The 140,172-nt window shown below is 51.6% G+C and overlaps 4 protein-coding genes, 2 long non-coding RNA genes and 1 pseudogene across 6 annotated transcripts; 2 read left to right on the top strand and 5 right to left on the bottom strand.

The window, feature by feature from the left end:
* Window positions 1–17,927: 17,927 nt before the first annotated feature.
* On the bottom strand, window positions 17,928–20,826 carry LOC150014211 (PRAME family member 12-like). The gene is made up of 3 exons (XM_090268244.1): window positions 20,540–20,826; window positions 19,569–20,144; window positions 17,928–18,669 (listed from the first exon to the last, which is right to left on the bottom strand). Exons 1-3 carry the CDS (start codon window positions 20,824–20,826, stop codon window positions 18,093–18,095), a joined length of 1,440 nt encoding a protein of 479 aa, XP_090124370.1. The 3' UTR covers window positions 17,928–18,092.
* Window positions 20,827–38,174: 17,348 nt separating this feature from the next.
* CFAP107 (cilia and flagella associated protein 107) lies at window positions 38,175–47,373 on the bottom strand. Its single transcript, XM_090268243.1, has 4 exons — window positions 47,260–47,373; window positions 43,134–43,247; window positions 39,457–39,634; window positions 38,175–38,386 (listed from the first exon to the last, which is right to left on the bottom strand). Exons 1-4 carry the CDS (start codon window positions 47,371–47,373, stop codon window positions 38,205–38,207), a joined length of 588 nt encoding a protein of 195 aa, XP_090124369.1. The 3' UTR covers window positions 38,175–38,204.
* Window positions 47,374–54,680: 7,307 nt separating this feature from the next.
* Window positions 54,681–61,747, bottom strand: AADACL3 (arylacetamide deacetylase like 3). Its single transcript, XM_090268618.1, has 4 exons — window positions 61,491–61,747; window positions 59,727–59,943; window positions 58,274–58,337; window positions 54,681–57,356 (listed from the first exon to the last, which is right to left on the bottom strand). The coding sequence occupies exons 1-4, from the start codon at window positions 61,665–61,667 to the stop codon at window positions 56,582–56,584; spliced, it is 1,233 nt and encodes a 410-aa protein (XP_090124744.1). The 5' UTR covers window positions 61,668–61,747; the 3' UTR covers window positions 54,681–56,581.
* Window positions 61,748–73,262: 11,515 nt separating this feature from the next.
* Window positions 73,263–74,018, bottom strand: LOC150014208 (cytochrome c oxidase subunit 6C pseudogene; annotated as a pseudogene).
* Window positions 74,019–91,041: 17,023 nt separating this feature from the next.
* LOC150014207 (uncharacterized) lies at window positions 91,042–94,844 on the bottom strand. The gene is made up of 3 exons (XR_016509632.1): window positions 94,643–94,844; window positions 93,377–93,927; window positions 91,042–91,313 (listed from the first exon to the last, which is right to left on the bottom strand). It is a non-coding gene; the product is annotated as an uncharacterized LOC150014207 (long non-coding RNA).
* A 65-nt stretch (window positions 94,845–94,909) lies between these two features.
* On the top strand, window positions 94,910–132,828 carry DHRS3 (dehydrogenase/reductase 3). The gene is made up of 6 exons (XM_090268617.1): window positions 94,910–96,116; window positions 123,409–123,552; window positions 124,312–124,431; window positions 124,766–125,004; window positions 128,682–128,807; window positions 132,401–132,828. Exons 1-6 carry the CDS (start codon window positions 95,922–95,924, stop codon window positions 132,483–132,485), a joined length of 909 nt encoding a protein of 302 aa, XP_090124743.1. The 5' UTR covers window positions 94,910–95,921; the 3' UTR covers window positions 132,486–132,828.
* LOC150014206 (uncharacterized) lies at window positions 99,012–100,454 on the top strand. The gene is made up of 2 exons (XR_016509911.1): window positions 99,012–100,108; window positions 100,199–100,454. It is a non-coding gene; the product is annotated as an uncharacterized LOC150014206 (long non-coding RNA).
* Window positions 132,829–140,172: the final 7,344 nt, after the last annotated feature.

The following is a 140,172-nucleotide window of genomic DNA, read 5'->3' as shown; positions in this document are numbered from 1 at the left end:
GGGGACAGTCCTGTGCACATAGGGTGTTGAGCAGCAGCTCTGGCCTCCACTCACTTGATGCCAGCGGCAGCCTCCCCAGTTGTGACAACCAGAAATGTCTCCAGACTCCACCAAGTGTCCCCTGGAGGGAAATTCACCACCCTCTCCACTCCTCGGTTTAAGACCCATGCACTTGAATGTTGAAAGGTCAGGACCACACATCTCACTAGGTAAGGAGACCATGTGGATTGGAGCCCCACAAATGTCTTTATATTCTAACACTCTGTTTACATTATGTTTTTCAATTACATTTACATAGCAGCGTACAAATATACCTCCTTTCATTTCTTAAACATATCATGGTTATTACTATTATTATTTAAGTGGGAGAAAGGAAAACAACGTCTAGTTCTACCTGCGGGGACACATTAGTTTTGCCTCACCTGTCTCCCCTTCCGAACCGTGTCCCCTCTGAACCACTGTCTTTAGACTGACACAGTCCCCTCTGTGTCCCTCTGTTTGTCCTCACTGCTATAAGCAGAAGCTCCTGAAAGACATAAGGAGATATGAGGACCCAGGAGAGCTGTAGGGGTGTGGGAGGGGGAGGCAAGCCATCACCCTTGGGTGGGAAGGACTCATAACCATGCTGAGGGCACAGCCCTTTCCTCAGGTCCTGGCTGGCTGGCGAGGCCCAAAGACTTTTTCAGACTGGAGGAGTGGGTGGAACCCCAGAGCCAGGAGCACCCAGCACCCCTCAAAAGATGGCTGGGCTGTTGTAAGCAGTGGTTTTCCATCCCAGTAGAGTTCTTGAAAGCCAGACAGAGGAGTCTGGGCCCTCACAAGTCACTGAAAATTCCTGAGCAAGGCCATGGTCACACGAGGGTGACATTTTGCAAAGCAGGAAGGATCCTGACATTTGCAAAACCTCGGGGCTACCCGCAGCCTCTCCAGCTTACGCACACTGCCTGACAACAATGGGAGGGTCCCGGAGGCAGGAGAGGTCTCGGCTGCCATCACTGAGACAGAAATAGCCACGCAGCCAGCTCCTGGGAATTCCCTGAATGTCACATCTCCACAGTCCAGGGCGGGCAGAGTTCAGGGGAGCAGGAGTCTCTTGGCCATGGGGATGCTAAAGCAGCAGCCAGCTCAATACAGGTACAAGTGAGGATGGGCACTATTGGTCAGTGTCTGTCTGGACAGTGGCAGGTGGGCCGGTCCCCAGTGTGAACAGCGCCGGCTTTGTAACCCCAACCACAATATGCTGACCAGCACCTTCCAGGTGCTTTGATAAATGGGGCCCAGGTTGGGTTCTCTTATGACAAGGGAGGATTTTCTCAGATTAAGCCAAAAAGGTGCTCTGGAGAAGGCTTTTGGAAGGAAACCTCTGCCTTCCCTCTGCATAGTCTCAATTCCACAGAATCCCTTGAGTGACAGGACATTTATTTAAACCATCTTGGGATGGGGAAACTGAACAAAGAAAGTAATCCTGCATAATCCTAAATTCTGTCCTTTTCTTTCCTCATAACCTGCACTTCTAAACCCAAATAAATACAGTCAAGTTCAATCTAGGTCCTCCAAGGAGGGCTTTATACAGGTCCGCAGGCCTTGGACAGCAGATTTCTTTTTTAAAATCAGTAGTTCAAAAAGGTACATGAAACTGCTACTTCCAACCGCTGACGTGGGACGCACTTTGAAGGTATGACATGCACTGTCCCTCACCCACCACTGGAGGGCGAGCTTGCGCCCTTACATTGGGCTGATCTCAAGCTGATTTCCACCCCCTCCCAGCACATAGAACAGCCCCCAAATGGGCACGAGTTTTCCTCTGGGGGTGACAGAACGTTATGCAACTTACTAGAGGCAGTGGTGGCACCCCACTGTACACGTACCAAATGCTACTGAATGGTTTACCTCAAACGATTCATTTTCTGTGATGTGTATTTCACCTAAATCGAAAGGAGAACTCCACTTCGGTGTTGAAGACACAGGGAGAAGATCGATCAAAATCCAAGGTCGATTTGCTGCCAGCCCTGCCCTCCTTTCTGCCAGGATCCCGGGTGAGGATATAAATAGAGCAGGAGGTGAGCAGGAGGCAGCAGGGTACAGCCCCTGTCCTAGGAAAGAAATAAAGTATGTTTGAAAAAAAAAAATCAAGAAAAAAAGAGAAACAAACAGAAGCAAGGAACACCTTGGTGTCTCCTTGGGAGACCGCACCTCAGATCCCGCTTCCGATGCGCCCAGCCCGGGGTGGAGAAGGAAGACAAAGGAGAGAGTGAGCACCTTGCCTCTCTGGAAAGAGTTCACTGTCTTGGATAAAGATTGTTTATAACAAGACAAGAGCTGGAAGTCCCAAAACAGAGATGTCTCTAGGTAATGGCAGCTTCTGGGTCTAGGCCCACCTGGGCAAAGAAGCCCTGAACTCGACCTGAAATTTTATCTTTTGGAAGCCACATACCTCCCCTGCCAGGAAGCCTCATCTGTTGCTGGGACTAGGGGCGTTAGCTGGGCGATAATCTTCGGGTCCATTTTTTAGATGTCCCAGACTGCCCTCTTCTGGACATCTCTGCCTGGCATAAGTTAGAGTGGCCTCTGGTTTCCTTGCTTACCTTGAGGCCCTGGCTGGTGTGGCTCAGTGGATTGAGCACCGGCCTGCAAACGGAAGGGTCACCAGTTCAATTCCCAGTCAGGGCACATGCCTGGGTTGTGGGCCAGGTCCCTAGTTGGGGGCGTATAAGAGGCAACCAATCAATCTATGTATCTCTCGTATATTAATGGTTCTCTTCCTCTTTCTCCCTCCCTTCCCCTCTGAAAATAAATAAAACTTTATAGAAAGAAAGGAAGAAAGAAAAGAAACCCTTGCTTCCGCTACTTGCTGGTTCCTCAGGATGGGCAAAGACAGTGGCTTCCTTTGACTGGGACCAGGCTGCTGCCATCCTTACAATTGGACTTTCTGACCACACGGTGGCACTCTTTCCTGGCCCAGGTTCCTCTGGTCATTTGAGGCACGTGCATTGAGCATCTTCTCTGTGACCGATTAGCCCTAGAAAGTGTCACAAGGGCATCTCCATGACAATGACATCTCTCCTTCCACCATTCTTAGGAAAATGACCTTATCGATGCATTGAAAGGCTTATAGTTCAGACTCATTAGAATCAGAGAATATTAGAATGAGTTATTTTATCTCTGCTCATTTATGTCCCTGCCAATTTGCTGATGTGAATATTGAGACAGAAAGAGGTAAAGTGGCCACAGTAAAGTTGAAGAGCTGGTTCATGGCAGCACAGAATCAGAACCCTCCCGCATCACCTACAGTTGGGTTTGGCCGTACCTAACAACAGACAAGCAGGCGACAGTAGCAAAAGCCAGGTAACGGTGGCGTGAGAAGGAGAGAGCAGCTTATTGCTCAGATCAGGGGGTCAGTCAAGGACTTCTTGTCTACTTCACAGTCCCAGGAACCCAAAGTTCCTTCTCCCTGTGGCTCTGCCATCCACAGCACCTGGCGGCCACCTCTCAGCCCAAGATGTCTGCCTGAGCTCCGGCCATCACTTCAGCATCCCAGCCAGCAAGGAGGAGGAAAGAGGGGATGAACACCACCACCCCTCCCTTTTGAGGGAACGTCTTAGAAGTTTCATACAACACTTCTCCTTATTTCCCATTGATACGAACTCGGTCGCCGGGCCCTATCTCCTTTAAGAGTCAGAAATGAAGCCCTATAGCTGAGGGATCGCATGACCACTAGAATGTGGTGGTTTTATTCCTTAGGGAAGAAACAGAGATGGGGTACTGGGAGGCAACTAGAAATTTCATATATATGAGTTCTATATGTTTATCTGGACATTTCTCTCCCTCCCCCCACAGAACCTCAGTCTCAGGTGTGACCTGGGACCCGGGCTCTGGGCAGGGAATGCCTATGTGCAGGGATCTGTATTTTTTGATTCACCTACTCGCTGAAGCTTATTTGGAATCCCCAAATCAACACTCAGGGCACTTCCGTCGTCACTCACGGACACGCCTGTGCTCAGAGCGGCAGAACTGGAGTTGCCAGGCGTGGTGCTCCCAGCTGACGACAGACACGGTGACGCTCCGGCCTCTTGTTCTGACTCTCATACTGCCAACAGCCCCTGCGCTGTCTGTTTAGTGCCACGTGTCGGCCATTTTTTTGTGCATTTTCTTGGTGATTTTGCTGTTTCTAACGGCTCCCAAGCGTAGCGCTGAAGTGCCGCCTGGCGTTTCTCAGCACAAGGAGGCTGTGATGTGCCTGACGGAGAACATACGTGTGTGCGATGAGCTTCGTCCAGGCCCGAGTCAGAGTTCTGCAGGCTGCGTGAGGTCCATGTTGTAAGTCTTTATCCCAATACATAAGAAAGCAGAAGTCTTTAAGCAGACACATACATAAACCAAGGGTATGCATTGGCCGGTGGACAGAAATGTTGTGACCAGAAGAAGCTCAAGGAACCGAACTCTGTTTCGCCCGGGGGCAGCGTTCAGTGTTCACTGATTCAGCCTTTCTGTGATTTCATGGAACATAACCACCACGAACAACAAAATTGACGATGCACATGCGCACACATATCTTCTAGGATCCTCACAACATTCCTGTAAAGCAGGGAACCGCTAAGCTCATGTGACAGAAGGGAAAACAGCTCAGAGAAGTTGGGGATCCCCCCAACATTGCCCAGCTAGCAAGTGGGCTTGAACTCAGTTCTGGCCAATCCGCGTTCTCTGTCCAGGCTGAATAGAGAGAGTTGGGGTAAATCCAGAAACCAGGATGGTGGTGAAGTGGGGAATGATGTTCAGAGAGATCTGCTGAGCAGAAGGGCCCAGAACCCTCTTCCCACCCCGCTCCCAGCTGGTATGGGGCTGGCTTCGCGGCAGCTAGATGTGCGGACAGTTATATGTGACTGAGGACTGATTGCTGCCATCCCTCCCTCCGCCTCCATCTGCCTTACAGACAACTGTCATCCTTCATCTTTACCCAAGCTGGGCAGCCTCCCCGCCCTCAGCCCCAGGAGATGGCCAGCGAGTCCCTTCACAAGCAGTCCCCGACAGAAAGAACAGAAAGGCATTCGCCATTGGAAAAACTGTAAAAGCAGCAGACCACAAATGCAGGAGCTTCTGCTGTTTGGTGTGGAAAAGAAGACTCGGAGGGAACACTGAGATAGAAGCAAAATCAGAGCCACATGGGACACTCTGAGCCTCACGTAGAAAATGACAGCTTCAGGTGATTCTAAGTATTTAATCATCGGGGTGTTGCCTCCCACGTGGAATGGGTCGCCTACCATTGATTTCCCCAGGGGCTTGCCCACCGGCCATGGGCCATGCAGTGGGGTCCCTGCCATAGCACCAGCAGCTCCACTTTGCAAGGCAGCTCATTCCGCTGGGCCCCTCTAAGTGGTAAAATCACTATTGGGGGAGGGTCACAGATGGGGGGAGGGTCATAGATGGGGGGAGAGTCATAGATTGGGAAGTCACGTCCTTCAGATTACTTCTAACCTGGATTCTTCCTTCCTTCCTCCCTCCCTCCCTCCCTTTCTTATTTTCTTTTTCTTTTTTTCTTTCTTTCTTTCTTTCTTTCTTTCTTTCTTTCTTTCTTTCTTTCTTCCTTTCTTCTTTTTAAAAAGATTTATTTATTGATTTATTTTCAGACAGAGGGGAAGGGAGGGATAAAGAGAGGGAGAGAAACATGAATGTGAGAGAGAAACATCAGTCGGCTGCTTCTTACATGCCCCCAGCCGGGGACCTGGCCCACAGCCCAGGCATGTGTCCTGACTGGGACTTGAACTGTTGACATTTCAGTTTGCAGTATGACGTCCAATACCCTGAGCCACACCAGTCAGGGCTGAATTCTTTCTTCAAGGAAAATGGCTACAAAGACATGTCCTGGGGGATACTGGCTGCGGAGAGGGTGGGAAGGATCATGATATCATTACCCTTTGAGCTCCTACCACCTGCCAGGTACTTCCCATGTATTTTCCAATCCTCCTTGCCAGACAAGTTACATTATCCCTGGGTGATGTCGATGCTCACATGAGAAGCCATGTGCCCAGTGAGAAAGGCCAGTGAGTGGCCATGTCTGTCCCATTATACCCTACTATCCCACCAACACCCAAACCATCGGCGGCCGAGGGCTCTAGATGGGATGGGCAAGAAGATGTTCCTCTGTAACAACACATTCTTTGTTAGAAATAGTCCCTCGGGCTTCCTGGGATGAAAAGTGGGCTGTGTCATCTCTACCAATGATGTCCACTGTATCTATTTTTCTAATGTTTTGACTTTACAGAGAGGGGGAAAAAGAGAGAGAGAGAGAGACGTTGATTTGTTGTTTCACTTATTTATGCATTCATAGGTGCCCTGACTGGGAATCGAACCTGCAACCTTGGTGTATTGAGATGATGCTTTAACCAACTGCGCTACCCTGCCAGAGCCAACTGCACCTAATTTTAGCAAAAAAAAAAGAAATCATTTAAAAATATCTCCAATAGAACTGATGTGGAGCCTGTCCTACAAGTAGGGCATGAAGAAGCCCAAGAGCATGGGACTCCCCCTGTGACCAGCCACCCAAGGGCACCTCCTGGGTAAGGCCCAGGGAAGGGAGCAGAAAACTGAAAGGAGTGGTACTGCTTCCATGCAGTGAAGTTCAGGAGCAATGAATGAATGAATGAATGAATGAAGTGATTAGCCTAGACTGCTCCTGACCACAGGCTTCCAGCCCTATGTCCCACACTGGGGAACTACATAAAGAATTGGTGACTTGAAAGTCCATGAATCATCACATTGTTTGGCCGAGGAGACCCCATGGGTGGGGGGAGACCGCCTTCTCCCGTCCTCAGGAGAACCCTCGGTCCTCATTTTTTTCCCTTTCCTCCTGCCACCCCATCCCTTCTCTTCTCTTTTCCTTTCTTTTCTCCCCCATCACCTCCACCCCAGCCTCAAGTCTGCAGCTCAGCCTGGATGGGTCTTAGAGTCTCCAGCCCAAGTGTTATTGAAACAAGTTGACCTTTGAACCTACACTTGCTGAACTCCCACATCTTCTCATTCAGTTCTGAACGTGGAGACGGGGGCGAGAGGAATAGCCAGTTATTACTCCTCAAGTCTCAGCAACAATAATATATACTGAACACCTACATGGGCCAGACATGTGATCACTGCTGGGCCCACATTGATGAATAAGACAGGTGAGGTCTCATGCAGAGCTAGTCATCTAAAAAAAAACAAGAATGTTCATCATTACCAATTGCAATATGTTTGGCATGGGGAGAAAACCAATAGGGTGAGTGATGGGGAAGCGTGGAGGTAGTCATGGAGGGCTTCTCTGAGGAGGTGACATAGAAGCTGAAACCTGGAGGACCAGAAGGAGCCAGTCTAGTAAAAAGTGATGGCGTAGGAGTAGGGTCAAGAAAGCATTCTGGACAGAGAGAAGAGGTCCCCTGCCTGTCTCCTTCCACACCCTGAGCCAAGGTTGTGTGGCAAATTGCAGCTCTGACACCACGTCCCACCCCTGGCAGTGGGACATTTGACCCCATAGAGAGAAAGGCCATCTCTGTCTTGTCTGGAGGTGACTTAATGTCCCCTGTGATATGCTGCTGTGGAAGGTGACAGCTCTTGGATTTCTCTCATGCTGACATTCCTGCCAGGAGGAGGCCAGGCAGCACCTAGATGGAGCTGAAGTGCATTCGGCCGAGCCAGCCGCGTGCACGTCCACTTAGGACGCAGCTGCTGTGGACACAGAGGACACTGTCTGAGAGCAACAAGAACTGTTGAGAAACCGAACGGCTTTGGCCAAATCTGTGTACAGAGGGTGTGGGGTAGGGGGCAAGCTGCCAGCTTAATTACTTTATTTACACCACTGAGCAGACCCTCTTCGAGACCACCCCAGTAAGTAACAACACGGAAAATCCATTTTGAGCTTCTCTGAAAACACACAAACACACACATGCACAGCATTAACTACATTTTAAATAGTGTCCCTTGATTATCCCAGAATAGAGTCTTGACCCTCCAGTGGCATCCACATTAGGCAAAAGGAAGTTTTATCTTTAAAAAAGAAAAAAACAAAACCTGTCTGGTTATATCCAGCACAGATTAAAATGCTCACGTGCCGATGGCTTTGGTCTCTCTGACGTTGGAAATGACATTTGCTTCCTTGGGACAACTTTGCCCTTTTACTTCCCTGCATGAACCTGGCAGATAAAATTCCTTCATCTCATCTCCCTCCCTCTTTTGTCTTGCTCAGTGTCCGATTTGCTTCTTGGTCCTAAATGGAGACTATCAAACAAACAAAAAAAAAAAAAAATCAAGGATTCAAACCAGACAAGGTGAACATATAGGTTATGCTCTGCGCTAACTACGGGATTAAAAATAACGCACGTCCGCCTCGCTTCAGAACCGAGGGACAAAAGGCAGCACATCTTCCAAACATCCTGTTCCCTTGCTGTCTGTCCTCTTTTCTCTGGAGGAGTCAGGGGTCTTCTGAGGTGGGACGCTTTCTGGAGAACTAGGCGGATAGGAGCCGTCCTCCCAGGGAACTGGAGTCACTGTGCTCCTTTTTCCCTCGAGGAACCAAAGAGGGGTTTGAATTTCCAAGGAGGTTGAGTCCTCCATCTGTAGCCGCATCAAAGTGGGTCACCGACCTGCTCTAACAGATTTCATGTACAATCAGAGGCCGGCGCCAGGCCCAGCCTGTGACGGGAAGTTAATGGAAGGTTTCTCATCTGGGGCCTTCAGAGGACGTGGAGATGCTGGGGACGTGAGGGCAGGCTGCAGTGTTCAGTGGAAGGAAAAAATATGCCATGTTTTGACAGCAAGTTAACTTTCAGACGGCCTCTCCCAGCGCTCGTGAACACGTATGTCTAAGGAGGGCTGCAGTGAGGGCCATTGCCCCCAGCACAGCGCACGCACGTTTCCCTTGAAGTGTCTTCTTGAGACCCTGTCGTCCTTTTGCACTTTACAGCTGAGCGCCCGGGCCCTGAATTCTTGGAGCCATGTTGACCATTGGCATCCCTGTCATCGTCTTCTTTTAATTTTTTTTTTTTTAAGATTGTATTTATTATTTTTAGAGAGACAGAAGGGAGGGAGAAAGAGAGGGAGAGAAACAAAACATCCATGTGTGATTGCCTCTCGCTGGCCCCCAACCAGGGACCCGGCCCACAACCCAGGCATGTACCCTGACTGGGAATCGAACCAGTGACCCTTTGGTTTGCAGGCCGGTGCTCAGTACACTGAGCCACACCAGCCAGGGCTGTCATCATCTTTTGACCAACAACCTAGCGTGCATCTCTTGGTCACTGAGGAGGAGTGCCCAGAGAACCAGCTCTTCAGCCACAAACAGGTTTGATTAGGTGTGGTGGACTCAGAGTCCCGTCCAGGTGTCTGTACTGGGCATCCCTGTCCCCAAATGCTGTGAGTGTTGATTGCTAATGGCCCATATCTTACAGAGAATCACCCCCACGGAAGTCAAGCCCCCTTGTCAGGCTGGCCCCAGGCATCCCATGAAACCAGCCCTCTGGCCTCCAGGGGGGCCCCATGCTGTGGTACACCCCACACTCCAGAGCCTGCTGGGGGTCAAGTGGAAGCTGGGTCCAGCTGCGACCACACCCTTGCTAGGCTCCTTTCTCTGTCCCGTCCCTGTGGCTTGCCCTCTTTTCCTGAGAGCCCCCTCACCTCTCACCCCAGTCCATCCCGTGGGCTTGTGCTCTTCTTGAGAACCCAGTCTAAGACATCTGGGTAAGCCTGTGCCCAAGACGACAGCCACACGGACCCACACAGGTAAAACTCTTCATTACCTGCACAGAAGGGGTTTGCACGTGGGAGCACGCACCTGGCAGTGAACATCTAAGACATTTTCTCATCACGTCGGGGGACCGCAGAGCTGTTCACGTGGGAATAAGCGGCCTTTCTCATAAGTAAGCTCTTCCGCCAGCGATGCGGTCCGAGCGGCTCAGGACTGAATATTCCCGAGGACGGTGGCCAGGAAGACCGACAGCCCTGACAGTAACTGTGCCATTCTGGGAGGAGATTCAGCGGCGGTCTGCGGCCCCCAAATGTCCTCAGGCCCAGACAGCTCTGTGGGAATCTCCATAGCGGCATTGCTTATATGTTACCCATGTTATACCTGAGGGAACATTCTGGCTTAGGAGAGCATTGGCAGATTCATTTACCCTCACCAGAGGTATCTGGCGAATGTTAAATCTTATCAGTTCAGAGGTCTGTCAATAAAGGGCATCTTCCAGTAACCAACAGCAAGTGTAATTAATGCTGCATTAACAGAAGTCTGAGAGGCTCTGTGTTCTCATATGTCTGCTAACTTTGCTGTTATTCGACATTGCACTAAGGGCCCTAGCCAATTTTATAAGAAATTAAAAAAACAACAACAAAAACTAACAGGCCTATATTTAGGGTGATGATAAATACTTCCAGAACAGGAATATCCTGTTGGACTTACCATCCCCTTAACTGTAGACCTTGTTCCCTTACTTCATTTTTTCACTTAGTAACATGTTTTTAAGATATAAGAATAACAATAAAAACAATAGTAACATCATTTGCTATATGGCAAACACTACTACAACTCAGTAAGGCAGAGATCATTATTATCTTCATTTCATGGGTGAGTAAACTGAGGCACAGATAGACTAAGCAAACTCTATAAGGCCCCATGAGGCCAATGAAGGCTGAGCCAGTGCTGAACCTGAATTAGTCATTCTGGTTCTGAGTCTCTGCTAATATCCGCAATACTGTAATGGCCTCTGAATGCAGCAGTTCTGAGGGTTTTATTTTATATCAGTCAGAAGGTAGCTAAAGTTTCTGCATCTCACCTGAATCGTTTAATATGAATTTTGAGTACAGCATTCCCTCACTTATCATGGGTATTACATTCTAGACCTGCCCCGTGCGAAGTAGGAACCTTACATTTATTCTACACTCTTAAACCTATGTAACTTTAACCACACACGTCTACAGTACCACAAAATCCCGCGATAGAGCGAAAAATCCGCAATAAATAATTAAATATAATATTTTTTAAAATCCCGCAATACAGTGAGGCCACGATATAGAGAGGGACGACTGTATATGGCGTTTAATTTGTCAAAGAGCTTTTCTTATCATGAATAAGATTTGACTTCTAGAACATCCTTTTCTGATTTTTGAGGCCACTGCGTTCTTTCTTCTTTAGTCTGTCAGTGTGATGAATTACACCCAGAGAGTTTTCAGAGGTTGTCCTGTGTTCCTGAAATGAACTTCACTTGATCGTGATGTATTACCTTTTAATGCATGTTGGATTTCGTTAGCCAAATTAAGAACTTTTGCCAAATGGGCCTAGAATTTACCATAATTTCCTTCTAACACCCTTACTCGACAGGAAACACAGGTTATGGCTGGCCTCGCAGAATTAATGACACAGCTTTTCCTATTGTCCATTTTCTGGAACTTCTTGTGTAAGAAAGGAATTACCCAAAAGCGTGGAAAATCACATGGAAATGGAGCTTGGGGGAGGGTGGTCTCTTTGGTGACCATTTCAATTTCTTTGATTTATCTGCTCCAGATTTTGCTTCTTCTTGCATAAATTTTGTCATTTCACATTTCTTCAGAAATTTTTCCTTTTGGTCTTGATTTTCACATTTATTAGCATGTTGTTAATATTTTCATTATAGTACATTTGATTATGAAATAGACATACAAAAAAAAGGTTATATGTTATATATATGCACATAAATTTATATGTTATATATTTGGAAAATAATAGTAAATTGAAGGTCCATGTACCACCTACCTTATGGCCACGGTGTCTCATCACCTCTGCGCCCCCGACCCCCAATCCCCCCAATTCCATCTCCCTACATTTCTTCCAATTTTTTCCCTTTATTTTTTAAATTGTTTTTCAAGTACAGTTGTCTCATTTTTTCCCCCTCTTCCAATTATTTAATTACCAAGAGAGATTTATTCAGGAATGCAAGATCGGTTTAACATTAGAAAATCAATCAATATAATTAACCATATCAATGGAATAAAAGCAAGAAAATATATGCTCATCTCAATAGATGCAAGAAAAGCATTTGACAAAATTCAATGATCTATTCATAATTTTTAAAAAACTCTGAGCAAAATAGAAATAAAAGCTAATTTCTCAATATGGTAAAATCCAGTCTCAAAAAAACCTATAGCCAAATTCATACTTAATCATGAAGAACTGAGTGCTTTCTCCTTAGATCAGGCACAAGGCAAGGCAAAGAAAGAGAAGCCATACAAATTGGAAAAGAAGTAACTGCCTATATTGGCAAACAACATAAACATCTCTACAGTAAAACTTTCAGAATCCACACCTAAACCACGAGACCTAAGTGAACTAAGCAAAGTCACAGGATACAAGATCACTAAATTGTATAAAAATCAATTGTAGTCCTGGCTGGTGTAGCTCAGTAGATTGAGTGCCAGCCTGCAAACCAAAGGATCGCCGGTTCAATTCCTAGTCAGGGCACATACCCACCTGGGTAACAGGCCAGGTCTCCAGTTGGGGTTGCAGGAAAGGCAACCACATATTGATGTTTCTCTTCCTCACTTTCTCCCTCCCTTTCCTTCTCTCTATAATTTAATAAATAAAATATTTTTTTAAATCAATTGTATTCCTATGGTAGCTATGAGTAAAAAAACAATTAAAAATAGAAATTAAAATTCCATTTACAACAGTATCCAAACACATGAAATATTTAGGGGTAAATGCAATGAAGTATGCTTAAGACCCATACATTAAAAACTGTAAAAAAAAAAAAAAAAAAAAAAAAGGCAGAGACAAATGAAAAAGTACCTAAATAAATGGAGATACATCACATGAATGCATTAAAAGACTTCATGTGGTTAAGATGCCAATCGAAATCTAGAGATTCAATCCTAATTAAAATTCCATTAGGCTTTATTTTGTAGAATTGACAGGCTTATTTTAAAATTTATATGGAAATGCAAACAAGTTTGGTTAGCCCTCGAATCAATTTTAGCAAACAATAATATTTTTGAAGGCTCATACTACCTGATTTCAAGACTTCATAGAAAGCTGCAGTAATCAAGACAGCATGGTGTTGACATGCGGTGTCATGGAACAGAAGAGAGAATCCTTAAGCAGACCCACATGAAGTGCCAAGGTGATTCAACGGGGAAATGGAAGTATTTTCAACAAATGGTGCCACAGCAACGGAACAGCCACATGGGAACAAAATAAGTATCAAAACTTACTCACACCACACATAAAAAATTAACTTGAAATGGATTATATCTGTACAGGTAAAAACTAGAGCTATAAGACTTCCGGAAGACAAAGAGGATTTTTAGGTCAATGACATGATTCTGTAATACCCCAATGGTGGGTACATGTCTTTATACAGTTGCTAAAATCCATAGACTGTACAATACCGAGTGAGCCCTGATGGCAGTCATGGACTTTGGGCGATAAGGATGGGTCGGTGTGGGCCCATCAGCTCTAACAAATGTACCATCTGGTGCAGGATGTTGGCTGTGGGGAGGCCGTGTATGTGGAGGGGCTGGGGAGTCTATGAGAACTTCTGCTCAATTTTGCTGTGAACCTAAACTGCTCTTTAAAAAAAAAAAAAAGAGTCTACTTTTAAAAATATAATTGTAATTCTTCCAGCTCTAAAATTTTATTATTCTAAGTATTTTTAATATGCTTTATTGATTATGCTGTTAACAGTTGTCCCAATTTCTTTTCCCTTTGTTCCCCTCCACCCAGTGACCCCCCCCTCCTTCCAGTTGTCCTCACCCCCCACTTAGTCCATGCCCATTGGTTGTACATATAGCTCTTCTCAACATCTTTCTGTCTACTCCACTCCCTCCTACTGTGCTTCTTAATTCCTGTACCATCTCCCTCCCTTTCCCCTCTTCCCCCTTCCAGCTGACCTCCCCCCAATATATTCCCCACACCTATAATTCTTTTCCCACTCTCGTTGCCTACTTAGTTTGCCTTTGTTTCAGTTCCCTCACTTCTGTTGTTGATTGTTGTGATAGTTTTCATTTTAATATTAATGGTTTTGATCCTCTTTCTCCTAAACAAGTCCCTTTAACATTTCATGGAACAGTGGTTTGGATCTGATGAACTCCTTCAGTTTTACTTTGTCCTGGAAGCACTTTCTCTGCCCTTCTATTCTGAATGACAGCTTCCCTGGATATTGTAATCATGGTTGTAGGTTTTTGCTTTTTGTTACTTTGAATATTTCTTGCCAGTCCCTTCTTGCCTGCAGAGTTTCTTTTGAGAAGTCAGCTGATTGTCTTATTGGGACCCCTTTGTACATAATTCTCTTCTTCTCTCTTGCTGCTTTTAAGATTCTCTCTTTATCCTTAATTTTTGACATTTTGATTATAATGTGTCTTGGTGTGGTTCTCCCTGGGTCCAGTTTTTTTGGAACTGTCAATGCTTCCTGGACCTATAAGTCTGTTTCCTTCCCCAAGTTAGGGAAGTTCTGCTTCATTATTTTTTCACATAAAATTTTTCAATTTCTAGTTCTTCTTCACCTTCTGGCAACCCTATGATTCAGATGTTGGCCTGCTTATAGCTGTCCCATAGGTTTCTGAGCCTCTCCTCATTTTCCTCACTTTTCATTTCCTCTTTCTGCACTGGTTGACTGTTTGTTCCTTCCCTATGTTCCAATTTATTGATTTGATCCCTGGTTTTCTTTCCCTCACCACTAGTTTCGTATGTGTTTTTGCTCATTTAGCAGGACTAGCCTTCATTCCTTCCCCATCTTGTCTAAGATCTGCTGTTATGTCTGTAAGCATTTGTATAACCAAAGCTCCGAACTGAGCCTCAGAAAGATTTCCTATCTACTGCTTCATTAGATTAGATATTTGCTGGCTGGTCAGCTGCGTCACCCAGATCTCTGTCATGATCTGTGCCATCCTGACCATTTTGTGTTGTACCTTTGCTTCCTGGACGGGGCTGTCATACCTCCTACACTATAGGAGGCAGAGCCCCATGTACTCATCACTACCAGGTGACTCTTCTCACCACACTGTGGCGCTTTGTGTGGGGACGGGGGTCCAAGATGGGTTCCTGCCACTCACTCTCCGCTGAGTGACCGGGAGCCTCCTCCTCCGTCCCCACCCTCTCTGGCCCTCACAGTTCGAGGCAGTGGGGGTCTGCCTTCCCCGGCGTTGGAATCGCGAGCTGACAGGTCTGGTCTGCAGCCGGGGGTGCTCCCCAGGCGCTTCTCACTTCCCCTAAATACGGGTGTCTGTGTTTACTGCCGTCCCACCTCCCCATCGTTGCAGCTGCTGCCACCAGCACAGCTTGAACTCTCCGCCCCGGCTTCGCCCCTCCTATCCATCCGGATGAGCACCGCTTCTTTATAACTTCATACGTTCGACTTCCGTGTAGCTGTATTTTCTGGAACTTCTGGTTATTTCTGGTTTTGTGATAATTGTACTCCTTCTTAGTTGTGGAGGGAGACGGAACGTGTCAGTCTAGGCCTCCATCTTGTCCAGAAGTCCTATTCTAAGTATTTTTTAAAAAGAATCAATTCTTGGTCATTGATCTTTAAAATCAATTTTAAAGTTTGTTTTGAGGCTACAAACCAAGTTAAACATTTTTTTAAATATGTGCATGCGTTCTTTAAAAGTACTAAATTTCCTTTATCATTTAAAAGGCAACTTATATCTTTAACAGTTGCATAAATCACAACACAAATATGCTCAAGTAGCATCTACATAATAGCAGATTTTTAAAAACTTTTTCACTAAAAAAAATGTGGTGGGTATTTTTTTGTTGAAATAGCAGAGGTTTTGGGTTTTTTTTTTTAAGGTTTTATTTATTTATTTTTAGAGAGAAGGTTAGGGAGGGAGAAAGAGAGGGAAACATCAATGTGTGGTTGCCTCCCATGTGCCCCCCACTGGGGACCTGGCCTGCAACCCAGGCATGTGCCCTGACTGGGAATTGAACCTACAATTCTTTCATTTGCAGGCTGGTGCTCAATCCACTGAGCCACATCAGCCAGGGCAGAATAGCAGATTTGTAAAAATACTCAACAGCACAGCCCTGCTTGCAACACTGACATGTCGCCTGGTCTGACTGGGAGGTGGCATCTGAATCCTGAGGCTTGGAATTTTTTTTCTGATAATCACCAGGGATAAACCCAATCTTTTACATTTCAAACTGCCACTCCCACACCTCCTCCAGGGCTGATTGCTAGAGCTGTTTGGGTAAATCACAGCCTTTGGTGGCCGAGGTAGAGGAGAAGGTGGAGGGGTGAAGAACACCAGGGGCTTCTGCTGGGGGGAGTGGGGGAGAAGGAGAGCTTCAGTAATTGAGCTCTTACTATATGCCAGGCCCGGTGCCCCGCGCTCACCTCACCTCATCTCATGGGATCCTGCAAGAATCCCCTAAGCTGAGGGAGCACCATCACCGATATTTTACAGGGACATTGAGGTTCTTCCCTAAGGTCCCCCCACCCAACATCATCAGCCCCTGAACCCTCAGCTTGGAGTCTTCATTTGGTGGCCTTTTGTGTAGGGTGTCACTGTGACAGGTTAATTTTATGTGTCAACTTGACTGGGCTACAGGTGACCCAGATCAATGGTCAAACAATCCTGAGTGGCTGGAAGGGATTCACATTTCATTCTGTCGACTGAGTCAGGAGATCTTCCACAGCTGGTGGGTTTCATCCAATTTCAAAGGGGCCCAAATGGAACAGAAAAGGGAAGGATGACTTCTGTCTTCTTAGCTAAGATGTCCACCTTTTCCTGCCTGTGGGCATCGGAGCTCCTGGCTCTCCAGGCTTCAAACTCCAGGACTTGTACCTGCTGCCCTTCATTCTCAGGCCTCTGGCCTCAGACTGGGGGTTCCACCATGGGGTTCCCTGGGACTCAGGCCAGCAGACTTGGACTGAGTTATACCATCGGCTTTGCTGGTTCTCCAGCCAGCAGATGGCACATTGTGGGACTTCTCAGGCTCCAAGACTACGTGAGCCAATTCTCAAAATAAATCTCCTCCATACACTGATGTGCCTTCTCTTGGAGAGTCAGCAGAGCCCTGTCTGATACAGTGACTTAGCCCAAGCAAGGCCACACATTTGCACAGTTACCCTGTCACCCATCTCAACGTGCTGATTTCAAAACATGCTATTCTAGTCTTCCCTGATAGGGAGAGTCAGGAGTTGTTAGGAAGGTGAAGTCAATCTCTCATCGATACGACCTAGCCCCCCAAAAGGTTATACTTTTAGTGTGGTATAGAAACACAAAGGGAAAATTGCTACATGCCTGAGTAATTTAATATTTTGCTAAAAGGAATGTGGATGCTTTTCCTGGCCATACGCAGTTCAATTTCAGAACTACGCACCCACCCCACCCCACCCCCGCCCAGGGTGACAGGCATGGATTGGTGAGGGCCCGTGGCACGGTTCACCTGCAGTGCGGACAACCCCTTCCAGACGGGGGGCCCTGCCCGGTGCGGTGAAACCTTCCTGGCACAGCCAAAGGCTGGGACCTGGAACTGTGGGTCCACCTGGAGAACGTTGACAAGTGCACGTGTCCCAGGTCACCGTCTGAGTCCACAGTGAGGACCCCTTCACGTCGGGGGCTCATTGGCCACATTGTGTGTTGCAGGTGTGTTAACACACTGAGCAGCCATAAGGAGATAAGAGAGGCCCCAGAGAGAAGTAAAGAACCGGAGGGGATGATACAAATGGGGCTGCGAGCCCTGTAGCCAGCCGAACCCCATCCCGGCAGCCAGTTTCTGATCCTGACAACTCAGTGCCTTTTTTTTTTCTTTTTTTTTCCCATCAGTAACTGGAGAGTCCTGAAGTATAAACCGGGCAAACAGGTTAACATCACGGAGGACTAGATGGTCACTATGCAAATGCTCTTTATTTTTTGTCTTTTCTTTACAGCCATCAACCCCAGGATAACTCGCATGCATGCAGTTTAAGCCCCCGTCCCATCCCACCCCCGGTGATTCAGAATCATGTTTCTGACTCTATGGGACACTTGTCCCCTCATGTTCCCCCAGCTCCCCATCTACACTGAGCGCTCGTGTGCAACGGGGGTGTGCGTCCCCGTATGCACCTCGGCCCTAGGTTTCAGCTTCCAGGGGCCCAGAGCGGCGCTCTTGCTGGAGGCCCTTAGTGAGCAGGGTGATCACAGAAGCAGGGGATGGACTCCAAATCAGAGAAGAGCCTCTTGCCACAGTAAGGACAGGGGCTGGTGCTGAGCCAGACAATCCTGGGGCGCCCTAAATCTCTCAGAATACTAGTGAGCTCACCCTGAATCAGGGCAACCTGCTCCTGATCCACGGCCCCCGGGGCGTTATAACTCTCCATAGGGGGCGGGTAGCGCTCCAGGCTCAGATTGGCCAGCCCGGCCGTGTGGCGCAGCAGCTTTGCCAGGGTGGCCAGGCACAGGAGGTTCCCAGACAGGTTGAGGGACCTGAGCTGCAGGCAGCGGCTCAGGGTGGGTATGATGGCGTCGATGTGGGAGTCCCCAATCCCACAGAACACTAAATCCAGGTCCTGGAGGGTGCCGGTGAGCTTCTTGAGCAGGGTGTGGAGGGGCTCGTAGCGAAGCCCAGTCAGGCAGATGCCGCTCAGATCCAGGCGCTTCAGCTGATGGAGCTTCGGGCACAGGGACAGGTGCAGCACATCCAGCTCCGTAAGCGGGCAATTCCTGATGGCAAGGTTGTCCAACGGGGCCTGCAGGCACCTGGCGAGAGACAGAGCAGTTAGTGGAATGGGGAATGGGGGTGGCAGAGGACCGATTCGTCTAAGCGCAGGGCTGTTCTGACCATGTGATGACAGCTAATGCCCAGGACGCCCAGTCTCCCTTTAGGCAGAGTCCTTTCACCTTCGCTTATGGGACAGGGTCAAGTTCATGAAATCTCCAGATCTCCCCTTCCTCACCTCTCAAGCAGAGGATGAACGGATATAATGGAAAACACTGGAACAGGCTCAGAGACCCTGACAGTGTCTCGATCAAATGTGGACATCCCTGAACCTTAAAATTGGGGGACAAAACCAAACATACTTTCAACCTAGGCTTCCCTCTCTCCACTGCTTGGGCTCCAGGTGCCAGGATATCTGGGCCACATAGGGCTAGTTCTTCAGAGGCATCAAGAACAAACCTGGGTGAGATCCCACAGCATCGACTGGTATGGCCAGTCTGCAGGGGGCACCCGCAAACCATCTCTCACTTTTTGCCCTCCTATGCATGTCTGCTCCCTTATCTCCAGAATCATGCCTTTCCTATCTACTAACTGCCTTCTCGAGAGAACAAAGAACCTCTTACACGTGGGGAGATTGAGACAGGTGCATCTGCATTCCCACAGCTGGTGGGCACAGGGTATATCTTAGGAAATATTCCTCTATCTGGCATGGCTTTTCCTCCTCACTCACCTCTTCCTAAGTCATCTTAATTTAGTCCTCTCTCCCTACGGAAGAATTCACAAACCCACCCTCGCTGGGTCCAAGCCCCCTCTACATAGCTCCCCTTTCCAGAGCCCCCTCTGCCTTTCTCTGGGTGGTTACATGACACCACACTTCAGAGCAACCAACGATACAAAACACTTGACGTTCTGGTGTTGCGTTCACTGTTATCCAGCTCACAAGAGGATCTGGGCCAGATGGCCGTGGAGGAAGGCGAGAGATTCCAGGTGGAGCTCCCGCAGGTGCTTCAGCCAGAGGAACTGAGAGGTGAACTGGGCAACGTATAGGTCTTTCTTCTGCTCCGCTTCCTCGTTGCCCCGTAGGTAGACGTGGGACACAGAGAGCCTCTGCACGTTTCTCATCTGACCCAGCTGAGGACCGAGCATCCCCATGGAGCACAGGTCCCAGGTGCAGTTTATATCCATCTCCTCGATGCAATCCAGTTGCAGCAGAGCCAGGAAGTTCTTGACCTTATCGATGGACAGTATAAAAATCTTCAGTGTCTTACAGCACAGGTGTATCAAGCCTTCTCTCTGCTTGGACCACCAGATGAGGTCGATGGAGAACTGGTCTTCGAGCCTTTCGCTGAGGCAAAGGTCTACGACTATCTCCAAGGGAGCCCAGGTCTGCCTCATCCTGGAACTGCCCGCAGCCACCGGTCCGGTCAGGGGTGGCGCCAGGGCCCCGGCTCCAGCCCACGTGCTCCAGAAGCCATGCCCGGTGTTCCGTAAATTCAGCACCTGCATTTTCCATCTCCTGTGGGGAAAACAGGAGCCTTGGCTCAGATGCTCCGAGACCCACAGAACCAAGCAGATCAGAGCTTCGGGCAACAATCGGACCCACTCCCCTGAGCTTTTACTTTGCAGCCCGGCATTGGCTTCTCCTTTGCCCTTTCTTCCCTCCCCACTTCCTGCTCAGCACGGCTAGTACCCTTAAGTACCATTGGGAGGAGGCAGGGCATGTGTTTTCAGGAGGCCCTGCCTGGAAGCAGCCCTCCGCTTCCCAGGTGAGCTCACAGTGTCCCAGGCCTCTCTGACCATCCTTGTCACCCTCAGAGACCTCTAGCCCACTGCCCGGCCCTCCACACTGCCTGTCCCCCGCTGCCTTCAGGGATGCGGAGGACCCCATCCGGCTACCTGCATCAGCCTCACCTGGGGCGAACCTTCTGGGTAAGCAGGATTTCAAGCCCCTCAAATGTAGCTTGTATGGTCTCGGGCTGAGGCGTCTGCATCAGAGCCCCCAGAGGGAGGATGGCGAAGGGCCAAGCAAGCACCATCGCCTTCATGAGCTCTGTGTGTTTCCGAGAGAAGGCTTGCACAAACAGCTTCGGGAAGAGCTCAGCGGGCAGGCACTCCACAGCCGCGATGGCCCGGGCCTGGTCTCTCAGCAGGCTCTCTACCGCCAGGTCCACTAGCCTGGATGGGTTCCAGAAGGTCATCTTTGATATGATCTGAAGGGACTCCTGTGGAAACATCTAGGGGACAAGGCAGCCTTGTCAGGCAAGCAGGAGCAACCATTTGCATAACTAAGACACTAGCTACCAGTCATAGCTATGCAAAGGCATCTCAAAAGCTGTCCCCTTCCCCCACCCCCCACCTGGCAGGCTCTGGGGATTTGGGGGGGACTTGCTCTGTAACAACACACACACACACACACACACACACACACAAAGGAAAAGGAACAAAAAAACAAACAAACAAAAAAAACCCAGAAACTAAAGAAAAGGACAAAAAGAAAAAATATACCAAAAAAAGAAGAAACACAAAAACTAAAAATAAAATCGGCTCAGTTAAGATATTTAAAAACGACTAACCAAATCACAAATCAAAATGTTTGGGATTCAGGCAAGACTACACATAGAGGCAAAACTGAAGGCTTAAATCTACTGGTCTGAAAAGGAAAAGGGGGACCAGCTGCCTTAGGTAACATGGGGTGTCCCCAGCAGAGGTGGGTAACTTACCTCCTCTGATGCGCTTGGCCGGGTGCTCAGCTCTCAGACCTTGTGACAACCCAGGCGGTGGCTCTAGCGCTGAGGTTTCTGTCCCTCTTCCGATCAGGAAGGGATCTTCACTTTTCTCCGGATTAATTAGTTGGATCAGACCTCCCTTTAAGAAAAAGAGAGAATTAGGGAGAGGCAACATGCAGGACTCCGTGATCGACTGATGGCCAGGAAGAGTGTCATCGGTTCCCGGCTTTGGACAGAAAAAACTAACTCTGAAAGCATCATTGTTGGGGGGTCTTTGGCCGCATCAATATTATCAAAATGTCCCAGAGTTAAAACAGCTTCGTGAAGACAATGGTGTCATCCCTAAAGAAAAGAAATTAAGTGAGCCTGTGCCTCAAGTTGTCCCTTAGCTTTCATGTCAGGAAACAGCAGATCATGAGCTCACTTGGGGGGCAAGGGACGCCGCACAGCTGAAAATGTGGCTGGTCCTCCAGGCCCAGAGCCTCTCTGAGGGAGGTCAGGTCAGAACCCCTGTGAGCAGCAGGGTACGGGCTGGGCAGGGTGCGGCTGGGCCGTCCTGATGGGACCCTGGGAACGACCCCACACCATGTAAAATATGGAGTTTTTTCTTGGAGAGAAGGGAGATTTGAGAGACTTTTCTCTGGGTGAGTTGAGAAAATGAAAGGGGATCGGCTGAAAGGGAGACAGTATCATCCTTGAGGGCAGAAAGGGAGATGGTGTGTTCTGTCCCTCCCACAAGGACAAAGGCATCTGCTCCAGGGGAGATGGGATTAGCTCAGCAAACTGCTGGAGAAGATTGTATCTAAGGAGGTGAGGCAGGCGGTGGGCCCTGGGAAGTCAACCGCTTAGCAGCCTGAAAGGCCCTGAGGGTGAAGACAGTGGCGTCTTTGGGGTGTTGGAGCCAGGGACAAACATCTACTTTCACCCAACCCTGTCTTCATGGCAGTGGCTACCAGAAGACGTTTGTCGAGGTTCTTCCACAGGGCACCCCAGACAGCAAGAAGCCCCAGCCATTTTCCAGGGGCCTCGAGGACCTAACCATAATTCTATTCCAATTATCTTGACCTTGGTAATCATTCCACACTTATATGTATTGAGTTGGCCAAAAAGTCCGTTTGGTTTTCCCAGTAAGACGGCTCTAGTAGCACTTAGTTGTCTTTAACTTCATTCAAAATAATTTTATGAGATTGAATTGTGACAGCTGTCATATCGGCGTGCATTTAAAAACAACTTATCAAAACTGGTGAACTTCTGTGTAGCCATTTTAGTACTGAAGATGAAAGAAAATAAACAACATTTTTGGCATATTATGCTTTCTTATTTCAAGAAAGGTAAAATGCAACTGAAACACAAAAAAGGTTTGTGCCGTGTATGGAGAAGGTGCTGTGACTGATCGAACGTATCGAAAGTGGTTTGCAAAGTTTCTTGCTGGAGATTTCTCGCTGGATGATGCCCCAGAGTCGGATAGACCAGCTGAAGTTGATAGCAATGAAATTGAGACATTAATTGAGAACAATAAATGTTACACCACGCAGGAGACAGCCGACATACTCGAAATACCCAAATCAATAAAGTTATTGGTGAAAATGAAAAATGTGTTTTTTATTTTACAGAAAAAACCATATGGACTTTTTGGCCAACCAAATATATTCATCAAGTCATCATATTGTCGTCGTTGGCAGCCGTCCGTCTCCAGAGACGATGATGTAGCTTCTTAAGAGTCTATCTGCACCGCCGAGAATGGCTGTGCAGTCCGACTCGGGAGTGACACGGTATCTGTCTCCTCCCGTGTTGAATCGACATCTTGCGATGACGCTGGAGTGTCCTCTCCAGTGAAGCTGAAGCTACAGAGCCTGGGCAGGGTGATATGGAGGGTCTGCTGTTGCCCATGCAGCAGACCCCCCCTCTCTTCGCAGCTGAAGGGTCCAAGGGAAAGACGGAGTCAATACAGCTTGGCTTCAGGTGCGCCACAGGAGTTGCCGGTGTTGACTACAACGTCAAACCGCCTTAGGGACTCCAGCTCCGGATTTTCTGTCGGGGTTTACTCCCTTAGCCTTTCCCCTGAAGAGGTATGCCGCAAGGCAGAGGAGGTTTTTTGGAGTCAGAGTTTTCCTTCTCTGATGTGCCCTGACTGGAAGATCGAACCAGCGACACTTAGCTCGCAGGCCGATGCTCAATCCACTGAGCCACTGCAGCCAGGGCTTTCTTCCTTACTCTTGCTGCTTTTAAGATTCTATCTTGATCTTGAACCTTTGGCATTTTAATGATGACGTGTCTTGGTGCGGTCTACCTTGGCTCTAGCTTGTTTGGGACTCTCTGTGCTTACGGGACTTGTATGTCTATTTCCTTCTCCAAATTAGGGGAGTTTTCCTCCATCATTTTTTCACATAAGCTTTCAATTTCCTGCTCTTCCTCTTCTCCTTCTGGCTCCCTATGATTTGGATGTTTAAAGTTGGTCCTGGCTGGTTTGGCTCAGTGGATTGAGCGTCGGCCTGCGAGCTAAGTGTCGCTGGTTCGATCTTCCAGTCAGGGCACATCAGAGAAGGAAAACTCTGACTCCAAAAAACCTCCGCTGCCTTGCGGCATACCTCTTCAGGGGAAAGGCTAAGGGAGTAAACCCCAACAGAAAATCTGGAGCCGGAGTCCCTAAGGCGGTTTGACGTTGTAGTCAACACCGGCAACTCCTGCGGCGCACCTGAAGCCAAGCTGTATTGACTCCGTCTTTCCCTTGGACCCTTCAGCTGCGAAGAGAGGAGGGGGTGTCTGCTGCATGGGCAACAGCAGACCCTCCATATCACCCTGCCCAGGCTCTGTAGCTTCATCGCAAGATGTCGATTCAACACGGGAGGAGACAGATACCGTGTCACTCCCGAGTCGGACTGCACAGCCATTCTCGGCGGTGCAGATGGACTCTTAAGAAGCTACACCATCGTCTCTCGAGACGGACGGCTGCCGCCGCCGCCGCCGCCGCCGCCGACGACGACGATATTTAAAGTTATCCCAGAGGTTCCTAAGCCTCTCCTCACTTTTTTCAATTTTTGCTTCCTCATTCTGCACTGGTTGACTATTATTTTCTTCCTTATGTTCCAAATCATTGATTTGAACCTCAGTTTCCATCCCTTCACCATTAGTTTTGTGTGAGTTTTCCTTCGTTTATTTAGCAGAGCCTTCACTTCTTCTCTTATGTGTTTGCCATACTTAAGCATATCTCTCAAGCCTGTGAGCATTTTTATCACCAGTGTTTCAAATTCCTCATCTATTAGGTTGGCTATCTCCTCATCGCTTAGTTCTCCCACTGAAAACTTGATCCGTTCCCCCTTTTGGGCCATACTTCTCTGTCTCCTCATTCTGACAGGCTCCTGTGTGTGTTTGCCTCTGCGTCCTACGTAGAGCGGGCGCTCCCTGTTACGTTGTAAGGGACAAAGCCTTAGATATTCGTCAGTAACGAGTGACCGATTTCACCACGTTGTGGCGCTGTGTGTGTGTGGGGGGGGGGGGGTCCGAGAGGGAACAATGCCGCCTGCCCAGCGCTCGCCCTTTTTCCAGGCACCTCTCCCACTTCCAAATGGGACTGACGCCCCTCTTTCTGCTGCCCTGGCCGTCGTTCCCAGACTGGATGGGTCTGTGGATGTTCTAGGACCGTGGGGGCCCTTTAAACAAGCGGACTCTGCTGAGAGACCGGCAGTTTCTTCCCCGCCCCAACCCCCACTGGTTTTCTCAATGAGACTTTATTTTCCCCGGCGCTGGAACCATGAGCTGCGCGATCTGGTCTGGGGCTCGGATTCCGCCCCAGGTGTCCCTCCCGACTTTTTAAAAACGTTTGACTACTTTTTCCGCCAGCCGGCCAAAGCCACTGCTGTCACCGCGGCCGCACCGTGTCCTCTCCACCCCGAGTCCAGCCCTCCTACCTGTCTGGATGAGTATTTCTTCTTTATTTCTCTGATTGTTGGACTTCCACGAAGCTCCGTTGTCCGGAACTTCTGGCTGTTTCCAGCTTCGAGGTCCTTGTACTCCTTCTTAGTTGTGGAGCGAGACGCAGTGTGTCTCACTGTGCCTTGGACGGAAGTCTGGATGCTTTATTTCTTGCAAAAAAATGCGTATCAGGGGGCGTTTCCACAGTGGTTGCCTCCTCTCACGTGACCACAGGGAGCAGGGAACACCTTATCTCTGCTTTGGTGCATTGTCTCATTTCATTCCAAGCCTGCGTCAGCTTGCCATGTTTGATCCCATGTGCTTCCAATGTCATGTGCTGCATGCTTCCAATGTCAGGAGATGCATCACAGCATTCCATCGATAAGCTTCTTGCTGGTATCACTTCCTCTGGGACATCTTCATCCTTTTCTTACCCCATTTTCCTCTTTTACGCGTGTTGATTTTGTGTCCAGCAGTTTTGCTGAATGTTTATTTACTTATTTTTAATTTTTTTAAATTTATTTATTTTTAGAGAGAGGGGAAGGGAGGGGGAAAGAGAGAGAGGGAAACATCAATGTGTGGTTGCCTCTCACATGCCCCCAATTGGGGACCTGGCCTGCAACCCAGGCCTGTGCCCTGACTGGGAATCAAACCGGTGACTCTTTTGTTCGCAGGCCAGCACTCAATCCACTGAGCCACCCCAGCCAGGGTCTGAATGTTTTAATTAGCTTGGACAGGTGTGTGTGTGTGTGTGTGTGTGTGTGTGTGTGTGTGTGTGTGAGAGAGAGAGAGAGAGAGAGAGAAACCCTCAGTTTTCTGCATATAAGATCAAACAGAGATCATTTTGCTCCCTCCTTTCCAGTTCAGATACTTTTTTTTCTTTGCCATGTCCAATGGAGAATGTGAGCCTGAGACCTTGAGGCCTCAAGGAGGGTAGCCCTGGGTGGGTCCAAGGTCCATACTGTGTGAAAATGGGGGAAGCTGGTCTGAGTTTATACTTTCTATCCAAAGGAGGTGCCTCCCTACCACTTTGACTCCCCCCTGCACTGGCTCTATAGACAGAGAAAGGGCCTGAACAGCAAGTTCCCAGGAAAGCAGGAGAAAACTTTCTCACTATATTAGTTTGGTTTAGCTGGCCAAACCCAGTTTCTGTTTCTTTTCTCTTTTTAAAATTAATTTATTTACCTTTAGAGAGAGAGAGAGGAAGGGATGGAGAAAGAGAGGATGAGAAACATGGATGTGTGAGAAGTACCATTGCCTCTTGCACACACACCCCCAATTGGGGGCCTGGCCCACAACCCAGGCATGTGCCCTGACTGGGAATCAATCCTGTGACCTTTTGGTTCGCAGGCCAGTACTCAATCCACTGAGCCACACCAGCCAGGGCCCCGTTTCTGTTTCTTTAGAGATATTTTGGTTTGGTAGTTTGTTTTTTTAATTTTATTTTTATTGTTTTTCTATTACAGTTGTCCCACTTTTTCCCTCATTGCTACCCTCCACCCAACCCACCCCTTCTCCCACAGTCAATCCCAACCTTGTTGTCCACATTCATGAGTTATTTGTATTAGTTCCTTTACTAAACCCTTCCCCTACTTAGCCCCTTCCTCCCCCTCTCCCCTCCCCCCTGATAACTGTTACTCTATTCCTTGTTCAATTTTGTCCATTTGTTTGTGTTGTTCTTTAGTTTCCTGTATCAGGTGATAGCATATGGTATTTTTCTTTCATTGCCTGGCCTATTTCGCTAAGCATAGTTCTCTCTAGTTCCATCCATGTTGTTGCAAATGGCAGGAGTTCCTTCTTTCTCTCTGCTGCATAGATTCCATTGTGTAAATGTACCACAGTTTTTTGATCCACTCATCTACAGGTGGGCACTTAGGCTGTTTCCAGCACTTGGCTATTGTAAACAGCGCTGCTATGAACATAGGGGTGCATAGGTGCTTTTGAATTGGTGTTTCTGGATTCCTCAGGTATAATCCTAGCAGTGGACTCGCTGGTTCAAAAGGCAGTTCCATTTTTAGTTTTTTGAGGAAATTCCATCCTGTTTTCCACAGTGGCTGCACCAGTCTGCATTCCCACCAAGAGTGCAGTAGGGTTCCCGTTTCTCCACATTCTTGCCAGCACTTGTTGCTTGTTGATTTGTTGATAGTGGCCATTCTGACCTGTGTAAAGTGATATCTCACTGTGGTTTTTATTTGCGTCTCTCTCATAGCTAGTGATGTTGAGCATTCTTTCAAATGCCTATGTACCCTCTGTGTATCCTCCATGGAGAAGTGTTCGTTCAGTTTCTTTGCCCATTTTTTAATTGGGCTGTCTGTCTTGTTTGTGTTGAGATATGTAAGTTCTTTATATATTTTGGAGATCAATCCCTTATCTGAGGTATCATTGACAAATATGTTTTCCCATATGGTTGGTTCCCTTTTTATATTGCTGATCTTTTCTACTGTTGAGCAGAAACTCTTTAGTTTGATGTAGTCCCGTTTGTTTATTTTTTCCTTTATTTCCCTTGCCTTAGCAGATGTGTCAGTGAAAATATTGTTACATGGGATGTCTGAAATTTTCCTGCCTATGTTTTCCTCTGGGATTTTTATGGTGTCATGTCTTACATTTAAGTCTTTGCTCCATCTTGAGTTTATTCTGGTGTGTAGTGTAAGTTGGTGGTCTAGTTTCATTTTTTTGCACGTCCCTGTTCAGTTCTCCCAAACCCATTTGTTGAAGAGGCTCTTCTCATTCCATTTTATGTTCCTTCCCCATTATGTCAAATATTAGGTGACCATAGAGGCCTGGGTTTATTTCTGGGCTCTCTATTCTGTTCCATTGATCTATATGTCTGTTCTTATGCCAGTACTAGGCTGTTTTGATTACAGTGGACTTGTAGTATAGTTTGATGTCAGATATTGATTCCTCCTATTGTGTTCTTCTGTCTCAAGATTGCTGTGGCTATTCGGGGTCTTTTTTGGTTCCATATACATTTTTGAAGTATCTGTTCTAGGTCTGTGAAATACATTGCTGGTATTTGAATAGGGATTGCATTGAATCCATAAATTGCTTTGGGTAGTATGAACATTTTAATTATGTTGATTCTTCCCATCCATGAACATGATATATGCTTCCGTTTATTTGTATCTTCCTTAATTTCTTTCTTCCGGGTTATGTAGTTTTCTGAGTACAGGTCTTTTACCTCTTTGGTTAAATTTATTCCTAGGCCCTTTATTTTTCTTGTTGCTATAGTAAATGAGATTTTTTTTCTAGTTTCTATCTCTGATATTTTATTGGTGTACAGAAATGCCTTTGATTTCTGAATATTGACTTTGTACCCTGCTATTTTGCCAAATTCACTTACTAGGTTGACTAGTTTTTTCATGGATTCTATAGGGTTTTCTATGTGTACTATCACATCATCTGCAAATAATGACAGTTTTACTTCTTCTTTTCTAATTTGGATGCCTTTTATTTCTCTTTCTTGTCTGATTGCTGTGGCTAGAACTTCCAAGACTATATTGAATAGGAGTGAAAAGAGTGGACATCCTTGTCTTGTTTCTGACCTCAGGGGGAATGCTTTCAGTTTTTGCCCATTGAGTACGATGTTGGCTTCAGGTTTCTCGTATATGGCCTTTATTATGTTGAGGTATGCTCCCTCTATTCCCAGTTTGCTGTTTTCATCATAAATGGGTGTTGCACTTTACCAAATGCCTTTTTAGCATCTACTGATATGATCACATGGTTTTTGTCTTTCATTTTCTGTGGTGTATTACATTTATTGATTTGCGAATATTAAATCATCCTTGCATCCCTGGGATGAATCCCACTTGATCATGATGTATGACCTTTTTAACATGTTGCTGGATCCAGTTTGCCAATATTCTGTTGAGGATTTTAGCATCTATGTTCATCAGTGATATTGGCCTGTAGTTTTCTTTCTTTGTTGTGTCTTGACCTGGTTTTGGAATTAGGGTAATACTGGCTTCATAGAAAGTTTGGGAGTCTTCCCTCTTCTTGTATTTTTTGGAATAGTTTGAGAAGAGTAGGTGTTAGTTCTTCCCTAAATGTTTTGTAAAATTCACCTGTGAAGCCATGTGGTCCAGGGCTTTTGTGTGCCAGGAGTTTTTTGATTACTGTTTCAATTTCACTTTGTTATCAGTCTGTTCAGGCTTTCTGCTTCTTCTTGATTCAGTTTTGGAAGATTATACGTTTCTAGAAATTTTTCCATTTCATCTAGGTTTTCAAGTTTCTTGCCATATAGTTGTTTGTAGTAATTTCTTACAATCCTTTGTATTTCTGTGATATTGGTTGTGATTTCACTTCTTTTGTTTCTGATTTTGTTTATTTGGGTCCTCCTTTTCTCAGGATGAGCTTGGCTAAAGGCTTGTTGATTTTGTTTATATTTTCAAAGAACCAACTCCTACTTTTATTGATCTTTTGAATTGTTTGTTTAGTCTCTATGTCATTTGATTCTGCTCTGACCCTATTGATTTCCTTCATTCTACTCACTCTGGGCTTTGTTTGTTGTTGTTCTAGTTCTTGTAGTTGTAGGGTTAGATTTTTTATTTGAGATTCTTCTATCCTTTTTAGGTAGGCCTGTATTGCTATGAACTTTCCTCTCAGGACTGCTTTTGCTGTGTCTCATAGGTTTTGGGCTGTTGTGTGCTCATTATCATTTGTTTCCAGAAACTTCTTGATTTCTTCCTTGATGTCATTGTTAACCCATTAATTATTTAATAGCGTGTTATTTATTCTCCATGAGTTTGAATGTCTTTGAGTTTTCTCCTTGAGGTTGATTTCTAGTTTCAAGGCATTGTGATCTGAGAAGATGCTCGATATAATTTCAATTTTCTTGAATTTGTTGAGGCTTGTTTTGTGTTCTACCATGTGGTCTATCTTTGAAAATGTCCCATGTGCATTTGAAAAGAATGTATATTATGCTTCTTTGGGGTGAAAAGTTCTATATATATCAATTTAGTCCATTTGATCTAGAGTGTTGTTCAATGCCTCAATATCCATGGTGTTTCTTTGCTTTGAAGATCTGTCCATTGTTGACAATGGGGTGTTAAAGTCCCCTACTATCAGTGTGTTGCTGTTGATATCCTTTCTGTAGTCTTCCATATTGTCCTTATATATTTCAGTGCACCTACATTGGGTGTTTATCAGGGTTATATCTTCTTGATGGATTGTTCCCTTAAATATTATAAAATGTCCTTTTTTGTATTTTTATGGCCTTTGCTGTGAAATCTGTTTTGTCTGATATAAGTATTGCTACCCCAACATTTTTTCTCCTGTCCATTTGCTTGGAATACTTTTTTCCATCCCTTCACTTTCAGTCTGTGCAAATTTTTTGTTTTGAGGTTTGTCTCTTGTAGACAGCATATATGTGGGTCATGTTTTCATATCCATTCCGCTACCCTATGTCTTTTGATTGGAGCATTTAATCCATTTACACTTAAGGTTATTAATGACAGGTATTTATTCATTTCCCTTTGCACCTGTGTTCTCTCTCTCTCTCTTTTTCTTCTCCTTCTTAAAGCATTCCCTTTAGCATCTTTTGCAGTGCTGGTTTGGTAGAGATGTATTCTTTTAGTCTTCCTTTGTCTGGGAAAGTCCTTATTTCATCTTCCATTTTGAAAGAGAGCCTTGATGGGTAGAGTAGTCTTGGTTGTAGGCCTTTGTTTTTCATTGTTTGAAATATTTTTTGCCATTCTCTTCTGACTTGAAGTGTTTCTGTTGAGAAACCAATTGAAAGTCTTATCGGAGCTCCCTTGTATGTTATTTGCTGTTTTCCTCTTGCTACTTTTAGGATTCTCTCTTTGTCTTTGAATGTTGCCATTTTAATTATGATGTGCCTTGGAGTAGGCCTTTTTGGGTTCATCTTCATTGAAACCCTCTGTGCTTCCTGGACTTGCATGACTTTTTATCTCATCAAGTTAGGAAGGTTTACTGTCATTACTTTTTCAATCAGGTTTTCTATCCCATGCTCCTCTTCTTCTCCTTCTTTTATCCCTATGATACAGATATTGTTTTGTTTCATGTTGTCCTGCAGTTCTCTTAAACCCTCTTCATTCTTTTTCAGTATTTTTTCATTTTGTTGCACTGTTTGGGAATTTTTTTCCACGTTGTCCTCTAACTTACTGATCCAATCTTCTGCTCGTTTAGCCTGCTTTAATTGATACTACTGTGTTCTTCAGTTCAGAAATTGTATTCTTCATTTCTTCCTGGTTCTTAATGATAGTTTTGATGTCCTTTTCTATGCTGGTGTAGTTCTCAGTAAGTTCTTCGTAGCTGCCCTGAAGTTCGTTGTCGTTTTCTTTGTGTTTGTCAAGTTCCTTGAGCTTCCTCATTACTATTGTTTTTAATTCCATGTCTGATAGCTTGCTTGCTTCTATTTCATCTGTCCCTCCTTCTGGGAATTTTTCCTTTCCTTTTGGTGGGGTGTTGTTTCTGTTTGGTGGGGTGTTATTCCACCTCCCCATTTTGGGCACTGGTCTTGTTTCTGCTTCTTAGATTGATCTGCTTTTATTTTCTGCCTTTATGGTGTGACCTTCTTGTAAACAGTTGTTGAGCTGCTGCCTCCAGCTGACGCCACTTGGAGGGGAGCAGTCTGTTTAAGTGATTTCTCCCATAGCACTTGGGATGATTCTGTACGAGGACCTAGTCTGCTGCTCTCCCAGCTCTTTCTTGAAAGCCAGCATCCAAAACTTACTACGAAGCGCCTCTAGTTCACGTCACCGTCCTTTGGCCTCAGCCAGAGGCGAGTGCATTCCCTCACACAGGCCAGGGGCACGCTGACCCACTGCGCACCGGGGCAGACAGGTCCAAGGTGGACTGGCTGCTCTCCTGTTCCAGCAGAGGGGGAGGCCTCTGCGCACCCGTAGGCGGGGTTGTTGTGGGCCTACTGGGGCAGCCAGCGCATTAGCTTCGCGCCTATTGGGGCAGACCCGGGTGGCAACTGTGCGCGGAGGCCAGTGGGTTGGTTTCGCGCCAGTTGGGGTGAGGCCGGGGGCGCCTGTGCGCAGCGGTGGTGGGCGCGGCGCCTGGCGAGTTGGTTTCACGCCTGTGTGCAGCGGCCCGCGCGTTAGTTTCGCACCTGTTGGGGCGGGCCCGGGTGGCGGCTGGCTGCTATAGTTGGCGTGTTGGTGTCCCGCCTGTGTGCGGTGGCCAGCGCGTTAGTTTCGCACCTGTTGGGATGAGCCCCGGTAGTTCCTGTGCTCAGCTTCCGGCGCATTGGTTTTGCGCCTGTTGGGGGCGGAGCCACGGGCACTTGTGCGCGGAAGAGGTGGGTGCCTGTGCTCAGCTTCCGGCGCATTGGTTTTGCGCCTGTTGGGGGCGGAGTCACGGGCACTTGTTCGCGGAAGAGGTGGGTGCCTGTGCGAAGCGGCTGGCGCCTTGGTTTTGCGCCTGCTGTGGTGGGGGGGCGCCTGGCTGTGGCGGCCGGCAGGTTGGTTGCGCGCCTATTGGGGTGGGCCTGGAGTGCCGGGCAAGGCGGCTGGCACATTGTTTTAGCGCCTGTTGGGGGCCGAGCTACGGTCAGTTGTTCGCGGAGGAGGTGGGTGCCTGTGCGCATCGGCTGGCGCATTGGTTTTGCGCCTGTCGGGGCGGGCCGGGGGTGCCGGGCGCGGCGGCTGGCGCATCGGTTTTGCGCCTGTCGGGGCGGGCCGGGGGTGCCGGGCGCGGCGGCTGGAACATTGGTTTTGCGCCTGTTGGGGTGGGGCGGGGTTGCCGGGCGCGGCGGCTGGCGCATTGGTTTTGTGCCTGTTGGTAGGGGACCCGGGGTGGGGGAGGGCGACTGGGCGGGCGGCCGGCGAGTTGGTTGCACGCCTATTATTGGGGCGGCCCCGCAGGGCTCCTGGGCGCGGTGGCAGGTGACTTGGTTGCGCGCCTATTGGGGCAAGCCGGGGGTGCCTGGGCATGGCAGCTGGGGCGTTGGTTGTGCGCGGACTGGGGCACTTAAGTGTGCGTGCCCACGGGACCCAGGGGGGTGGGTCGGGGAGTGGGCGAGTGCGCCTCTGCGCCTGTATTTCTCAAGAATCTCTTCCCATCCCTAGCTTCTCCTCCCCTCTCCACAAAAAATAAGAGAAGAAGAAAAGGGAAGAGTAGATTCGTGCACACACAACAGGACGCTGTTTCTTGTCTCTCAGTGCCAGATGCCACCTGGCCCACTCCTGGCTCTGCCAATGGGCAGAGCCTCGCTCTCCTCCTGACTCCTCTCTGGGGAAACCTGGGGTCGCTAAAAAACCTTTGCGTACTGCCAGGCCACAGCTCAGGGAGCCAACCCAGTCAGAAATCTCGTCTGTTCCCTTTCTCCTCCACTACCCTCACCAGACAGGTCCCTCCCAGACCTGACCTGGCAGTGCCAAGGCTCAACTCCTGCCAGCCTCCAGATGTTAACTGAGATGTTCTGTCTGCAGACAGGTCTCGGGAGAAGCAAGCAAAGCCTCCCCTCGCTCCTCCGCCATCTTCCTCCTCGTTTGGTAGTCTTATGTACCATTAAATTAACCCATAAGTCTTCGACATGTTCCCATTTTATTTAATAGATAAAACCCAGGTAAATCAAAGCTCTTTGGGATCCTAGATAAATTTTAAGACTATAAAGGACTCCTGAGGACCACTGAACTAGGAAGCAGGTTTACCGAAAATAAAACAGTGGCTTTTCTGTAGTGGGAAGAATTCAGACGATGATTCCTCTCTCCTTGTATTGTTATTTAAGCCTGTACAGTTCAGGCCACCCAAACACCCCCGACGGGCCTGACTGCCGAGGGTCAGACGCAGCGACACGCGGCACCATCTCTGTCCAGTCCTGCTGGGTGTCTGAGTTCAGACAGCTAAATCAATCATAAGTGCAAAGAGTTATTTTTGTCTCTCCCATGATAAAATGTCCCTTTTATTTCTCTTTCCAGCCTCCTTTTTGGCATAACTTCCCAGAATGCTCTTTAGTGTGGATTTTGAGGTCAGCCGCATGCAGTCCTACGAACGGGCAGAGGAATGCCGGCTGCGGGTAGTAGACCCGGAGTGCGTTTCTTCTAGGATGGGGCTAATACGCAGAGGACGAAGGGCTTGGGTGGAGGGGTAGCCCCCCCAGAGTCTCTCCATGGTGGGACCCCTGGCTCCCACCACCCAGGCCCACGGGCCCTGCCAGTGTCGTCTGAACTGCTCAACCACACTGCCCTATGGTCATCGTGGTTTATGCTTGGAAGACACAGTGGCTCCTAGGACACCACCCAAACATTAAGTCAACACAAGTCTCAGACGTCTTGAAAAGTAAAGGACTCCCCCTGAACTTCCGAATAGGAAGTACGCTTCCCAAGTCTAACCAGATTTTCTCACTGTGCAACGTTAGGGAGACTACCCGCAATGCTTCCTGCTTCAGTCACAGGATACAAGTGGGCACCGGTGGGGAGTGCTGGGATGCTTCAAGGTTATCCTTAGGGCCATTTCAGACCCCCAAACTCCAGCCCCTGTTCCTGTGAGAGTCACTGTGTCATATCTTGAGATCACAGCTCTTTCCAGTTGGCCCTCTCACCAGGGCTCTGCCAATGAGGGACGCTCCCACTGGAAGGAGGTGACCCAGTGCCCAGGTCCCACGTCCAGGATGCTGGTGGATAGCTCACCCAGACCCAGGCCCAGAGCTCTCTTCAGCACAGATGTGGTCTCTAATTGGCTGGGAGACCCCGGGGCACCAGCTCAGGCCTATGCTGACGGCTGTGCTCTTGGTGCCAGCTCCATTTCTGTCACCCAGGGACAGCAGGCATGATCCCAGCTGGCATTCAACAAGGCCTTCCTCTCTCAGAGGGACTCCCTCGGTCCTCTCCGCAGCGTTTGCTCCCTCCAAGGCCTTTTCCAAATCTAAAGTGTCCTGGCCTGGCCTCACCCAGCCTAGCTGCCCAGACGAGCCTGTGTCTGTGGCCACGGACTGCTGTAGGGGGGACTTGGGGACAGTTTGGGGGATGTCCTGAAGGCGGAATTAGTAGGACTTGCTCTTAGAGTGAATATGTGACTTTCTGAAACAGGAAGGAAGGAGAAAAGAGCAGGTACGAAAAAAAATCTTTTTAAGAAGTCTTAAAATTTCAGACGTTTCCATCATTGATTGAAAAAAAAAAGTACAGAATGGCATATACAGTATAATTCTATTCACATAAAATCATATATATATTCACTTGGTAGCTATTTGCAAGTGCTTCCCACGGTCTTTACAGTGTATACCTGGTGGTTCGGGGGGGGGGGGGGCAGGGGGGATTCCAGCCCCAGCAAGTTTCAAAGCCAGGCCCCTGAGCAAGGTCGGTCTCAGGTCTGCAGCAAAGGAATACAGTGTCTTTTCTGACTTCCATCAGCGTCATCCTGGGGCAGGCGGGCCACAGTGTCCCGCTGGGCTGTTTGCTACTTGTAAATTGGTGTCGAGTTGGCCATCACGGGCCAGGCTTGTCCCAGCCAGAAAGGCCGAGCTCCTAAGGTGCTGTGTTCCAGAGTCAAAGCATGGTGTCTTAGCAGAGGAAACACCTGCCGTGTGAGTGGACTCTGCCTCAGGTCTGAGTTGTCCCCTGGCCTTATTTTCTTGATGATGTCTGTGGTCTCCGAATATCGAACAGCAGCCACGAGCACTTACAGATTCTGCACCAATCACTGGACTCAGTATTTTTATCTGTGTTAGAGATTATCATTGATAGAGGAAGAGAGGGGTTCAGAGAGGGACAGTAACTTCTGCAAGCTCCCACAGCCTGTGCGTGATGGAGGTGGAATTGTAAAGCGCCCCTGTCTGTCGGGGAGCTTGAATATGACACCATACTGTCCCAGCACCAGGCAGTACGCTGCTCATTTTAATGCTTTGTAATAACATTCTAGAGTGACAGGCCCCAGCTACGCCGGGAGGAAGCCTTAGAGAGCACCAGCTGCATAATGTACCACATTGTTTTCACGGCAGAGTCTGTTATTGCAAAAATAAACAGAGTGCGCAGGTAAAACAAAGTAGCTCAGCCTCATCTACAAAGCAGAAATGACATTTCGAACCCCTGCCTTTGGGGCCCTATTGTGGCTGGCGGTGGGGACGGCCCCCCCACGAGATCATCCAGTGCAGGCTCAGGTCCTGGCTCTCGGTTCCCCACAATAAATATTAACTCATTTTTTTCCTGCCTTTTTTTTTTTTCTTTCTTGATTATATGTCAGAATGTGGTGGCAAGTGACAAAAATGTGAGCAAAAAATTCATAGGAAAATAGTTCTAGCCATTCATTTTCCTGCAAGGCAGAAAAAAACAACTGTTTATTTGTGGTTGGTTGGTTGGTTTTGGTGACAGAACAGTGAGATGCCTCGACAGCCGTAGGGGGACAGATGGCCAGATTCTAAAGGATGGAGATGCGAGGAGCTGGCTTCCTCTCTTGAGGCTGGCCAAGGAATTGAGGGGCTCACTTCCCGAGTCAGGAGTGGAAGAAGCTGAGCTATGGGAAGACTATCTTTAGCCGTCAGAATGGTCGAAGCCTGGATACAGAGGTCCACCCTGGGGCAGGGGTTTTAGGACCGTGTATGAAAAAAAAGGGGATGTTCTGTGATAAATCTAACCGAAAGTAACCTCACAGGTGACCTGATCATAAATTCCTACCTGGGCAGGTCAGGGTGGGTACTCAGGCCCCAGGCCTCGAAAAGGTTTATCTCCATTGTTTCTGTGCATCTAGGTTAACTCGCCTTTGAAATACCTCTTTATCCCTGGGAGCAGGAATCAGGATGGGAAAGGAAAGCACCCTTCAGGCCAATCCCTGCTCTGCCTTCTCCTGCAAATCTCCCTACACTGCCTCCTTAATTCCGAGTCTGTAAAAGACACTGAGAAGTGTCACTCTGGGTAGCAGCTTTCTTAGTCTGTTGAGCTCTTGCTTCCAGGTCGCACGTTTTTACATTGACAGGAAGCAGCTAGACAGAGACTCAACTGGAGAACAACAGTGAACATCATGAGTGGGGCAGAGTGTGCGTTCATTGAGGAGCCCCCAAGATGATGGGGGGCTCAAATGTTGGAAAAGTTTAGTTTCAGGTCACAGCTAATCAGCTTAGTAATCCATGGGTATAAAAAGCTATTGTTTCAGGAACTGAAGGTAGGACCCACCTGTGTGCTCAGGGGGACTGCAAGCAGTCAAGATGGTATCTGAGCCATGGTGCTCCAGGGCGAGCGGACCGCGGCCCAGGGCACAGATGAAAGAATGCTGCAGCTTTTATCTGATTAACTTCTTCCCTGAATTCCAAAGCCCTTACCTACACTTCTCTTCTCCTTACAAAAAGGGTCCATTTATAATGGAACTTAAGAAGGTCTATTAGGGTACAAACGCACTGTCTTCTCAGATTGCCAACCATCTGAATAAAGTGCCCATAAAGATTCAGTCCCTGTCTCCGCTTATTGGGTCTGGTAGGTGACAGGCAGCAGGAACACTGGCTCTTCTGGTTTCGTTCCCTTTGAGCACATGGATTCAAGTGCATGCCTGCTAAGGCAACAACAGAGACTAGACACCTTCCATGCTGCCCACCCAAAATCACGTGTGACAATTCAGTGGGGTTTTCAAGAAGTATCTCATAGTCAGATTTGTTTCTCCCATTGGATCAGAGACTCTTGGAAGGTATAGACCAAGTTGTGAGAACTTGAAGGAGTCGTGTTACCTCTCTGGGCTTCAGTTTCCCCTCTCCTGACACGAGGGGGTGAAATGTAAGGGTCCTTCCGTTTCTTCGGACAGTCTTACCTTCTGCACATACATGACCCTCCACTGTGTCAAAGAACTTTAATTGTGGGATGGAAAAGAAAGGAACCTGTGGGTGTGGAGGAGGGGCAGGAACCCTAAAACACAGAACATAGTTCTCAGGGCCTCTCAAATGAGCTGGATTTAGAACTTGGGGTGTCTCTGCAGTGCCTGCTGTCTGGCAGGTCCCATCGTGCAGTGGGTCTCCCGTTGGTTCTGCCTGTGCTGCTGGTGGGTGGCGGTTCTCAGAAGCGTGGGACAGGGTGCAGGCGAGGTGGAGGGACCCGGATGGCGTGCTCCCGCCGGGACAGAGCACACAGCGGGGGTCGGGGGTAGGACAAAGTGTAAGTGCTCCCTCTCAGACCAGCCTCGGGTGTGAGCCACCTCTGCCTCAGCTGCTCATAGAGTCCGTAGTTTGTAGGGGGAGCTGCAAGAGAAAGCAGGGTCCGGGCAGGAGTGGGTGGTGGGGCCCCGGAGGGCTCCCGGGCTGTGGGGTTGGGAACTCAGCTGGCAGTGCCCAGGAGGGAAGGCCCCTGGGAGCCTCAGGCTCGGGCCCTCCCTGTGTACTCATGAGGGACCCGGTGGCCTAGGAAAAGTCAGCCCCGTGACCTGGTTGCGGGTGGCCTGGCCTACTCTTGTGGAACTGTCCTGCCCCGGCTGGGAAGGGAACAGTGCAGGCTGGGACATGAAGAAACCCTTGCAAAAAATAATGTAGTGACAAGCAGCTGGACCTCTGGCTTCTGTCCCTTTGCAAGGACGGGTAGGACTGCAAAGAGAGGGATGCAAAGGGCAGGAGTGGCTGGAAACAAGTCAGGTTAACACTCTCCTACCTAAATCCCTCCAAAGTCTCTCTGCTGGCTCGGAGCTGTTTCACTGGCTCCTCTCACCCTGAAATGCCCCTCCCCCTAATCCCTGCGTGGCTCCCCCTTGCTCAACTCCATTATCTCCCACCCAGAGGAGATCTGGGAACACTCGCCTCCCTTTCTAGCCTTACCTATGTCCTTCATAGCAGAGATCCTGGTCCAAAATTGTCTTATTCACTAGCTCTTAGGTTATATTATTCCATATTGGGATCTTCTTATCTGTCTCCTCACTGGAATGCCAGCTCCCAGGGGGCAGAAGTTCCTCCCTGTTTGACATTGCCATGTGCTCAGATGCTACAATGGGCCCAGCTCCTAGGACACAGTCCCAGTTATGAAATGAATGACCCAAGTGGGCAGTGCTATTGCTCCTGCCACCCGTGCTCCAGGTAAACCTACTGCTTCGCTGCACAGGTGAGAACTTCATCGTGCAGCATCCCAATGTCAAGGGCAGAGGGCAGGTGGCAGCCCTGGGGGGCAAACAGGACTCCTCCCCCCATCACCTCACTCCAATGCTCTCTTTGAGCCAGAGTCCCCAGTGGGGGTCCTTCTCTGTGAGCTGGGCACACCTCAACCCTGGGCAGGGGTGAACCCCTGACAGTCCAATACAGGGGGAAATGCAGAATGATAAAAATACCCAGGAGGGGGAAGTCAGCTTTCTCTGGAAGCCACAGCAGCTTGTGCCTGTCCCAGGTGCGGCATGGGGCCAGGCCCGGGTTGTAATTGTGGCGGTTGTAATGGTCATCGTAGGTGCTGATCAGATGGCAGTGCGCAGGCTCCTGGTGGTGGGTCATCAGGTGTTTGTACGGGAGCCCCTGGAGGGACAGACACAATGGCCCCGTTACTGATCGGAGCCCCGCTGATGGCGAGGGGGCCTGTGCGGACTCTTGGGGCCCCGCTTGCCTGGCCCACCCTGACGCAGCTCCCCGCCAAACACGTGTCTCCGCTGAGCTGCGATCAGTTCTTGGTACAAGTGGCCCTCAGCCTCAGAGCGGGGGTCCCCAAATTCCCCAGAGCCTGTGGTTGAGAGTGGGGGGAGGGGCAGCTTTCAAGATGCCTTTGCATATCGATGGCTGGTAGCTAATATCTTAGTTATGCAAATGGTTTGGTTCTTCCAAGGTCCCAAGGAGATGAGAGGGGTTTTGTCCAAGGATAGTGAGGAGAAAGCGTACAGGGCCTGCGCGAGGTTCTGCGGTGAATGGTCCGAGCCGGTTCCCACGCCCACTGCGTCACAGGCCGCGGTCAGGGATTTAAAATAAGGTGGCAGCCATTTTTGTAGACAGAGAGAGGGAAAGGGAGTTCCACGTGGTTTGCAAGAAGGTAGAGCCACATGCAGTTTTGGAAGGAAAAGAGATCCGTGCAGCTTTGAAAGGGCGGAGAGAGAACCGCGCGTGATCCAGTGCCACACAGCACATGTTTTCCTGGCCTGTTACACGGAGGCTGAGGACCTCGTGCCCCCGATCCTGAAGGAGACAGCTGACAGATAAGGGATGGGGAAGTTCTGGGCATGGTTTTGGCTTCTAGCCTTCTGGGTCCCGTGGGAGAACAGGGCTCTGAGCTGAAGTGCTCACTGCCCTCCCCAGGTTGGAACATTGTAAATAAAGACCTGTTTTCCTCAACATTAGCTGTTGGGTTTTACACCACGGCGCCCCGTTAAAGAACCCCCTTTCGCCCTGGAATACTATGGAGACGCACTAACATGAAAGTCAGGACACTGGCTGAATGGGAAGGGTCAGCACTGTCTTGCCGCATGTCCCCATGGACTGAAGTCATCCCCTTTCACTGGTCTCCAGTCTCATTCGCCCAAGTGCCTATTTCCAAGGCGAGTGAAAGATGCTGGATACGGAGCCTGACGTCAGCATGTAGTATTTCAATCAGTTACTATGGGAAGAGTCAGAGAATGCTCCCTAAATGGTCTTCTTCTGTGAAGGATTTACGGCAGCCTCAGCTGGAGGCGCGGGGAGGGATCTCTTCGGTGGGAAGTAATTTACAGGGAGAAGAAAGCCTGTTCTCCCTGCTCTGGGACCTTCGCCTGAATCAGTGCTTTTCCTGAGAAAATCCTCTTGGCCCCGGGCGGGAATCCTGGGGGACTGGGCTGATTTACAGGGCAGGAGAATGTGGATTTTCATGCCGGCCCTGTTGTCTGGAGCACACAGGGAGGCCTGTGTCTGCTCTGGTGTGGAAATGCTGGCTGCACCCTATATTTCCCGTGGTGGTTCCATAAATAAGGCCGATCACAATGGCAAAGGGACACAGCGGGATGGGCACAGACATTTAAGCTGGGGTTCCCAAGGTCTCCATCGCCAGGTGCCCAGAGCATTTCCAATGCCAGGGAAAGCTAGCTGAAGAGGTTCCCATCAACCCAGGGCAGTGCCCAGGAAGAAAGGAAAGAGGCCAACAGGGATTTTCTTGCTGTTCCTCTGGGTTCGGGGCACGGCCCTGCTGTCTTGATTATGTTCCCAGGATTTTTGTTTTCCTCGGGTATGGTAAGGTGACAGATGCAGAGACGCCTGCCTTTGAAAGAGCTTACAGGTCCCCAAAAGAGGGGTCACGCCACACCACTTAGGGCCACACAGGATAGCACTGGGGTCTGTCCGAGGCAGAACAGAGAGTATGGCCTAGAGAACAGGCGAGGCAGGATAGACAAGTTTGGGAAGCTGAGGATCGCCTATGTGAATAGTTTCAGAAGGCTCTAGGCTATCAGGGTGCCTCTGGGGTGGGTACCTGCCCCTGGAGTGCCCTAAGGCGAGGGGAGTGTTAGATAAAGGATGCAGCTGGAGAGGTGGGCTCTGGATTGTTGGCTTGCAAGGGAAAGCCGTGAGGACAAGCCAACTGTTTACTCTGTGTAGGAGTTAGCAAACTCTGGGAAGGCCGTCACTCCAGGATTAGCAAGGTCCCTCCAATAATAGCAAAGCATCATAAAAAAGAGAGACACTAAAAAATATGATTCATACATCTGCCTGGGAGAAAAGCGCAGGAGGGGGGTCCTCTCTAGGGGATGATAACCTCGTCTGTCCAAGGTCTAGTTGAAGAGCCATCAGCGTTTGCCAGAGAAGGGTGGGGGCGAGGTGTGTGCAGAAGGAAGCCCAGGCAGCGCTGACGGAGTGGAAGCCGCCGCACAGACAGGCCATTCAAACAGTCCGTGGGAACGGCTGTTGGATTGCTTGCTTCTATTTTGTGTGTGTGTGTTGGGGGAGGAAGACTTGTCTTAATCTTGACAACTGTACATTGTGTGCAGCCATCCCTGTGTGAGGGTTTGCGGTGGGTTCAAAGGTCTTCAAGAAAGGGGCCCTCGTGTGTATCAAAGACGACGCTAAGTGCCTCATGGGTGCTGATGGTTAGGGACTTAGAAGCCCAGATCTCTCATTTTTGCTTCCTTACATTAAAATGCACGTGTGTCTCCAATGCACACTAATGGTAGGTCAGCAGCCCCGGGCAGCAGCATGGCCCGAGGGTGCCAGCGCAGAACTGAGATTCTGCACCCTTCATCCTGACGTGGGTCCCCAAAGGCAGAAGGCCACTCCAGCAAGTGGTGAAGGGGCCTCTCAGGACATGCCTTGCTTGATTTTTCAGAACAGGCCCCTGCTCTGTCCCTCACCAGCCAGCAACACGGCTTCAGACACAACACTCACTGCCCCTGGGCACGTTTTATGGGACAATGAGGGAGCGGAGCTCAAGAATCTCTTTCAGCTCCAAAATGCTCCTGTTCTGACAGATGTCCACCCCTCCTTCTGTGCCTCCCGCCCCCACCCTGGCTTCAGGCCGGTGTGGGGTTCGGCAAGTGTGGTGGGAAGGGGGTGTCCTGAGGTTGCCGTCCCCTGCTCCCTGCTCCGCTGGCCTGGGACACATCATGCCACAGCCAGCCAGGGAGGGAGAGGGTGCTGAATGTGCCCTTGAGTTTTTATACAAAAGAACGGGAGGCTGGGGCTTGGAAGACACAAAACGCTGCCATCCACACATCACCGCCACCTGCTTTGGGGGTCCCCATGTGACCCCTCACTGTAGTCACGTTAGTTCATTATTCACCGTGGTCATTTGTTGCCTGTATCCTGTGGAAGTGCGAGGCCTGGGGGAAATGAAGCGGGAAAGGGCTGGGATGCAGGGGCGGATGCTGCCAGCTTCGGAGTGGACAGCTCTCTGCTCAGCAGGCCATATGGGTGAGTGCCACCTGCAGCCCCTGGACTGGGGACAGGACTGATGAGCCTACTCCTGTGTTCCCAAGAGGCCACTGGGCCCAGAAGGAGCCAGCCGGTGGGGTCTCTGAGCCCTGGGGAGGGGCCTAGCCTGAGCGCGGGGGCCCCGATGCCCTCTTACCTCAACTCTCCTCTTCCCGTACCACCTGGAGATCTGGTCTGGCCTGTGGCCGGGGAAGGGGACGTACTCGTTCCTGTAAACGGACTGGGGCGTCTTCTCAGTGGCTTTGGTGAACTGGAAAAGATCAAATATTCAAGACAACTTCTGGGACGCCCCTTCTCAACCTTCTGCTGCAGCCCCTCACCTCTTGGGGCATCCCGCATCACACAGGCTTAATTTTGTCCCCTCCCTTCCAGTATTTGGAAAGGAGGCTGCGCCCTGCCATCCAGGACCCCTCGGGAAAACTGATATTGGTGCCACCTGAGCACCTCTCACGTCAGCGGTCAGCGGCCTGCGACGGTCCCTCCATCCTCCTCCTCCCGCTCCTCCCGCCGGCTCGCCTCCTGCCCTTGTTCTTCTTTGTTCTCACTCTTCCCAACTCACTCCACTCTTTCCTCCCCCTATTATATTATGTTTTTCGGTTGATATCTTATATTTCTATTGTGGTAAAATATACCTCACACAATTTACCATTTTAACCATTTTAAGTGTACCGTTCGGTGGCATTGAGTCAATTCACATTATTGTGCCACCATCACCATTGACATCCAGACCTTTTCATCGGCTCATGCCGGAAACTCTGTCCCTCTTCAGCAGCTGCCCCCTTCTCCCCTCCCCCAGCCCCTGGCACCCACCGTTCTACTTTCCATCTCTGTGCATTTGACTTTAAAGTACCTCATGTAGGTGGAATCGTACAGCAGCTTTCCTCTTGTGACTGGCTTATTTCCCTTAGCCTTGTGTCTTCAAAGCTCCTCTACATTGTAGCATGCGTCCGAATGTTTTTCCTTTTGAAGGCTAATATTCCATTGCACGCATATGCCACATTTTGCTTAGCCACCATTGAATTACTTCTACCCTTTGGCTACTGTCAGTAATGCCGCTATAAACATGGATGTACAGATATCTCTCTTAAAGATCCTGCTTTGAATTGATACGAGGCTGGGGCGTTATATACCCAGAAGTGAAATTGCTGGGTCATATGTTTAATTCTGTGTTTAGCCTTGTGAGGAAATGCCATGCTGTGTACCACGGTGATGGCTCCATTTTGCATTCCCACCGGCAGCGCGCCACGGTTCCAACTTCGCCACATTCTCACCAACACTTGTTATTTTCCGTTTGTTTGTTTGTTTTTAATCATAGCCATTCTAATGTGTGTGACGTGATATCTCCTTATGGTTTTGACTTGCTTTTCCCTAATGATTAGTGATGCTGAGCACCTTTGCAGGACCTTACTGGTCATCTGTCTGTCTTCTTTGAAGAAATGTCTGTTCAAATTCTTTGCCAGTTTTTAACCGTTGTTGAGTTGGAAGTGTTCTTTATCTGCTCTGAATATTATTCCTTTATCACAGGGATCTGCAGATATTTTCTCCCATTCTGTGAGCTGCCCTTGCATGTTGTTGATAGTGTTCTTTGATGCATAAACATTTTTAATGTTGATGAAGTGCAATTTATCTATTTTTTCTTATTGTTGCCTATGTTTTTGGCATCACAGCCAAGAAATGATTGTCAAATTCAGTGTGGTGAAGCTTTTCTCCCATCTTTTCTTCTGAGAGGTTTCTAGTTTTAAGGTCTTCATTTAGGTCTTTGATCCATTTTTATTTAATGTTTGTATATGGTGCAAGTGAAGGGTACAACTCTTTTCTTTTGCATGTGGATATATAGTTTCCCAACGCCATTTGTTAAATTTGGGGGGAGTCAAGAGTTATACATGAATTTTTCTCTTTTTATATATTTTATTTATTTATTTCTAGAGAGAGGGGAAGGGAGGGAGAAAGAGAAGCATCCATGTGTGAGAGATACATCCACTGGTTGCCTCTCGCGTGCCCCCGACTGGGGACCTACGTGGCCCACAACGCAGGCACGTGCCCTGACCGGGAATTGAACCGGCAACTTTTGGTTCGCAGGCCAGCACTCAGTCCACTGAGCCACAGCAGCCAGGGCACTACATGAATTTTTGACTGCACAGGAGGTGCGTCAACCCCCCTAACCCCCACGTTGTTCAAGAGTCAACTGTAGTGCTTTGTCCACGTATTCTTTCAGCTCTGTGAGTATAGTTAAGATAGTTGTTCTAAAGTTGTTGCCTGTGTTCCGATGCCTGTGTTGCTTCGGGGACAGTGTTTTCCTTTGAGTGGGCCATGTTTTCCTGTGCCTTCATATGTTTTGTTAAACATTGGGCCCCCTCTCTGAGTCTTTGCAAACTGGCTCCGTTCAAGAGAAAAGATCTTTACTAACTGGAAGTGCAGGCTCTGAGCCTTGAAGTCAGCTTGGTGTGAAGGCTTAAGTGCTGCTCAGGACTTTTTGAGCATGCCTCTTGCCTGGGCTTCTGTGTGTGTGTGTGTGTGTGTGTGTGTGTCGGGGTGAGGGGTGTCTCCCCTATATACAGGGCTTCTTTAAAATGCCTTAATTTCCCAAAGAGTCTCTTCCCTGCTTCTCAGGGCCTTAGACGTTCTGTTGTATCCCTCTCCCTGTAATCTCCTGCCCCTGACCTTTGCAGGTCTGTGGATCCCTGGCAGCGTTCATTAGCTGTGACTCCCACTGCTTTTCCCGGCTCTTCTTAGCCCGAACTATGAATTACACCATTTTTCCCTGTCTTAGCTCTGAATTAGGCAAAACAGAGACCAAACTGTCGGGCAGCTCCCAGGCAGGCTAGAGTGTTACTCTACTCCCTTCGGGTTTGAGGAAGGGAACGGGGAGCTAGCTGGGCCACTGCTTCCCCCCACCCGGCACCACATGACAGGGAGGGAGTGTGGAAAGGGAGCATACCATGGGTTCTATACCATTTTGAATGTGGCTTTTTCTAAATTGGGCATTTGATGTGTTGCTAGAGAGCTTTGACTGTTTCCCAGAGCCCCTCTATAGTGATTTGAGCTCGGGCAATAATGTTTTAAGTGTTTCCGTGGTAGAACAAGGACCTGAAATTTCTTAACCTGCTATCTTTCTTACATCATTCCAACTCCGCTCTCTTTCTGCAATCCCCTCTAGGTGGAGGGCCAACTCGCAGTGTCCCTGGGTACTGCCTGGCCCACAGGAGCCTGGAGGGGTTGCTCAGATGGTCCCCTTTGCCCTAGGAACTTCCCTGACACATATCTGCTCCTCACACCAGACCAGGTACACTCAGATCTAAGAATGGCCACCAGTCATGTCTGGCCAGAAGGGCGGTGAGTGCTACGTACTCCACAAAAACAGCCTTCTCCGGTTCTCAGAGGTTGCCACCAATCTTCCCACACTTGCACCAAAGCTGCCCATTCTGTACCCTTTTTCCTGTGCCCATTTCCCAAGAAAATAGGAGGACATTTAGATGTCCCTGCAAAAAATTTAAGTGGCTCAGTCCTCATTGTTCAAAAATGAAGACTTTCAGGCTTAAGCAGGCCAGTTCAGGCAAAGTATTTTGTAATGGCCTCTAAAGTACGTGCAAATACCATGAGCCCGTTTGTTCTGTGTTGACAGTAAACACTGAAATGCATCGGCAACAGGGCAAGCATGCGGAACAGGTACCAGGAATAGCAGCTCACCCAGATGTCAATGCAGGAAAGGTCAAGCCTGCCTCGGCAGGTACCACATCCTGGGGAGGGCCAGACCTGGAAGAGCAGAGATTCTTCAAATCAAGGTGCAGAGCCCTGGCCGGGTGGCTCAGTTGGCTGGAACATCATCCCCAACACCAAAACTTTGGGGGCTCGATTCCCGGTCAGGGTACATCCCTAGGTTGCGGGTTCAACCCCCCATCGGGGTGCATGTGAAAGGCAACCAGTCGATGTTTCTCTCTTTGTATCTCTCCCTTTCTCTCTCTATAAAATCAATAAACATGTTGATTTTTAAAAAATCAAGGTTCAGAAGAATTAGGGACAAGAACATCAGATGCCTAGAATAGTCCTGTGAGGCACAACTCTGCTGAGACATCTGCTATGATATTTTCAAGACACAGTGGGGACCCTGATGGTGCTTGAATGTAACTCCCCAGCGTAGCTAGCCCGCAGACACCCTAATGCCTTGTTTTAAGATGCATCTATCTACGGCCCTTGATTTGAAAATAGTAATGACTGCACTCCTACCTCTCCCTGAGGACTCTCCACCTTCTCTCTTTCCTTACCTTCCTCCTCTCTTCCACCCAGTTTCCCGTGAGCACTCTGGTGGAATAGTCGCTCTCAATTTTCCAGCCTGGAGTATAAAACGACTGTGGGTCTACTGCAGTCAGCAGTTGCATGGTGAGGATGCGCCCGGGGTTTCTTTGACTTGACTCAGTTTACGGTTCCGGGACTGGGGAGACGTTATGACGTTGCCAAGTTTGAGTGCCTTTTCTTTTTCTTCCCAGACACCCTTCTCAGTGGGTAGGGGATGACACCCTGCCAACATCACAGAATAAAAGGGCCTCGAGAGTCCATTTTCAGCCTCCAGGGAGAGGTGATCTTGGATTCCCTACTGTTGACTGTCTCCATGGTGATAGACTCTGAGTATAAATAGGCAACTTAAGGGAGCAGCTGATTCCTCAAGAGCAACACTGACCCCACAAAAGCAAACCAGTCCCACAACCACCGTAACAGCAAAAGCGAGAAGAACCTGGTGTCTGTGTTCTCACCCCGTGAGAGGCATCACCCTTGCTGCAACTTTACAACTCGAGGGAGTTGAGATGATCACCTGCTTACCATTTAATGAGTGCTGATGGGCCAGGCCCATGCCAAGGGCATTACCTGTATTCGCTCGTTCATCCTTCCAGTAGCCCGAGGAAGCAGGTGCTATGATTGTACCCATTTTACAGATGAAGACACTGAAGCAAAGAAGGAGTAAGGAGTAGAGCTCTTAGGAATTACTGAGGACCTCCTGGCTGCTATGGCTCAGTGGACTGAGCGTCGACCGGCAACCCAAGTGTCGCTGGTTTGATTCCCAGTCAGGGCACATGACTGGGTTGCACATCAGGTCCCCAGTTGGGGACACGAGTGAGAGGCAACCACACAGTGATGTTTTTCTCCCTCTCTTTCTCCTTTCCCCTCTCTCTAAAAATAAATAAACAAGTAAATAAATAATTTATTTTTAAAGAAATTACTAAGGACCCAAAGGGCCTCTGTTAATGGTAATATATTAATTATTAAGTTCAAAATAACAAAAAAAAATTCCATCTGTTGTAATATGTTGCTTTGTTTGAAAAGGAAATTCCAGCCTCACAGAAGGACGTAGTTAGAGGAGAAAGAAGAATTCTGATAGCCTTTGCCGTGAATTGTGGATAGTATTTGATATGACACCAAAACTCAGCCAGCGGTCGTTTCTGGAAGGTTAGTTGCCATGGGGACTCTGCAGTTGTCCAGTGAGCTCTCTGAGGTCTGTTACGTGAAATCACACAGCTTGCTCCTGGGCTTTAAATGGGCTTTCACCCGTTCATGACTTTATAACATCATGGTGGTCATTTGAAAAATATTAGTATACTGAGCTGTCAGTTCTTCCTAATGTTGACAACTTCCATTATACAGTTTTTTGTTTTTGTTTTTAATTCCCTCCTGCTCAGGGATGGTAGTCTTTGTACTATTTAGCTCTTCAACTGACTGGATGAGGCCCATACATACTATGGAGGGCAATGCACTTTACTCAAAGATCAATGATTTAAATGTTAATCTCATCCAAAAATACCCTCCCAGAACCTTCAGTGTAATGCTTGACCACAGAGCAAGGCGACACAGAAAATTAGCCATCACACAGGCTAACAAACCCTTTTTGGAAAACTCACTTGCTGAATGACAAGGTTGCTTACCAAGCTGAAGCTTTTGTGAGGGAATGAAAATGGATCTGATCCCTGCTTTCAGGGATCTCTCTCTCTCTCCCTACCTCTTCCTCCCCTTTCTCCCTCTGCTCTCTTGGAAGGCTTGCCCTGGGAACCCAGGCACAGTATTGTAAGGAAGCCCGGGCCACACGGAGAAGCCAGGTGCGAGGATTCCAGACTATAGCCCCCAGCCAACACCGAGATCATCTTTTAGACATGTGAGTGAACCAGCCCTCAGGAGCTCTTGTCCCCAAATTCAGTCTTCCAGCTGCGTTCAGATGAGGTGGAGCAAAATGTGCCATCTCAATTTCTGACCCATAGAAACCATGAGAGGTTAACAAATAAAGATTAATGCCACTAAATTTGGGGGTGATTTGTTCCGCAGTAATAGATAACTTGCATGGTAAGGTTATAGTTAACTTTATAAGAAATGACCAAACTATTTTCCGAGGTGACCTAACCCTTCTGCACTCTGACCAGCAGTGCATGAGGGTTCCAGACACCCCACCTTTACTAACACCTGATATCTATCATCAAGTCTTTCAAATGTTAGCCTTTCATGTGGGCATGGAGTTGTTTCTCATTGTGGTGTTGATTTGCATTTTCCCGATGACACCACACCCACTTTTGATCAGAAATATTACTACCAAACTTAGAAAACAACCTTACTTACTGCCCCTGACATTTGAGAGCTTATGCTGACATTTCCCATTTGTTTTGAAAATAACTTGCTACCAAAACAAATCTGTCTAGTTGCAATTATCCACACTGGGAGTTCTCGCGTCAGCTTGCAAGCCCTGGAAGAGTGAGGAATAAAAGCTCTACAATATTTTTTAAAAAGTCATATTTGCTAATATCACTACTGATCTCATCTGAAAAGCATTTAAGTGTTAGGAAGGCAACAAGCTCCCAGTGGTAGATACAAGTTTGCCAAAATTCTAGTTTTAGCCTGAAACTCAAATTTTTGTCATTGGCAACTACCGTTCATTGTTTTTCCTTGAGGTGACAGATGTACTCCAACCATTTTCAAGAAAATATCTGTCCAGTATTCCAATTTGAATAATCATGGTTTGTCTGCCAGTCATTCTTTCAAGTAAAAATGGCGTTTTTTAAAAAAGAATCCCAGCTCACCTTGCTCACAACTCAGTCATGCACAGGATGCTCTTTCCAGGAAAATGTTGCACTCAGGTGTGCAACAGCGGGGCTAACTCACATCTCCTCCCCATTTCCTCACACCGCCCATTAAAAAGACATCTGCTGAAGGGTCAGGACTTGATAAAATTAATAAGAATGTCCTTGTCTTGGCTGGTGAGGCTCAGTGGGTTGAGTGTTGGACTGTGAACCGAAAGGTTGTCGGTTCGATTCCCGGTCAGGGCACATGCCTGGGTTGTGGGCCAGGTCCCCAGTTGGGGGCACACAAGAAGCAACTACACTTGATGTTTCTCTCTCTCTCTTTCTTGCTTCCTTTCTCTCACTGTAAAAATAAATAAATACAATCTTTTAAAAACTACAATGTTCTTGATGAAAAGTAAAAATTAACTGGAACTGGCATTATTCTTATTTTGCGGCAAGCGTGTGGCGGTGGAGATACAACCACTCACACAGCTAACAGCACTGCCTGGATTACGCTCAGACACTCGCAGTTTTATACCCCAGGGCTTTTGCATCAACCATGCAAGTTTCAACACTGTGAAAAGGGACAAAAATATCTTAGTGTGGGTGGCGCACACAATGCAATATACAGATGATGTAGCATAGAATTGTACACTTGAAGCCTATATACTTAACAAATGTCACGCCAATCAACTTAATTTTTTTTAATATTTTTTAATTAAATTTTTAATAAGGTTACTTTATTTTATTTTTATTTTATTTTATTTATCTGTATTTAGAGAGGGGAAAGGAGAAAGAAAGGGAGAGAAACATCACTGTGTGGTTGCCTCTCACTCGCGCCCCCAACTGGGGATCTGGCGTGCAACCTAGTCATGTGCCCAGACTGGGAATCGAACCAGTGACACTTGGTTCGCAGGCTGAGGCTCAATCCACTGAGCCACACCAGCCAGGACCTACTTAATTGTTTTAAAGGGGGAAAAAAAATCAATGGCTATTCCATTATATTGTCATTTGAAATACAATGCTAATTAAATAACTATTTATTTATAATTCCTTAAATTAGAAATTCTCTTGAGTAATAAAACACCAACGGGCTTTAAACAAACAAACAAACAAAAAGAACTTGTCATTAAGAAAGCAGTTCTGACCTTGCCCCATTCCCTGAGGTAGGTTTGGGGATTCCCCAGAAATTCCCCGTTGTTACATTTCAAATTTGCTTCTTCCTCCTTTCCTTTCTTTCTGGGACACCAGTTCTACATTTGCTATGGTTTCTCACTGACTCCTCATGCTCTCGCCCACCTCTTCCATATTTTTTCTCCTTTTGTCTCCTTGTGTGATTCTGAATATTTTCTTCTAACCTACACTCCAGTTTTCACATCCTCTCTCAACTGTGTCTAAAGGGAAATTAAACCCATCCATGAAATGTTTTACCTGATGTGTTGCATTTTTCAGTTCTAAAATGTCTGTTTTATATATGTGATATATATTCATTTGTGTGTGTGTGTGTGTGTGTGTGTGTGTGTGTGTGTGTCATGGCTCATACTTCCAAATTTTTTTTCTATCTTCTGAATTTTTAGATTACCTACCACATTTCACCTTCCAAGTTTCCAAACGTTGCCTTCCAAATTTTAATATGTATAGAATTATAAATCTACAGGTTTATAGATTATATTTAGAAATATAGCCCTGGCTGGTGTGGCTCAGTGGATTGAAGCCGGCCTGCGAACCAAAAGGTCACTGGTTTGATTCCCAGTCAGGGCACATGCCTGGGTTGCGGGTCAGGTCCCTGGTAGGGGGTGCTTGAGAGACAACCAGTCGATGTGTCTCTCACACATGGATGTTTCTCTCCCTCTCTTTCTCCCTCCCTTCCCCTCTCTCTAAAAATAAAGAACGTGTTTTTTAAAATAAATTACTTATGTAGCTTTTATCACCTAGGACATAGCAAACAGAGCTATTTTACCATCTGTGGTTCCTTTCTTTCTTTTACTATCATTTTAGTGGGTTTCCATAGCTACCTCTTCTCTTCTCCCATGCCTGGTATCTGAAAAATTATTTGCAAAAATAATGGAAGGCCTGGGATGATATTATCTTCCTCCAGAGACAACAGCCATTTGTTTTTCTGTCACCATGGACATTAGGAATCGAGGGTCACTTTGATCCAATTTAGGCGCCGACATCTTCAGGCACAGCGCACTCACGCACCTGCGTGCTCGGTGCTGTGCCAGAGGAAGGGCAATACCCCCCAAACACTCACAGGAGGGGGATCTGACCCCTCTGGCGGGTAGGGAGGCTTCCCAGAGCAGACGATGCCTCAAATGAGACCTGAGAGGTGAGCCATGCCTTGACTTCTTCCCTATGGTCCAGTGTGGCCTAGAAACACTTGTCAGAGGTGGGCCGATCAGCTTGGGGCTATTGCCCAAGAGACCGAACGGTGGTGGGTGGTGAACTTGGAACTCAGTCACACTTGCCTTCCACTGCCAGTGGCACCTCTTCCCCAGGTGCTTGGCCAGCTCAACCTTCGTTTTTTTAATCTATGAATTGGGATTAAATATCACGTGCTTCCTCAGATTGTGAGAATTCAGGGAGATGTCACCTATCAAGCATGTTGTAAAATGCCTATCATATATATGAGGCCAATAAATGTTCGAGCCTCTCTTCCCGACATGCCTGAACCAAGTTTATTTCGGTAACAAAATACATTCCTTTCTCTGTATGAGAGGAGTGTGTTCAAAACATTGGGGCAGCAATGTCCCAAAGGTCATCATTCTGGATTCTTTTTGAATGGACGATTCCCAAACACAAAGGCAACTTGTTATCCTCACCAGATGCTCAAGATCAAGATTTCATTAAAGCACCCCCACGCATTTGATAAAATTACCCCCATTTCAAGGCAAGAAAACTGATGGTCTGGAGGTGAAGTAAATACTGGGCCTCTGATTGGCTCCAGACCACAGGGCCTCCACCCCGCCCAGCCTCCTGGGAGAAGCCCTGTGGCTCAGCAGCGACAAACCCAGAATGTGTCTTTCCCACTTAAAATGCAAAGGGGTCTGTCTTTTCATGAGGACGTAGACGGGGGGTTGTTTTGTAATAATGGAGATGGACCCTTGAGGGTTTTGCCAGTGACAAGAAATGCTTTGAAACTGAAGCCCAGGCCCTGCCTTATCTAATCCAACCTTGTCCTACAATTTAGAAGACACCCGGCTGCGATAGCAGGACAGAGGTGGTCTGGCCTGGGAATAGAGCAGGCCCTGGCCACCCCAGGGACGGAGGAGCCAACGCTTTTAGATGGAGGCGAGGATGTTCGAGGCAACAACCCAGTAAGGCTGCAGCCCGCCCTGACTCCTCCACTTGATTCTTGTAGAGGCTTGTTTGAGCGAAGGCATTTTTCCTTCTAAAGTATAGAACTCAGTTCTGCCCTGTCATTTGTCAGGGCAATCAATTTTCTTCCTGCTTTTGGGATTGACGGTTAGGATCCAATGACTTCTGTCCCAGCTGAGATCTGCAAGGGGAAAAAGGGAACGGGGCAGGCATCTGGGGAGAATTCAGCTGCCCATCCTCTTCTTGAATCTATCTCGGAGAATCACACATGCCTAAGGGGGCATCTCCAGACTTCACATACTTATTTGTAAGGAACTGGAAAGAGACCCAATGTGTCCACCAGGAGAGTATGGCTAAGAACTGTAATGTAGCCAGACCATGGAATGCTATGCAGTAGCTAAAAAGAAAGAGGCAGATAAATCTGTATGGTTTACTAGGCTAGATTCCTGAGACATGTCATTGAGTGGAAAAACCCAGTGACAGAGCAAGTACAGAACTATTATTCTTTTGTATAACAATATATGGCAAAGTCATCCCACAAAATAATGGTTTATATTTCGTATGGGTACATATCTGTGTATGTAAAAGCACAGGGACAAGCTCTGAAGAATTGGAAGACCCTAGTACCCACCTACCGCCCCCCAAAAAAGAAAAGTGGATACATCCAAATAAAAGGAAATAGAGTTACAGGAGAGTAATAAACAGAGACGCTATCTTATCTCTAGCATTTCAAGATTTTATTTAAAAGGAGACTATGTGTATCACTCATTTAATTTCAAATTAATTTTTTAAAAGGTGGAATGGACGTGGAAATATGATTGAAATTGTGGAGGCTGTCATATTATCCAAAAATATCTGCTGCCCTCTCTGGAGAGGAATAATCTTCTCTGTCCCTTCAGCGTCAGGCTTGGCCCATGTGACTTGCTCTGGCCAATGCCAAGATGAGCAGATACCAGGAGACTCGCTTCTGAGCAGAAGCTTGGGGAGCCCATGTGTGACCCGCGTGTTCTTTTTCCCTCTGCCATGAGCCTGAAGATGTTTCAAACAGTGGCTGCTCCCCTCAGCCTGGATCCCAGAGCAGACGCACGTGGAGCAGAGCTGCTGCCACCCGGTGGGGGGGGGGGGGGGGGCAAGTAATGTGTCATGTGAGCAAGCAATAGACCTTGGCTGTCATAAGCCCTGAGGCTCTGAGGGCATTTCCCACTGCAACAGAGCCTAACATCTACGAGCCTAAACAAGCCCAGGGACAAGAAGAGAGAACAAGCAGTCACTCTGGAGAAGAGAGTACAGGGGGAGAGGGAGACAAGCCTGGGGTCAGAAAGGCAGGGTGATACTGAAAGGGAGTGGGGGGAAGAGCCGCAAAGGCGAATTTAGCCAATTTTTCAACTTTGCCCTCGGACCTTGTTCCCGATATTCTACTACTGACCAAGGACAGCAATCTGGGATGCAGTGTGCTGCCCTTCACCGCATGGCACTTGCCCTGGGCTAACTGGCAGATTTTTCCAGCGAAGACCTAGGACTTTACCGAGAAAACACTCCCAGAGGTGTCTCTCAAAACAGACCAAGTTTCTCAGATTCCAATGCTCCCCAACAGCTCAGTGGCCACCAAACAAGGTTCTTTCAATGAGTGCTCCCTGCTTCTCCAACACAGTCACCTGTGGGTCTGCCTGCTATGAACAGATTGAGAAGTTACCTAGTGGATTCCTCTGTACCCCAAGTTTCAGCATGAACACTCAACTGAAAGCCAGTTAAAGGCATGCACGGGGTCTTGGTGAAGTGAACTTGGATCTTGGTCTATAAAAGCCACTGGCCAACCAGGAAGAGGGTCTCCTGAAGTCCGGGTAGAGCCAGCATGAGAGCCTGGGGCCTCCTTTTAAAGGAATTTTTATTCCTAAGGGGCAGGTAGATGGTCATCTTGCCCAGGGTCCTTACATTTCTTGCCACTTCCATGTACCTTGACTCGGGGTGCAGTTTTGCTCCTGTAGTAGAGTGGTGTTGATGTGTGGGAAGTAGTCCCTCCCTCCCCCATGCTCAGTTCAAGTACCAGGGGGTGCTGACCCCACCCTCCAGTCCAGGGATGGCATAGGACGTGCATCTAGTCAGTCAGAACATTCCATTCCCTTGGCTGTGGCAACTGGTCACCCCATTCAGTAAACCCAGAGAGCCCCAGAGCTGTAACGCGATTTCCGCTGGGACCGCTGAGGATGAGGCGAATCCATAATAAGGACCCTGGGACAACGTGAGGATGGAGCTGGTCAGGGCCACCATATGCAGAAGTGAAAGAAAAGTAGAGAAAAGCATCGAAGAGGTGAACGAAGAAAAGGTAGCTGATGGCATTGTTGGAGTTCCTGCCTCAGACCAATTCTAATCTATCCCACTGGCCAATACATTCTCTCTCTGATTTAGGTCAATTTGAGTTGGTTCTGGGCCTTCAAACAGAAATAGTCCTTGCTACACAGCTTTGGTCCCTTTTGGTCCTTCCTCAATTTCTCACTGTAGACATGACTGAGTTTGGTCAGACTCCATCTTTCTACGCCCTCTCTTCTGACACTTTGACTCCAAGAGCTCCGCAGCTCCCCCAGTCAGGTGGCTCTGGGCCATCTTTGTCTGTTACTAGCTGCCAACCACCATGGGAAACTTATCTGTTAGGTCTTAAGCCTTCCAGCTCAGGCAGCTGAGACTCTGGACGTCAGAGGAACAGCAGGAAAAATGTCACCCTGTACCCAGAGAAGGAGGGTGGGACCAGGTTCTCCACCCTCCACCCTGCAGTCTAGAACATCAGAGCCTCACCCTCATAGCCAGATCGGAAAGGTCTGATGAGCTTGCTCATGATGCCCTGGGTGTTGGCAAGGCCAGCCAAGTGGATGCTCCCGCCGCCCACAGCCTGGATCAGCCTGGGCAGTCTGAACTCTGCCTCGGGGAGGCTGTGGGCGGCCCTTCCACGCTCAGTCACTCTCCCAAGTGGCCACTAAAGACCGTCTGCTCAAATTTTCCCAGTGGTAGAGCCAGAGAGCCCCACCCTCCCCCACCAAACTTGTCCCATCTACTGCTCTCCCTTCAGACATCAGAAACATGCATTCTGTGATTCTAGAACCTGGAGCAAAAAGGAGATGGTGGTCCCCACACCCTCCCTGGCCGCACTCAGCGTCACCTCCGTCAGCAACAGAGAGCCCCGTAGGGAAGTGGATGGTGGCGGGACCCACACTGCCATAGCTCCAGCGGGAAGGAATGATCACAGTCCCTTTATAAATTGGACCATGATGTTCAGAATCCGCACGGAGCAGGGGAAGGAGAGACAGCCCAAGTTGAGGGTGTTGAGCACTCCGTGAAAACCATCCTCTATGTGGTGCCAAGTCACAGGGACCCCCAGGTCCTCCAGTCTCTTCTTGTACAACAGCGAATCGTCCCGGAGAAGGTCATACTCACAGCTCACAATGCAAGCTTCTGGGAGCCGAGACACTACATCATCTTCTGCGATCAGGGGCGAGTTCCACAAATCCAGAATGACATTTGTCTCCAGGTAAGCGCCCTCGTTCAGGGGTGCTGGCGGCACTGACCGGTAGCCTCTCTTCTTAAATCTCTCTGGGATGTTTTCTGGGCCCAGCCACTTCCTGTACTTCTCCCAGATTTCGGCAGGCAAATGGGCACCTTTCATGATGGCACTTATCCAAGAGGGGTGGACGTCTATGTAGTAACAGAAACAGTGCAATGCAAAGTCCCTACGGAGCAGTGGGACGTTCTTATTCTGCTGGTAGGACGGGAGCTGGAAATTCAGGCTTTGGAAAATAGCATAGATCATGATCTGAGCACGGATCTTGGGGAGATCTGATCTGTCCAGAAGTTGCTGACAAACTACCGTTGAGACTGCCCCTCCAATGCTGTCGCCACAGACCACGACCCGGTTTGGATCCACCCCGAACATATCCAGGGACTTCAGGAAGTGGATGGAGGCCACAATGCAGTCTCTCATCGGCACGGGAAACCTATGCTGCGGCACCTTGCGGTATCTACGAAGGAATCAGGGAGCATGGCTTTACCCTCATCACCCTGGCAGAGCCCCAAACACCTGTATCTTGCATCCTTGAGCCCAAATTTGTTCCATTAACTTCTCTTTCTGAAACCTAAGCAGGTCAAGTTAAGGTATCGAGCTTAAATGGGCTGATAGTCCCCGGTGCCCCGCCCATGGCCTCAGTAAGTGGGAGCTGCTGTTCCCACCATCTCAGTGCCAATTAAGGGGACAGGCTGTGATCACAAGAGCCCTGTCAGCCACCTATTATTGGTCAAAAACTTAGCTATCACAAACACAAGCCCCATCCTTCTGAACCTACCTGATGGTGCTGCCGGAACTCATACCTGTTCCCTACTTTTTTTGATTCTTTTATGAGCAAACCCAGGGTGGTCTGGGTTTAGATTCTAAATAACCCTGCCATGCTCACAGGTTTTGTGGCCTCCCCTCTTGAAACCTTAAATACTACCAAGGGCGCCCTGCCTGGTGTGGCTCAGTTGGTTGGGCGTCATCCTGCAAAGTGAAAGGTCGCCAGTTCAATTCCCAACCAGGGTACATGCCTGGGTTGCAGGTTTGGTACCCAGTCGGGGCACATACGAGAGGCAAGCAATCAATGTTTCTCTCTCACATCGATGTCTTTCTCCCTTTCTTTATCTCTCCTTCCACCTTTCTCTAAAAATAAATAAATAAAATCATATATATAATTTTTTTTTAAATACTACCAAGGGCCAGCAGATGACACACGGACCACCTCCAGATCAGCCACCCCACTCAAGCCCATGGCTTCCCGCTCAAGGGGTCCCCTCCTCCTCACTGGCTGGCCTTCTCCCCATGTCCCTCTGACTCCCTGCCTCCCACCCGGTCACTCCAGGCCACAGCCTGCTTTCCCCGCCCCTCCCCACCCTCCCCTTCACTCACCCAACCGCTACAACCACCGAGTCACTCTCCTTGGACAAACGGCAGCATATGTGATGGTGGGTTTCTAGGAAATAAAAGGTTTTAACATTCACTAGTCGGGCTTAGTGGGCTTCCTTTTGCCTGTCACCAGCTGTCCCTTCTCGCTAAGGACGACCACAGACAGCGCTCTTGGGTCGTGAATATTTGGTCACAGTATCTGAGAAGCTGTTTGGCCCTACAACACAGGTTCGAATCTCTACGTTGCCTCCTTTTCACCTGAGCTGAAGGGGTGTGGAGCGCGTCCCTCTTCTCCCTGAGGCTCGATTTTCTCATCTGTAAAATGGGGGTAATGATAATCATAGGATGTGGGTGGTTTGAATGAGAAAACATCCATAAAGGGCTTCTGTAGTACCTGCCGTGTAAATACTAACATTAGTAAATATTAATATTAATATTAATTAATATTATTACTATTAATAAATATTCACTGTGATTGTCACTTATCATGCAGACCATACCCAAACCACGGCTACATTAAACCCCCTCCTTTCAAAGGCTACTGCAATTGATCCCGGCATTCCACAGACTAGAAAGCACTAGAAAGGTGTTTTCCTCCCTAATTTCTGCAGTTGGGGGTGGGTGGGTGGGAAATCAAGATAATAAAATGATCTCAACTGTGAGTTTTTTCTCTCATTAATTTGTCTCAAATCTTTGGTCCTCTTGTCTGTTTATACCAGACTTTGTCTCCAAGCAATATCTGATGTGAAACAAAATGATATTTCAGTTATTTTTATTTTTTTAAGTCCTTCAAAGGGTGAAGTTTATATGATGTGAATTTCATACATATGGACGGGTATCCCCTGCTTTTTGAAAGTGTGCTTTTGGCCTCTTCATGTTTACAAAACACCTACATTTGTACCCATTGTGGGGTAACCAAAGGAAGTCCGAAGAGTATTTTTACTTTTGCCAGAAAAAAAAAAAAAAAAAAGAAAGTGAAAAGCAAAACTAGCCTTCAGCATTTGTTTTGCAGGGAGACCTTATAGAGGCAGCACCCCCTCCCCCACCCCCGCCCCGAAACAGAATCGCGCGCAGCCCCCAGAGCACAGCTCTGGGTCTCCAAGCAGCTGGGCTGTCTCCCGACTTATTTGGGGCATCCATCAGCAAGATGTGTCCTAAGGTCATTGCTTCTTTGCTTTATACCACTTTGGCTTAGGAAGGGTCACATAGGGATGCCCTCCTGTCATAGAGTGGGGGAAACCTGCATAGACGTCTCCACAGATGCACATGTATGTTCTATATGGATCGCCTCACGTCCAGAAAGAGATCAATGCCGTCCATGTCTCTGCCATGCGGCAGCCCTGGTGTTCCCTGGCCATAATAGTGGCTTTTAGATCCCAGGAAGATACCAGAAGTGCCTCCACCCACCCTGCCGTGAGGCTGCCACACCACGGGCGGGTCAGAGAAGGACTCTTACTCAGGCTCCCCGTGACTGTCCCGCCGCCGTGGTAGAAGAGGATGCCGGGCCGGAGCGTGCAGGAGGGCGCCTTGGGCCGGTACACCCTCACGGGGATCGTCCCAAACCGGAGGTCCTTGAACACCACATCCGGATCCTGCTTGAGTGGCATCAGGTCGTGTACGAAACGCATAAATTGGGGCATAGAACAGATTCTCAGTTTCTCTAGAATCAACCCCTGTTGGTGAGAGAAGAAGAAACGCAATGGGAAGGATGTCAGGGTGTCCCTGCTTCGTGCCACACACGCCTTCTGCAGAGTGGCTGAATCCCTTCCCGCCTGCAGAAAATCCCAGGCCCACCCGCCCCGGCACCAGCCGGGTCAAACCTCCCTCCAGGACCTGCACACCCCAGCCCTACAAACCAGGCTACTGGCTGCCCCCGAAGGACCCTCTTCCTGGAACGCCCTCCATCCCCACAGGGTCCCTGCTCCAGCTGCCTTGGACGTGACATCTCTTCCCAGGGAGTCCCTCCTGGACCACCCACGCCAAGGTAGCCCTCCCAGGATTGGTTGCTATTGAAGATGTGATAACTGCATTGTGGTTATGTTTTTAAAAAGGGGAGGGGGGGTTCTTTTAGAGATACCTACAGAAATATTTTTGGATAAAATAATTCACTTCTGGGATCTGCTTCATAAGGAAATGGGACTGAAGAACAAGTCGGGGGCACGGATGAAGCAAGATTGGCCAGGAGTCATGAGTGTCGTGGGGTAGGGACATGGGGCTTCTTTCTACTATTGCTGTATGTCTGAAAGTTTGCATAATTAAAAATAAACAAAGTGGGGGTCTCTCCCTGGGCACTGGCTCCTCCGTTCAGCCCAGTTTCTTTGGGGCATCTGTGTGGCCTACACTTTCCGTTCTTTCATTGTCAAAACATGGCGGCAGCTGTACCACCCACCCGGACTTTGGACATACGCAAATGAACAATATGCAAATTAGCCTGTTCTCAGCTTCTCCCATAAGAAATAAAAAGTGGACTCTTCATTCGCAGAAGAAATGCTGACGGACCTGGCATGACATATTGACTGGGGAAAAGCAGGGAGATGTAAATAACCTGTTGAATGTGTTGATGGATAAACTCACCCTAACCGAATGTACGTTTGGAAATATGTGGAACCGGCACCTGCAACTAAGCACCAAGCAGGAGAGTCCATGGGATTCTAGAGGTGGATCTAGAGCTTTTTCAACGTTTTTTTCACCAAGTTCTCTTACTGCTACGAGCCCTGGAATTGAACTAGCAGTTTTTCTCTTATGTCTAACCTCCTGTTTTCCCATTCCTTCAATAAACTTGATGTAATAAAACCCTAGACTGTTCTTTGAGTGATTTGTCAGAGCGAAGTGCTAATGAATTCATTTGTTAGTGTTGTCATTAGCTGGTAGGTAGTAATGACGACCCAAGGATTCGGAACAACCCATTCTTATTTTCCAGGCTTTGCGCCAAATAAGCTAAGACAGGAGGCGGGGCCAGGGAAGTGGAGCAGGCCTTTTTTTTTTTTTTTTCTGAGAACGAAAACCATTGTTTGAAATTTGTGGTTATCAGCCCATTCGGGTTGTGAAACCCTGGAAAGTGGTTGCAAACCCCTGGTCACACAATAGGAATTATTCAGGTCTGACAATATACGGTCAGCCTCGTGAGAGTGGTGTTCCTTCAACCAGGAGTTCCTGGGATGTCTTCCCCACTCTCTCCTTAACCTTCACAATGAGGCGACAAAGAAAACACACAACTCACCAAGGTCACCAACAGCTGGAACACGCAGTGGAGAACCCGCAGTTTCACAGGGTGGCCAATGCCTGCAGGGATGTCTGTAGTGAAGAAATGGCTGCAGATTACCCACAGCCCAACCCCCACAAAGAACACGAAGGCTACCCCTGCTCCGAGGGGGACCAGGAGAATGAGCCCCAGCATGCTGTTTCCGCCACAGAGGAAGCCACAAAGAGTCTGGGCTCAGCACATGCCACTGAGGACATGCTTTCGAGCCAGTGGGCCGAGGACACTTATACCACAGCCTGCCTTCCCCACCTCCTCATCGCCCTCAAGAATTGGGCCATCTCAAGTGAGTCACAGACAGTGGTTCTAACAGGCCTCTGCTACCTGACCCAGCTAAGAACAAGAGCTCCAAGGTTCCAGCCTACATCCTGGCACAGCAACTAAAAGTGGTCTTGAAAAAGTCACCTCGGACCTCACAAACACTACCTGTCCTCTGATCCCCCCTATTCCACTCTGACCACACTTGCTGTTCCCGAGTCTGCTGAGGAAGCCCCAGGGCATTTGCACTTACTGTGGTCTGTGCAACATTCTTCCCTGGATGTCAGCTGAGCTCACCCTCTCCCCTACTGCAGGTCTCTGCTCAGATGTCACCTTCTGAGGGAGGCCGTCCCTGGGCACCTTATTTAAAATTGTAACTCCCCATCAGCATTCGAATGCCAACCCCCTACCCCTTACATACACACACGCACACACACACACACACACACAGATCTGCTTGCTTTGTCTTATGGCTTTTATGATCACCTGAGATAACACCTACTTCACTTATTTATTTAATGTCTGTAGAATATAACCTCTGGTGGAGACAGGAATTTTTGATTTGTTCTTTGCTTTATCCCCAGAGGCTAGATTGGGGGTGGGGGGGTCAGTACTTAGCAGGTACTTAGCAAATGTCTATTGAATGAAGGAATGAATAAATAACACTATCCTTTTTTATTATAAAGCAGGAAAAAAATGAGCTCCCCCGTCCTTCCAGGCTTGGTCAGAGATTGCTGTCCCTGATATAACCAAGTCTCACGTCTGCGGTAGTAATGATGATATTTCTCCTACCTCCCTACTCCGAGGTCTGAGCAGTTGATCTCAAACAGGGGGGATTTTACGCTCCGGGGGACATCTGGCAGTATCTGGAGACAGTTTAGACTGTCATGACGGTGAGGCAGGGGAGCTGGCATGGGTGTCTCGTGGGTAGATGCCAGGGATTTGATAAGCACCCTGCAGCGCACAGACAGCGCCTGCAACAGCAAGTGAGCTGATTTGACCTGTGAAAAGTGCTGAGGTTGAAAAACCCTGAGTTAGTAAGGCTTGAATTTGAATCCTGGCTCTGCCAAATGCCAGCGTTCTGAACATGAACGAGTTACTTACACTCTCTTGCCCTAGCTGGTGTGGCTCAGTGGGTTGGAGCATCATCCTGTAACCGAAAGTTTGTGGGTTCTGAATCCATGCCCCCCCACCCCACCCCCCCACCGCCCACTCGCCTGTGCTGGAACATTTCTCTAACCAAAGGTAAACGAGTCTGAGTTTGCTCTTTGTCCTCGACTATTTGTTTTCAGTCTTTGGCCCACATTTTGCACATGACTTTCTTACGAGAAACTTGTGTTTTCGTATGACATGTAGACCTACGCAACACTGATTTTTAAATGTGGCTGGTCCAGAGGAGTCTAGCCAAGATCTGCGCGCTGTTGAAGGATAGGCTTCTCCCCCTTCCTTACCCTCACCTTCCTCTTCCTCCTCCATGGGATCAGAACTCCTACTCTTTTCCTATTCAACGCTCCCCACTCCCATAGCTGTCAGTGCCGCCCACAGACATTGGTTCCCTCAGCTCCGATCTCTCGCAAGAGTTTCAGAGTCAACTATCCAACTGCCCTCATGACGTGCCCTTTTCTGTCCCATTTCTCTCCCATCTCGGCACACTGCACCACCATGGTTTCTGCCAGAACCCCTAGAATTCTCCCAGCCTCTTCTCTTTCTGGCAGGCCTCCTACCCCAGTGTAAGGGGCAAGGAAACTGATGACTCCCAAACCAGTAGAAAATAATTAGCAGCAAAGGGCAAATGTAATTAGAGGGTCTCTGCACCAGAGTTAACAGTATTAGCAGATTTACAAAACAGAAAAGAGGCATTCCGCGCTCAGCAGGAATGCTCCTGAGGACAAAGGATATCTGAGATCAAAGTGGGGGAGATAGTCATCACCAAACTCTGAGAAGTGGGAAAATGTAGTCAGACAGCCCCAGCAAACAAGTGAGGGAAATTTCAAAGAAGAGCTGGAGACAGACCTATAACCAGATGCCCCTCAGTTAACTTAGTTAATTGTGTTAGATTGTAACTCCAGAGTATCCAGCATGGAGAAACAGGGAAAGAGGGGAGAGGGGAAGGGGGGCGCTTTACTTGCATCAGGATAAAAGCAGCCAGCTCCATCTTTTCGGCACGCACCTTGATTTAGCTTTTAGGCTGCGCCCAGAGCTGCAGGTCTGTGACTAAACAACTGCCTCAGTGACTGCTCAAGTTCCGTGTCCCAGTGTCTTATTGTGAGCATTTCTCACACCAGCCATGCCTGGGCCGTTCGGTCCTCGCTAGACCCCAATCACAGCCACATCCATCTTGTTTAGCATTCCCAGTCATGGCGCCCTGCTCCTTCCCTTCCAATCACTTTAGAATTTGGAATTATATTTGTTTGTCTTTCCTGCTTATTTTCTGTCTCCCCAAGGAGATTATAATTCCAGCAAGGAGCCTTGTCTATTTCACTCACTACGGCCTCCCCGGTGTTTAGCGCAAACTGTAGATGCTCAATAAATAACCACTGAACGGAGGAATGAATGATGTCATGTGACCCGAGGAAAAGAGTAACATAGAACACTTGTCCTCTCTTCGTTTGGTTATTTATCGTAGGTGCTGGTAGAAGTGAAAGAGGCTGAAATGGCATAAAACCTGAAGACAGCACCCATGAAATCTGTGTGGTTCATGTCTTCGAAGCCATCTTTGATTCACATCTCTCCAGATTCTGCACCCTCACCCTCCTCGGTTACCCCAGGCCCCAAAGGGCCCTTGACTGCTGGGAAGGGAGAGACCCAGAACCCAAGACACCGTTAGTGCCATTTCCACGGATGAGGAAAAAAGGGGGCTGGGTTTAGTGAAGTGGCTTGTCTGCATTCAGGGGCGGACAGAGCTGGGATTCAAACCCAATTCAATTCAAATCTAAGGCCAAGTTCATCGGTTTCCAACAACCCGCCACAATCCACATACCACAAAGCTTGGAGCAACCGCCAAATAGGGTACCTCTCCCTTCGGCCCACTCACATTTTTTTAAAAATTATTTATTTATTTATTTATTTAATTTTTTTAGAGAGAGGGGGAAAGGAGAAAGAGAGGGAGAGAAACATCACTGTGTGGTTGCCTCTCACTCGCGCCCCTAACTGGGGACCTGACGTGCAACCTAGTCATGTGCCCTGACTGGGAATCGAACCAGCGATACTTGGTTCGCAGGCCGACGCTCAATCCACTGAGCCACAGCCGCCAGGGCTCCACTCACATTTTAATGACTTCCCATTATATGGATCTTGAAATACTTGAGAAGGCCTTCCTGTGAGAAAGATTGGGCAAAAATTCTTACTCATGTAAAGATATAAATGCTGGAGCTTATTATTTAAGGAAGTCGATTCTCCTAAAAAAGAAAAACAGGGCGAATGAAACTCATAGGAAGGGTCAAGTGTGGGTGACAGTAAGCTGCTACCACGAGGCGCAGATAAAACACTCAGGGGTGTCAAGTATAGATTGTGAGCTTAGAGACACAGGGAGAAATAACATCAAGAGTTCAAGATAGACAGGAAGCAAGATAGTAACTATACAACATATTTAAAATCCAATGAATAACCAGAATACGTGGAAGGGGTAGAAAGTTCAAGTAGTAAGTCACGAGAATGCCATGTCTGGACTGACAGCCACATCATCCTGAATTGGTCGTCCAGTGCTGTAACACCCCATATGGCCCCACTCTGGCCATACATGTCCCTCCCAAATAATGCACATAAAATTCACATTTACTCAGCAAGCTAATGGAGGCGCTCCTGCCATGGCCAAGTGCACCTGCTCTTGGGTCTGGCCAATGGAGTAAGTATGTATGTTGGTTCTAGGCACCCTCCATCCCTTGGAACCCCTCCGGTCCTCTTAGCTACACCAACAGAGAGGAAGGTGGATGTGGCAGAGAGAGGGGACAGGTGAATATTGCATAACCCAGGGAGGAGCAGGTATGACTCTTCCACTACTGCCTTCCCTTGGCACCTTACTCAGTATGGGCTGATCTATCCATCTCTTCCCCCTTGCTTCTTGGCTATGTTTTAAATGAACTTAAACCTTGTGACTAGAACATCTGAATGTGGTCTGTGAGCCTGTTCAGGGACCTCCAGAATCCCTTGCCTAAAGTATGTGGGGCTATTCCTGCATCAGGGTAATTTCCCACAGTACACATGGCTAATCGTGAACAAAACTGTGAACTAGAAACTTGCCTATGACCTTGGCCTTCTTCGTCAGGCTTGTATGCTGACCCACATCCTGGGTTCTCTCCGTCAGAAGCGGCTCCTTCCTCTCTGGTTGGACATTCCAGAGTGGTCACATTGTTTTACATTGCCACCAGCAACGGACGAATGACGCATTTTCTCAGCATCCTTGCCAACACTTGATATCGTCACTATTTTCCATTTTAGCCAACCTGATGGGAATGTGGTGATATTTCATTATGAGTCCTTATGTGTTTCTGACCATTTAATAGCTATAACAAGATAACATAAGTGGTGTATAAACTCTATAGGACACATCACCCCAGCAGGACACAGGAAAATCATTCTGTTATGACACACATTAATATTTTTGTCGCAAGTCTATGGACATTTACATAAATGAAATAAATAAGGGCAATAAGTATCCTCATTCCATTTTAAATCTGAACGCACCAACAAATGAGCTCAGGTCAGATTGGCTGCCAAACAATTTATGAAAACAATTTGCAATTTTCCTAGCTGTCTGAATATTGGAATTGAAGATCAAGACCCGTTGATAGGATGGATAGGCTGGGAGATAATATAGTTTATTGGTTCGTTTATTCACTTCCCTCCTTGATGAATACTTGTTGAGTAACTACTATATACCAGCAAATGGGGTGCTTCCTCTGTGAAGCTGGGCAAGGGAGGACCTTCCCCAGCCTCCCAAACACCCTTCTCCCTCTGAGGTAGAAGATGATGCTTCACTGGGGCTGAGGGACCACTGCCTTGGGCTTGAACAGCCTCACAGGTACTGTTGAGGGTCCTTTATTCTCATACTGTCGTGTACAAAATAGATAGATCAGGGCATGGAGCAAATGCTCAGCTTTTCAGATCTATGCCCCTGTTTGAAAGGGAGAAGCAGAGCGGGAGAGACAGCCTGCCTGGTTTTAGGATGAAGCAATTCTTTCCACCCTGCTGGTATTGCCTATAATTGCTGCCTGTTTCAGATGGGGAGTCCCTCTCTGGAGAGTGATTATCAGAAGCTGCCTACAATACTCTAAGAAGCAAGGTGGGTGTGAAGAAGGAGGAAAGGGGGAGGATTCCTCCTTATCAGACAGAATTTGTTCTTGGCCTCTGTACAAAGTACGCAGCCCAGTGAATACTGACCGTGTGCTGGCTTTGAACTCATTCTGATCATCTTGTATGTCAGTTCCAAGGTACTTTGGTATCTTCCTCTCTTCATCCATTCATTTAACACACATTTGTGGAAGGACACTATTTTCTAGGCCCAGGGCCACATGATGACTTCCATGGACCCAAGGCACGTTTGCCTTCCTCCATGCATAGTCCATCACAAAGCCAAGGGGTTGACCCAGAATTTGCCCTTGACTTTGGCCCTTTGTAGCACAGACTTTGAAGCTTGAATGGCCTGCATTCAACTCCCACTTCTGCCTGACACTTTACACCTTTCATTTCAGTTCTTTATCAATATAGCGAATGAGTAAGTGTAACTTGAAGAGTTTGTAGGCGAACTAAATGATGGATTTATGGAAAGCACCATAGAATGCACTCTGCAAAGGCTAGTTGCCTTCCCTATGATTTCATGAGCACCTGCCATGCGCCTGGCAGGAATTCAGTGTGTCATCCTCTAAGTGTGACAAAGGCAATGCTCAGGGATACGAGACCACGGGTAAGCCTGTGGTTACAGCAACCTGAGAGAGGAAAAGGTGTGATTGGAACCTGGTGGCCACAAACATCTCACAGAAATTAGTTGATTCGCTTTATTACCAGACATGGCTGGGACTGAATTAGGGAGCTCAGTCTTTTATTCTGCAAACAGGGTGACCGGCTCAAAGGCAGAGCATGAGGAGTTGAGTCTGATTGGCAAACATATACCTGTGCACCCTCCCTGTGGCCTCCAGGAAACACCAAAGGCCTTAGAATGTCCTCAAGGCCCTAGATGATCCCCCACCCCACAGCCCTCTCTGACCTCCCTGTCCCCTGCTCACTCTGTCCCTAGCCACGTTGGCCCCCTTGCTGTTCCCCAGACACAGGTCCTCTGGTCCACTCTCTCTCCAACACACTCTAGGGCCCCTCCCTCCCTCGCCACCTCTCACCAAGGCCCTCCCAGGCCAGGTATTGCCATCCACCTGCCTGCCTTTTCTTCTCCATAGCACCCCGCCCACCTAGCTATGTTACGGGGCTCCTGAGTGTGTTCACTGGCTGTCCGTCTCCCCCCACCAGCAGGTAAGCTCTGTGGGAGACTTGGGTCCTTTACATTCACCACTGTATTTCCAGCATCTCAAACAGGGCCAGGGCAGAGTATGGGCTCAATACGTGTTAGCTGAATGAAAAATAACTCTACTGCTCTACGTTTATATCCTGGGACTTCGTGAGGGCCGTACACAGTCCTGGCTCAGGCACGTGCATCTTTGTATTTATTTCAAAATGCTGGAAAATGGCCTCTTGTTCGCTTGTTGGTTTTCTCGCTCAGGGCACTCTGAGGACACAGGATTTCCTGAGCCTTGTCCCAGGAAGGGGCTGGCCTGGCCTCAGCTTCCCTGCCACTTGCTTCCAGGTTGCTGCCCCCCACTCCACGGCCCCCATTCAGCAGGATGCCCCGCACGGGACAGGGGTCCGGTCAATGCTGACTGCATGCAAGGTTAATTAGATGAATCTGAACGAACAAGATGGGGAAACTGACATCACGCAAGCTCCCAAATGGAGACCCCAAACAGCCAGAAAGTAAACAGCAGCGTGAAATCAGCCCCAGGCTGGGTTCTATCAACATTAGGGAATTGAAAAAACCGAAAGGGAAGCCATTTGATAAGTGAGAGCGCCAAGGTCCAGGGAAGGTGAGACACTTGTTCTGAGTCACCCAGCTGGCCACAGGCAGATGTAGGGCTCCGCCGGCGGCCGATTTAGCAATCTCTCCGTCTTATCCTGCTGCCTCAACTTTGAAGTCATCATTTGAACACGGGAATCAACAGATGTATCTTCACCTTCTGCAGCTGGATGGGCCTCCCCTCTCTCCTCCATGGAACGTTCTTGCTTATTTTTCCCACGCGACAGTTTTCATCAGCCACCACCCACTGCCCAGACGAAGTGGTCAGGGAGTGTCAGCTTATCACACAGCTGCAGTGTTCACGCCATTTATCCCATTTCACTTTATTTCATTTCCATAATGAACCTTACAGGTGAGCATTATCCCCACCCCCTGACATATTTTTATGTTGAAAAAGTTAAGACTCAGTAGAGTTCGAGGGCATCCTGTAGCTCAGGGACCTGAACCCATGTAATTGGCTGATCCCAAAACAAAATCCGCATGGCTTCCCTCTGTCACCCCAGTTTCTCAGCCTGGGAGTCATCAACATTTGGGACCAGATAACTCTTTCTTATGCAGGATGTTAAGTAGCATCCCGGGTGTCTACCCACTAAATGCCAATAGCATCTTCCCTGTAGTGACAGCCAAATATGTCACCGGATATTGTCAAATGTCCCCTGGGACCAAAATCACACCCGCTTACTCTACATCATGGCACCTCTGACCGTAACACTCAGGGTGCGACTTAACATGGACCCACAAAATGGGACCCCGCTAAGAACACAGATCCTACTTTGCCTCCCATGAGTATAAAAAGGCGCAATGTTCCTTGGTGTATGGACGCAGCCAGAATGCCTGGATCAATCCTGGCTCTACACCTAACCAGCTGGTGACCTTAGGCAAATTGCTTAATCTGCCAAAGAGGGATCATAATAAATGTGCCAAGCCTATGTTGAAAGTCTAGTTAAGCTTATGCCAGATGGGTTTAGGGTAGGTCCTTCTAAAAGAAAACCTAGGAGAGTCTTGCGAACTTTTCAGGACTTACTCAATAAGTTCAGCTTTAACTAGCAGTCCTGCCTCGGCCCAGGAGAGCCCAGCCACAGAATAAGCAAGCCAACAGACATGCCAAGATATACTCCAAGCCATCTGATAGGAAATGTAAGAGACCATTGGACGGCTGTCCACTTCATTCATCCAAGGGTCTGGCTTAATTTTCATGCATGCGTGGAAGGAATAGAATAGCTCTTATTCTTTCCCCTTCATCCTCCTCAGAATTAAGACAGCGTGTGTTTAACTAGGTTTCTAGATAAGAAAGAGAGCACTTTATGGTCATCATTGCACTTAATCCTTTTATCAGAGAGCAGCAGAGAAACTGACGCAGCGGTGACATCCAGTTATCAGAAAACAGAACCAGGATTCAGGCTGAAGACTGTCCTAGTCCAACACCTGTGCTCTGTCTCTACGCTGTGGAAGAGACTCTGCGTCCTAGACAGCTTTGCGTTCCTAAGACCTTTTACGCGGCAGAGGTGCCCCCCTTGGTGTCTTAACAAAAAGTTCAGACAGAGTTAAGTCAAGGGCTCGATGCCATAACTCTCCCCCATTCTCCTCAAATTGGACCCTTACATTTATTCTCTGTGTTGATTCGGCTGTTGTTTCAAAAATAAAGATTTATTTTTGAGAGATTAAAAAAAAACAAAAAATAAAAATAAATGAATGTGCCAAGACTACTGGAGGGGATTGGTGGACAGCACCCCAAACTATGGCACTTTTGGGGGGTCTCTGTTTATCAATAAATTTGTCGCCTCTTTAGAGGCAAGTGTGTTGTTCTTTGTCAAACTGGTACACAAGCTCTCAGGCCTAACTGCTTCTTTCCAGAAAGAATGTTTTCACTTCTTTCTCCAAAGCTCCCTGTGCCATGTAAAGACACTATTATCAACTGAAATTCGTGTGCCTTTTCTCCTGTTCATCTGTCTTGTCAATTTAATTTCCAGGGCCACAGAAGCAGGAACTAAGGAGCAGAGAAAGGGTTGGTTTTTTTCCTTTACACCGCAAAAGACACACTTGTCACTGGCAGCAAGGTTCGCCTGGGGACGGTAAAATCCAACGCTATGTTTCCTGATGGCTGCTTCTAACCATCCAAAACGGACAGACAACCAGCAGCTCTGAGCTCTCTCCCAGCATGCTGGACTCTCCCCTCCCACACCGAGGGCCCTTTCCTGACCTGATCAATGAGCATTGTGTTTTAACTGTGTACAGACTCATTCGGCCCCTACCCAAGCAGGACCACCACCCACTACAATTTCTGACATATAGAACCCCCAATTCTTTCCTGCCAGTATGCTCCATGCATTTTCTCAGTGCTGACCGCGCTCTTGCCTGACAAGTAAAGATATTCAGCATTTGCTTTGATGGTCACCATACTGGCCATTGTCCTCAGCACAGTGCCTGGTGCGTACGTAGTACGTGTTTAGTAAACATTAGCTAGTACTGTTGTCACTACTTTGTAGTCCTATGCACATGCTCTCCCTAGTTTTCTTTGATCTGACCTGAGAGCCTAACTCCCTTAGCAGGATGGAGTCAGCAGAAAGCCAAACGTTACCCACCATGTTGTCAGAGGGAAGGTGCGCTGCCGAGGGGGCTGATGGGAAGAGGGACACGTGCAGGGAAGAGAGGCTCACCCAGAACTCTGCTGTAAAGGGATCCCAGTGCTCTTATTCTTTCACAGCGAGCAAAGGAAAAACTGTCAACTGGAAAAGACTTAATGGAACTCTCTTCCCGGCAGACCTCATAATGGGCGAGATGGTTGCAAGGCCTCTCTCTCCCCTATCGGCAGAGGTTTGGGCAAATTCAAACCATCCCTACGTGAAGCACCAGATCTCTACCTGGGGACTTCCTGTCCCTGTAGGAGTGGAGCCTTGGCACCTGCCTGCAGGAGACAGTCTGCAGTGGGAGGCTTTCTGGGTCAAAAACCCAAAAACCCAAACCCTGGTTGGGCTCCTAGGATTGCAAAAGTCTTATCAGATGACTTGTGTTCTTGTCTCAGTTATAAAGTCAGAGGTAAGAGAGCTGCCTGCTGTGCCAAGTTCAGCCTGGGTGAGAAAGAAAAACATTCTAGGTGAAGGGGATTCCCCCCACCCCCCGTTTTCTTCCCTCCTATCTCTGTTCATTGGCTTGACCTTCTCAGGTTAAGAAATCAGCTTCATAAATACTCCTTGTATTAACCATGTTCTGTTTTGTTTCTGTGTGTTCTGATGCTTTGATATCTGTGATCCTGCTGACCCAGAAGGGACCGTCCCTCCAGTGTCAGCCAATGCTTAGGTAGAGGTCATCGACACGCACCTGTGAGTATGCTTTCCAAATGCAAACCAGCTGATGCAGAGCCCACACCTCCCAATACCCCCTCTCTCCACTTGTCCTACTCTGGGCCACGATCCCCCGCCTTCATCAGGCAGGGCCAGATCCCAAACAACTCGGGACAGCACCTATGTCGCTGAAATGACTCAAACGAGCCAGCCCTATGCCTCTGCAACCTGCCCCATCTGTTCCTTCCACAAAAGCCGTCTCTCCTGACTGGCCTGGGTGCTCCCCCATTCGGACTGGTAGCCAAACACCAAAGCCAAGAGCCGTGGCTTTTCACCCAGTTTCCAAACCTAAATCAGTTCACAGGTCAGGAGGCCCTTGATGGCCGAGGAAAGCAGGTCCCCTTGAGGAAGGAGTCACCATGCCCCAAGTGACTCCGTAGACACAAGTTCTCCCACCTCAAGTTTGTTGAGTTTTTTGTAACTTATTCTCGCATATTTGAAAATTTCTTAATTAGAGTTGGCAATACACTATTATATTAGTTTCAGGCCTACAGTATGGCTAGCACACATTTCTCTAACTTACAGAGTGATCACCCTGGAAAGTCTAGCAGCCATCTGACACCATACAGTTATTATAATATCATTGACTGTTCCCCATGCTCTCCTTCACAGCCCCACGACCGTTCTTATAACTGGCAATCTGCGTATCTTAATCCTTTCCTTTTTTTCATCCATCCCCCCAAAACCCCTCCCATCTGGCAACCATCAAAATGTTCTCTGTATCTAGGAGTTTGTTTCTGTTTTGTTTATTCACTTATTTTGCTTTTAGATTCCACGGGTCGGTGAAATCAAGTGATATTTGTCCTTCCAGGTCTGACTGACTTCACTGAGTATAAGACCCTGTCAGTCTATCCATGCTGTCGCAAAGGGCAAGATTTCATTTTTTTATATGGCTGAGTAATATTCCATTGTATATATGTTCCACATCTTCTTCTTCTTTTTTTAAATTTCTTAATTGTTTATTTATCAAGAGAAACGATTCCTTGGCTCAAACATTCATGTTTCATAGTTCAGGAACACAGGTCAGTGATAAACTTCCAAGAAACTCAACCCAAAATAATTCTTTACATTCCAAGATCACTTTGTACTCTGGAAGATAGCAGCCTTCCTTGTCTCTTCAAAAGCCTTCCTGGAATCATAATTCCTGTAAAAACCTGCATGTGCCTTCTTTCTTGCGTCAGCCACACCAAACTTAGAGGCAGCTGCAACCCCCAGGGGCACAAGGACGGCTCTGAACTCGCAGACACTTGACCAGAAGGCCTCGCATCTGAGGTTTTGCCAAAGCCCTGGAAGACAGGGTGGTTGTATTCTCCTCAACACTGACGTCCTTGGGGATGGAGAAATGGGCAGCACTGTACCACACCGTCTTTAACCATTTGTCTATCAATGGACGGTTAGGCTGCTTCCATATTTTTCCTATTGTAAATAGTGCTGCAATGTACATAGGGGTGCATGTGTGTTCTTGAATTAGTGTTTTGGATTTCTATAGATAAATACCCCACAGTGGGAGTGCTGGGTCATGCGGCAGTTCTGTTTTTTATATTTTGAGGAACCTGCATAGTGTTTTCCACAGTGGTGGCCCCAGTCTGCATTCCCAACAGTGGACAAGGTTCCCTTTTCTCCACACCTTTACCAATACTTGTTGTTTGTTGATTTATTGATGATAGCCATTCTGGCAGGTGTGTAAACACTAGCTCTGAATTGACACTGATACTGGAACCGACAGCACTATGATGGCTTCCCCGAGTCACAGCGGGGACTTACTGTGGACAGGTGACCGCCAAAGTCCTGCCTCAAGTCCAGCTCACCCCGTTGGCCCGTAGACTTGGACATTTGTGGTACCCCTAGTCCCTGAGTGTATAACTGCAACAAACATACTTGGACAGGGGCAGGGTTCCCACTTTGGCTGTCTGACCTAAGAGATGAAGGCCTTGGGGGAGAAAGAACTAACCAGCAGGCCTTCGGTCTTTCCCTTCCTACCAAGAGAGTAAACCAGAAGCAGAGAGCCTTCCCCCAGGGAGCGGCGGAGCTTCCTGCTACCATAAAAGACGTAAAAGAAGCACCGATCGCGCCCCAGTCTAACACACCATTTTGGAAAGCGCCAAAACCATCGATCTCACAGAATGACTGTGAATTAGCCTAAATGTATGTGGTGACTCCGATAGCGGCAGCTGTCCTAGCTGTAGCATCCCCATCAGAGCGCATACACACGGCCCTGGCCCTGGGGACGCGCCCACTGAGCTGACCCATGTGTGTGCCTCCGAGCTGATGTGTCAGAAATACCAGAGCCATTTGCCTTCACCCAGCAGGGCCCACAGGACACCCTTACAGTCTCATCTCGGGGCTTGGTCAGCCATACTTCTACAGGCAGTAGATGCTGAGCTCCCTACACACATAAAGTTTGTGGACGTCTATAGCGTACAGAGATCATGACCATGACATTCGACCAAGCATCATCCTGATGACCAGCACTAACACTGATGACACTGTGCCGATTGGGTCCCATAAGCAGAAAGCAGGAGAGTTTGTGGGTGCTGTATCCGTCAGGGTCCAACAAGGAGCGAAAGATAATGATGAACAGCCTCTTCTCCTGGGGCAAGACCTTAGCAGTGAGGGCGTGGCCATAGCTAACTGGAATGGGTGCCTAGGGAGCCCTCCTGCGAAACTGCCCGACTGCTACCAAGGGAAGCTGCTGGCCACTGGGTGTGCGGACCATGGAGTGCAGCCAGAGCCAGGCTCTGGGAAGCCACTCCCTGCAGGACCCAGAGGCTGGAGAAGTTTCATGTTGTAGGAGCCTGGTCCTAGAGAAACCACGAATTTCAGGAGTCTGGCCAGTAGAGCACACCAGAACCAGAAAAATAACCCTCTCCTTTTCCTTTTTTTGAAAGATTTTATTTATTTATTTTCAGAGAGAGGGGAAGGGAGGGAGAAAGAGAGGGAGAGAAACATCACTATGGGAGAGAAACAGGAGCTGGTTGCCTCTTGCACATCCCCAACTATAGAAGTGCCCTGACAGGGAATTGAACCGGCGACCATTCAGATCACAGGCCGGTGCTCAATCCACTGAGCCACAGCAGCCAGGGCTAACCCTGTCCTTTTTCAGTGCTCCTCCAGCAGCCTTTATTGACAAACCTTAACACTGTTCCAGGTGGTGACGGGGAGACGCGTAAAGAGAGTGTCAAGAACTAAAAACTGGGTCTGAGGTTTTATCCTGCTTGCAAACGAACACATTACCTGGCCCCCGTTCCACAGATTCATGTCAGAAAGCACGAGACCCAGCTTACCTCACCGTCAGGGTCCAAGTGCTTAACCACACTATGGTCACCCCGAGGCTCTTTCTTCCCCTCCTACCCTCCTCCAACCTTGTCACAAACGGCTGTTGGGTCTCCCTCTACCTCCTTAAAAATTGCAACTCGGTTCTCTCGTCTCTGTCCCTACGGCCTCTGTTGTCAACACCGGTCACAGCAGCAGCCCACAAGGACCCTGCAGGGTTGCAGTCCCCACGGGGCGCAGCACTGCTCACCCCAGCCCCAGGGAAGACCCCGCCAACAGTGCCGGCACTGGCTGTGACATCCTTCTTATTTTGGCCTCCCCTGAAGTGACTCTGGCCGGCTTTGTCCGGGCAAAACCAAAAAGCCAGGCCGAGTCAGACGCCTGAAATCTGCCCCAACCTCCTGAATGGTGGGGCTCGGAAGCACCCTGGACCTCAGCTGCTACAGCGTGTTCTTTTCGGGGGGGTGGGTAATGGAGGGTCCAGAAAGGTTGGTGATTTGCAACCGACCAAGCTGAGGCTGGGGAAGACAGGCCCGCCTGCCCTGGGATTTTAATAATATAGATACGTATATGTGTTATCAAGAAATAAGCAGTGTTTGGCTCGTCGTCGGCAGCCGTCCGTCTCGAGAGACGATGGTGTAGCTTCTTAAGAGTCTATCTGCACCGCCGAGAATGGCTGTGCAGTCCGACTCGGGAGTGACACGGTATCTGTCTCCTCCCGTGTTGAATCGACATCTTGCGATGACGCTGGAGTGTCCTCTCCAGTGAAGCTGAAGCTACAGAGCCTGGGCAGGGTGATATGGAGGGTCTGCTGTTGCCCATGCAGCAGACCCCCCCTCTCTTCGCAGCTGAAGGGCCCAAGGGAAAGACGGAGTCAATACAGCTTGGCTTCAGGTGCGCCGCAGGAGTTGCCGGTGTTGACTACAATGTCAAACCGCCTCAGGGACTCCGGCTCCGGATTTTCTGTCGGGGTTTACTCCCTTAGCCTTTCCCCTGAAGAGGTATGCCGCAAGGCAGCGGAGGTTTTTTGGAGTCAGAGTTTTCCTTCTCTGATGTGCCCTGACTGGAAGATCGAACCAGCGACACTTAGCTCGCAGGCCGACGCTCAATCCACTGAGCCAAACCAGCCAGGGTGCCTGGTTTCTAACAGTGTTTGGCTGGGCCATTTCTGTTAGTGGGCTAGTACATTTGAGGTCCTCAGAGGGCCAGTCTATTAATATTAGTGCGCTAACCATCGAGGCACAGTGTCAGACACAGAATCTGTACCAAATAAACCTCCGTCTAACTCAACGTTGGTGGCACGTGGAGCTACAAGGGGCGTTTCAGAAGTCCTAACGCCCAGGCGGAGCCCCACACGGACTGAATCAGAACTTCCACGGTAGAGACGTGTGCAGTGGGATTTCCCAAGTCACGCCAGGTCGTGCCAGTGACGGGGAGGCTGGGGATGGCGCAGGCTTCATCAGCACAGTCTGAGGCAGGGGACGGAAGAAGACGGGTCAAAAGGAGTCTGAGGGAGCAGCTCTTAGGCAGGTCTCAGCCCCGTCATTGGACTGGAGTCACTGGGGAGCTTTTTAAAGAGACCGAGGCCCAGAGACTGGCAGTAGGCGGGGGGCAGGACCTGGGTGTGCCTGTGACTTTAAAGGTCCTGGGTGATTTTGAAGCAGAGCCGCAATAGTGACCACAGGGGTCCTGAGACCCGTCCCACCTCAGCTCCCTGCCTGTCCCCTGACATTCTTTCCTTCCTTCAAGCACCTGAGCTTGCTGTCCCTTCGGCTTAGACAGAGCAGGGCTGGGACTAAGGTGTGGCGAGCGAGGCACTGACCTGGGGCACAAAATTAAGGGGCGCCAACACACTGGGCCCCCAAAATACGTAATATCCCAGTGCGATGTTTTAAGGGATCCAGATGAATACTAAAAGTATCACCATTTTAAAGAAACAGGATCCCACCCTGCATTTGCAGAGCTCAGCCAGCCCTGCTGGGTCCTGCCTCTAACATCAACGCTGAGATGTTGTTCAGCGTATTTCCTTTTCTGCGTTGCTATTGGTTTTCTAATATTGCATAAAAATATTATTTATCTTGAGTGCTGATTTTTTTCTTTTTCTTTCTTATTGGCGGCCCTTTAAATATGGATCCTGGGGCAAGTGCCTTTCCTGCCCCACCCTATTCGCCCGCCAGCTCAGAATGACCTACCCTGGCCTCTGCAGGGCCGGCTCCTCTTCACCTTTTGGTTGGGCCTGGGCTCAGATTTTACCTTCTTGAAGAGGTTTTCTCTGATTAGAAAAACGAAAGAAGCACCCTGAGTCATTCCCCATTTCACTGCCCTGTGCCCTTTCTGTGGGAAGTCGCCCCACCTGTCTGGCTTCTCCCTCGTTGTCCAGGCCCCTTATTAGGGTCAGCTCTGTGGAGGCCCTTCTTATTCTCTCCCGTGTCCCCTGTGCCTGGAGGACGATCTGACACAAAGTAGGTGCTCAGTAAATATTCACCAAACAAGCTCTGGTTTTACTCTTAGAAATCACATCATCACTCTACAGAGGAGAGGTACCAGTCCCAGCCAACTCTCGGGGTGCTCCCGGGGGGCCTCGGAAAGGGAAAAATGGTCCTGGACAAGGGTGAGGCCGGTAGGTGGGAGACAATGAACTTCTAAAGGGAGCGCATGCGCCACAAACTCAGATGTTGTCATTTCCACCACCAGGTGGCAGCACATCCTAATCTCCGGGGCATATGCAATGGAGGAAGCCAGTCTCTTGACATGGGTACATTTTCTCACGAGTCCGTCTGTCCACCCACCCGTCCATCCATCCATCCATCCATCCATCCATCTGGTTGTTCATGAACACAGCGTTTCTTCCAATTAGTCACCATCCATCCACCTGCGTAGGGCCCGGCTCCGGGGATTTGGCAGAGAACAAGTCAGTCTCCGGGAGACTCCCAGCCCAGCAAAGTGGTTTGGTGACTTGGAATTCCACCCTATGCCGGGGTGATGTTTTGAAGCCTGTTTTACCGTTGAGAACACTGGAGGTGAGGGAGGTTGCAGCCTGCCCAGATCCCACGTGGGCAGCAGGCCACAGTCCAGGGACTCCCTCCCTGTTGGACAGGCCCAGGGTCCGTCCGTCCCTCCATCCCCAGGCTGGGTCCGAAGGAGTGGTGGCCTTCCATGGGGCATGCTGGAGGCTGTATGGTTGTGCCTGCCCCCTCCTCCATGCCCACCCCCCACACAGGGAGAAATTCTGGGACACCAGCTCCTGGGGAAAATGAAGTGGGAGCTGAGCCCCGCTGGGATGCCCTGGCCTGCAGGACAGTGGGAATCTTTGACCTGCTTTTCCTCCCCCACCCCATCCCACTCCCTGGGCTGAAGCCCAAGCCCCCTGCAGTGTAAGTCGGCTCCTGACCCAGCCCTACAACAGACCCCTTGGGGACACTCCTTTTAGCCAAGAATTCCAAGAATGCAGGGGGCAGGGCCCTTGAGAAAACAGGCATGTGACTTACTGTTTGGGCCAAAGCAGTATTTCCATCCCGGCCCTGGAGGGCTGCCACCTTGAAGCCGGGTTCATCTTCCAAAGGGAGAAACCAGGCCCACAGGGACATGGGCCTAGGTCCCCTCCACTTCTCCCAGCCCCCACAGTGCTGGCCAGGAAATCCTGAGCAACGCGCCCCCACCAAGGACTCTTCTAGGGGTGAGCTGCCCTTTGGGGACAAGCCGTAAAGAGGCAGTCTTGCCTCAAGTGGAAACTTGGTTAGGTTTCAAATTCAAAGGAATGTCTTTTATTGAGTCTGACATTTACTGAGCAATGGCCCAAGACTTTTCTTATACCAGTCTAAGCATTTACAAACACTAAGGGATAGTAGCATAATGGACATCGTGCCCATTTGACAGGTCAGGAAACTGAGGCACAGAGAGGTCAATTAACTTGCCCAAGGTCACACAGCAAATGACTCACAGAGCAGGAATCTGACCCCAGAGTCTGTGGCCTGACCATAGTGGGATTCTGTCCTCCCTTTAATGGGGTTAAAAATTACATCCCAAGGCGTCATTAGTACCATTCCTTCAACACAGCATTGGTAGCTCCTGAGGAGCCAGGGTCTTGTCTTGGGTGTGAGGAATCATAATGGAGGCTGGCATGGGGGCTTCTAAATAAAGTCCCCTGGTGCCCCTGTAGGGAGACAGAACTGCTCGAGCAAGAACTCTGGTAATATAACCTTAAACACTCCCTATCAGGTGAGGGGGCTTTAGGGGGCCACGCCCTCCTCTGAGAGCTTCACCTGTGACGGCATCTCATCAAGTCCTCACACACCCCCTGACGGTCCCTGATTCACAGATGTGGAAACCAAGGCTCGGGAGCCGTAAGAATCACGTTCCAGGTAAGGCAGCTGGTAAGTGGAGAAGGCGGGCGTATTCATTTCCTATAACTGCTGTAACCAATTACCACCAATTTGGCTTAAAACAACAGAAATTTATTGTCTCACAATTTTAGAGGCCAGAAGTCCAAGAGTCAAGGTGCAGGCCCACCACACTCCCCCGAAGGCTCTAAGCGGGAATCACTCTTCCAGCTGCTGGGGGGCTCCAGGTGCTCCTTGGCCTGGGACAATAGCACTGTGATCTCTGCCTCTGTTGTCACGTGGCCTTAGCCTCATCTCTGTGTCTCTCTTCTCGTACAGTGACACATGGCATTGGATTGAGGGTCTATTGGGATCACTAAGATGAACCAGATTTTTAACTTAGTCACATCTGCAAAAACCTTTTTCCAAATTCAGTCACACTCTGGAGCAGCGGTTCTCAACCTGTGGGTCGCGACCCCTTTGGGGGGTCAAACGACCCTTTCACAGGGGTCACCTAAGACCATCGGAAAACATCTATATAATTACATATTGTTTTTGTGATTCATCACTAGGCTTTAATTACATTCAATTTGTAACAATGAAAATACATCCTGCATATCAGATATTTACATTACGATTCATAACAGTAGCAAAATGACAGTTATGAAGTAGCAACGAAAATAACTTCATGGTTGGGGGTCCCCACAACATGAGGAACTGGATTAAAGGGTCGTGGCATTAGGAAGGTTGAGAACCACTGTTCTAGAGATTAGGATGCAGACATTTTTTTTTTTTTTTTTTTTTTTGGAGGTGGGGGTTGTTGCAGACAAGGTGACTGCCACCCAGGCTTTTGAAAAACAGAAGGCTGGGAGGGAACACAAGCGTCTAGGATGCCAGCCCCTGGGAGGGGCTCCTTCCTACCCCAGGTGGAACTGAAAACGCCCAAGACCCATGTCCTCAAGATGGCTGATCACATGGGGACAGTATACGCAGAGCTTGGGGCTTCCAGGTGTTGGGGATGGGAAGCCCTAATGGTCTTTTCACCTTCAGCAGTTTCCCCAACCTCTCTCCCCTGCCCTGAGCAATCCCCACTGATTGCACGCTGCACCCGCCTTCGCCTTCCGGACCTCCCAGCAGGGAACCTGCTTATGCCGAAGGAAGGGCAGTACATCCTATGCGGTGCCCCTGCGGCTTTGTTATGCTTTGTTTTGTTTTGAAATAACAGCTGTATCGAGATATAATTCACGTGCCACACGATGCACCCCCTTAGAGCGTGCGGTTCCATGGTGGTTAGTGTATGTGCGGTTTTACAAACATCCGCCACAATCAATTCTGGAACATTTTCGTCAGCCCCAAAAGAAATCCTGCCCCTGTGAGCGGTGACTCTAACAGTTTTCCCAACCTCCTCCCCAACTCAGGCAGCCACCCATCAACATTCCATCCTGTGGATTTGCCTATCGTGGATATTCTATATACACGAAACCATATACTGTGTGGCCTTTGGTGTCCAGCTTTTTTCATTTGGCATAATGTGTTCGAGGTGCATCCCTGCGAAAGCGTTGGAGATCAGTACTCATTTCTTTTTGTGGCTGAATATGCCGTTGTCCAGATAGACCACTTTGATCTTACCCATTCATCAATCCATGGAACATTTGGGTGGCTCGCATTTTTTGGATACAATGAAGAAGACTGCTGTGTGCATTCATGTAAAAGGCTTTGTATGAACATGTTTTCATTCCTCTTGGGTATATAGCTAGGAGCGGAATTGCTGGGTCAGGTGGAAACTCCATGTGTAACCCCGTGGGGCCGTCATGGGTTTTTTTTTTTAAGACTTTATTTATAGAGAGAGGGAAAGGGAGGGAGAACAAGAGGGAGAGAAACATGAATGTGTAGTTGCCTCTCATGTGTCCCCAACTGGGGGCCTGGCCTGCAATCCAGGCATGTGCCCGGACTGGGAATCGAACCTGCGACCCTTTGGTTCACAGGCCGGCACTCAATCCACTGAGCCACACCAGCCAGGGCCCTTCATGGGTTTTTAATGAAAGATGACTGCCCCTCACCAACCACGTGACTTTGGCCTGGTGACTGGCCCTCCCCAAGCCTTAGTTCTGTCGCCTGTATAATGGGAATTGACTTACTCAATAAACATTTATTGAGCATCTGCTATGGGCTTGGCCTTGTTTTCGGTTCTGGAACACAACAGTGACCTCAGCAGACAATTCCTCCTGTCGGGAGCTGATTTCCAATGGAGGGAACCCAATAATAAATAGACAACAATTTATATAGAGTAAGTCAGATGAGAAATGCTACCTAGAAAAATAAGGCAAAAAGGGAGATAGGGGTGTGGAGGTGCAGAATGAGAACCACGTGGTGTCACAGAGTTAATGGGGCTGCCAGGAAGGCCTGCTGAGGAGGTGACATTGAGCAAAGACCCAGAGGAGGGAAGGGAATGAGGCTTGTAGAGATGGTGGATTACGATCATCCCTACTTGTGGGATCTTTCTGCCAGAATCAAATGTACATGTTGATTACTTATGTCCTCACTGTCTTGGGAATCAGTTCCTGTGAAGGGAGCCCAATTCTCATTCAAATTCATTAGAAACCCAGGGTGGTGAACACACAGGAGTGGATGAATGACCCTGCCTTGGGGAAATCTGGGAGGGTTCTGGGAGGGAGTGACATTTAGCCAGGGCTTGAAGGATGGGCAGGAACGAGAAGGGACCTGCTGACTGCAGCCCCTGACCATCAGGAGCCCTCTGGGTGGCTTTTGCATTTTCTCAAAGGCCAGGCTTTCTGAAACCAGGCCGCCTTTGGGCAATGCTGGGGCTTGGTGAGTGGAGGGCAATTCCTGTGTTTAGACAAAGCAGTGGGGACTGCCCTGCTCCACACCCTCCCTTGTCCGCCACAGCAGTCCTGTCTCCTTCCCAGGTGCCACCTTCCTTTCCAGATCACTCCCCTCTCCCCTTTCCCCAGGACCCCATACCCACGGACAGGGAGCTAACGTGAACTTGTGAATCCAGGGACAGGAGAGAGACAGAAGGTGACAGGTGGCTGCTCTGCTCCCCGGCCAGCCTTGGGGAAAAGCATCTTGGCACCTGGCCCTCCTTTGTCTCGGCTGAATTAACGGTCATTTCATTCATTAGTTAATCGGCTCACCAGCGATTTCCTGCGCACCTCCGCTGCGCCAGGCGGCTCAGACATCCGAGCGGCCCTCTCTCTGGGAACAGCAGCCAACCATACGTACACGTGCGATAAAACGCTCTGGCACTCGGAGAGCGTCTTCACTGGGTGCAGAGCTGAAACCACGCAGGTCTCAGGAGCCAGACTAAGTGCTTGCTACAGCCCTGTGGCCCTGTGCAAAAAAAAAAAAAAAAAAAAAAAAGTATTTCGCTTGTTCACAAATCAGGAAGGATTTCAAGACACAGAGAAGAGCATTAACCCCATGTGGGGCCTTCTCAGTGTGGGGCCCATGTGTCCTCGTGGACCTCACACCGGTGAGGCCGGCCCAGCCCACACCCAGCAGCAGCTGCCATCTGACACAAGCTTTGGACAGGCTGCCCACCTGCCTTCAATGTCTTTATCTGTGGAGTGGGTTCGTCCCTGCCTCTTGCATCACGTTGTCACGAGTGTTAGATGAATTGTATTGATAAATCGACCAGAACGGCAACTAGCATAGAGCAGATCCCCAGTAGATAATAGCTGTTATTATTCCAATAGGCTTAGAAAGGGGAAGACGGGCCCATGGGTGGGGAGGGGGGCAGTTCTAAGAGTAGCTTCACTAGAAGCCGTGAGTCAGCTGAGCCTTGAAACGCAAGCATGTGTTCCCCACAGAGAAACTACGATCTTGGACTGATTTGTCGGACTGTTTTGGTGATGGACTCTCTTCCGTGCTGTGTGTTAGGTGTATTTGTTCGCGTTAATTTGTCTTTCCTGGACACACATCCTCTGGCCCACAGACTCTGGGGCCGAGCCACCTGGCTGGCTGCCCCTCCCCCGAGCTGTGCGGCCTTCACCCCTTCACGCTCAGTTTTCCTTATCTGTAAAATGGGTGCAATCATAGCATACACCTCAATGTGTTTTTCTGAGAATTGGGCACAGAATGCCCTGAGCACCGGCTGGCCCATAGGAAGAGCTTTCTATTTTCATGGGAGGAAGGAAGCATCTAGAAGTACCTGGGATGGCAAGAATGAGCTAAGACCAAGTGGAGGAAAGACTTAACAGAATCTCTGACCTCTGTCTTACTCTGCTCGGGCTGCCATGACAATATACCGCAGCCTGGGCAGCTCAAACCACAGCAAGTTTTATGCTCACAGTTCAGACGCTGAAAGTTCTAGGCAAAGGTTTGCTGTCTCCAGAGGCTTCTCTCCTCGGCCTGCAGATGGCCGCCTTCTCCCTGTGTCCTCGCGTGGACTCTGCCCTGTGCACGCACATCCCTGGGGACTCTGGGTGGCCGAATTCCCTCTTCTTGTAAGGACACCGGTCGAGGTGCATTAGGAGCTCCCTAACAGCCACATTTTAACCTGACCATCCTTTTAAAGGTCCTGCCACCAACTGTAACCGAATTCCAAGGTGCTCAGGATTAGGGCTCCAACCTATAGATTTAAGGGGAACACAACAAGCCTATAACAACCGGCGCTCTTTGGAAATGTCAAGGTCATGAAAGACAAGGAAAGGACCAGATTAAAGGAGTCAGAAGAGGCATGACAGCTAAGTTCCACGTGTTTCTCTGGACTGGATCCCGGACCAGAAAAAAATTGTTTGTCTTTTGTTATAATGGATGTTGGTGACACAATTGGCAAAATCTGAATAGGCCTGTAGATTGCATAACCGTATTCTGTCGGTCAACTTCCTGATTTCGGGTTTTAAAAAGCGCTGTTGTTATGTGATAGTTCTTGTTTTTAAGACATACACACCGAAGTGTTCGGTCCGCCATGTACTCTCAAAACAAACAGATAGGTAGGTAGACGGTGGATGGATGGATGGAGAGAGAAAATACATGTAAAATGTTAGCTAATACATGTGGGAAGAGTACACTAAAATTCTTGGTTCCATTTTTGCAACTTCTCTGTAAGTCTTTTCAGACCTACAGTTTAAAAAATTTCAAACCCCGAGCTATGAAAACCTAGGCCGTCGGTAACCATCCAGGGGCAACAAGGTGGGGACAGGGGAGGCAGAGAAAGATACCTGTGGCGTGTCAGGCAGCCACTCTGGTCTTACGACAGCGCCCGCAAGGTCATTACCAGAACACTCATTTTCCATCTTAGGAGATGGAAGCCCAGAGGAGAAGACTTGCCGGACGTCATTTTGGGTTTCATTAGGCAGCACCCACACCCAGGCCCGCTTCCAGGTGGGACAGCCAACTCTGTCCCGCTTTCGCCACCAGCCCCCAAAGCAGCCCCACAGAAGGCCCAGCCCCTGGGGGAGGCGGGCGAATTATCGCTGGATTTATAAACCCGTGGTTTCCTCTGGGTCCCCGAACGTCAGGGGCCGTCTCAGCCCCTTCCGGCCCCACGGACCTGCAGCGTTCAGGCGAGAGGACGTAAAGACCCAACGTGAGTCGCACAAAGTGTTTTTATACACTCATGAAAAGAGTCCTTATTAGAAAGTCTTAGGCGGGAGGCAGGTGTGGGGGTTGTGACATGTCTAATCATTTCTGCAGACTCCTGGCGAGCGGCGATCATTAGCAGGTTTTGTTCTGGGCCAGTTCAGCCTCTGGGCAGGCTCAGCCTCAGCGCCACAATATGGGATCTGATGGTGATTTGCGCACAGAACTTTCCTACAAAGCAAGGTATTATAGGACGGATTAGGCAGTTCCAGAAAGCAAAGGTTCAGGCTCCCCTGTCTGGTTTTTAGAGGATTTTTTTAAAGAGGCCCATGGTCAGGGGCTCTGGGGCCTCGCCCCAGAACTGCTGTATCCTGCTGACTCAGAAACAAGCGTGCTTGTACAAAGAGATCGTTGAGTGGCTTTGTCTTTGTGATTATGTAAAAGGCATTTAAATGATGAAGATCACACCTACTGTCCCATCACGACACTACTATCTTCCAGAGACAGCCACTGTTAACATTCTGATGTGCTTCCTTTCTGCCTTCCTTCTGTGCCTGTGTATGTGTGCACGTGTGTGCATGTGTGCGGGTGTGTGCTTATGCACATGTTCATGTAGGGAGTGACAGAGAGAGAAAGACCAAGCTCCAGAGCAGAAAGAAGCAGAGAAAAGGGCATGGGGGTAAAACTGAGCTCACTGAATTCCAGACCTGCCACTCACTGACTCCATGACGTTGGCCAAGCTGCCTGACCTTCAATTCCAAGATCTAAATGGGGAAGACAGACTCCCTCAAGGGAACCGTTTTGATTAAACGAGATTAAATTAAACAAATCCGAAGCATTTCGTGTACTGCCTGACACACAGTAAATCTTGACCAAATGGTAACAAAGTAAATACGAATATGTACCTTAGGCTTTTATTTCCTTTCCCAAGGTGGTACCATACTGGCTACACAAATTTGTATCCTAACACTTTAAGGGCTTTGCTGCCAGGGCTGTGGGAAAACAGACTTCTATTCCCAGGAGCTAAAAAAAAAAAGGAAAAAAAATTACACCCTGCTCTTTAGACTAAGTTTTTTTATTTTTTAAAAGATTTTATTTATTTATTTTCAGAGTGAGGGGAAGGAAGGCAGGAAGAGGGGGAGAGAAACATCAATGTGTGGTTGCCTCTCACACACCCTCCAAGTGGGGACCCAGCCTGCAGCCCAAGCATGCACCCTGACTGGGAACCGAACCGGCGACCCCTTGGATCACAGGTCAGTGCTCAATCCGCTGAGCCACCCCAGCCAGGGCAAGACTAAATTTTGAATGATATGGAATATTGTCAATATTGCACACATGTGTGGGGAGAGTTGTTCTGGGTTTTTTCCTCTGTAATCAAGGGCCCCAGCATGAGCTCAGTAAGCACCTGAAAGGCTACATCACACCATCCAGAAGGTCCAATTATGCCATGTGTCCCAGCACTGCCACTTAAAACTGCATGGTTTGGATGGATTACTCAGCCTCTCTGGGCCTCAGTTTCCTCACCCATCAAATCCAGATGGCACCAGTTCTCCCTCAGCAGGTGGCTGGGAGGGCCATCGAGCTAACCCACATGAAGCATGGTGCCAGTGGATGCTCCGTAAAAGATAAAATAATAACTATTATTATTCAGCTTCTTACACTTAAGAGACCCATCTCCATAGGAGGAATACAGGCACTTCCGTTTGTTCCCCGCTTGGTTTTGTAAACTGACGCATGCAGTATGCCATGAGACACTGAAATAACCGCCCAAGTGGTGCCGCCAGGGCTGGCAGGGGGCCCGTGTGGCCAAGGTAACTGAGTCCGGAGTGTCTGGGCGCATGTGCAAAGCTGAAGGTCTGACGTCTGTCTCCCCCGTGAAGGCAGGGGCTGGGCCTCCCTGGGCGTCTCTGAGAGCCCTCTAGTCAATGGCAGAGATGGAATTGACTCAGTGGTGTCCGCTGCTCAGAAGCAACAGAGGGGAGACACCAGGATCCCTAGTTAGACCCCGGGAGTTCTACCTCCTGCTTGCATGTATATAAGCCTGTGACCTCAGGACCGTGACTCAACACCTGTGGGTCACAGCGCCCTCACCTGTTAGGAGCTAGAAACAGCACCCAGGGTGTGCCGGGCTCTCAGGAAACGTTTGCTCATCGTAAGGACTTCAATCCATGATGAGACCCTCACGTCTCATGGCTCTGCCTTTTCAGCTTCTCGGTGGAATCGGTCTCCCCAACGATCGTGTTTCTCGCCGTGGACATTAACTCAGTCAGTCCCCGAGAACCCATTTCCAGAAAAACTGGTGCCGCTTTTCTGAAGCTCACACCTCGCTGACTCCTCAAGTCTTCAGAGAGTGATGTTTGCTGCTTGATGGCGGCAGTCTAGGGCAGAAATGGGCAAACCGCAGTCCACAGGCCAGGTCTGGCCCCCCCAGGGATTCGGGACAATAACGGAAAGGGAACTTGCCTGTGTGCAGCCCGTGGCCTGCAGGGAACAGGAGACATAAGTCCACGGAAAATGCTCTCTAGTGTGCAGAGGGTTTTCATGGTCTGAAAGGAGCATTCTGCCTGCTTTTGGTCTTTCGTGTTTTGTGTTTTTAATGGGTCCAGTCCTATCAGCCAGGCCTCACCAAGGAGAAAAGGGGCCCTTCTGGAAAATGCTCTGTATTAGAAAGGAAAGGCGTTTGGTGAGACTTTTAAACGTCTCTGACTGTTGCTGACACGGGATTTTTCCCACAAGTCTGAAGCTGGTTGTCCCCTCTGTTTCTCAAACAACTCACCCCCCCCCCCCCGCCCGCCCCCAAAGCAGCCCATCTTGAACTTCACGGGACATGGGTTTTCTGCTGGACCAGGAGGTTCTGCAAGTCCAACCTGTTCTCTCAACGCTGCCCCTTGTCCTGCTCAGAGCTTAGTAGCCAGTCATCCCATAAGGCCATGTGTGCATGTATGTGCATACGTGTGTGTGTGTGTATGTGTGTGTAGCACACCAGGTTGTAAGTATTAAAATCCTGCTCAACAGGAGTGTCCCTCTGAGGGAAGGACCCTCCTGGGAAGTCCCTGAGCACCAGGGCCTCCGGGGTGACTGTCCCCCTGACGTTTACCTGGGAGCCATGGCCGCCTGTCTGGAACGTCCCGCGCCTCCTTGCCGCTGTCCCTGCCTCCACCCTGGGTTTCCTGCAGGCTGTTCTGGACCCAGCAGCTGGGCTCCGCTTCTAGAACACGGGTCCTGTCCGCCTCCCCTCCGCTCCCGTCACACTGAAGGGGAACCTGCAGCCATCCGCGTGGGCTCCAGTGCGAACCAACAGTGCCTGGGGGTGGCGGGGAAGGAAATGCAGGAGCTGGGGCCTGGGACTCAGCGTGTCTCACACGTGCGTGCCAGGTGACGGTGATGAGCCTGGAGAACCCAAGAGGAGCCCCGCCCACCCATCTCCTTCTCCTGCCAAGCATCCTCCTGCCACGTTACCCTCTGTCTCTCCTCTCAGGGACCTTTACCCAGATTTCCTTGGGTTTCACTCCGGTCTCTGCCCCAATGTCACCTCAGTGAGGCCTTCCCTGGTCATTCTACATAAACAGCTGCCTAACCCCCCCACTCCCATCACTCTGGCTCCCCAGGGACCCCATGTCTCTCTGCCCCCCACCCGGCTTATATTTGTCCCAGCACCCCTCACTGCCTGGCCATATAGAATGTCGGCCCCACGAGGGCAGGGACTTTGCTGTCCTTCCCGCTGCTGTCTCCCCAGCATCCAGGGCCTGGCACGCAGCAACTATGCAGCAAATATGTGGTGAATAAGTGAATGAATGAATGAATTGAGATACACATTCCACTGCCTTTGCTCCCAAGGCTTCGTGCCAGTGACTCAGTGTCTTCCTGGGGGAACAACAGGCCTGACTTCACTTATGAAACACAAGTGAAAGACAAAATTGCCAATCGCAGGATGGTGGCCGCAGAGCATTCACCCCAATGCACAGCCCTTCTGATCGCGGGGCCCTGGGCCACTGCAAGATCACATACCCACTAAGCCAGCCCCCAACTCCCCGGCCAGCCCCGACCCTTGAGCAGCTCCCAGACTGAAAACCAGCAACTACAGTGCAGTGTGATTGTGCTGGGAGGGAAGGAAATACAGTGGCCAAGAGGAGGGACCCCCTAGGCCAGCCTTGGCTGGGGACAGGGACACTGGGGACTGAGGGAGGAGTTGGGAAGAGCTTCCTAGAATAAAGACCACATGAGCTAAAGAAAACTTTGCAAGATGAAGAGGGGTTTCCTTGGCCAAGGAGAAAAGGGTGCTGGCAGGTGTGGGGTGGGCACCCAGCCCAGCTGGTCAGCCCGGGAGCACCGCTGAACGCGAGGAGGCTGATGCCTCACCAAGATGAAAAGGCCGGGCCAGCGGGCGCAGCCCCAAGTGCTGGCCTTTCCGGAGCACCGGGATCTGACCCTACTCTCCTCACCACCCTCCCTTTACAAACGAGGAAGTTGGGAATGAGAGCTGGGATCTGCATCAGAGCTGCCAGAGCCCAAAGCCAGAATTGGTGGTGGCCAGCTGGCGACAGGTGTTAAGACCTCGGTTCAGCGACCTTGGTGCTTGAGTTCTGGGCTAAGAGAGAAGTCAGAGCCAAGACTCAAATTCTACAGACTGACAGTGACCAAAAGGGAGGGGGGAGAGGAGGGGGAAAGGGGGAAAGATCTACTCAATTTATGGTTGGGGGTCCCCACACCATGAGGAACTGTATGAAAGGGTCATGGCATTAGGAAGGTTGACAACCACTGCCTTAGAAGGTCACAGAGGTAGAAGAAGTGAGCCTAAGAAGAAATGGGCTCAGAAAACAAGGTACAGAAGCAAAAGAAGGGCCCTTGGCGCTCAGGAGAGAGAGAACAACACAAGGAACCTGGCGGGGGAGGGGGAGGCCGAGGGCCGCTCTGGGTCCTCCTTCTGAGGGTGTTTATCTGGAGATCTCAGGGGCAATCTCAACAGAATACCGTCAGTGTCCCAGGTGTGTCCTTTCAGGATCGTGGTCTCTGCTGATTGGTCTGCACCGGGCAGGGGGTTATTGGTCAATGCAGCTGGTCCTGGTGTCAGCCAGGGCACTGCTCCATCTGGTTTTGCTGCTTTTCTGGGCCTGGGACAGACACACACCTGAGGCCTAGGTGTCATCCCTAGGGATTAACGCTTCAGGGCGTGGCTGTGCAAGGGTCTGCAGGGCAGTCCCATGAGGCCATTCTTCGGGCCCTGGTTCCTCCTCCGACAGGGGCCGCCTGCCTGGCGACAAGCCAGGGGAGGAAAGGGCAGGGGAGGGACCAAGCCGCTTGACCAGTGATACGAAAGGTCAGAGGGTCTAAACCACATGACCAGCAAGAGGCTAGGGGAGGAAAGGTCACCTGGCAGCGAGCTCCTTGTTGTCCCGGTTTGGCCTGTCGTTAGGCACCCGAGGCTTTCCACCCTGGGGACCTTCTGTAACCCGGTCCATCATCCAGTCTGACTGCCGAGGGCAGAATCACCCCAGACCGCTCCTCTCTGATGGGTCCTGCCTCAGCCCCAACGGCCTCTCAGCCCTACAGGGGGCTGCCCAGGCTGAGGACTGGGTGGTGGTTGGCTGGCTGACTGATGGACTGAGTGGTGAGTGAGTGAGTGAAGGCAGCCCTGCTCCTCCAGCTTCTGTTTTCTTCCCCATTCAGTACCTGTGGAGCTGACCCCCAGAGCATGGCTACAGGGGGTGGGGGGGGGAACGGGACTTCCCATTCTCGGGGAACTGCCCTGCACCCCCGCCGGATGCCACAAGGGTATAAGAAAACAGATTCAGGAAGAAAGAGAACCCCTAGGCTCTGTGAGCCAAACCCGCATGCATGTTGGGGATCTGGCACGGAGCCGCAGGGGCTTACCACTATTTTGGGTGAATCACGTGACAGCCACAGCCCAGAACAGCCCAGGAGTGAGAACTGAGTGCAAAGGAGGGACTGGTACATGCAGGGGTCAAAGAGGCACGGAAGACTGTCTGCAGAGCTGGAAACAAGGAGGGGCATGGAGAAGCAGCACCTGGAGGTTCTAGAATAATCACCCGCATGCCAATTCCTGCTCCTCCATCCCCCCTCTAGAATGCTGGTTCCAGAAGTCTAGGCTGGGAGCCCAGGAACCTGCATTTTTGACAAGCTCCCTGGGTGATCCTATATATTCTGGGAGAAACCCAAGGCTAAGGCAGACAGAGCTGAGCATTGGACCAGGGTTCAAATCCCACCTCCATCTCTTAGCTGTGTGATCTGAGTAACTTTAATTTCTCGAAGCCTCAGCAAAGTAGAAAGTAGAAGGCAAGGCTTGAGACCCATTTCCTTTTCCAGTTCTCAGCTGAGATGGTAATAAGGAAAGGGCCTGGTTAAAGGGCTACATGTGAGCATTCGTATGTTTGGCAATGGGGATGCAACAGTAAGAGAAGAAGGAGGAGAAGAAGGAGAAGGGCCTGGCTGGTGTGGCTCAGTGGATTGAGCGCTGGCCTGCAAACTAAAGTGTTGCAGGTTCGATTCCCAGTCAGGGCACATGCCTGGGTTGCAGGCCAGGTCCCCAGTTGGGGGCATGTGAGAGGCAACCACATAGTGATGTTTCTCTCCCTCTCTCTCTCTCCCTTCCCCTCTCTCTAAAAATAAATAAATTAAATCTTTAAAAAATAAATAAAAGATGGGGCTTGGCCCTGGAGATGGCCCTGGAGATGGCATGGGTGGAGGAGGACTGGTTACAGCCTGGTGGCCCATCCTGGGCCAGCAAGTTCCCCTGCGGGTCACAGGGTGGCTCTCTTGTGGGCCCACCTGTAATCCTGGAACTGGCTGCCCAGGCCTGGGCCAGAGGCGGCGCCCGCCTGCCCTGCTGAGCCCTCCCACCTGCAGCGCCCACCCTGCGCTGGGAGAGCTGAGTCATGGAAAAAGTTAGCTCTTCGGGCTGCACCCCACCTCCCTTCTCCATCAAGCCCACAAAGGCTCCTTTCACATTTTTTTGTGTGTGGGGGGGCAGACTGTGGGGCCCTCTCCCCAAGCTGGGATGTGAAATTTCAAACTTCACCCTGAAGGTAAATTCCCCACCCCCTGCCCCAAAGGAGCCTAAGGGAGGGGGTACCAAGGGCAAAGGACCTGGGATTGGGGAGGGGGCAGGAAGATCAGGCCCTGAGCAGTTCTCCCTGAAGCCAGACCACAGGGACCCTCCAGGCTGGCCTTCGAGCCAACCAGCGCGTACCCCCCAGCCCAGTGCTCCTCGCCCTCATCTTCCTCTGGGGAACTTGGAGCGGGAGCCTGAGGCTCACGGGGATGCCAGACCCACAAAACCCACATCCTGAAGGTAGAACAAGGAGAAAAAAAAAAAAGGTGTCTGCTTCCCGGCCACAGTCCAACCCCAGCTCCTCGGAGGACTGTCTGCCATGTTCCTTTTCACTCTGCTTTTGGCCCCAACCCAGTGGCTGGGAGGAGTAAGAGGCGCGCGCGCCCTGTGCAGCCTTGCATGAGTTGCGTACGTTTGCAGAGCCTCTGTTTCCTCCTGCTACCTGGGCACAGGGACCACCCCCTCCTTGGGCTGTACGGGAGATTAAGGGAGACTGTGTGTAAAGGGCCTGACATGGTGAAGCTCAGTTTGGGTTCTCAAATCTCCCTCCCACTCAAGTGGAAAACGTTAGGTAGGACCTAGTGGTCACCGGTTGGTCTAGCATCTGAGCAGGGTGCGGGTAGCCGTTTGGGGATCAGGGGACTTAGGGGAACACGCTGCTGTGTGTATGAGTCACTTAACCTCTCTGTGCCTCAGTCTCCCCACGGAAAGCAGCGGCTGTGTGGGGAAGTGTGGCTATTATCTTCAGGAGCCTTTTTAGGCCTGGAAGGAAGGTTTGCGGGAGGCTGGGGCAGCTTGGAGGTGCAGTGTCGCGTCCCAGCCACTAGGCGGCCTCGAGGATAACAGATGGGATCAGGCTGCCTGCACTCCTTCCAGTTCCAGACTTGGCGAGTTGTCTTCTTGGCAAGCCTGGCAGACACCAGCCACCGCTGGGTGGGAAGGGCCTGTCTCTCCAGGGTTAGGATTTTTCCCCCATTTTTACAGACCTGCTCTGTAGGAGGAGGCAGCCACTCCAACGGAGTCCTGGCTTGAGCGGTGGCCTGGGAATCAGAGCAAGGCAATGGCCTGCCTTCGGGTCATCTTCTGGAGGGTTGGATGGAGGCAGGAGGGAGCCTCATCCTACACCTCTTTCCTCCCTCCTGCCTGAATGGGGTAGGCGGGAAGAGGAATCAGGTCTGGATTCGGATCCCTCCCTCCTACACTTTCTGGCAGGGTAACCTGGCAAATGGGGATAATGGGATCCCATTGCCAGGTCAGTGGGAGGCTCAAAGCCTTCAGTGCAAGACAGTCTCTCATCCAGCCCCACTCTTCGAATCCCCTTCTGCTCTCCAAATAATGAGTTTCCCGATTCATCCGGAAGGAAGAACCTCCCCTGCGGATCTTGTCCCCAGAAGTAGAGGGTCTTTGCAGCAGAGGACGATGTAAACCCTAGCCTCGCCTCCCCAAATGAGCATTCCCCAAGAAGACTGTGTCTAAGGATCCTCAGCAGAACGAGCGGGCGGAGCATCAGACAAGCCGAATCCAGTGCACCCCAGCCCTGCGGAGTAAGAACGCAGGGGGTGAGGCCTGAACACGTCTCCCTGAAGAACCGCTGCCCCAGATTACAGGGCAGCTCCCTGGCTCACCCTCTCTCCTCCTGGCCTGGGCCCATCAGGGGCAGCAGGAAGCAAGTCCCATCAGCACTTTTAACTGGGGCTGCTTTTTAGTGAGTCACCTCCCAGACTTCCTGCAACAGACAGCTCCAAATAGCTGGGTCCCACCCTCCAGCAGGGGAGGCGTTCTTCATGTCTTCATGGGAGACAGCAGGAGGTTGCAAGGTGGGTACCCACCTAGGGCACCCCAAGGAGACCCAAAGAGAGAAGTGGCTGCCAGCACAGCACAGGGAGCACTGGGTTAGGACGTTTTGTTTACAGGCTTTTGTTATTAAGGAAATTGCTGTCAGTCAAGGTAATTCTAGCCCAGAAGAGCAATAAATATGCTCCCACCTAATCTTATGGGGATTTTATTGGCACCTTGGGGGCAGAGGTTCCTTTACCCTGCCCACCTTTCCCCCTCAAAGCAAAACCCTGCTCCCCAGCTGTTTCCCCCATCAATGCGAGAAACTCAGGGCAGCTTTAGAAAGTGCACTCTAAGTGAAGACAGAAGACGTCTGGGCAAAGGTCGGGAGAGGCTTCCTGGTCCTACCTGCAGGCAGGGGGATGACCAAATGCCCTGAAATAAACCCTGGGCGACCCGAACACAGGGGCAGTCACCTGGTCCCCAGGCGCCCTAGCTCGGGGATCCCGCGTCCCGGACAAGGAGGAATGTCTCGAGGAGGGAAGCTGGTTCGCAGGAGTCGGTTCCAGCGTGTTGGAGTTACCGCTGCGAGCCTTCAGAGGCACCGCCGGCAAGTCCCGACTTGCAAAAAGGGGAGCCGGCCCCGGGAGAACTCAAGTCGGAGCAAGCCAGTGTGCGCGCCCGTGCGCGCGCGCGCGCCCCGCGACAGCGCAGGGGGAGGGGAAGCAGCGGCAGCCACTCAGAGGAACGGGAGTGAAGCCTCCGACCAACTTTAACTGTCAATCAGACTTAATGGGGTATTAAAAAAAATGGGGGAAAAAAAGGCCGCCCTCTAGCTCCGCGCCGCTGCCGCCCCGGGAGCGAATGAATAAGGCGGCGCAGACGCGGGCGTCCGATCCACGCGCACTCCGCACCCAGGCCCTCTCCAAGTTGGAAAGGACAAAAAGAAGGCAATAAATGCTAACGAGGGAGAGAGAGGGAGCCGGATCGAGCGGCAACTCCCAGACTCTGCTGGAAGAGAGAGGGAGGGAGCCGGAGAGAGCGAGCGCGCGCGAGGGCGAGCCATGCACGTAAAGAAACTGACACCCGGACCCCCCACTTCTGCTGCACGTTGCTGGCAATCAGAGCGCGTTTAAGCAATTTCCTGAGCCCAAGAATAGCAATGAGTCGGGAGACTTTCGCGGGCTGAAATTGGGAGCTCCAAGCACTTTTCCCCCACTTTTTTTTTTTCCTGGAGAAGGGGTGGGGGTGCCGCTACAATTTGGAAAACAGCTTTTTTTTTTTTTTTTTTTTTTTTTAATCTTGCACTTTGAAACCGCGGGGCTGTAGCAGGGTGCGCGCGCGTGGCTGGTGCCCTCTTTTCCCTCCCTGCCCCTGCCTTAACTCCTCGGTCAGCCTGTAAACATTACCTGAGAATTCCCCAGCCGAAACGGCGGCAGGGGCAAGAAACTTCTTGTTGGAACTTCCCACCTCCGGCTTCCCCTCCACCCCTCTTACTATCCCAACCTCTGAGACGCTTTTTTTTTTCCTCCCCAGGAGGATTTGTCTTCTTCTTTTTTTTTTTTTTTTTCCCCTTCTTTTTCTCACCCGGTGCTTTGCATTTTGGGAAGAGGTGATTTCAAGAGTGGCCAGGTGGGACGCCTCTCTTCCCCTCATTCAGTTTATTTATTATTGTTCGGGGTGTTTTATTTTTTCAATTCCTGTTCGGACCGGGGACTTTCGCCCCCCGCCCTGCCCGGCTCCGCGGCGCGGAGGATGGTGTGGAAATGGCTGGGCGCGTTGGTGGTGTTCCCTCTGCAGATGATCTATCTGGTGGCGAAAGCAGCCGTCGGACTGGTGCTGCCCGCCAAGCTGCGGGACCTGTCTCGGGAGAACGTCCTCATCACCGGCGGCGGCAGAGGCATCGGGCGCCAGCTCGCTCGCGAGTTCGCAGAACGCGGCGCCAGAAAGGTACGTGGGCAGTGCGGGTCCAGGGGGTGGGAGCCTGAAGGTGAGAGGGACCCCGGGAGCCGGGCGTGTGCCCACCTGCCGCCGCTGCTGGAACCCGCGCCTGGGGTCTCTGAGAGTCGCCAGCCGCCCCACTTCTCTGCGCCACCCGCGACTGCTGAGCTAGTCAGTTTCACCTTGTAAATTTCCCGGGCACCAGGACTGTCTTTTTTGGCAGGTCCGAAGCTGATCCGCTCCTTTAGGATAGGCAGCTGGCTGGCTGTTCACCCCCACCCCGAAACTTGGGAGACCCACCCATTTCCCACATTCCTCCCTCCGGGAGGAAGGTGTTGTGTTCCCCTCCTCACTTCCCCTCTTTGCCACCACCCTGGTGAGTGCGGGGTGTGTGCGCTCCTGGGCAGAGCTGGGAGCCAGAGTCTGCTAGCTGGCTCTTGGTATTTTCCTTGGCAACCCGCTTCCCAGCCCCAACCTGGGCAGCTGAAACCCTGCAGGCACGTAGAGAGGGGCTACTTGGTTTGGGTTTGAAAAAGGGGAAGCGGTCGTTGATGGTGTAGCCTGACCTGACAGGCACTTGCAGGCCCAGGTGTTTGGAAATCTGGAGGGAGGGGGACAGGGGCACCGGCAGCTGATAAAGAGCCCTTGTTCTTACCTTCAGCCCTGTCCCCTACCCACCCAGCCACCCTCCTCAGAGGAGGCCCTTTTCTCCAAGCTCTGCCTTTTAACGTGTCGTCCCAGCACCTTTTCCTCCGGCTTCCCCAGACCTGGTGCCGGGGAGTGAGGAGGGTGAGCCGGCTGTCACCCAACTCCGACCCAAGCTGGCTGACTCACCCAGCCCCGAGAAGAGGAAGAGCAAAAACAGGGAATTCGTTTGAAACTTAAACTGTTGGGGCGGGGTGGGGGTGGGGGGGGGGGGTGAAAGGGCCAGCGGAGCCAGCTGATCTGACAGGGGGCCACATACCTCGGAGATTAAGTAAATATGTACTGTAGAAAACCAAACCTGCATGTAATTCCAGGTTGCTTTTGTTTTGCTAAATACTGCCCTCAGATTTACAATTCCTCGGGGGTGGCTGGGATTGGGACTGAACTTTGGAGCCTGAGCTATCAGCCAAAGCTGATTGCCATTAACTCTTCCTTCGCCGGCCACCGGGGGCCCGTCCTGGCCCAGCGAGCTGGGGTCCGCCGTCCAGGGCTCCTGCTTCTCCTTGGGTGGTTTGCACAGCTGCTTGACCTTGCAGTTGGAGGGGAGTTCGGAAGTGTTTTTAACCCTTGGACACATGGAAAAAGGAGAAGTAAGACTTGCCCTCAGCAGTTTCATTTCCTTGGGGTGATGCCCCGTGCGTGGAAGGGCTCCCAAAGCCCTCTGTGGAGGGGGAGCCGTCAGGAGGGCAGATGAGGGTGTCCTTGCAGGGGGACGTGAGTTTGGGACAGTCGCGTGTGATTGTCATTCCTCAGCCATCTGCATCCCACAGGAACTTTTCTTCTGACTCTTACAGCTGGCCCGAGTCCTGGGTCTCTTTTCCTGCTCTTGTAACTGGCTGCAGTAGGCATCCGAGGAGCCCTTTTAGCCGATCTGGAAAAACTTGACTGACTATAAACAAGCCTAAATTGAAAGAAGGATTTGACATTGGGGGAGGAAGGCAGGAGAGTGCAGAGTGCTCTGGGAACCGCGCCCACCTCTCTTGGAATGGACTGTCTCTTCCAGGGAATAAACCCAGGGCCAATTAGAAGTCTGTCTTAAATTGGCATCAGGCCCCCAGAAGCAGTCAGGATGACCAGGGCACTCCCTGTAACTCCTCCTGGTCTGACCAATGACTGGAGCTACTTTTCAATGAGCGGCCCTCTCACTGTCATGGTGGGAAATTTGGAATCCAAGGCTTCCAGGCTGAGTCCGTCTGGGGCCGGTGAGAGGGCCTTGGGACGATCTCCAGACCCAGGAGCGTTTGGGGACCAAGGGCAAGGGTTGTGGAGTGGGGCCTTTCCCGGAAGACTGCTGAGTGGGCTGTGTGAATGGCAGGCTTGGGGGAGCCTTGGAGCAGCTGGAGAGAGCTGGGGAGGGCTGCAGCCTGCACAGTCTGCAGAGAGTCTGGGCAGGTGACAGTGTGGAACCGTGGGTGCCTGTCCTTCCTTGGGTGGAAGAAGAGGCTGCCTCTGTGAGCCCTTCCAGCTTGAATTTGGAGGGGAAGATCCCCCAGAGAGAGAAGTACAGAATCTCTGCAAACAGCTGGCACTTGGAGCAGAGGTCTGTTTACTTTTTGTGGGGGGGTGGGGGGGTGGGGGACACAATCCAGTTTCACATAATGACCTTGAGTCAAACGGGATTTGGCAATACTTGTGGGCAGCAGCGTGCCTTAGGCTGTAAAGGTGACCCACACAGGCTCCAGGAATCAGAAATCTCCTCACCTGGAGACGCAGCCCCCTCCCCACCATGCACCAAGGTTACCAAGGCAGGGCCATGGTTAGGGTCTCTCAGGGGGAGGCTCTCCCTTTTAATTTCCCACATCCTCCTAGAATTCCTCCCATGAAAGCATTTATAGAGCTTGGGCCTGTGCCCCCCCCCCCCCCCCCGCCCCCAAGGCTCCTGGCTAGCTAGTCAGCTGGCCCAGCCTCCAAAGTTTCTGACCTTGACAGGGTTTTAGTAGGAGGAAGGGAAGGAGGAGGAGCAGATTGTTTGTTTGGAAGTATTTGCAGTGGCTGTTCCAGCCTTTGGTCCAGTATAAGGAAGTGGCTGGACCAGAGCCCTGGGCCATGACTGCAGGCCTGTGGGGACAGGGGCCACATACCCGGGGGACCCCTCCATCAGGGAGGGGCAGAGCTGGGACTCAGGGACTCAGGTCAGGGAGGCGGTATGAGAACTGGCTTGTGGTTGCCTCTGCCTTGCCGTCCTTGAGTTTAGAGTCCATGGGTCCATAGCCCTGTTCCTAACGCAGCTAGCCAGGAACTAGCCTCTTATATAGATTTATGGACCCTGTTCTCCATCACATCCATTCAGCAAATCCCATTACTCTTCCCATTCCTGACCCTGGGGCAAGCCTAGGCCCATCTGCCCCCTGACAGCAGTCTTTGGGAGACCTCAGCAAGCCTGCTTTGTGTCTGTCAGGTACTGATGCAGCTCTGGTCCAGGTTGTGGGGGGAGTGCGGGGTGAGTACAAGGAAGGTGAATAAAGACACAGAGACGTGGCCAGGCGCTCCCAGTCAAGGCACAAATTGCAGTGTGCTTTAGTCTCCTATGGCCATAGCAGATTGCCACTAACTGGGTGGCTTAGAACAACAGAAATGGACTCTCTCTGTTCTGGAGGCCAGAAATCTGACATCGAGGTATCGCCAGGGCCCCACGCCTCCAGAGACTCCAGGGAACTCCTGGTGGCTCTGGGTGTTCCTCTGTGTGTCTCTGTGTCCCCTCATCTTCTTCTAAGGCAGCAGTTCTCAACCTGTGGGTCACGACCCCTTTGGGGGTCAAACGACCCTTTAACAGAGGTCGCCTAAGACCATCGGAAAACGCATATATGATTACATATTGTTTTTGTGATTAATCACTAGGCTTTAATTATGTTCAATTTGTAACAATGAAAATACGTCCTGCCTATCAGATATTTACATTACGATTCATAACAGTAGCAAAATGACAGTTATGAAGTAGCAACGAAAATAACTTTATGGTTGGGGGTCCCCACAACATGAGGAGCTGTATTAAAGGGTCGCGGCATTAGGAAGGTTGAGAACCACTGCTCTAAGGACACAGTCATTGGATTTAGGGCATGCACGCAGTTCAGGATGACCTCATCTGGAGATCCTTACCCCATTCCATCTCCAAAGGCCCTTGTGGATGGAAAAGGGGCCCCGTACTAAACCTGACAAGCTCTGGGGAGGCCAGCATGGTGGGCCCTGCAGACTCGGGCAGAAAGTCACCACACAGGACGACCTGAACATAAAAATTCCTAACTAGAAGCAGATCATGGTGATAGTCACGTCCTGGACCTGGAGCTCCCTTGACAAAGGTCAGTCTCTACCTTCACTGAGCCTGGCTGTTGTCATTTTGCATCTGAGGTAACATACTTTGGAACTGTCAGAGTGATCTCCTTTTCCAGGACCCTCAGGGAACACCCAGCACCCTAGGGCCGAGACCACAGAGCCCCTCCTGTTATCTTCTTGCCTGAATACCATCTCCCTGTGCTATAAATGCCCATCAGTGGATTTCAGGGAACCCTCCTTACCCTCTCCTTTGATTCTAATGTAAAAGGACCCCTGGTCCGCCATTCTACCAAAGCCTTTTTTTCCATCCATTGAGATTTCGCTTCCCAGCGATTGTTGTCCGTTTGGCTCAAATAAACTCATAAAAATTCCTCTACAGGTTTGGATGTTTCTTACATCAACACCCTATTTCCAAATAAGGTCACTTTCTGAGGTTTCAGATAAACCATGACTTTTGGGAGGGGTGAGGGCACTACAGGGAGGAAGCCCTGTGGGGCTGCTCATCGAGCTCAGGGAAGCCTTCATGAAGGAGGCAGCATTGGAGTGAGGCCTGAAGAAGGTCAAGAGTTTCAACCAGAAGGAATGTGAGAAGGGAGGGAGATCCAGGTGCAAGCAAGCACCTGGTCAAAGGCTGAGAACCTGGCTGAACTTGGGGGAGGGAGGCAGAAGGCAAAGAAAGAAAATTTTGCGGAACTTGGGAGGTAAGCGAGGCGTGTGTGTATCTCAGACTTTGAGTTAGGCGGGTACTGATGAGAATAGGAAAAAGGACAAAGAAGAGAGGGAGTCAAGCCTAGAGCCATCAGGAAAAAGTCCTGCCTTGAACAACTGATGTGTCGTGAAGATCCCCAAGGCTGGGGTGGCCTGGGAGGCAGCAGAGGTCCAGTTCCCCCATCTTCACCCTGAATGTAGCTTTGCTGGGGATTTCTGGGAAGAGTCCCAGGCTCCTATTTGGGAGCAGGCAGGTAGGCTACCTGTCCTACCTGTGGCATCTGGAGAAAGTCTTTCAGCCTGCAGTATCCGGTCCCAGGGTTTCAGACAATGGGCCTTACAATTTGGGCTACCATCTCAGGAACAGACAAACACCTCTCTCCCATACTACCCCACCTCCTTCCCCTGGGAACAAAATCAGCCTCATCTAAGGCCATGTCCCCTGTGGCCTGGCTCACCTGGGCTGGGATCCCAGAAACTGGGGTCTAAACAGGGCTCTTCTGAGACCCTGGGAAAGTGGGTACCTGCTCGCCTATGAAATGATCAGAGGGGATTGCTCTGATCCCAGCCTACTCTAAAATTCTCACATTGTACATCAGCCATCCCAGGAAAGAAACCAATTGCCAAACTCCTTGAATTACAAGGAGACTTTAGCAAAAAAAAATTTGTCCTCATGGCTGCCGATCTCAGCCTTTTTTGCGAGCCATCAGATTCCACTTAATGAAAAATAAGCAACTCCGTTAGAAAATGCACCCTCCGTGGGTAGGACTCCCAACGCTGCCCATTTCTAAGCTACCCAGCAGCCACCGGGTAGCCATCTGCCATGGATAATTTCTTCTCTTGTAGGTGATGTTCGTATTTTCAACATGTAGCCTTCAAGGGACAGAGGGGTCTAAGTTTTCCAACTAGCATGTCAAGCAGAACTTCCTGTGTGTTACCCTAACTTCACCAAATTGTTTGGGCTTCAGAGAATGCGCCGTAGGTCCAGGAACACTGACCTGAGTCAAGACATCCCACTTTGGTCTACCTGACCCCCCTGGTACCTCTCGTTCAGACTCCAGGCGCTTCTGAACGTCTCGCTTTTCGGAGCCGAGGGCACTTGTTGACCTCTGCGCAGGGCCCTTCCAATCTTCTTGGCGTGATGTCTGTCCTCTTTCCCTCCTCTCTGGTTTCTTCCCATCTTCTCATTGTGTGAGGTGTCACCGAGAAAATCATCTGGGCCCTATTAACGAGAAGTTAGCTCTTACCCTTTTCTATCCTGGAGAGAGATCTGGTTGTTGCCATCATTGCCACTTGTCCTTGAAGGCCTGGCCCCAGCCTGCTGCCCTCAAAATCCAGCAGAGTTCTGGCCTCAGTGCAGGAAGGATTCAGACCCAACACGCTCTCCTTTGTCTTTGGGCAAAAGCAGGACCCCACCTAGAATGTTATAAGATGTTCTCCTTGTTGGCTTTAGAAGACACAGTCTGAAACATAGGCCAAGCATATACGACACGTGAAAAGAAATGCTGGAAACATGATTCCGATGACCCGCACAGGTTAGTTAGGACACGGTTGAAGCCAGACGAACGGGAGAGAAGCGAGCCTCTTTAGACGCGGCGTTCAGACGTGCGCTCGTCTGCTGTGCGCCAGTGGGGGCCCGGAACGGAGCGCCACATACCAGAGCAGGCTCGGCAACGGGCGGTTGACGGGACTCACTCAGTCATTCAACAAACCTGCCGAGCCCCTCCTGCGCGCCAGGCACCGTCCTAGGCGCTGGGGATACAACAGTGAGCAGTGAGTGGTGCAGACGAACACCCCCACTGGGGCTGACAGGTTGGCGAGGGGCAGACAGATAACAGACAAGGGACATAAAGTAACACGTTCAATCGCAGCAAGCGCGGAGGAGAGAGCAAAGGAGGCGAGGCCCACAGATGAGACCATGGTGGGAAAGGGGGGCACCAACTTCCAGGCAGAGAGAAGAGGGGGGACCGAGGAGAGAATGTGCCCAGCTCCCCCACCCCTGCCCTGCCCCCAACCCCACCCTGCTCCCTCACCCACCACACTCTTCCCTTTCACTCGCTGTGTTCTGGCCACACTGGCCTTCTCACAGTTCCCCAAATACCCTTGGGCTCCTAGTGCCACGTGTGGCTGTAGTACTGTGTGTGCCTATGGTACTGCACATGGCTGTAGTACTATAGTGACTGTCGTATCAGTGTGACTGTGGTACCGTACGTGACCGTGACACTGCACATGACAGACACAGTATGTGACCATGGTGCCGCAGGTGTGGTCAGCAGCCCATTTCTAGTTGCTGGTGAAGGGAGTTGCCCAAGATGCTTGGCCTGAGTTAGACTTGGAACCTGGGATTCCCAGCTTAAAAACTAGGGCCTTTCCTGCAGGAAGAAAGAACTTAGCCTGGCCACTGACCCCGTCAGGGTTATGGAGAGGTCAAGAGGCAAGCTGTGAAATAATGGGGCCTGGTCTACTGAAGGTTCTGGAAAAAGATTGATAAGCAGTACAGGAATCAACAGGATGGGGACAGGATGTAGTTAAAAGTACGTTTACAAAAACATATTTTTAAATCACTGGGTAGCATTATTTGCATACAATGGCTGGGCTACTTGCCAGAGGATTAAGGTAGTCGGTGGTTATCAGGCTCTGCTTTAAACAACTAACTAACTGGTAAGCAGGAAACCAGCCCTATGTCATTCATTTGGCCACACAGATAGTCCCTCAAATATGCAAGGAGCAACTTTCGGGGGTGAGTGAGTGCTAACTCCTTCCAGCCAAACCTGGCATCACCATGCTGGATCCTTTGAAGTGACCTTTGAAGAGATCCAAGAGCTTTGATAAAACAGAAGGGAGAGATCATTGTAAATTAAGGGAAATCTTAGAAGACTTCTTGAAGGAGGTGGCAACTGAGGGGGTTACAGTAAGTCTTCATCTTTTCCTGGTTATAGAACTCTTTGAGGATCTGAAGAAAGGATAAATATTGTACCAAGGAGAATGCACAAAGATATACATTTTTATATTTTTAAGGATTCCCACCCCCATGCCTATTTCAGCTCCCAGGTTAAAAAGGCCTGGACTAGATCTGATCAACACCCATCTAACTCCTTCTGGCTCAGATTTAGGTCCAAGACTGGAGCTTGAGTCAGTGGCAGGGGACCCTCTAGTGTCCTGCGACCCCGAAGCCAGGACCAAGCCCAGGATGGACAGTGCAGATTCGGGGCCTGGTGGCCCAAGCCTTTCTGACGCCACTGATCATCCCCAGCTTTGGGAAACGTGACCTTGAATTCCCTTTCAGAGGCCTCTCAGGGAAGGGGCTTGAAAATCATTTGCATCAATGAGCCGTATGGTCATTTTGTCCGCACTGGAAACAGGCTCCTGGGGGTGTTCATGGGTAACACCCTGGGCCATCTGAGCCCTGACAGCCCCCAAGGCAGACCCCAGCACCCGCTGAGGCTCTAGAACCACGTCTCCAAACTGTGTTCCAGAGCCCCTGAGAGGCCCCAGGAAGGTAGGACCACATGGAGGTGCAACAGACAGGACTCTGAGGACCCCACCTTCATTTAACGAGATTGGCTTCCGTTCCGTCTGTTCTGTAGCTTAGAATTCCACGTAAGGTTTGGGTGTGTTTGTAACGAATGCCACAGGTTTAAAGAAAAGAAAGAAGAGGCTTGAAAAGACCCGTGCTAGGAAGCCACGCTGTACACACTCCCTCCCCACTGGTCCTTCCCTGGCTCGGCGAGTGTCGTCACATTGGGTCCTTGACCTTTGGCTCTTTACTCCAAGGTGAGGAAGCTGGCACACAGAAGTGACCTCCACTTAGGTGGTGCCTTTGCCCCTCAGGAGGGGGCCCCCACGCCCACCCCACGCATATAAAACCCCAGACCCTGCTCAGCCCTCCGCCAGGGCTCCTCGGCCAACGCTAGGGAGCCCTTATTAGTCAACCGGGACTGAGAAGCCTCCCCACGGGGACCCAGCCCAAATTCAGCTCCCAGCCTTAGGAAAATGTGACGTGGTCACCCAGCCCCAAAGCCAAGGGCTGGCGGTGTCAGAGCCACCAAGACCTTTCAAATGGTAGAGGCCAAGGCACTCATGTCACCTGTACCGCACGCAGGCCAGGGCTGCTGGGAACCAGCTCCTGATCCCACAGGTCCCAGTGGGCCTCCCAGTGGCCTGCTGTGTGACCTTGGACAAGTAAAGTTATCTCTCTGGGCTTCATTTCCGCCAGCCGAAAAATGGAGGTGTGACGATTCAGTGAAATAGCATGTAAAACTCCTGGTTCAGCACGAGAACATTTGCACGAAATGGTGGCACTGTCATGTTGGGGGTTGGGGGGTATAGAGAACACCCCCTAGCCCGGCTCTGCACCTTATATTTGTTGGACCAGGTACTCTGAGGGGCACAAGGCAAACGACCGCTGGCCGGACTCGCCCCGGTTCTGGGATTCCCCAGGAAGGAAGGGGAGAATTCTGCCTGGGCCACAGAGGCCCTCAGGAATTTCAGCTCTTGACCCTTTCTAGAAATCAGTGGGAGGGACTCACTCCCCCCACAGGGAGGGCTCAGAGCCTGTTGTGACGACCGGTGACAACAGCCCCTTTCTTCACCGACAGGGCTGGTCTAATGCAGGCCCTTCTGCGGCCGAGGAGTGGAGGCTGGTCCGGGGCTGGGCCTCTGCCCTGTCCCGGCTGCCCACTCCTCTGACAGCCACCCAGCTCCCCCTACGTGGACATTAGTCATTTTCATCTCTGTGTCCAAGTAGCTCAACTGCCCAGGGTTGGGCTGTGATGAGGTCAAAGTCATGGGTTACCATGGCAACTCACCACGCTTTGTGGCTGCTTGTTGCCATGTGTCTTCTCCAAAAGATTGTAAGATCTTCAGGGACAGGGGACATGTCCTCTTACTCACTGAGTGTCCTGGCACCTGGCACGGTATCTGGCACACAGTAGGCACTTAATAAATGTTTGTTGCCTGAGCAAATGCATGACCAGTCCATCAGAGCTAGTAGAGGCTATGTTTAATGAGCACCTACTATGTGCCAGGGGCCATTCTGAGCATTTGACAGTCGTTTACTCCCCACAGTAAGTGCGTTCTGTTATCATCCTCTTTTCATGGTCAAGATTCTGAGGGTCACTAGTTTAAGATCACACAGCTTATAAGTGACCAAGCAGGACTTGAACCCAGGGTATCTGCTCTTTGAACCGGTGAGTTTTGTTGCCTCTCAAACATTCTATGAAACAGAATAGACCTTTGGCAGCCAGAGAGTCTCAATGGGTCAGACAACACTGACTACCGCTTTTCTGATGGTGGGCCTGGGGGTGTCCCCTTACATTGGTTTATTGGCTCCTGTAACTAGAAGGTCTCTGGTGCGTCTGATTCTGGGCATGGCTCACACAATACCATCAGGACTCAGTCTCTCTTCACGCAGCCCCTCTCTGCCACGTGGCTGATCACATTCGTTCCTTGGTGCTTTAAATCCCCCCAGCTTCCATCCAAGGGGACAGACTGGTGTCCTCCCCCCGGCAGCTCCTGAAGGGTCAAGGAATGGAGTCTCCCTGGCTTTGACCGGGTCGAGCCTGAAGGCACTTGTAAGGGTTCAGTGACTGATCAGCCGGCTGTGGCCCACAGGCTTGTCGCGGTGCCGGGGCTGCACCAGCCCCAGCCAAGCCATGGCATGTGAGAGTGGGGAGATGGGCTTCTGGGGGTGGGATTGGGGTGCCGTTGCCAGGAGCAGACGTCCAGTCCTCCTTCTCGTGGGAGGACTAATGCAGCTTTCAGTCACCCTAAGAGAGGACTTGCAGGAGATTCAGGACCCCCTGTAACCTAGTCCTCGGGGTCCGGTCCTGCCCGCCCCGTCAGGTCATTCACTGACATCCCCAGGTTGGAAGGTGAGATGAACTTTTCAGAGTCCAGCTGCCACCTCCCTGCCCTCCGGCAAAATGTGCAGCTGCTCAGAGAGGCCTGGCATGCTGCCAACAGACCTCCTTTGTCATTTTCTTCTGGATGTAAGGCCACTGTGACGGGAGACAAGAAAGCAAGCCCTCTGCTAGGTCACCTCCTTTCCTGCTGCGAACAGGTGAGCTGAGGGAGCTGGGGTCCTTCCAAGGTCGGGTCCTTGAAAGCTCCCAGGACCTGGGGGAGGGGACACATTTGAGCCCAGCCAGCTGGCCCGGCTCACCCTGCTCCCTCACAGGCCCCACAGCAGGTCATGGGGAGCTGGGGCCAGTGTGACCACAGAGGGCAGCCCGACCTTCCTGCAGACTGGCAGTCCTGCCAGACACACCCCTGTGAGGTCAGGCCACCCTTGGCTCCCCCAGCCCACGTCCTCACATCGAACTGAGCAAAGAGGTGGAATGTCCCCTCACCTCTCCAGGCCACTTCCCTGTGAGCACACAGCAGAGGGAGCGGGGTCCTCCGGGCACACCAGGGGCGCAGGGCGGTGTGGGCTGGGCATGCTGTGTGCCCTCCTAGGGCGCATGCTTCCTCGGCTGGCAGATCCATTGTTCTGGTTTGGCGGCTGCCTCTTGAACCTTCGTGCTGACAGATCTGTATATGTGTGTGTGTGCATACGTGTGCTCATGAACATGAGCAGGCATACCCATGTTCATTTTTTTCTTCCTCAAGGAGTCAGTACAGAATAATGATTCAGATTTTGAGCTCAGGAGTCAACAAACCAAAGTTGGCTTTTGGTTATGCTAGCTTTTCCACTCAATTGCTGCGTGGCCCAGGGCAAGTTACTAGACATCTCTGAGCCTGTTTCTTCATCTGCAAAATGAAGATTCAATGAGATAATGTATGGAAAATTCTGAGCACAAAATGTGTGCGCAGTACATGTTGGCCTTGGTGGTGAGGCTGTGGGTCAGGTATGACTGTCCACTCCCGCCCCCTCATGCACTTCCCACAGCCTTTCCTTTACGACAGAAAGGGTTCGTTTTATGTAATGCTGATAGGTTGGTGTAGATCTGCTCTGCCATCGGGAGCCCGGACTTGGGAGCAGACTTGGATTTCAATCCCAGCTCCTCTGGCTGGAGGCCTTGGGCAGGTCCCCTGAGCTCTCCCCTCCACGTATGCTTCCTCTGGTGGCTCTAACACATGACCACCAACTCAGTGGCTAAAACCAGCACACATTTATTCCCTTACTGTTCTGGAGGTCAGAAATGGGACGCGGGTCTCAGGGGGCTAAAATCAAGGTGTCAGGGCTGCGATCCTTCTGGGGAGAATCGTTTCCAGCTTCTAGTGGCTCCCTGCAGTGCTTGGCTCCTGGCCCCTTCCTCCATCTGGGAGCCAGCCAGGCTGCGTTGCTCTGACCCAGCTTCCACAGCTTGTCTCCCTCTACCTCCCTGCTCTGGCTCCTCCTTCCGCTTGCTAAGGGCCCTTGTGATTACACTGGCCCACCTGGGTAATCCCGGATCATTTTCTGTTTTACAGTCAGTTGATTAGCAAATTTAATTCTATCGGCAAATTTAACGCCTCTTTCCCACGTAAGGTAACATATTCCCAGGTTCTGGGGATTCGGATGTGGGCACCCTTGGGGGAGGCCATATTCTGCTGGCCACACCCTCTGAGCCTGGTTTTGAAGGGACAGTGCTGGTCCCAACCTCTCAGGGCCGTCGGGAGGGTTGCAGGAGATTTCTGACCATGCAAGCCTGAGGGTTAGAAAACGCTGCGTGGAGCTGCCCTGAGCACCAGCTGGATACAAAGCTCTGTTCCAAGTGCCACCCAGAGTCATCAGGGATGGAAGATGTCACCGTCCCTGCTGCAGAGCAGCTGGCAATGTGACTAGGGCAGTAGGACGTCATCGGGGAGGGTCCGCCCTTGGAGAGCAACACCGAAACGGAGACTTTAATTGACCCCGAACTGGGTGGTCAGTTGCTCCACAGAAGGGAAAACTCTGGGTCAGCCGGAGGTCTTCCTGTGGGGAGAGGAGGGAAGGGTGTGCAGGGGGCTTTCCTAGGTCACAGGGACCAGGTGGGCACTGCAGGGAGAAAACACAGGGTCCCAGGCCTCATCCTCAGTCTAGCTGGGAAGAGGGACCGGTGATGGTCAGTGGCACCATGGTGGGTTGGGCACTTTGATGGAGCAAACCGAGGCCAACTATGAGCACGGGGCGTGGCTTCCAACCAATCTTTGAATCCATAATAAAGTTCTTCCTACACACGAAGTGACTTATAGGGGTCATCTGATTTGCTCCTCAGAGCCACCCTATGAGGTAGGAACTATTACTGACCCCATTTTAAAAATGAGGAAACTAAGGCTCAGAGAGGTTAAATATTTGCCTAACATCACACAGCACACACATGGTCATGGGATTTGAATCCAGGCAGTCCAGCTTCTGGGGAAGAAAAGGGGGTGACGGCTGGGACTGTGGTCTAAGATGAGGCATCGAGGATGAGTAAGGTGTCTGGAAAATGCGACATGAGAGAGTTTGGCCCCTTCGAGGAATCCCAAAGAGACTGGGTGGGCCAGAACCGAGGTGTGAGTGGGGAGTAGTGGAGGTGGGCCGGGCTGGGCCTCACAGAGCTTGGTGGCCGTGGGGTGGAGTTTAGACTTGACTGGGAAAGCACTAGGGAGCCAAAGCAGGCTTTCCACAGGAGGCAGGACCAGACTGGCTGAAAGGAAGGAGAGGGAAGCTTGATTCTCCAAAGGTGGAGGGATGAGTCTCTGTGGACCAACTTTCTGCAGGGCTGGTGCTAAGGGGAAACCCCGCCCTGCCTGGCTTCCTGGGCTGAGGCTCATTCGGGTTTGTTCCCAACATCCTGGCCTTTGCAGGATGTGCTGACTAGGCCACTTCCCGTTGCAATGTCCTCACTTCCCCCGAATCGCCCCCAGCTCTGTGGACCCAGATCCCCAGACTGAGAGTGGGGTGCCAGCACCAGTCAAGTGGAAGGGTCAACTCGAAGCAGTTTGACCTTCATCCGGGAGAGATTAAAATGATTCCTAATTAATAGCCGTAGGAGAGTTACCCTGGCATGACTTGCAAATCATTTAAAGCTTGTCCTTGGGAGGCCAGTCCATAAATTATGCTTAATGAGTTGAGGGTCTCCCTGGGACACATCAGGGGCGGGGACCTCCAAAGTCCCTGTTCGGGCGGGATGGGGATGTGGAAAGACACCCTGAAAAAGTCTGTCTTTCCTTTCCCAAAACAACAGCTATATTCCCACCTCTGCCGGCAGCTCCCAGAAGTGTCGCCAGGGTTGGTGTCGGGCACAGCGCTCCTGGCTGCGCGTTTGACAGCTCTAGGACCCCAGCACCTCATCTCTAAGATGGACCCCTAGCTCAGGCTCACAGCCCCTTGAGGACTTGCCTAAATGTATGGCTAAATGAATGGGAAGAAAAGGATTTTAGAGTGTTTGGGATTGTGGGTTGTGGGTTCACTGTAGCTCCAAGAGAAGCCCCTGAAAAATGCTAACGAGGGTGATGACTGCCCTGTGATTCCCGACTCTAACATGCTTCCGTATTGACCGCTTTTGCTTTTTGCGCGTGTGGCATGTGCAGGCATCCCGTAGGGAGCCCGCTGTCTGTCCGGGATGTGGGTACTGCACCACGTGACACAGTGGCCCTGCTGCCCAGGGGACGCGTGGAAGGCAGTGCCCCTGCATTCGCCCCCCCGGGGTATTGCTGTTGGGCACCCTCTGCATCTCAGCCTGGGCGGCTTCCTGGCTTTGCGTCCTGTGCTATCACACGGGACCCCGCGCCCAGAAGGGCTCTCTTTGTTCCTGCCCTGCTGTTACCGGCTTGAAATACCCAGTCATTTTGGAACTAGAGGCCTGGGTCTTCATTTTGCATGGGGCTTTGCCAGTGATGTGGCTGGTCCTTGTCATAGCCCTGCCACAAGGGTGGTCAACATTTTCCCTCCCAAGGTCCCCTCAAGGGACATCATCACCGGTTCCACAGGGGAGGCAAAATGATTTCATTTGTTCGTTCACATACCAAGCCAGGTGCTGGGGCTGAGAGCCTTGCTTCTAGGGGTGTGTGTGTGTGTGTGTGTGTGTGTGTGTGTTGGGGAGAAAGACAATAAGAAAGCAAACAAATGACTGAATATTTCAGACAGTGACAAAATGCTCTAAAGACAATAAAATGGGGACGGGAGGGAGAGGGATTTAAATATTAACTTTAGTGAAAAGGACACTGGTGTTGACTCTGATATTAAGAGGTGCTGCTGCATTTCTGGGGTGCTTTTCAAAGACTTGGGGTCATTTCTAGGTCCCCCCAACCCCCAAAAGGGCCTGAGTTGGTGGGGTCTGAGTAGGAGAGCCAATGTGTGGGGCCCTTGGGTCCAGGGTACTATTTACCCATGTCTCTACAGCTGGGGCTTTTCACAGTGAACCCAGAAGGCCCAGTCTTGGGGGGCAGGTGGGTGAGGAGAGGGCCTGCCTCCTTTTCTCTGAGCATCTCTGAGTTCTCGCAGCCAGGACCTGCGCCCCAGGCTTCTCACTAGGGCTTCTAACTAACCCTCCCGGCCTAGTGAGGGTTTCTTGGACTTGTGACCTTCCCCACTTTGGCTTCTCCCCGCTTCCCCAGCAGGAGGTGGTGCAGCCCAGAGATGCCAAGTGACTCATCCAAAAGTCACACAGCAAATGAACTCCAGAGCAGAGTGCTGGCCTGCCGGCCCCAGCCCGGCTGCTTTCCATCCCCAAGAGCTGCCAAGGGCATGCGGTCCACGGCCGCCCTGGGAGATCCCTGGAATAAAGAGTGGTCCCCTGCTTGGTGGAGGGGGGAGTGGTTGGCCGGACACTTTGGCATCTGCTTATACCTGGAGGAAGGGCCTCCAGCATCTGCTTCGCTGAAGAGAAATGAACTTCCCAGAAAACCGAGCGCAAAGGCAGGCACTTCCCCACTCCGGTGGGCAGAAAGCCCAAAGCTGACCCCGGAAGCCCAGCCCTGGGTCTGGAGTCCCCCACCCCCACCCCCAAGGAGGCACAGGATGGGTCCCCGCTGCGTGGAAGCTGCCACCCCCAGGGATGCTCAGGAGGGAGGCGGGAGGCGGTGCTCCAGCTGGGCCGGTGCCCGCCAGGGGGGCGGCGGCGGAGGGTGTCGGGACGGTTCACGCCGCGGCCAGCAGACTGGCTGCGTGTTGCAATGTCTGGTGGCGTTTGCTGCATCCTGTCCGCGTGTGCAGCTGGGGTAACCTCAGGCCGGCGCGGAGGAGCGTGTGTGGCTCGCAGGCCGCGGCCCGGAGGCTGCTGGCACCTTGCATCTCATTTACAGCTCTGGGTTCAGCGGCAGGTCAGCGGCGCCGTGACATCACCGCGTTTGTTTACCGCTCTGCTGGAGGGAGGAAGCGAGGGCGGTCCCTGCAGCCGGAGGGGGGCCTCTCACCCACCCCCATCCGCGCCCCAGCCCCTCTCCCCATCCTCGCTCCCACCCCGCCCCTGCACCTTCCCTGTGCGCACCCCCAACCCCTGCTCCAACCTCCCCATCAGCGCCCCAGCCCTCCCCCGGCGCCCCCCTCCTTAACCCCTTTCCCCGCATTGCCCTCCCCCTCCCCCTCCGCACCCCTGCCAGACACCCCGCCCCACCTCCTGCCCACCTACCTACTCTTTCCATCCCCTTCCCGTCCGCCAGTTGGGATCCCTGCCCGGTCCCCACCCAGGACTGCAGCCCCGCCCCGCCCCGGCCCCTCCCGACCCCCGGCGCCCCCACCCTGCGCCCGCCCCTGGGCCCACTTTCAGAAAGACTTCCTGGAGCCTCCTGCCAGCCCCGCTGAGGTTTCGCCCAGCGGCTCCTCCTGCCACCCCCTCACCCCGTGCTCCGAGCGCCGGCTGGGCTCCCTGCGCGGAGCGGGCCGCGGCTCCCGGCTGTCGGGGCGGCGTGGGGACGGCCGGCCGCTTTGTTATTGGAAACTGGTGTGTTTACCAGCGGCGCTGGGTGGGTAGCTGGCCCGCTGGGCGGGCATCCAGGCACCTCTGCCTGGGGAGGCTGCCCTGGCCACCTGGAGCAGCTTCCTCCCGCACGGCCACCCCTCTGCTTCTGCCCAGTGCTCTGGAAGCTGGAGGGACCTCGGGGTGGAAGGCAGGGGCCTTCTCTTTCTCCGCAGCTGGGACTTGCCAAAGTCGTTCTTCCTGAGAAAGCCAGGCTTCGGGGCTCAGGCCGTGGCAACTCCCTTCTTCCATGTTCTCAGGCCACACCCTTTGGGGTCCTCCTCAGGCTGAACCTCTTCTCTTCCATCACCTCCACCCCCGCCCCCGCGCTAGCCCCTGCCCCCTCCACTACCCAGGCTCCCACCCCCTTCCACACCTCCAATTCAGCAGCCAGAACGGGTTCTAAAATGCAAGTCAGAGGCTGCCATTTCTCTGCTCACAACCCTCCAAAGGGCTTCCCATCACTGGGAGCAGAAGTCCAAGCCACCCGCCCCCCCACCATGGTGACAGACCCCAACTTCCTGTCTGATATTTGGCTCAGCCACTTGGCTTCCTTGTCCCCCAACATACAAAACTCACTCCCACCCCAGGGCCTTTGCACTGGCTGTTTCCTCAGCCTGGAATGTAGGCATCACTGCTTCCTCCGTTTCCCTCAAGTCTCTGCCCAAATGTGACCTTCCCTGTCCCTGCCCTCATCTAAATACTGCTTGAACCCCTACCAAGCTTCCTGTCCCTTCCACGCACTTTTGGCCACCTTTACATACTATAGAGTCAAGAGCTTGTGTGTTTATTGTCACTGATCTTCCATGAATACACATGAAAGCAAACTCAGGAGGGTGGGGTGGATTTATCATTTTCTGCTGTATTCGGAGGCCTCTAACAGTACTGTGACAGAGGGAGGGAGGGAGGGAGGGAGGGAGGCAGGACAGGGAGCAGTGAAGGAGCTTCGCTTTGGGGTCCGGGTTGAAGTGCTGCTTTGACCCTTCTAGTCATGCAGCTGGCGTGAGTTTCCTGGCCTGTCTGAGCCTCGTGCCTGGGCTGGCCTTCTGATCCCATTTCTCAGGATGGTAATACCGAAAAAGCGCACCACACTGGGGAGTGGTCTCTAAGTGCTGGCTCTCCTCTCCCGTCCTGGGCACCCCCATCTCAAGGTCCACTGGGTTCTTCGAAAGGTGGGTCAGATGAAGGAACTGGGGCAGAAAGCGGTCCTGGGGCTTCCGCCAGTAGCTCTGACCTGAGCTCTGCAGCCCCGAACGTGCCCAGGGCAGTGTGAAGGCGGTGCAGCCCTGGGCCAGCCAGGGAGGCTGTTGTGTAAAGAAACATCAGCCCTTGGGTCTCTGGCTGGGAGTGAGAAGTGGTTCTGGTCTCCCTGGTGTGTCAGCCTTTGAGACAGTTTCCCTGGAGGGTGTTCCCAGTGGTCCAGAACCAAAGAGATGCACAGAGTCGCACCCAGGGGTGAGATGGGGACGTCACCCAGGTGTCACATTTGGTTTCTCAGCACATGTTCTGGGCTGGTGGCGATGGTGTTAGGCTTTGAGGGTGGTGCCCTCTCTCCTTGGGGACAGGAGATGCCCATCATGGAAGGAAGGGTGTGTCTCAGCCCCTGGAAGGGACCTAAAAACGCACACAGGGACACGCACACAGGTGTTGACAGCAGCTGTAATTCACAACTGCCCAAACTTGCAACCAAGGTGCCCTCCCGTAGGAGAGGGACAGAGAAACGGGGGTCTGCCCACGCAGTGGGATATTACTCAGCGCGAAAAACAAATGAGCAGCCGCGCCATGAAAAGACGTGGAGGAAACTTAAACGCATGTGACTAAGGGAAAAAAGCTGGCTGAGAAGGCCCTGTGCTGTGAGATTCCAACTCTGTGACATTCTGGAAAAGGCCAACCTATGGAGACAGGAGAAAGGTCAGAGGTCGCCGGGGGCTGCGGGAAGACGGGCGCTAGGGCAGTGAAGCCGCCCTGTGCGATGCGGCGACATGGATACACATCATTACGTGTCTGGTCAACCCCACAGAAGGTCCAACACCAAGAGTGACCAGGGTGAAGTGCAGACTGAGGTGATGGGACATGTCAGTGTCGGTCACGGTCGTATCAAAAGTTCCACCTGGTGCCCATGTTGATACTGGGGGAGGCTGCGCTGCGTGGGGACCGGCGTGATGTGGGGAAGCTCTGCCTTCCACTCAGTTTTGCTGTGACCTCAAAACGGCTATAAGAAATAAAGTCTATTAATGAAAAATTATTTTTTAAAAGCAGGGCTAGGGTTGGAAAATGAGTGTCTGCAGGGCTGGGAAGCTTCTCAGGTGAAGACAAACTTGAGCAGAACTTAGGAGAAAAGAGAGTGCAGGAGGAGGGCTGCCTGGAGGAGGAGGACAGAGCAGAGCTGATGCAAAGGCCCCGAGGGAAGTGGCTCAGAAGGTGCAGGAGCCAGGCCGCCCAGGGTGGGGGTGGGGGAGCACTGACCTGAGGGCAGAGGATGGGAGGCCTGCAATCAGAGGAAACACTGGGAATTTCACTCTGGGAGCCATCGGGAGTTGTGAGCTCAGCCACACTTAAGTTCTAGAAGGACTTCTCTCACCACTGTGTTGAGAGGGGGCAGGGGCTCTGGGGCCAGAAAACCCATTTGGGTCGAAGCGGGGAGACCCGTTTGGGCCTTTGCTGCGGTGCAGGTCTGGCAGCCACAGAGGAGGCAAGAAGAGGTCAGCTTCTGGATTCCAGGAGTCGGCCTGGAGGTCGGGTGTGGGATGAGAGGGGACAAGTAACGTGGGACGTCAGAGTCATCAGAGAGAGAAGAGAGCTGGGCGTCTGCTGTCCTCACTAGTGCAACCCCCTCAGCCTGTAAAGACCCCCAGGACCCTTACAATGGAATGAGGGCCATTACTGTCACCCGCTCAGCACATACTTAGTCAGCAAGACCGTGTCCCTGGGAGGAGGATGCCTTGCCGTCCAGTCCTTGTCATTGGCCTGTGCTGGATGACACCTGTGCAGTGAATGGCTGTGTCCTCTTAGGGGGTCACCTTGCTCCCAGAGGTGGAGTACCGTGGCCGAGGGCACAGGTTGGACGGCAGACCCAGCAGGTTGGAGTCTGACTCCCCCAGGTACTGAGTACCCCTGGGTGTATCACATAGCCCCTCCGTGCCTCTGTTCCTTACGTACAAATGGACGTGATACCTCCCTCCTGGGGCTGTCAGAGGACCAGGTGAGAGATGGCAGCAGGTGCCAGTGGGCGCCGGCTTGGACTGCACGTGGGAGGTTATTCCCGCAGCTCCCAAGGGGCCAGCTCCCGGCTGGACGTCGGCCAGGAGGAAGTCTCGGTCCCGCTCAGGCTGTGGTCAGGGGTCTGTGGGGGGAGAACACCACTGGCTGATCTCATTGGAGGACCCTCGTGACAGTCGTCTGCACCAGCCCAGCCAGTGGTCACCAGAACCTGGCTGGGAGGCCCCGAGGCGGACGAAGAAGCCAGGGCGAGTCTACCACACACGGCTGTGTGGGAAAGCCCTGCCTGTCGCATGGGCAGCTCAGCCGTGCAGGGACAGGGAGGGGAGGATGCACTCCAGCCTAAGAGAGAGGCCCAGTGGTCTGTGTCACCTCTGACTCCCTGGGGTAACATGGGTCAGCGGCGGGACAACCCTGACGCTGCACCGGGGGCCGTGTGTGGACAGCGGCAGGGAGGGTTTGGAAAGAGGGCTCCCCGAGGAAAGGCGGAAATGTCTCAGGGTGGTACCTGACCACTGGCACGGATTCTGAAGGGCTGTCCTTGGAAGAAGGGCTGGTAGGCTTGCTGGGTGCCCACACTGGGTGACAGGCCGGCCCTCCCAGTAGCTGAGAGCTAGAGCCAATCTAGAGAAAAAATAGCTTTGGGGGGAAAGAAAACAAAACAAAAAATGGACTTCTGTCCTGGAGAGCAGCAGCATCTTTATAGAATGTTCTAGAAGTTTAATGTACATACCCCTGCTCTGGATGGGCTGGGACCCGGTCTACCATGCCTCCAGCCCTAGCACTTCCTAAGGGCCCTTACTAGGACCCCCAGGGGGTCTCCAGAGCTCAGTTAGAAAACCTCTCCTACCGAGAAGTCCTGTCAATGGCTGACCCACAGCTCGCAGTTGGACTCTTTTTTTTTTTTTTTAATATTATTTATATATTTTTAGAGGGAGGAAAAGAGAGGGAAAAAAACATCAATGTGTGGTTACCCCTCACATGCCCCCAACTGGGGACCTGGCCCGCAACCCAGGCACGTGCCCTGACTGGGAATTGAACCGGCAACCCTTTGGTTCTCAGGCCAGCACTCAATCCACTGAGCCACACCAGCCAGGGCTGGACAGTTTTGACCTCGGTCTCTACCTTCCAGGGCCAGGGGCGTAGGCCAAGGCGGGTGCGTTAAGTCAGGTGGAAGGACGGGAACTGAAAGTCTCTACAATTCCGCAGTTCTGCCTCAGTCGAGGCCATGTCTAGAAGCGGAGACGCCCTGCAGGGGTCGTCCAGGCATCTGTCATCCCGGTGACTCCAGGTTTGTGGGGGACGGGGGGATCTTTTGTGAGCAAGGTTTGCTTCTGGGGTTAATAATAGTCATAATAATAGCTAACATTTATCATGTCCTTTTTCATCCTCCCAGCCACCCTTCAAAGTGGGTGCTTTAATAACCGTAATTTATAGAGCAGCTCAGTAGGTTTTCTAAGTTCATGTAACTTGTAAGTGGCAGATGAGAGAACGGAGCCCAGGCGGTCCGGCCCCGGAGCTCGTGGTCTGGGCCCCTCCGCTCAAGACAGGGCTCTCTTTTTGGAAAGAGGGGAGTGCTCAGAATTCACCTTCCACCGCACGTGTGCCTATGGAAAGCACGCGTGTCCGTATCTGACACAGCACCAGCCCACACATGCACATGTGGTCATGCCCTTCTCCCGGCCTCCGTGACGTTCACGTAGCAAGTGTTGTTGCTTATTCGTTCTGATCTGGGCCACAGGGTAGGTTTTTATTAACCTCCTCCTGCTGGCGGTGCTGGGTGGACGGGAGCTGTGCACCCTCCATATTGCCACCTTCCCGCCCCGCCCACCCTGCCGTGGTTTGGGGTCTCTGGTGGGTATTTTCCTCTCTTTTGAGAAGCCTGCTCAGCACTACTCTCGTCCTAACACGGGGCCCAGGGGACATGAGCTGGCCCAGGGACTTGGATCTTTCCCGAGCCACCAATTATAAACAGATGCTCCTCCTGGGACCACGCAGCTCAGGCCGCTGGTTGGACTGAACTCCAGCAGTGAGCGCCTCGGAGTGAGCCCCTCTGGGCAGGGGAGGCGGGCTGGGCAGGGAAGAGCCGCCTCTCTGGTCAGCAGATGTTCCTAGAGGCCTCTTGGGGCCAGTGCCCGGTGACAACGTGACTGGGTTGACTCTGTGCCTGGCCTGTGCTGAGCAGGACTCCCTGGAGGACCTTGTGAAGTGGAGGGGGGAAGGCAGGGGTGGCCACAAACAGGCCCAGCACCTGGGCATCTGTGCGCAGCGGAGGTCCGAACGAGGGTTAGGGCTGGCAGTAGGGAACGTGAATCCTGAGCGACGCTGCTGTGCTAATCCTGAGCCGTAGGACCTTGCGCAAGTCATTTTCCCTGTCCGAGCCTCCCCCGTGGCTTGGAGAGAGTCACCATATCTGGGTGCGGCTGTGAGGCTGAGAGAAGGAAACCACATGGAGGTGCTCAGCACAGCACCGGGCCCACAGCAAGGACTCAGCAGACGTCGGCCACGGTCTAGTGTCGCAGTGGGGATGGAAGGAGCAGGAAGGGCTTAAGAACTGAAGGGGCCTTCGAGCAGGGTTCTGCAGGGTGACTAGGAGTCCACAAGCATACTTGGCATTTAAAACAGAGACAGATAGCTTGTGCTGAGCACCAGGTAGAGTCACAGGGAAGCCACAAGGGGTGAGATGTAGTCCCTGCCTTCCAAGGGACAGGATGTAGACTCAAAATGGCAGTGACAACACACACAGGGCCAAGCACGTGACTGTGTGAGTGAGTGCAAACCGGGAGCCCTTGGGCCCAGCAAGCTCCCGGACTCATTCCCTCAACGACGGGGAGAGATACAGGTAGGCAACGGATGGGGGACAACGGGGACAGGGAGCAGCAGGGGCTGGCCCTGCGGTGCCGAGTTACCTGTGTGCAAAAGATCTCTTTGGGGGCTGATCTGCCAGGAAAGCTTAGTTCTGCCTTCCTGTCCTAAGATCGTAGATAACATTACTTGTCCTTTAGAGACGTTGCTCCTTAGACAAGCAGAAGAAAGCAAACGACAGCCAGCCACGATCCCACCCCGAGACACCCCCTGTTCTTCCTGTGCCGCCTGGTGACCGCCAGCCACCTGCTGAGTTTTTAGAGTTGAGATGATCTGACATGGGCAGTGCTGCACCTTTCTTCTGAACATCAGATCTCCGAGTGTATTTCTGGGTCATGAACACTCATCATTCTAACGGCTGCAGAGGAGGGTACGTGGGCTCCCAGAGGCAGGGACCGTGTCTATCCTGTGTTGTTCTCTGCTGGCTTCCAGGTACCAGGCTCAGTGCCCAGGCCATAGGGGGCCCTCCGCGCTGTCGTGGTGAGCAGCGGGACAAGCCGTCGTGGATGGGGTGCGGGACAAAGCTTAAAGAGGACTGGGTGGGAATGAACACTGGTGTGGGGACACAGGATGCAGGACCAGAATCTTAAAGCTCAGGATATCCCATAGTGCCTTGAGGTTCGGGGGTGCTTCTGTGGAAGACAGAGACCCTGGGTTTGAATCCTGCCTCCACCACCCACTGAGTGTGACTTGGGGTCTTTATAGCCTATAAAAAGTAGGAAATAATAGCCTCCCACTTGGGTGCTGTGAAGGGGTCCGACTGGCTGTTGCCTCTGGGAGGGTGGCTCTGTGGGGGAAGGGCAGGAACCGTGTCTTTGCTTGGAGGCCCTTGCCGGGCAGGGCAGCGCAGCCAGGGTGGGCCCACTGCCCCTGGCAGGCCACAGGTTTTTGTCCTCTTACCTCCCCCTCACAAGTCACAAGGCTCAGGAGGACAGAAGCTCACCGTCTGCCCCGGAGGGGAGGGGAGGGGAGGACAGGAGGTGTTGAGCTACCCTGAGCCCTTATTTTATAAACCCAGCTTAAGAGTAAATCCCCGGCCACTGACCCTCCCCAGCTGCTCCCTGTCATGGGAGTTAATTAAGAGGAGGCCACACTGGGTTCCCAGGGCTCATAAATCTGCCCCCTCCCCAGACTGCCACTATGACCCCTGCCTGGTCCTCACCTGCATTCTGGCACTGGGCGAGCCTCTCCTTTGTCAGCTGTCCAGGGTCCGCAGCAGGTGATTCTGGGCAGGGGCCACCTGGTGGGCCTGCTGAGCTCTGCCAGCCAGTGTCCTGGTCCCCAGAGGGTCCTGGGTGGCAGACTGGAGGAAGAAGAGAGGCCAGGAAGAGAAAGTGTCTGCAGCGTCCCCCGCCGTTCCCATTCCGTCCACTCAGCTCCGTCACTGTCCACCTGCTGTAGACCAGCCCTGGCCGTGCCGTCACCGTGGAGATGCACCTGGGCCCCAAGGTGGGAACATGCCCAGCCTGGGTCTCAGGGGCCCTGAGCACCCACCAAGGGCCTGAGGACATGCACAGCAGTGGGACAGGCTGCACACACTCACACACAGACACAGAGATGCACATGTACAGAGACACAGAGGGGGACACATACAGAGAAACAGACACATGTGCAGACATACTGGTATACTTACACACACACACACAATGGCACAGATGTACACAGAGGGAAACAGACACACACTTACACGTGCCCAGAGACACAAACACAGACACACAGTGAGGCACACATGACCCCCTCCCCTGAGCCTCATTTTTATCTGAGACTAAAACCTCCTCGCCCCATTCCCAGGGTCTCAGCCTCGGGCGTGGCTCCTGACCTCACCGCTCAGCCCCAGCGTGGTTTTGAAGCTCTGGGGAACCCCAGGTCTTGCTGGCTGTCGGTCTAAGTAGACGCTGTGTTGAAGGTTCTGAGACCCTGAATGACTCAGTCAAGGAAGATGGATGGTCTCAGCCTTGGAGAGGCCATTTAGCCACCTCCCACCCCATCCTGCCTATGATCCCGAACCGTCATTCACTCACTCAACAAACAGTACAGGCTGTGCTGGGCACTGGGATGAGAAATGAACAAGCCAGAATCAAGGGCCTTGGGGCCCCTAGCCCAGTGGGCTCTGAGCACAGACAGGAGGCCAGCCCCCCAACCACCGGCGCCTTCCTCCACAGAGCCTCAAGGAGATGCCAAACCTCAGGGTCGCACCCGGGTATACGCCCCACCCATGGAAGGCAAGGGGCACAGCCTTCACCTCCCTTACTCCAGCCCCATGTCCCTCTTCAGCCTGTCCTCTCAGCCACGTAGACAAGGCTGGCCTCCCAGGTCCCCTGCCTGCCAGTTTCCTGGGGCTTTAGACCCCTGTCGTCCTTGCCATACCTGGGAACTCTGACCTTGCAGCCTCTAGGCTCTCAGTGCCCCCCTTGCTGGAACCCCACACACACCTGTTTGTGCTGAGAAGGACCCAAGGTTCCCAAAATGAAGGGCACCCATCTGCACTGCCTCCCCAGACCCTCTGAGGTGACCATTTGTGCTCCCAGACATCTGGACCCGTGCTCCGTCCAACAAGCCCCCTACTTTAAGCTTCCGCTCTCTGTCAACTTGTCCAGAACTGCTCTGGGTCCCCAGAGGCACCTCTCTCTGCCTCACCAGACCCAAGGGAACTGCACAAGCCTCAGGGTCCTGCTTCCCATATGAGTTAGAGGAGGGATGGGGTTAGACAGGGTCCAGAGCAGGAGAAAGGGAGCCAAAGATTACTTTCAGCTCACTCGGATACACTGAGATGATGGATGGATGGATGGATGTATGGATGTGAATGGTTGGTTGGATATTGGTGGGTGGATGGATGTGAATGGATAGATGAATGTTGGGGTGGACAGAAGGAAGGAAGGATGATGGATGGATGGATGGATGGATGTAGATGGATGGGTGGATGGTGGGGTGGGGTGGGCAGAAGGAGGGAAGGATGGATGATGGGTGAATGGATGGATGGATGGGAGAAAGGATGGATGGACAGACAAGGAAGGATGGAAGGAGCCTTGGGTGGGGTAGAGCGTGCCTACACCAAATGGCCTTCCTAGAACAGATGCTCGGTGTCATCTTCCCCATGAAGTGACTCCCCAGCCTCTCCTGGAGGAGCAGAGCACATGCTAGGTCTGTTTTTAGTTCAACAGATAAGAAAGGGTCTCTTGGCGCCTGTCTAATTGCGGGTTGTCTGCCCTTAATGGGCTTCTGGGTCAAGGCGAGCCCCTGAGGGGAGCCGTCCCTGTAACAAGACTTCACTTAAATCAGCCAGGTGGCTGAACGAGGCGGGTTTTCAAACTGGACTTTCCCAGAGTTGTCTTAGTGGTTGAGAAAACACTTTTATTTTCTTTTTAAAACTGTATAAAAGTTTTAAAAACTCTAATAAAAAAAATCAATTCATTGGAGACCACAGCACCTTTGTGTGTCCCTACTAGCTACACCTACTTTGGGCCCTTTCTGCTTAAGGGAAAGTCCTGAGATTCCAAGGAACACAGTTGGGAAACTGTTACTACCGACAACTGCTTGGCGGCGTGACTTTGCTCTACTTCGGTCACAAAGCAAAATACAGAAATCAGTTGAATTCTGGTCCGATGTGATTGGCGCTCCATCTGTAACCCCCACGTGAAAATGTTTGCCTCCCCACCACAGCCTTTCTGTTCTCTTTTGTTGCTTTGAAAGTAAGAGAACATGGCCTTGGACATGTAATTTATTCCTTGTGTTGGGTTCACACGTTGGGGTGTCCATGTTGGGTTTTATTTTTAAAGGCGGCGTCTCTGATCATTTTAAAAAGCAACAGAAGAAACAAAAATAGAAACCCATTAGACTAATCCCCACGGCGCCTTTTGTCCCGGCTTCCCCCGTTGTCTGCAGCCCCAGCCTCTGCTGCCGCTGCACCGATGAAGCCGAGTCTTCATTGGGGTTCTTAGTCCCCCCACCCTCAACCCTTTTACCAATGGGGGCCTCTCTGGACCCAAGGACAGGTCATGAGGTGTGTCATTCTCCCTGAGGTCAAGGTCAAGACATAGCCAGGCTTCTCCGCTCAGCCTCAGCGGCCGGCCATTCATACATTTGTCCAACCCTTTTAAGAATCCATTTCTTGGTCCTGCCAGGCCACCTCCTGGTGTAATGAGTCCCGAGTTGATTAACTGGGGGGATGAGGCAGCTTCCTCCTCAGCAGGAGCCTGGCTGCCTCCTTCTGAGTGTGACCAAGTGTGACCTCGGCTGGGTGAAGGCTGGGCTTAGCTCTGTGCACCTCAAGGCTGGAGCCTCCTGGGGTGATCTCGCCGCCGGCGCTCATAAACCTGACTATAGACCTAATTGGTGAGAAGGCCAGCTTGTTCCTAACTGAGAACCTTCTGGAACATTCTACAGAAAGAGCTCTGCTATTGCTTCTATGAAGGATAACTGGAATTGGGCTGGGAGGAGGCGTCCTGCTGGGAGGGATGTGTAAGACCTGCAGATAACATGGCAATGGATTGATCAGAAATGCGCTCAGAAGCTGTTGGTTCACTTCAGCGCAAGCTGAATCCCTTTTGAGAAATCATAGTGTCTATTTGCTTGGCACAGTCTCTTTGGATAGGGGCCAGTCCTTGGGCAGATTACATTAAATACTGAATCTCTGATGGCAGTCATTGAGTCACAGTGGCTTGTTCAGTGAGGTTCTTCTTCTCTTCTAGATCGTTCTCTGGGGTCGGACTGAGAAATGCCTGAAGGAGACGACGGAGGAGATTCGGCAGATGGGCACAGAGTGCCATTACTTTATCTGTGACGTGGGCAACCGGGAGGAGGTGTACCAGACGGCCAAAGCTGTCCGGGAGAAGGTGAGCAGCCGGGGAGGGTCCATCCTCAGCTCGGCCGGACACAGAGAACGCTGGTCAAAGACAGCCTTCCCCGGAGGCCCGGGACCAGCAGTGCTTCCGGCAGGACGGCTGCGTCCAGGGTATCTCTGGGGGGCGCTCCCATGAAGCTGGCCCAAGCTGTGCACGCATGTGCACATGTGTTCAGGTGTGTGCGCATGCATTGTGTGCATGCGCGTGGGGTGTGCATATGTGTGCATGGGCCCATGTGCATGTGTGCATGTGCATGCATGTGTTGTAGCGGGCAGGGATTAGGTGTGTGGGTTAGTTACATGACAGAATTAATCATCTCTTGTCCCCTTTAGAATTTAGACCTTGTGAGCTTCTATCCTAGACCCTGGGGGCAGGGGGCAACCACCCCATTGCCCTCTGGCAAAATCCTTCTCCTGACTCCCGCCATCTGTTCAGACTGAGTGTATCAGTGAGCTCCAAGAGAGCAACGACCACCTTGTTAAGTGTCTGGCACATGGTAAATGTCACAGTTTTTATGAAACAATAACCTCATTTATTATAAATGTGCCCCGTGCCAGGTATATTACATGCCATAAATTATTTCTAATCCTCAGAACAGCTCGGGTTTGGTCATTAGCTCCATCTTACAAACCAAGGTTGATGCTCAGAAGGGCGGTGTGGCAGCCCCAGGTCACATGGTGGGGTCCCCTGCGTACAGAGTGCAGGCCTCTGGGGCTGCCCTGATGGAATCTGCGGCCCCGTCCCCGGCAGGTGGGGGACATCACCATCCTGGTGAACAACGCCGCCGTGGTCCACGGGAAGAGCCTGATGGACAGTGACGACGATGCTCTCCTCAAATCCCAGCACATCAACACCCTGGGCCAGTTCTGGGTGAGGACCATTTGGGGCCAGACCCAGCCCTGGGCGTGACAGTGACATGTCCCTTCCCTCCAGGGGGCCTGGCTGCCATGAGGGGAGGTAGGAGAGGCTCACCAGGGCTTGGGCTTGGCTGGGAGGGATGTCCAAAGACCAGGTGGCTGGACAAGAGGAACGATAGGGTGGACGCGGTGCCCTGTGGCAGGCAGCCCTCGGCCCCCTCCTGTCCCAAAAAGGCCCCATCACTGGGGTCGCATGTGTGTGCTGGGTGGTGGTTCTCCCTGCGAGGGCGTGAGAGGGGCCGCGGGGGGTATGGCTGCCCCCCACTGACCTCCCCACCTGCCCTCAGACCACCAAGGCCTTCCTGCCACGCATGCTAGAGCTGCAGAACGGCCACATCGTGTGTCTCAACTCCGTGCTGGCGCTCTCCGCCATCCCGGGCGCCATCGACTACTGCACCTCCAAGGCCTCGGCCTTCGCCTTCATGGAGAGCCTGACCCTGGGGCTGCTGGACTGCCCGGGCGTCAGCGCCACCACCGTTCTGCCCTTCCACACCAGCACCGAGATGTTCCAGGGCATGAGGGTCAGGTGGGTGAGCTGAGCCCCTCCAGCAGGCTGGGCCAGGAGAGAGCTTTCGCATGCCCCGAGAGCGCGCAAACACGAAACTCAGCCCGAGCACTTGATCTTTGGCTTTGAGGTCTGGTACCTGACTCTCCACCTGCCCACCCTCCGTGGAGGGTTAGGGCCCTGCTCCTCAGGTCAGAGCCTTTGCAAAGCACCCGTGGGTGCAGTGGGATGCTACCCACTGTCCAAGACAGCGGGGTGCGGATCCATGCGTGACTCTCAGAAGCATTTTTGCTGAGCAGAAGCAGCCAGACACGAAACGGTTCATTCTGTGTGGTTCCATGTGTATGAAGTTCTAGAACAAGCAAAACTGGGCCACGGTGATAGAAGTCAGAACCGGGCCGCCCCTGGAGGGGTGGGTACAGCCTGCAAGAGAGCACGAGGGAACTTTCCAGGGTTTTGGAAACATTCTCTCTTCTTGGTCTGGGCAGTGGTTTCAGAGGTAAAAATTAATCCCACTGTACACTTAAGGTTTACGCCTGTTGTATGCAAATTACAGGCCTTCGGTATAGCACGTGCCATGTGGGAATCACTCAGCCCACCTTCACGATCACTGAGTGTGATTTTGGTGATCAAGAATCGAAACACCCGGTTTTGCTCACACCTGCTCTGCTGCACAGCTGGGAAGTCCTGGGCCAGTTTTGGTACCTCCCTGAGCTTTACTTTGCTCATCTGAAAAACGGTGGACATACAATTTTCCTTATGGGTTATTGAGAGAACTAAAAACGACATGGGTGACATACCTAGAGCAAAGCCCGGGCACCCTCGGTGCTCAGCAACGAACCACTGCTCTTATTATCTTTCCTAACAATGAACATCTTCATACATGCATCTGTTATTCATCTTCCTGGCAGACGGTGGCTTCAGTTTGTCACAGAAGTGTACGTTTCCACCTGATTTGCATGTGAATTATCCCAGATCCCGCACTTAGAAGAGGCTGGATTAATAACTATTAATGTTCTCTGTTGGCTCCCCCCTCCCCGGGAGGTCTTGGGTTGCTTTCTTTTCATCTGGGCATACAGCACGTGCCCAGTGAGTGCACACTGGCTGGAAATGCAGCAGCGGCAATCACAGTTTTCATTGGGCGCCCCGGGGCGCAGATGGGGGTGGGGCACTTGCAGACCCCGCCTTCCACAGTTGCAAGGGTGGGCCCAAACTGCCTGTGTCCCCTTGGACGAGTCACTTCTCTGTGCCTCGGTTTCGTCATCTATAAGAAGGGGTTGATAAAGTGCCTCCTTCTTCATGGGTTCGATGCTCCCGTGTGTGGATCGCTAGCCTGCCTGGCCAGCAGTAGCTCTCGGTGAAGGTTAGTTGCCTGGTGGGCAGGTAAGCCCCACGGGCTTGGGAAAAGACTAGTAGAAGGGTGATTGGTGTTGACTAGTGCCTAACCAGCTTCCATTTCCCGGGAAAAAAAAGAAGAAGAGAAGAGCATTGGCTTCCTCCCTCACCGGGCTTAGCAGCTTCCCAGGGCGGAGGGCGGGAGACATATGTTTCGGATAGAAGTGATGGGCTTCCCAGCAACGGCAGCCGTACAGGTGGGTTCTGTTCTTCATTCATTGCCGTTGACCGACCCTCGTGTTCCAGCCACACCAGATGCTTTACACCCTCTGCCACATTTGGCCCTCGGCCCCCACGCCCCCGTGAGAGAGCTCCGATCCCCATTTCACAGACAGGGAACTGAGGCTCAGAGACGCGAAGCGACTGGCCCAAGGCCACACAGCCGAATGTCGTCTGAGCCTGCTTTCCCCGGAGTTTGTGCCGCCTCCGGGGGAGGGAATAGCCCGGCTGGTTCCCGGGCACCCCTCCCACCCGCCATGGAGAGAAAGGAGACAGTTTCTGCAGCAGAGGCCTATGGGGCCTCGCTCAGGTTCTCCTGCGTGCGTCTTGTCCCGGGAAGGGCTGCCCTGAGCCCATGTCTTCCCTCCCCCCTCAGGCGCACAGGAAAACCAGTCTGTCTGCCGGGTCTGTAGGGTTCCAACACCAGGGAGCTGCCTCAACACGTCCCTCCCGGCGGGACCCTGGAGGCTGGCCTTCGTCCTGGACTGCAGGCTTGCGGGACCTTAGTAGCCCGTTGTGACAGCAAAGGAAGCCCAGGGCGGGGGTTGAGATCCTAGACTCTGAGGCCCATCGAGTTGGTGGGGGGCGGGGAGGCAAGAGTTGCCCTTTGCTCAGGGTGACTTCAGACCCAGGTGACTCATCCCCCATAATCCTCCTGGTGCCAGAGCAGCTCACAGGCCCTTTGTGGGACGGAGGTCAGAGCCGGCAGCATCAGCGCTATGCCAGAGGCCCCAGCGGCGTGGGGCAGGCGGTGTGAGGGCGGGGGCAGAGCCTGGGGCTCCGTGCAGACCTGTTTCAAATCCCTCCCCCCACCTCCACTCCCTAGGGCCTCAGTTTCCTTCTCTGTCAACTGGAGGGAGCCTTGTGAGCACTTAGCACAGCCTGGCCCTCGGGAGCGGCGTTGTCCTATGCGTGTCAGGTGAATGCCTGTTAACAGGCATGGGAAGCCCCTGATCTTTGCTTATCTATCCGTGTATCCGTCTGTCCGCCCCGGAGGGATGCCGCTGTAAATGTTTCAGTGAATCAGTGCGTGAGCGACGGGCAGGCTGGGCAGAGCCCTGCCTCCAGACCGGACAAGCAGGACCCATTTGGGGAAGAGCAAGACATTCAGTGTCTGCCTGTTCAGCAAGCATCTCTCTTTTTTTTTTTTTTTTTTTTTTAGAATTTATTTATTAATTTTTAGAGAAGGGGGAAAGGGAGGAAAAAGAGGGAGAGAAAAACATGAACCAGTTGCCTCCTGTACACACCCCGGGACCAAAACCCAAAATCCAGGCATGTGCCCTGACCAGGAATCGAACCGGGGACCTTTTGCATTGCGGGATGATGCCCAACCCACTGAGCCCCACTGGGCAGGGCTCGGCAAGCTTTTTTTGAGCACCTGTTATGGGCCGGACCCAGCACATGGGGAATACAACAGGGAACAAGACCCACCAGACCTCTGCGTTGTGGAGCTCAGTCTGATGCGGAGACAGGCCTTTGACAAGACAACAAGCCACAGACAAGGCCATTCGAGATGCAAATGTGGTGGAGCAATTAGCGGGGGACCCGACTAGGGGCCACTGTGAGTGGACAGCTGAGACCCGTCTCTGAGGAGGAGCTGTGAGGAAGGAGCCAGGCTGGTGGGACAGCTGGTAAAAGACCCTGAGACAGGACAGAACTGAAGTGACAGGACCCAAAGGACTGGCTGGGGCTGCTGGGGCAGAGTGAGAAGGGAAGAGAGGGGCCAGGCCGTAGGCAGCCGCTCTTCCCCTGTCCGCCCCCTTTCCTGTCCGTCCCCCCCACCCCCGCCCCCCGCGCCGTTCCCCCACCAGCACCACAGCGGGGTATACCGGGCTCTAGAGCACAGGGCGCCCCGGAGGCTTGGAGCCCTGGTGACTGTGTTACATACAAATCATCGGTTCTCAGAGGGAGACTCAGAGGGCAGAGTGAGAGAGTGAGGATCTCCTGACGCACCTGTGCGCAGAGGGAGCAAGGGGGCAAAGATCCCAAACGAGTCTCAAGTCTCCCAACCTCAGGGAGACGCCAAAGGGACGGCCCAGGCCTGTCAGCCCTGGAGAAACCCACCAACCTCTTCCTCCATTCAGGTTCCCCAAACTCTTCCCCCCACTGAGGCCGGAGACGGTAGCCCGGAGGACGGTGGAGGCTGTGCAGCTGAACCAGGCCCTCCTCCTGCTCCCCTGGACGATGCACGCCCTCATCATCTTGAAAAGGTAGGGGGGGATGGGGAGAGCGCTCAGGGCTGGGCTCCCGCCGACGCCGCCCCTTCTCCTGGGGGACCCTGGCAGGGAAGAGGCCGCATACACATGCGCTTGCTCAGTCATGTCTGCTGTGGGTGTGGGGACCAGAGCGGCCGCTTGCGTAAAGAGTTTTAGTTTATGTGAGTTGTAATTCTATTGCTGTTTACTGTATTAGACATGAAAACCGAGAAACACTTTTACAAGATTTATACATGTGTTTATACTTACAATAGTTATTTTTTTATAAATAACAATAAAACATCTATTCTGTTAACATCAATGATTGCTTTATGAAAAGTAAAGTTTCCAAAAAGACAAAAGAGTGTAGTGAGAAGAATGGCATTGTTTTACTTTTCTTTTGTCTTTGCAAAGCTCTTTGTTGTCGGACACAATTGAAGACAACTGGATTCTTCTATCTGCTTCTGATTTTAATCTGTTGTGCCACATGTCCCTTCGAAAACATTTGTGACAGAATGAGGGAGAAAGCAAATGATACCTTAGTATTATTATAAAAGTCCTTTGACCTCGCAGACCCCTGAAGAGACCTCAGGTACCCCGAAGGGTTCCTGGGCCACACTTTGAGAACAGCTGGCCCCAGGCTTCAGGAAGTTTTGCCTCATGCGGAAGACAGAGCTTTTGATGCCAAAGGCTCAGAATCCAGGGGACATGTCACAGTGCTAGTCAGGTGGGAGCCACCAGGGCAGACCACCTAGGGCGCTGGGCTGAGTAGAGGAAGTGGTCCTCCTCCAGAAGTTGCCCGAATCACGTTCTTTTTTGTTTGTTTGTTTTTTTAAGTATATTTTATTGATTATGTTGTTACAATAGTTCCAATTTTTTCCCCTTTGTTCCCCTCTTCCCAGTACCCCCTTCCCTCCAGCAATCCCACCCCCCTTAGTTCATGTCCATGAGTCGTGATATAAGTTCTTTGGCTTCACACTTTCCTATGTTATTCTTAACGTCCCCCTGTCTATTTTGTACCAACCAGTTATGCTTCTTAGTCCCTGCACCATTTCCCCATTTCTCCCCTCCCCCCTCCCAGCTGATAACCCTCCAAATGATCCCCATACCTATGATTCTGTTCCTGTTCTGGTTTGCTTAGTTGGATTTTGTTTTTATTTTTTAGATTCAGTTGTTAGTTGTGAGTTTGTTGTCATTTTAATGTTCATAGTTTTGATCTTCTTTTTCTTAAGTAAGTCCCTTTTACATTTCATATAATAATAGCTTGGTGATGATGAACTCCTTTTAAAGTTGTCCTAGAGGTTCCTAAGCCTCTCCTCATTTTTTTTCAATTCTTGCTTCCTCATTCTGTACTGGATACTTGTCTTTTTCTTCTTTATGTTCCAAATCATTGATTTGAACCCCCGTTTCCTTCCCTTCACCACTGGTTTTGTGTGGATTTTCCTTTGTTTCACTTAGCATAGCCTTCACTTCTTCCCTTATGCGTTTGTCGTACTCAAGCCTATCTGTCAAGCCTGTGAGCATCTTTATCACCAGTGTTTTGAATTCTGCATCTGTTAGGTTGGCTATCTCCTCATCTGTTAGGTTGGCTATCTCGTCGTCGCTTAGTTCTCCCACTGTAACCTTGATTCGTTCCCCCTTTTGGGCCATACTTCTGTGTCTCCTCATTCTGACAGGCTCCTGTCTTTGTTTGCCTCTGCGTCCCAGGTAGAGCTGTTGCACCTGGTACATTGTAAGGAGCGGAGCCTTAGGGGTTTGTCAGTGCAGGGTGACCTGTTTCACCACGACATGGTGCTGTGTGTGGGGGAGGGGTCCGAGAGGGAACAATGCTGCCTGCTCAGCACTCGCCCCTCTAGCTGCTGCCCTGGCTGCCGTTCCCAGAGCGGATGGGTCTGTGGGTGCTCTAGGACTGTGGGGGCCCTTTAAACAAGCGAACTCTGCTGAGAGACCGGCAGTTTCTTCCTCCACCCCAGCACCCACTGGTCTGCACAGTCAGAAGCAATGAGGCTTGATTTTCCCCGGTGCTGGGCCCGTGAGCTGCGCGGTCTGGTCTGGGGCTGGGAAGGCTCCCCAGGTGTCCCTCTAAAACGTGTGACTGCGCTTTCCGCTGGCCTGCTGCTACTGCTGCAGGAACTTCTGGTTGTCTCTAGTTCTGAGGTAGTTGAACTCCTTAGTTATAGAGGGAGATGCAGCGTGTCTGTCTACACCTCCATCTTGGCTGGCGGAAGTCCCGAATCACGTTCTTTAGAACTTTTCCGACGGCGGGCAGCAAACCCTTTTCATTGGAGCCCCATACTCAAGGGGCCACTTCATCCCACCAAGCACAGTTGGACCCTTGGCTCCGCCGGGTCTCCAGCCGTCCCCAGCCCCCACCCCTGACTGACTGAACCCCTCTGATCTGGAAAGCCTTTTCGGGAAGTGAAACACCCGAGTTCCTTTACCAGAGATAAACTCCCAGGAAGCCACGTTCCCCTTTGGCTGCGTGTCACGTGGGCTCCAACCGCGGGCACAGAAGCCTCCTAATGAACGGAGTGGACACATCAACGACTCCTTTCTCCTTCAAACTCAAAGTCCTGTCAGAGAGACAGAGTAGGGGACAGGGGCAGGGGGTGAAGGGGAAGACAGGGGCTGGAGGCACCTGAGGGCATTTGGGCCCTAACGCAACCTCCCTTAGTCCACACTGACCGTTGCCCTGAGATGCTCCTCAGCTGCCTCCCTGAGTCCCGGGGAAAGCAGGGACTTGGATTCTCACCAAATCCAGGCTGCCACCTTCCACCTCAGGGAGCTTGTCAGAAGCCTTTCAGACATTCTAGAAAAAAGCTGGTTTGTCTAAGAACATCTCGGCGCTCTGATAGTAAGCTGCCAGCAGGCATTTTCTGTTCTATCCCCTGCTACCTTCCCACAGGAAACAGAGACCACCCTCTTCCCTGTTCCCTGCACTACACCCTCTCTTTGCCTTCCTCCAAATAAATCTTTACAGGCTCAATCAACTCCATTGCTGCCACCTCCAGGAAGCCTTCCAGATTGCTTTTGTTGGAAGGGGGCCATTCCCATCTTGCCCCTAGAGTGGGCCAGGGCCCTTCAATTTGATTCAACAAATCAACCGAGGCTCTCTCATGCCAGGCCCTGCTCTAGGGACCAGAATCAGAGGCGAAATATGTGCCACAAGGTCCCTCATGGACTTGATAAGTAAACAGTAAGGGCAACACCAGGGCTTGTTGGGGACGCAGTGGACTATGGGGAGCCCATGGAGAGGCCTGGGTGTGCGTGTGGGAAGTTTCTCTGAGCAGGTGACACCCAGTACCTAAGTACTCAGCCCCACACAGTAAATATTTGTCGAATAAGTGGCATTTGGAGTGCACTGATCTCTGAGATACCTACGGGCCCTAAAATGCAAAGAATGTGGCTTTGAAAGTTTCTTTCTACCGCCCACAGTCGTTTATCCACCCACTTGAAAGCGCTTCCTCCAAGGAGGGGCGGGTGGCAGCGGCTCGTGGGCATCGCTCTGCTACACCGTCTGGGCGGCCACGAGGGGCCCAGCTGCCGGTCCCCCACCCCACTGACCGTCTGTTCTTTTCCCCCCTCCACGCCCCCACCTTCCCCCACAGCATACTGCCACAGGCCGCCCTCGAGGAGATCCACAGATTCTCAGGAACCTACACGTGCATGAACACTTTCAAAGGACGGACATGACGCCGGGACATAGAGCCTGCGGGGCCGTGGCACCCGGGCGCCCTTCTGCGGGGTGAGCAGGACCGCGCCTCTCCGCCTGCCCCTAGGCCAGCCCCTAGACCTTTGCACAGGACTAACGGGCGTAACTCTGACCCCCATGGGGAGGCAGGAAACCAGCCAGCAGCCGCCTTGACACTTTCGTACATTTCTAATTCTGTAGAGTTTATTGTTAAATTGCTTCTCAGGCCTAAGCAGCCTCAGCAGCGCCCAGATGTTCCTCCCTTCCCTCCAAACTCCACTCATCCTCAGCTTCTGCAAACTGGTTGAACGGCAGGAATGAAAAATAAAGAGATGGCTTTTGCGAGCTCCTTTGTTGACATCCTTAGTCCCTGGTCCTTGGCGGGCAGTGGGGAGGGGACCAATCCCAACCACAGAACCTCATTGTTTGAGAGAATTGGACTGTTTGGGGTTCCCAGCTGCCAGGAGTGAAATGGATGAGAAGTGGGAAAGATCAGGAGAGACCTTGGAGCCCAGGCCTGGGTACACGCGGTCCTTGCTGACTGCCAAGCCCCTCCCAACAGCCATGGGGAAGGGGACACATTGCGCCCCCTGCCCCCACTTCCCTGAATAGTCCTCACGAACTAGGCTGCAGAGAGCCGCCTTCCGCCCTGCCACGCCCCCGCCAGCCACTAAGCCACCAGCTGGAGGGCAGAACCAGCCTTTACGGAGCACCCACTGTCTACCCGGCATGTGCTGGGTGCTCAGCGGGGAATGTTGCTGGGAGGAAAGAACTCTGAAGACCACCAGCACCTCAAGGCCAGCGCCAAGGGGGTGCTCTGGGGCCCTGGGCCGGATTTGATTGCAAGGGATGGAAGTGAAATAACAAAGGAAAAGGGACGGGCCTGGGGTGGCTGTGGAGACTGGCATGTGCTCAGTCAATAGGCAAAATGACAGCCAAGGAGAAGAGGGGAGAGAGGCCCCATGGTTCCTCCGGGGTGCATCCTCCCCTCCTGCAGCAGCTTAATGAACCTGACCTCAGGCACAGGGGACAGGTGGACCATGGAATCTCATGTAACTGGCCTCTGTTGACACAGATCTTGCCGGGGGGAAAGGGGTTCAGGGAGGAGAGCAGGCAGTGAGAAGGTCACACTCTCAATGGAGGGACTTCCTTGAGGGTCGCTTAAAGCCCGCAGGTACACACCGCTCACACTGAGGAAGACAGCCTCGCAGCCTGGATGATGGTCGGTCTGGTCTGTGTGCAGAGATGCTAAGTCGTGATTACATCCACTGCTTCCGGAGCACCTACCGAGGCCGCCGAGTCCCGAGGGGTCGCATCTCAGTGACGATTACCCGCTGCCCCCAGCGGCAGCCGAAGACTGAAAAACAGCCCTCAGGAACCATTTTGAGAACTTCAAAAGTCACAAGGTGTTTTCGGCCGGGATATGACCCCCAGGTCTCATGCCCTTGGAGAGTGTCGCGTTCACTCTGGGACCCTGGCTGACAGAGAAGCCCCGGTGGGCGTGGACAGCGTCCTCCTGTGGCAAAGGTGGACACACCTGGCCACCCACACGCGGACTCTGGGATCCGGCGCGCACAGGGGGTGGGTTGGGGGCAGACACATCTCAGGGGGCAGGGACAGAAGAGGAGGAAGAAGTGGGGACCCTATCTGCGGAGCCCCGACTTTTCTGAGCATTCTTGAGTGGCAGGCGGATCTCTGCACTCACAGCCTGGCTACAGGCCGACCTGCTGGAGAGGATTTGACTCCTGAGGTTTCCACGAAGTTGCGTTTGGCCTGCAGGCCCGGAAGGCAGGGAGGATCCCAGGGGTCTAGCAGGACGCGGGCCCCGCCAGCTCCGCAGGACCCACCGAGAACCGAACCATGGTCTTGGCTGCGGGGGGACCTCGCGGCTGCCCAGAGCCCCAGGGGCTTCTCCTGACTGCGGGCAGGGCCTCGTCCCACCCGGCCCCCTCCCCCTCCGCCTGGACACTTTTCATCTTTTTCTGGATCTTTTCCCAGAGGAACCAGGGAAAAAGCCTTGGGCAGGTTCCCAGGAGGCCCATCCTGGTTCCTCCCCGAGATGGTTTGGCTGCTTGGGGAGCTTGGGGAGTGAGCGTGGAGAGCTAATTCTGGCCCTCAGCACAGCCAAGTGGAGGAGAGGGACAAGCCTTCTGGCTCCCTGAACCCCTAAGGGGCTGTCCAGGGTGTGCCAACCCTGGGAAGAAGACAGGGACCCTGGGAAATGACCCAGGTGCCATGCCCGGGGCTCCTCCCCCGCACCAAAGAGAACCAGATTGGAGGTGGGCACCCACCCGGGCAGGCGCCAGACCCAAGCCCCGTTCTGACGTGGTTCCGGGGCAGCCAGGCGCTCTGGCCTGACGAGGGGTCAGGAAAGGAGTCTTGTGGCCACTGGCCCGTGCCCAGGGCCAGGATATTTTTCTGAGAGGTGGACTCTTTTTCTCAGACCAAAATGATGGCCGGATGGGGCCACAGTGACAGAAAGTTCCTGGACTGACCACAGCACCCCTACCCCCAGCCCTCGTGATGGGCACACAGCCCCTGCCCCTGGGGATGTCCCAGTCTGACGGGGGACCAAAAGAAGAAACCAGGTCACAAAGGAACAAACCCTGCTGCCCATGGGCAGCACAGAGGGGCGAAAGCAATTCTAGGTGTGTGGACCGGGCGGGGGTCATTTCAGGGCCCCCGTGGGGCTCGTCCGCCCACCACAGCATCTCTGGGACTTCTCCCTCTGAGGGGTCTGCTTCCCGGGTGGGGAGGGACCGGGATCATGAGTAAGAGCTCAGAGGTCTGTCTGTGGAAAGACCATCTATACGCAGCTACTGCTCGCTCAGGCCAGGCCAGGTCCTTGGCGCCCCAGTCCCTCGATGCAGAAGGCAGGCCCGCATGAGCTTGTGGGCACCCCCCGCGCATGCTGCCCGCCCTTTGCGTAGGGCTGTTAGACCGTGATTTGATACACCAACATTTGTTAACACACCTCTGTTCACAGACTGAGGGCTGCCTGCTGCGGACCGACGTCTGGGCCTGGGGGTCGCTGCCCCTCCGACGTGTGGGTCCAGCTGTCCCCTCCCTCACCTCTCACGGCTCCCTCAGGCGCCCAGCTTCCAGCAGCCCAACGAACTCTAAGCGCTCAGCTTCTCCCAGCCCAGCAGGAGGTCGGGAGGCTCCCCAAGCTGGAAGCCCAGTATGTGGGGGCAGGAATCCAGACTCTGGAGTTCCACTGGCTCGGGACCCGTCCTGTGCATGACCTCACTGTCCCTCACCTGCAGGGTGGGCAACAGGCTCCCGCCTTCCTGTGTCCAGTGTGAAGGCTTCAGAAACTCAAGGGGATGACGTGATGCCCGCAGTCCCCCCTGCTTGCTCCCAGGACCCCATTGCCCCTCAGGACATTTGGGGTCCTGTCTGCATACAGACACCTCTGGCTTCAGGAAAGCCAGGAAGTGACACCCCCACCCCCACCCCCAGCCCCCCCACCTATCATTGCTCTCTTCCCTCTGCGCTGCTCCACACTTGGGCAGCAGGGTTTGTTCCTTGTGACCTGGCTTCTTGTTTTGGTCCCCGTCAGACTGGGACAACCCACTGTGGCCTGGCCTGTGACGGCAGCATCCTTTGAGGCCTGGCTGGCTCCCTGGTGGTTGGAGTGGGAGGAAGCTGGGGCTGGGGGAGGCCCCTGAGGAGGGCAGAGGAAAGGGGTCCGATGGGGAGGTGCTTCATCGGGATGGGGACACTGTCCACTTCTGGCACCTCCGCCGCTGCTGGCTCTGGGCAGGCCCTTTGCGCCCAAGCCTCTCCGTGGCTCAGGATGCAAATAAATACAGAAGTCCCACGAGACGTCACTGCTAGAGTGGCAGGATCGCCACCGCCCTGCTGCGGAGCTGCTCTGGGTACAGGGATCCCTTAGGCACATGGCCGGGTCCAGAGGCAGGGCCCTGGGAGAGCCACCCATGAGCCGCCCACAGGAGCGGTGGGGACAAGCCCGCAGGGCAGCTCGGCCTGCCTCTCCCCTGCCCCCGGGCGCTGGCCCAGGGCACAGCTGCATGACCAGGGGCCACGACTTCTCTGGACTGAAGCAGCTGGGAGGCAGCTGGGAGGGAATATTTCTTTCTTCCTTTCTTTCTTTCTTTTTTTAATACTTTATTTTTAGAGAGAGGGGAAGGGAGGGAGAAAGAGGAACATCCATGTGTGAGAGATATGGCGATCACAACCCAGAGTTGCCTCTCGCACGCCCCCAACCGGAGACCTGGCCCACAACCAGGCCTGTGCCCTGACCGGGAATCGAACTGGTGACCTTTCGGTTGGCAGGCCGGCACTCAATCCACTGAGCCACACCAGCCAGGGCAAGGGAGGGAGTATTTCTGCAGGGCCCTGAAGCAGAGATGCCCACACCCGCTGGGCTCACCCGGGCTGGCCACCGAGAGCCCCTGGGACTCTTCGCAGCCCACATCCCCGTCTGCAAGCCCTGCCCAGGCGTCACCTCCGTCGCCTGCATCTCCCCTGAGGCCCGAGTCTCAGCCTTTCACTTATGTCCTCCATCCCCCGTCTCCCACTGGCCATGAAGATCGTTTTGTGTAGAGCAGCTTCATGGATGTGGCGTTCACACCGCGCGTGGGAAGTGTGCGATTCGCTGTGCTCCCTCGATTCCCGGGTCATGCGTGTGTCACAACATGTTTAGGGACACACACACAGGACGTGGCCTTTTGTGTCTGGCTCGGTTCACTGAGCACGATGCTGTCAGGGTTCACTCTGCAAGTTGTGGCAGGTCCCGGGGCTTGGCTCCCCCTCCTGGCTGAAGGACCTCCCACTGCGTGCCCAGCACCGTGCGTCCACCCAGTCCCGTCCTGAGGGACATTCAGAGTCACTGTTACTCACTGCGCTCTTGTTCCGCTGGGCTCCCTCTTCCCCTCTAGGCTGCACACTCCGTGGGCGCAGGGCACGGGCGACACTGAGCAAATACCTGGTGCCTGGATGAAGAGGGACACAGCCTTTGTCACAGGCAGCTGACATCCGTGTGTGGCCTTCTTCCCAACACACCCGTTCTCCCTCCACCGTCCGTTATGCGTCCCGATGGGGCCCCGGAAGAGAAAACTGGGGTTCAGTATCAGATGTGCAGGGCGCATGGACATTCCTCACAGAGCACTGTGGACCTTTCTCCTGTGAGGATTTCTGTTGGGGGCCGTCCTGGGCACTGTGGGGTGTTTGGTGGCACCCCTGCTCTCTGCTCACTAGATGCCTTCTCCTCGGAGTTGTGACAACCAAAAACGGTTCCAAAAATGTCCCCCAAGGAGCTAATTCACCCCCGCTTGACAACCCCTGGTCTACACGCATTTTCACGTTTCTTTTACATCACAACCCAGAGCAGGAGGACTTGGCCCTGAAGAGTGGAGAAGTCTGAGGCCCAGAGAGTTTAGGGGCCCGACCACGGAGAGGGGCGGTGAAGCTTCTGCCCCCCGGGGAGGGCCTGTAACCCCCAAGCAGGAAGCAAGAGGCCTCCACCCGCCCGGGGCCTGCCCGGTCGCCTCCCGAGTCTCCTTCTCCGTTTAAAACTCCCTCACGCCGCCCTCTCCGTGTGTTAGGCCGACACTGCAGAATTCTCCGGCCTGCCTCCTCGGCTCCCCCCTCCCCCCAAATCCTTATCATTCCTTTCATTTTTCAATGTTCATGAGACAAAAGAAATAAGCACTTGGAGGAAGACACAAGCTGTGTTTGTTCCGTAGCTGCTGCTGAGATGTAACTGGATCCTGCTTGGGGAGGTTACTCTGGGACCGCGAGCGGAGCCTGGCTGTGCGCACCGCAAGGTCCGGGGCCCAGGCATGCTGGGAGGCAGGCGAGGCAAAAGGTCCTCCCAGGGCCGCAGCGGGGTCCCGGGGCAGTGGGCTGCATGGGGGGGGGCGTGGGGGGAGGGGCGCTGGTCCTGGCCTGGCCCATCCCTGCTCAGCCGCGCCGGGTCCCCAGTGGCCGAGGACCGGCGCATGACGGGGGGCAGCCCGCTCGGCCAGTCCGGCCAGGACCGTGGAGCACGCACGCAGATAGGGAAGAGGCTGGACTTCGGGCCCAGTGATATCTGGCTGACATTCCAAACCCTGGCTCTGTGGGACCTCGAGCAGGTCACTTCATCGCCCTGAGCCTCAGTTTCCTCGTTTGCAGGATAACACCAATAACCTCGTCCTTCGTGGAGTTTTTTATAAAAATCAAGTGAGTAACACACATAAATTAATGCATATGTACTTGGTATTAATAACTAGCAATTCACAAATGAATAGATTTATATTGTTATGTTTACTTTATAATAGAAGTTATAAATTAATTGTTGTGCAGTTGGTATACCCGAGCAACGCTCAGTGCTTCATAGGTACAGTATTCCCTCCCTCATCCCGGGTGTTACGTTCTAGACGCCCCCGCGATAGGTAACAATCCGCGAAGTAGGAACCTTACATTTATTTTAGTATTTACATATACTTTAAGGCTTTATAAACCCTTCCCACACACTTATAAACCATTCCCAGTCCCTTATTAACCTTTTCCACACTTTAATAAACACTACTTATGTTCTTAAACGTATTCTACACTCTTAAACCTACGTAACTTTAACAGCACACGTATACAGTATCGCATAGTCCTGCGACATAGCGAAAAATCCATGATAAATAATTAAATATAATATTTTTAAAAATCCCGTGATACAGGGAGTCCGCGATAAGTGAACCGCGATATAGAGAGGGACTGCTGTATTTAATAATCACGCCCCCCCCCCCCCCAACACTTCACAGGACACAGAGGCAGTAAGAGACACAGTCACCTGCCCAGGGATTACTACACAGCTAGTGACTGGCAGAGCCAGGACTGGAACCCCAGAGTCTAGCGGCAAAGACCAAGGGCTTAAACCCTGGGTTTCACGGCTTCTTGACTAAGAAGCCTAGTATGGAGAGAATGGAGTATCATACCCGTCATTATTCGTCCACGTTGCTCACCAGCCATGCACCCAGGCCCCTTCCTGGCCCGTCCACCTCCACGCTGTTGCCAGATGCCGACACGTCCTGGCCCACTCGCTGCTCGTCCTGGCTGCAGGCAGCTGAGGCAGGCCAGCCCCCGGCAGCCAGCTGAGGCCCTCCTGTGACCAGACGAGTTCCAGGTGGGTTTCCTTTCTGAGCGGGTGGGGTCTGCCGTGCCCTCTCAACTGTGGGCCCAGGAGGGAGGGAGTGCCCCCTTCTTCCGCGCTCGGGCCCGTCCTCAGAGATACACATGCGCACGCGTGTGCGCCCACACACACACGCACATACACACACACTCACACACTCTCTATGCAACCCCCAGGGCTGGGTGCAGAGCTGGTGCTCATGGCAGTTGCTTGCCCCCTCTCGCCAATATTTGAGCCCCTAAAATGTTCCTAGCCCTCTGCCAGGTGCTTTGGGGACACTTTACTCACAGGACAAAGTGCTTTGGGGGCGTACACAGTGGTGAACAAGGTAGAAGCCTGCCAGACCCCGGCCGGGAGCTGGAGGTCCCTCCCCGAGTTTCCCCCAGCTCCCTCAGACCTTGGCACCCCCCTGAGGGCACACAGGGTTGGCAGCCTCTTTATCCAGGTCCTCAGTCACAGCCACTGCCGCCTCCTGCAGAATTTCTGGAATGGGAGCTCGGAGTGGCCTAGATGATAAAACCAGGCTTGAAACCGGGGTGGAGGCTGGACCACAGCCC

Source organism: Furipterus horrens, unplaced genomic scaffold (assembly GCF_987537825.1).
Source record: "Furipterus horrens unplaced genomic scaffold, mFurHor1.1.pri manual_scaffold_3, whole genome shotgun sequence".
NCBI classification, from domain to species: Eukaryota; Metazoa; Chordata; class Mammalia; order Chiroptera; family Furipteridae; genus Furipterus; species Furipterus horrens.
This window is presented reverse-complemented; position numbering and strand designations above follow the sequence as displayed.

What these genes read in the sequence shown, in the direction of transcription:
- DHRS3 (XM_090268617.1), top strand. Translation starts at nt 95,922, where the DNA reads ATGGTGTGGAAATGGCTGGGCGCGTTGGTGGTGTTCCCTCTGCAGATG. An exon ending in CAGAACGCGGCGCCAGAAAG is followed by an intron (nt 96,117 to 123,408) that starts GTACGTGGGCAG and finishes CTTCTCTTCTAG; the next exon opens with ATCGTTCTCTGGGGTCGGAC. An exon ending in TTCCAGGGCATGAGGGTCAG is followed by an intron (nt 125,005 to 128,681) that starts GTGGGTGAGCTG and finishes TCCTCCATTCAG; the next exon opens with GTTCCCCAAACTCTTCCCCC.
- CFAP107 (XM_090268243.1), bottom strand. Translation starts at nt 47,373, where the DNA reads ATGCAACTGCTGACTGCAGTAGACCCACAGTCGTTTTATACTCCAGGC. An exon ending in GGGTGGAAGAGAGGAGGAAG is followed by an intron (nt 43,248 to 47,259) that starts GTAAGGAAAGAG and finishes GATCTTTTCCAG; the next exon opens with TTCACCAAAGCCACTGAGAA. An exon ending in ACGGGAAGAGGAGAGTTGAG is followed by an intron (nt 39,635 to 43,133) that starts GTAAGAGGGCAT and finishes CTGTCCCTCCAG; the next exon opens with GGGCTCCCGTACAAACACCT.
- AADACL3 (XM_090268618.1), bottom strand. Translation starts at nt 61,667, where the DNA reads ATGCTGGGGCTCATTCTCCTGGTCCCCCTCGGAGCAGGGGTAGCCTTC. An exon ending in TCCAGCTGTTGGTGACCTTG is followed by an intron (nt 59,944 to 61,490) that starts GTGAGTTGTGTG and finishes TCTCACCAACAG; the next exon opens with GGGTTGATTCTAGAGAAACT. An exon ending in GACAGTCACGGGGAGCCTGA is followed by an intron (nt 58,338 to 59,726) that starts GTAAGAGTCCTT and finishes TTTATTTCCTAG; the next exon opens with AAACCCACCATCACATATGC.
- LOC150014211 (XM_090268244.1), bottom strand. Translation starts at nt 20,826, where the DNA reads ATGACCTTCTGGAACCCATCCAGGCTAGTGGACCTGGCGGTAGAGAGC. An exon ending in ACCCAGAAGGTTCGCCCCAG is followed by an intron (nt 20,145 to 20,539) that starts GTGAGGCTGATG and finishes TTTTCCCCACAG; the next exon opens with GAGATGGAAAATGCAGGTGC. An exon ending in CATCTGGCCCAGATCCTCTT is followed by an intron (nt 18,670 to 19,568) that starts GTGAGCTGGATA and finishes GTCTCTCGCCAG; the next exon opens with GTGCCTGCAGGCCCCGTTGG.